This window comes from Chanodichthys erythropterus, chromosome 10 (assembly GCF_024489055.1).
Source record: "Chanodichthys erythropterus isolate Z2021 chromosome 10, ASM2448905v1, whole genome shotgun sequence".
Lineage (NCBI taxonomy): Eukaryota > Metazoa > Chordata > Actinopteri > Cypriniformes > Xenocyprididae > Chanodichthys > Chanodichthys erythropterus.
Window position 1 is genome coordinate 20,591,665 of NC_090230.1, and position 123,092 is coordinate 20,714,756.

At 36.9% G+C, this 123,092-nt stretch overlaps 10 protein-coding genes and 1 pseudogene across 21 annotated transcripts; 7 read left to right on the forward strand and 4 right to left on the reverse strand.

Moving 5' to 3' along the window:
* Nucleotides 1-4,926: 4,926 nt before the first annotated feature.
* Nucleotides 4,927-25,823, reverse strand: LOC137027885 (CD48 antigen-like). 3 transcript variants are annotated; one of them, XM_067396480.1, is made up of 7 exons: nucleotides 12,842-13,018; nucleotides 12,307-12,456; nucleotides 9,414-9,740; nucleotides 8,455-8,757; nucleotides 7,434-7,544; nucleotides 7,283-7,350; nucleotides 4,927-5,324 (listed from the first exon to the last, which is right to left on the reverse strand). In XM_067396480.1, exons 2-7 carry the CDS (start codon nucleotides 12,353-12,355, stop codon nucleotides 5,277-5,279), a joined length of 906 nt encoding a protein of 301 aa, XP_067252581.1. In that variant the 5' UTR covers nucleotides 12,356-12,456; nucleotides 12,842-13,018; the 3' UTR covers nucleotides 4,927-5,276. The 3 variants fall into 3 exon arrangements, with proteins under 3 accessions (XP_067252581.1, XP_067252579.1, XP_067252580.1); XM_067396478.1 differs by lacking the exons at nucleotides 12,307-12,456; nucleotides 12,842-13,018 and adding an exon at nucleotides 25,535-25,823; XM_067396479.1 differs by lacking the exon at nucleotides 12,842-13,018 and having other exon boundaries at nucleotides 12,307-12,559.
* A 4,679-nt stretch (nucleotides 25,824-30,502) lies between these two features.
* On the reverse strand, nucleotides 30,503-32,751 carry LOC137028163 (CD48 antigen-like). The gene is made up of 5 exons (XM_067396933.1): nucleotides 32,700-32,751; nucleotides 32,116-32,442; nucleotides 31,380-31,685; nucleotides 30,924-31,052; nucleotides 30,503-30,549 (listed from the first exon to the last, which is right to left on the reverse strand). The coding sequence occupies exons 1-5, from the start codon at nucleotides 32,746-32,748 to the stop codon at nucleotides 30,503-30,505; spliced, it is 858 nt and encodes a 285-aa protein (XP_067253034.1). The 5' UTR covers nucleotides 32,749-32,751.
* Nucleotides 32,752-36,569: 3,818 nt separating this feature from the next.
* Nucleotides 36,570-40,938, reverse strand: LOC137027891 (natural killer cell receptor 2B4-like). Of its 5 annotated transcripts, none has more exons than XM_067396489.1 (6): nucleotides 40,498-40,938; nucleotides 39,813-40,133; nucleotides 39,342-39,650; nucleotides 39,050-39,166; nucleotides 38,697-38,875; nucleotides 36,570-37,912 (listed from the first exon to the last, which is right to left on the reverse strand). In XM_067396489.1, exons 1-6 carry the CDS (start codon nucleotides 40,544-40,546, stop codon nucleotides 37,862-37,864), a joined length of 1,026 nt encoding a protein of 341 aa, XP_067252590.1. In that variant the 5' UTR covers nucleotides 40,547-40,938; the 3' UTR covers nucleotides 36,570-37,861. The 5 variants fall into 5 exon arrangements, with proteins under 5 accessions (XP_067252590.1, XP_067252591.1, XP_067252592.1 ...); XM_067396490.1 differs by having other exon boundaries at nucleotides 38,808-38,875; nucleotides 40,498-40,933; XM_067396491.1 differs by having other exon boundaries at nucleotides 38,856-38,875; nucleotides 40,498-40,931.
* A 68-nt stretch (nucleotides 40,939-41,006) lies between these two features.
* On the forward strand, nucleotides 41,007-52,177 carry LOC137027892 (oocyte zinc finger protein XlCOF6-like). Of its 3 annotated transcripts, XM_067396493.1 has the most exons (4): nucleotides 41,007-41,066; nucleotides 42,141-42,274; nucleotides 49,071-49,191; nucleotides 50,813-52,177. In XM_067396493.1, the coding sequence occupies exons 3-4, from the start codon at nucleotides 49,140-49,142 to the stop codon at nucleotides 51,814-51,816; spliced, it is 1,056 nt and encodes a 351-aa protein (XP_067252594.1). In that variant the 5' UTR covers nucleotides 41,007-41,066; nucleotides 42,141-42,274; nucleotides 49,071-49,139; the 3' UTR covers nucleotides 51,817-52,177. The 3 variants fall into 3 exon arrangements, with proteins under 3 accessions (XP_067252594.1, XP_067252596.1, XP_067252597.1); XM_067396495.1 differs by lacking the exons at nucleotides 41,007-41,066; nucleotides 42,141-42,274 and adding an exon at nucleotides 48,237-48,261; XM_067396496.1 differs by lacking the exons at nucleotides 41,007-41,066; nucleotides 42,141-42,274 and adding an exon at nucleotides 48,447-48,516.
* Nucleotides 52,178-53,303: 1,126 nt separating this feature from the next.
* On the forward strand, nucleotides 53,304-67,094 carry LOC137027900 (zinc finger protein 850-like). The gene is made up of 5 exons (XM_067396510.1): nucleotides 53,304-53,391; nucleotides 53,885-53,974; nucleotides 55,958-56,028; nucleotides 56,666-57,811; nucleotides 64,266-67,094. Exons 3-5 carry the CDS (start codon nucleotides 55,974-55,976, stop codon nucleotides 65,150-65,152), a joined length of 2,088 nt encoding a protein of 695 aa, XP_067252611.1. The 5' UTR covers nucleotides 53,304-53,391; nucleotides 53,885-53,974; nucleotides 55,958-55,973; the 3' UTR covers nucleotides 65,153-67,094.
* A 966-nt stretch (nucleotides 67,095-68,060) lies between these two features.
* Nucleotides 68,061-72,626, forward strand: LOC137027890 (gastrula zinc finger protein XlCGF57.1-like). Of its 2 annotated transcripts, none has more exons than XM_067396486.1 (2): nucleotides 68,061-68,394; nucleotides 71,401-72,626. In XM_067396486.1, exons 1-2 carry the CDS (start codon nucleotides 68,340-68,342, stop codon nucleotides 72,534-72,536), a joined length of 1,191 nt encoding a protein of 396 aa, XP_067252587.1. In that variant the 5' UTR covers nucleotides 68,061-68,339; the 3' UTR covers nucleotides 72,537-72,626. The 2 variants fall into 2 exon arrangements, with proteins under 2 accessions (XP_067252587.1, XP_067252588.1); XM_067396487.1 differs by lacking the exon at nucleotides 68,061-68,394 and adding an exon at nucleotides 69,434-70,276.
* A 2,799-nt stretch (nucleotides 72,627-75,425) lies between these two features.
* LOC137027889 (zinc finger protein 135-like) lies at nucleotides 75,426-79,658 on the forward strand (annotated as a pseudogene).
* LOC137027893 (zinc finger protein 502-like) lies at nucleotides 78,603-87,570 on the forward strand. 2 transcript variants are annotated; one of them, XM_067396498.1, is made up of 2 exons: nucleotides 78,603-78,664; nucleotides 86,022-87,570. In XM_067396498.1, exon 2 carries the CDS (start codon nucleotides 86,027-86,029, stop codon nucleotides 86,996-86,998), a length of 972 nt encoding a protein of 323 aa, XP_067252599.1. In that variant the 5' UTR covers nucleotides 78,603-78,664; nucleotides 86,022-86,026; the 3' UTR covers nucleotides 86,999-87,570. The 2 variants fall into 2 exon arrangements, with proteins under 2 accessions (XP_067252599.1, XP_067252598.1); XM_067396497.1 differs by lacking the exon at nucleotides 78,603-78,664 and adding an exon at nucleotides 81,567-81,669.
* An 11,558-nt stretch (nucleotides 87,571-99,128) lies between these two features.
* On the forward strand, nucleotides 99,129-100,301 carry LOC137028164 (gastrula zinc finger protein XlCGF57.1-like). The gene has a single exon (XM_067396934.1). It carries the CDS (start codon nucleotides 99,129-99,131, stop codon nucleotides 100,299-100,301), a length of 1,173 nt encoding a protein of 390 aa, XP_067253035.1.
* A 4,061-nt stretch (nucleotides 100,302-104,362) lies between these two features.
* On the forward strand, nucleotides 104,363-106,507 carry LOC137028165 (CD48 antigen-like). The gene is made up of 5 exons (XM_067396935.1): nucleotides 104,363-104,485; nucleotides 104,721-105,050; nucleotides 105,446-105,727; nucleotides 106,040-106,087; nucleotides 106,407-106,507. Exons 1-5 carry the CDS (start codon nucleotides 104,443-104,445, stop codon nucleotides 106,505-106,507), a joined length of 804 nt encoding a protein of 267 aa, XP_067253036.1. The 5' UTR covers nucleotides 104,363-104,442.
* A 2,869-nt stretch (nucleotides 106,508-109,376) lies between these two features.
* LOC137027895 (CD48 antigen-like) lies at nucleotides 109,377-114,812 on the reverse strand. Of its 2 annotated transcripts, XM_067396503.1 has the most exons (6): nucleotides 114,694-114,812; nucleotides 114,139-114,468; nucleotides 113,432-113,749; nucleotides 112,992-113,117; nucleotides 112,836-112,897; nucleotides 109,377-110,000 (listed from the first exon to the last, which is right to left on the reverse strand). In XM_067396503.1, exons 1-6 carry the CDS (start codon nucleotides 114,734-114,736, stop codon nucleotides 109,950-109,952), a joined length of 930 nt encoding a protein of 309 aa, XP_067252604.1. In that variant the 5' UTR covers nucleotides 114,737-114,812; the 3' UTR covers nucleotides 109,377-109,949. The 2 variants fall into 2 exon arrangements, with proteins under 2 accessions (XP_067252604.1, XP_067252603.1); XM_067396502.1 differs by lacking the exon at nucleotides 109,377-110,000 and having other exon boundaries at nucleotides 112,346-112,897.
* Between the last annotated feature and the right edge of the window lie 8,280 nt (nucleotides 114,813-123,092).

A 123,092-nucleotide genomic window follows, 5' to 3' on the forward strand; every position in this document is an offset into this window, starting at 1 on the left:
CATAGTGTCTGTGTATGGCCAAGGGGAATTGAGGAATGAGTCAGCAATTAGGCGTGCTTCTTCAAACTTCAGGTGATCTAAAAGGACCTGATACTTAAAGAGCTCAGATGCATCATTAGGGAGCAGATTGTCAAGGGCTAACTTTAAACGAGAGAACTCGCTAGGGTCACGGCGTGTGAAGCATGGAATTGTTGGTTGTGGGCCCCTGTAGGATGTCTCTGGACATATAGTGCTCTGAGGCCGCCCCGTGGGAGAAGAATATGGCGAATTATGAACAGTGGCAGGCTGTGGGCTTGACTTGTAGGTGTGAATGTCAGCACCTGACTTAAAGGAGCTATCTCTGGGTTGTACTTGAACTCTGCGTGGAGTAGGTTGTGGAATGCGTGGTGCTGGACTTGGTACTGCTATCTGAGGTGGTCTGTACATGGTTCTGGGTAATGGCACTGGAGTCTGGTTTGTCTGCGGTGCTTGTGGAGTTAGTGAGGCTGGTTGCTGCTGTATCATTAAGTCCTGCATACTGTTATGAATAGACTGTAGCTGCCGAATCTCCTCTTTAAGGACCATCTGAGCTTCACGAAGTTGCCTATTTTCCCTTTTCAGGTCTTGAACCTCCAACCTCTGTCTTACAGATGTGAGTGAAGTATCATACTCTTGCTCCTCCTCTTCATCACTTTCATCATGCGGTGCAGTGGACCATCGTCGGTCAGGTTGTCTATCAGCAGTCATTTGGGAAAATGGAGTACTCGTCACTCCACCTGCCGCTTCAATGCTGTAACCACGTGAACATGAATGCGGAGAGTCAGGCTGGTTTATCCTTGCACTTTGTTGTGGTTCCTCTTCTTGCTCAGGTGAATGCTGCATAGGATATTGGACTTCATAGTCTCTGAGATAGACTGGAGGCTGGGTTGTACGACGCAGGCGTACACTCTGTTGGGAAGGCTGTTCTGACATCCTGTCTCCGTGGTAAGCACATCCGGCTCGAAGGACCACAATGTAAAGGAGTTTGCGGCTATGTGCTGATCAGGAAATTGTACTCGCCCCAGAGTGTCAGTAAAAACACATCACAGGATTCAGAATTTTCATCTTTACTTTGTATTTCTTTGCGTGTGTGGTCTGCAATAAACAGATGAATGACATATTACAATAAATAATCACAATATACATACATAATAGCAATTTACATGCCATTCTACATTCAATACAATCCTCAGGGTTTGTACTGCGCTACCGAAATTAACCGCTAGAGGGCGCATGAGGCCCATATATCAGGGATCGCGAATTCTCCATGACTGAGAAAAAGCTGCGTCATCATCATATTGGCAGAGCCACGGGAAAATACGACAAATATTATTAACTTGAAACTGATTAAAGTGCATTACACAAGGGCAGCCAGTATTAACGTCTGGATCTGTGCACAGCTGAATCATCAGACTAGGTAAGCAAGCAAGGACAATAGCAAAAAATGGCAGATGGAGCAATAATAACTGACATGATCCATGATATCATGATATTTTTTGTGATATTTGTAAATTGTCTTTCTAAATGTTTCGTTAGCATGTTGCTAATGTACTGTTAAATGTGGTTAAAGTTACCATAGTTTATTACTGTATTCACAGAAACAAGAGCCGTCACTATTTTCATTTTTAAACACTTGCAGTCTGTATAATTCATAAACACAACTTCATTCTTTATAAATCTCTCCAACAGTGTAGCATTAGCCGTTAGCCATGGATCACCATCAAACTCATTCAGAATCAATGAGTATTTATTTGGATGCATGAGGCCCATATATCAGGGATCGCGAATTCTCCATGACTGAGAAAAAGCTGCGTCATCATCATATTGGCAGAGCCACGGGAAAATACGACAAATATTATTAACTTGAAACTGATTAAAGTGTGTTAACATTGCACAAAGTAACCACAAGCAAGGAATAAAGGAAATACTAACTTAAGTAACTTAAATAACTTTGTATCTCTATTATATTTATGGCTTTAAATACAGCGCGAATGCTGAGATTATGAAGGAGATAAACAACTCGATAATTTACATTAAACAATGCTGTAACACAGCAGATAACTATACTAAAGAGCACAAATATGTAAACAAACTTACATTTTATCATGAACGCACACATATGAGGTAAACTTTGAAGGTTAAATGTAGGACGATGTGCTGCGTGTTCTGCTGGCTGACTGTTCAGGAAGTTTCCTAGCTCGCCACCTAGTGTCCTTTCCAACATCACCAATAAGCTCGTCACTGATTGGTTAAGTCTCCTTAACAACAGGCCAGTTTACAGTGACAGGATGCGACAGAGAGCAAAGACGCGATTGTATGACATGATAGTATGTCCCAAAGCTTGTCTACTCTTTCGCTACACACTCAAAAGTAAGTACTTTTTGTTCACAGAAAGAGTACATACTTTTAGGGCGTAGTATAAGTAGGCGAATTGGGACGCAGATTTCAATTTCTGACTTGAGGATGATGAAGAACATTTTGAAGAACATTTTGAAGAGTTACTGCTGATGACAGGAACAGGTAAAGAACCTGAAAAACAAACAAATAAGCAAAAAAATATCTTTAACAGTAGAGATACTGCATTTGACTGCCATCTGATATACTCATTTTTGAGTCAACTCTCCCTTTAAGGCAAATTGATTTTAACCAGGATGAAAAATATGAAGGAGGAAACTGCTTACTGTTGACTTTAACACAATAAGACTTAAATGTTGTTTGCTGTATGATTCAATTTCTGATGATGATACATTTATAACATCCAGTGTCTTGAAAGCTGATGTTCTGGATGGTGAGATCTGGTCTGACTATTCAGCTGAAACCTGTCTCCGAATCCCTCTTCACCATCACATGTAATCATTTTATTTTCCTTGTTATTAGCTATACATACACTGTTAGACCTTGTCTGGCTTTTTTACAATAAAATTTACTATTGATTGTACAGTTATTTACTGTAATCTACAGTATGTTACTGTAAAGATACCATGAACTAAATTAAAACTTGTGTTACCTCATTTCATTTGCAGAAAACAACTGCCTCAAATTGTCAGAGTGCCATTTAAATTTATGAACTAATTTTTATTGTATAATATGAGCATATTATTGCTATGAACTTAGTTCTTTAAAGTTCAATAAAAACATATTCACTGCACCAGCAACTACACAGTCACCATCTGTTAAATAAAACAACATACAGGCTATAATCAAGATCTCTTGATCTTCTCCTGAACCTAAGCACAGGCTCTACTCTTCAGCACAATGGTGACCCACAAAACTCAATTTTACAGTGAACTACTGGCAACAATATTATCCAGAATGCATCGTTTTACACAGTATATTACTGTTTTAATGGAAAATTGTTTGTTACTGTCAGAATTTGGCCGCTTTTCTACAGCAAGGTCTAACAGTGTAGATGATCTTAAGACTTCCACTGTATCAGATCACCGCTCTGTAGTCTAGAAGCATCAGGGTAAAACGTCACAGATTCTCCCTCCATCACTGAAGCATTTGTTTTCTACTGGTGAAGCTATAAAACACAATATCAAGTTTAAACTTGATATTCCTTGTAATATGTCATTTCTTCTCATCCTGTTGGAGCTTTAACAGGTCAGAATTTTAAAGGTGCCATCGAATTGAAAATTGAATTTTCCTCGGCATAGATGAATAACAAGAGTTCAGTACATGGAAATGACATACAGTGAATCTCAAACTCCATTGTTTCCTCCTTCTTATATAAATCTCATTTGTTTAAAAGTCCTCAGAAGAACAGGCAAATCTCAACATAATACTGACTGTTACGTAACAGTCGGGATCATTAATATGTACGCCCCCCATATTTGCATATGTCAGCCCATGATCGAGGCATTACACAAGGGCAGCCAGTATTAACGTCTGGATCTGTGCACAGCTGAATCATCAGACTAGGTAAGCAAGCAAGGACAATAGCAAAAAATGGCAGATGGAGCAATAATAACTGACATGATCCATGATTACATGATATTTTTTGTGATATTTGTAAATTGTCTTTCTAAATGTTTCGTTAGCATGTTGCTAATGTACTGTTAAATGTGGTTAGAGTTACCATAGTTTATTACTGTATTCACAGAAACAAGAGCCGTCACTATTTTCATTTTTAAACACTTGCAGTCTGTATAATTCATAAACACAACTTCATTCTTTATAAATCTCTCCAACAGTGTAGCATTAGCCGTTAGCCATGGATCACCATCAAACTCATTCAGAATCAATGAGTATTTATTTGGATGTAAACATCCAAATAAATACTGTACTTGCGCGATTAGACATGCTGCATGACGAAGACTTTGTAAAGGTCCACTTTGAGGGTTATATTAGCTGTTTGAACTTTTTATGTTGTTTAAGGCAAGCGCGATCTCCGGGGGCGTGGAGCACCAGATTTAAAGGGCCACACACCCTGAATCGGCTCATTTCTAATTACGCCCCAAAATAGGCAGTTAAAAAAATGAATTAAAAAAAATCTATGGGGTATTTTGAGCTGAAACTTTACAGACACATTCAGGGGACACCTTAGACTTATATTACATATTTTTTAAAAAAGTTCTAGGGCACCTTTAACTCTAGGGGAGTTGGAAAATGAGCCTATTTTTAAAAAGAGTGTTCCTTTAAAGTTAAAAATAATCAGAGCATGAAATACTGTAATAATCCCCATAATCTTTTTAGGATAATCTTTTTAAGTGCTTTTTAGAAATAGGTTGAGGCTGGAGACAACGTAAACTTTCTCAACTTTCAAAAGTTTTAAACACCAGTGAACGCACCAAAAGAAACTAACACAGAACTAAATATTAAAATAATAAAATATATAAAAAGTATGCAAAAATAAACACACTACCACTAAATTATAATAAAATATAGGTTTATACATAATGTCACAAAGTATACAAAAAACAAACAAACAAAAAAATTACAAGAATCAAGCAACAACAAATGCTACAACAGGTTTTAACAATAAGCTGAGCGCCACCTTCAGAAACCATCCGCCTTTAATACTGATATAATCTTCATGGAAATACTGACTTGATACTATAAAACTGGTGGAGTTAAAAATAAGACACACTGACAAAGAAATATCTTGCTAATCTGACATCAAACTTTAGCTGCTCGTAAATGAAATGTATAATGAAACAGAGTAAAACATGAATGATGTCAAAGTGATTAGATTGCCAGAATTCATGCCATCAACCTGCAGTAGAACAATAAAAAAAACATTCTGCTGGATCTTAAATTTATATGACAACAGTTGAGTACACTGTGTGATCTTCTGCAAAGACATCCTGCAAGAAAACAAAATCAAAAATAAGATCAAGAAGGTTCCAAAGCACAAGTTATATTGAAGTATAAAAGAGAAGGACAGTAAAATAACTCCGACAAATGATTGATAAAAACCTTTCGCCATCATTATACCAGTAAGATGAGTGCTCATTTCCTACTTAAGATGGATTAATGATAATGACACCATTTTCTTTAAGAGCTGCTGTGCAGCCAAAATTATGTACCAGTTATCACTGTAAAGCTGCTTTGACACAATCTGCATTGTTAAAATAATACTACTAAAATAATAATACTAAATAATAATACTAAAATAATAATGCAAATAGGCTATTTTGGTACATGCAATGGTGTCGCATTGCGTTGGGTGTATGATAGAGCCATATAAACCAACCACTGTGCTGTGACAAATGCCAAATTATCAAATTACCAAATGACAAAATATAAGTCAAATAAAATAAATGCTATAACAAATATATTTTTATCTCTATAGTTCATCGCTTTTGTTTTATTTTTAAAAGTCAATGCTATTGGTAACCCTTTATGCCTGTATGTGAGTTTTCAAACCTCATAACTCCACCCCACCTCTAGCTCGGCGCCGCGCAACGTCGCGCCACGTCTTTAAAATTCGAACGCATTGTTTTCTATGAGAGTACGCACACCGGCGGCGACATTCGGCGCCTGTCCGCGGCGCCCAGCAACGACTCAGGAAGTTGTTTAAAATCCTGCCGCGCCACACAGCGCCATGTACATTGTTTTACATTAAATGTATATTATATTTCTCTCAAATCATCGTTAATGTACATACTGACTTCACCCTGTGCTGCAAGATACATCAGTTTCACATTCTTAGTTTAACAGCTTGAATAAAGTCTAAAAATGTATAATAAACGTAGCATTTTCTTTCCTTTTGCTTTGTTGTGCCATTTTTCCATGTACACTAACCTCAGTGCGAAATATTAAAGCATAGGCATGTAACGTTTCCTTGTTGACGTAAAACACTCCCATTGTGCAGCTCTTCTATCAGGAGTCGAGTCAAAATTGAGCTCGCGCGTATATAATGTGCGCGGCCGGTGTGAGATACCTGAGACGCGGCGTGGCGCTGCGCGGCGCGGCGCCGAGCTTCGCGTCCGGTGTGCGACCCCCTTAATTCAGTGCCGCATGCAGTTTGGAGATAGATATCTGCTTGTTTGCAATGCTAAATAAAGAACTGAGGTTTGAAAAAAGTACAGCGTTTTCTTTGCGGAAGAAACACTATGTCTATAAAGGCTCATGTTCTATGTGTCTGAAGATCAGAGAAGAGTGTAGTCTGATATTTCTCGTCTAGTTGTAGCCAGTATGCTACCATTTTAAATATGCTGCTTCATCTGTTATATCATGAGATTTTTTCCACATGTATTCAACAAGAAAAACTGAGCTCCCATATAGCTACAATAAACTTTACAACCTGTATGTTAATGAAAACGTAAAATGCGAATAGACTCAGATGGGGCTATGCCAGTGACAAAATATGTCATTTGCTGGTCAGGAACCTCGCAACTCCTTCTGAGGTTGATTTTTATAAAATGTAAATTATAATGACATAATGACACATGCAAACAGTTATAATATGTACATTTGTTGTTTTATCATCATCATCACGAACAACATTATATATTTGACCTTATTGTGTTCCTTTCTACCTGACTTAAGCTCAAGTTTCACATTAAATATGAGTACTACTTTTAATATAATATTGCATTTTATGAATATGCCATTTGAGGCATCGCATGTTTGTGCAATTTTGTTGTTTTAGTGCATAGCGGTGAGCCGTGGGATTTTTTACTAATCAAAAGTATAAAATGTGGCAAGAAAAAGGTTGGGAAACACTGCCATAGACTACAGGAATTTAAAAAAGCCAAGTGAGTTTACATATTGAAAATAAGGAACAGTTAATACAGTAATAAAATATACAGCATCTTACCGTACTCTGAAGCGGACGTGTACAAAATGCTGGTTCAGCATAAAGCATCTCTTCATTAAGAGTGTTACCTGTTTTAATAATAATCAGACATTTAATAAATTAACATACACATAATTAACTTGAAATGGAATATTTATATGTCAATTCTTGCCTTTGTTTCCTGGTTGTTTACAGTTTCTTCGGCATATCAAACCTGCAACTACAGCTATGACCACCAGCAGCGCTATAAGAGCTACTGCCATCATGAAACTTGAACGTTGGCCTGTAAAAGAAAATAGTCATTAGTCTATTATGAATATAATACAGTTTTAAATAAATCATTATGGTTATGAAAATTTGATTTAACATGTTAGGTTTCACTTAAGCAGGTGTTTAAGTAAAGAAGCCTACATTAATATTTTCATGACTATATGATAAAGAGTCCTAATATCTGTCAGGTCTTACAGCTCACAACTTATATTTACAATATTTATATTTTTTCGCAGAAAAACATTTTTACATGATAACATCTGCTAACAATGAAGTGTCAATATTTAAGAGAGCATTAGCAAATAGTAGGGGTGTAATGGTACATGTTTTTGTCCGGGATGTCACAGTTCAGTGCATACATTCAGATGACGAATACAGTCAGTCACAGGGATCCACACTCCAATCGGGAACGGGACGCATGCAGTAATGCAACACTGTTTGCTAACTGCCGTAATAGAAAAAAGAGCAGAGGAAGACACAGTCTATACACCAACTTAAAACAAGAGTTCAGATGGCACGCAAGAGCTTGCTAGTGGTACTGAGCTTTGATTCATTTTTGGGATTCGCTCCACTAGCTTTACAGAAAGGAATATAAAGGTTTCCTTTATTTTACAAAAGCACAATGTTTTTTGTTTTTATTGTGAGTGTACAGTAAACACAAACAAAAATAGACTCTTTACAGTTTCAAACAATTTCTTTGTCATTTGAATAACCATAAATGACAGAGTATTTTAAGTTGTTTCCACTGTTATGAGACAAAATCATTTGGCATTGTGCCAATTTGTGTCGTGACCCCAAAACCAAGTTACGCTCTGAACTGTGACTTCTGTGTACCGTTACACTCCTAGAAAATAGATGAACTGAAACATGGATTAAAAGACACAAAATTTAACACAATTTGTGAATAAGAGATGATGTTGTACCTGAACATGTGTGAGTCTGACAGAGTTGAGAGATGTTCAGATGTTTGGTCTGGTTGCTGATGGGATTGTTGATCACACAGCTGTAGGTGTTTTTATCCTGATATTCCACCTCCAGAGGTAGAGAGAGACTGATGCTGAGATCAGACACACTGATGCTGGACAACAAACTGTTTCCTTTGTACCAGGAGAGAGTCACATGACTCACATCTATCACTGAACACACCAATGAACAATTTGATGATGATGATGATGATGATGAACAGTCTGAAGAGTCTCTGGTGATGGCAGGATCAGGGAGAGGAGCTGGAAAATATAAAACATAAAAGTCATTGACATCTTAATAAGTAGGCCTACAACTTAATGCAGCAGTTTTTGATTAACATAATTAGTATTTACAAGGTAGCAATGTACTAAAATTAATTCCTTCAATATTGTGTCTTCTATAAGAAATTCAGCATGAAACACTCATCATACAGACTCTGTCTTTGTTTGTGCTATTTTTCAATTTCATGTTTTCAAAAATGAAGATTAAATTTAGATAAAATCAACAAATATCTTCCTTTGATTTTACTGATGCTTTAAAAAACTACAGACAGCATTGTATTGTGGTGTATTTGCATATTGAATTGGGTTACACTTTATTTTACAGTACGTGTACTTACAGTGTACTACCCAATAAGTATTATAAGGTAACTAAATGGGTTAAGGTTAGGTTAGGTTCAGGGTTAGTACCTATAGTTATAACTCAGTTATTGTAATTGCTATAAGTACATAATATGTATATGTGGAACAGGACTGTAAAATAAAGTGCAACCTTGAATTGCATATTGTATTATGATTGGTTTTCATTTCCTTTTGTTTTTACTTTTGCCAGTTATTAAGTACTTATGAATAAGCAGATTGATCAGGAGAAGTTTGATCACAGTCTGGATCATCATGGAGAGCATCACTTTACTCACCGTAGACAGTAACACTGAATCTCTGGTATGAAGTTCCTCTGTTTCTGATGATTGTTAGTTTATAAAGTCCAGTGTGTTCAGATCTGATGTTTCTGATGGTCAGAGATCCAGTTTGACTGTCCATCTGGAGTCTGTCTCTGAATATCTCATTACTGTCAAACATATCAATGTTCTGCTTATAGAGTTCAGCTATACGAGTCTCTTGAGGTCCAAACATCCACAGTATCTGATCATTACTCTGTATTTCAGTAACATCAGTGTTTAGAGTGACAGAATCTCCCTCCATCACTGACACTGACTTCACTTCATCTGTGTCACCAAACACACCTGAAGAAAAACACAAACAAACTCCTTTTAAGTAGGATAAATAAAAACATTCAAGATCAAATATATTCATGAGGAAGATCAACTAGCACAAATTTGCACTAAATAAATAACACCATGGAAAGGGACTTTAACTACACTGTTACACCTTGCTGTAGAAAAACGGCCAAATTCTGACAGTAACAAACCATTTTCCATTAAAACAGTAATATACTGTAGAAAACAATGCATTCTGGGTAATATTTGTCATCTTCGAGAAAATAGCCTACAGGAATATACTGTGAGTTAACATCACTCAAAGTCGACACTCAGAGGCTGTGTTCTAAATCACACCCTATACCCTCATTCACTATTCCCTACATTAGTTCACTAATATAGTCCACTTGACAGAGTGAAAGAAAAGAAGTGAGTGAATTCAGGGAAACAAGACCAGAAAAAAGAGAAGAGAAGAGAAGAGAAGAGAAAAGAAGAGAAGAGAAGAGAAGAGAAGAGAAGAGAAGAGAAGAGAAGAGAAAAGAAGAGAAGAGAAGAGAAGAGAAGAAACGAGCAGAAACACAAGAACTACAACTGACTTCAGCCACACTGAGCGTGAAACCAGTTCACAAACCAGTTTGACATTATTTCTTTCATACATGTTCAGAAGTTCTTGTTGAGAATTAACAGATTTGGATGTTGATGTTTTATTGAAAATAAAAATTTATTGAAGTTTGTAGTCATCATCGTGGTGACCAGTGTCTGCTTTAGTTGGGCTCTTGACTCTTCAACATTAGCTTTCTCTGGCTGCTGTAACTGAGTGTTTATAAAACATGTTTGTTACGGCAGGAAAAACAACATGAAGTTGATCAGGTGTTTTGGCCGTTATGATGATGTTGTAATCATCTTGGACTTCTTTAATTCACTGATCTCTTTCTGTGTCTAGTCTTTGATTTAATGGGTATTTTATGTTCATTTTATGTCTGTGATTCAACAGCATAAGAACAAGCAACGTTTCAGTAATCAGTTATTTAGGAGAATATATAAATCCCATAACACACAACATATCTTGAGCTCCTGCGTAACTTGGACAGCAGAGACATCAACAATCAGAATATGAATCTCAACAATGGTGACATCCAGAAGTTTAATGTTGCAATGCATGCTGGATTTCAGCATAGTTCAAAACTCCCAGCATGCACTGCAGCATGAATAAATTATGCAGCTGAATGGTCATTTTTTAGTGCCACCATTGTTGATATCTGTGTGTGTCTAAAAATGTTGCAGCTGTTTTTTGTTCATAGTGTTTAAAAATAAACTCTTTTTAGCTGATTGTTGTTGGAACTCTTGCTGTAGTTTCACAGTGGTAACAATATAAAATACTAGTCTGTTAATAACAACAATGGATAAAACACGGTATGAATTTAGTAAAACAAAAGATTACGTGATGGTTTTGGGTTCACCAACACATAACTTTCAGCACTTAAAGATTGTTTTTTTCTCCAAATTTGTTTCACCCATTACAAATATGACTTGCAAAAATAATTTAAGCAACCAGAAAAAAAACTAAATCTGATAAATAAAAAGTCATGGGTCAAAAGCTCAACTAAAGCAAACATTCTTCTCCTCAATGTTGACATCAAACCAAACATTTCCAACAAAACATCAACATCTAAACTTAATTCTCAAATAGGATCTTCTGTAGAAATAAAGTTAAACTGGTCAGTAATAAGTGTAATAATGTGTAATGGCTGGAAGACAGTTGTAGTTCTGCTCATAGTTGTAGTTTCTGCTCGTATTTTTTCAGTTTTTATTCCTCTTTTCAGTGGTTCTGCTTGTTAACAGCAGGTGTTCATCATTAATGCTCAATCATCACTTAAATATTAACTTAATTATCTCACTGCAAAACAGCGTCAATGTTACTTTTACTCTGTAGTGTGGACACTAGAGGATGTTCCTGTGGGGTTGAAAGGGTAAATGTGTATGAAAAAAAGACACACCCACAAAACGTATTTTAACAGTTACAAACTGTAAGTTAAAAAACAGTAATAAACTGGCAACACTGTTGCCAGTAGTTTACTGTAAAATTGAGTTTTGTGGGTCACCACTGAGCTGAAGAGTAGAGCCTGTGCTTTGGTTCAGGGGAAGATCAAGAGATATTGATGATTTGCTGCATGTTATTTTATTTAACAGATGGTGACTGTGTTGTCATTCATGCAGTGAAAATCTCTTTGTTTAAATTTTTTTTAATAAACTCTAAAGAAATAAGTTCATAGTAATAATATGCTCACATTATTAGCATATAATAAATATTAGTTTGTAATATTTATTTGATGCAGTTGGTTTCTGCAAATGAAATGAGGTAACACAAGTTTTAATGCATGGTATTTTTACAGTCAATATCTGTACAATCAACAGTAAATTACTGGCAACAGTGTTGCCAGTATTTTACTGTAAAAAAGCCTGGCAAGGTCTAACAGTGTAATTAACAAACTAATAACCAGTTAGTAAGTGACCATTCACAAATAAACAAATAAAATAGAAATATGACTGGCTTTTATTATTATTATTATTTCAAAAGATGTTTATGACGTACCATTCAACAGCATGAAAAACAGACCAAAGAAAGATGCGCTGTGAATCATTTTTCTGAACTTCTCAAAAACTCATGAATGAAATGCGTGAGAAAAAACATTTAAACTCTCCAGTGCTCCATTCTCAGGTCTCAGGTGTAGTTCAGAAGTTCCTTCACATTTTCAATAACAAAAATACATCCATATGAAAAATTAAAAGCAAGAAATAATCAAATTAAGATTCCATTAGCTTCACATTTTTTACAGTCCGTTCTGAAAAAGGATCTAGGCGTAGTCTGTATACGCTACACTCTACACACACACACACACCCTCATACCTCCCTCTCTCTCTCTCTCTCTCTCTCTCTTTCTCTCTCAACTGTTATATAGTTTTATCTCTACTAGAACAAAAAGTGCTTAGTTCTGATGAACTTTTCTGTGAATTTATTGTAATTCCACTTATTTTCAAGTAATAGTGTTTATATATTTTATATATAATTTTGTAAAATAATTTAGTCAAGAAGTATTTTTATTTTAATAATTCACCAGTTTACATACTTTTTTCCCAATATCTGTCAACTGAAACAGCAGATCAGTGCAGGGTTATGAAGTTCATCCAATTCTGATCATGTTTTTTTTTTTTTTTTTTTCATCTCAAACTGTTGCTGAGTTTCCTGTATAATTTGTAAAGGGCCCATCAATTAATATGTTTATTTACTGTGGATAAGGACGAAACTTTGGGAGGATCCAGGGTTTATCTGGGAAGATCTCCTCCATCTTTAAACACATTTATATGAACACGTTGCCTAATGTTATATTGGATTATATGTTGTGTGTTCAATACTCTATCATTATTCTAAGGAAGTCATGTGATATGCAAACAGTAGGGATGAGGGTGTGGCACAGCAGACACAGTGGAATGAAACTTGATGCCACATGCAAATAGTTGATCCGGGATCGATGGATATAGATTGCTTTGTCTGTGCACACATTTTCAGCAACACAGTCATGTTTCTTGCCATAATTCACTGAGAGATTCAACCAGACTGAAACTGTCATATAAAGGCTGATTCACACTCACGCCAACAGACGCAGATCACCAGAATACAGTTCGCTACTTCCCAGACATTCCCACATCCTACAAACACTGAATCAACATATTCAATGCCGACCAACGGCAACAGTGGATCTGATAAAACCCAAACATGACTCTTTTATCAACATAGTCTGAATGACTGTGCAAACCACAGAGTTTACATCAGGTAACATCAGGATGCTTCCTCGTATGGATTTAGAAATGTACATTATGTTCACATAGTATACACTAGAGTAGAATGGTAGGATGCTATTCAAACAGTGACAATGTTTGACCCCTAGACCACCAAGAAACTGAAACAACTTTGTTCTTCACAGTTAACATCTAGAGGGTTTTTTTCATTCGAAACCTTGGGTTCTGGTAGGCCACCATTTCCTTCACAGCTAAGACAAAACATCTGCTAACTTTCTCACGATTGGACATGTTCAGAGAAAACAAGCACCAAACCTAACAAAGTGTCTGTTGCTGTTGATCGGCATATGTTGGTGCAATAATAATGGGTCCTGTTCAGTTTTAACCTAACATGAAGCAATCTTATAGTAGACGTACAATGCTGTTTATTACTGTTTATTACAATGCTCTCAAACTCAGACTAACACCACCATCAGGTCAAAAATATTCACAAACTGTTTCCTGCTATTTACTTTGAAATGTTTTGAAACAATATATTTTTTTCCCCAACGTCCCAAAATGTTCAGCATGCTACATTCAACATCTAAACCTTCACCAGTCACATGCACCAGTCCAGATCAAATGGGTGTATTCAAAACCAGCAACGGCTATGATGACGATGAAGCTGTATAATTTTCCATGTTTGTATATCAAAACACGCCTTGAGCAGCTTTGAGCTTATTTATTGTCTCCTGCTGTCAGAACTGAAGCAGGTTTTCATTTTTGTATCTCAGTTCACACCTGGTTCACAAAAATAAAGGGCCAGTAAATGTGATCATTCAGCCGGGACTTTCATTCCTTTTGTTCTGAAATAAAAGCTTGACTCGGTTCATTCACTTGAATACAAATGACATTTATAGGCCATATTTATTTGCGTCATCAACACAAGCATGAATGTTCCATAGTAAATACTAAACAATCTATTTTCAAACTAATCTTTTAGCTGTACTAAAGTATGCAATCTAGTTCCCACAACGTTCTGACAACATTAGTTTCCAGTGAGGCTCAGAGGTCTGGTAAAGGAGTTTCATAAGAGCTATGAACAGACGCAGCTCTTCACCCACTCATACACCTTATACACACTAACACTCAAGTGCACTCTTGTGTGCCCAACAATAGGTACACCAAAATACCACCCGCTGCATTCAACCAACAACAACAAGAAACACTTGATAGCCTTTACTGACCTAAATAGTCCTGACTTCTGACCACAGGTATCACTCTGACAAACCGAGCTGTTAGTAAAGACACAAAGAAGCTAATGTTCATACATTTAAAAAAAAAAAAAAACTGCGTGAATTTAAAAGCATCATGAGAAAAAAATGTTGTGCTAAGTATGTCAAGTTTAATAATGCACCAAAGCTGCAATAACCGTATGTTCGGCAGATGAAATGTATACTATTTAATGACTTATATATTGATAGATTTTGTATGTGTGTGAGCCCAGTGGTCCATTCAGATTTATAGACCATAGAAAATGATGGGTGTGAACCAAACAAAGGAAAAGCATTACTCAGGAAGTTCCGGTAGGGTAACTTGTGTATTACAGGATTTCCAGTGGGAGGTCCAGTGCTGCATCTGTTGTTCAAATCTTTCACAAAGCTGTGGGTTAAGACTCTTTGAATATATGTATGTATATATATATATAAAAAAAAAATATATATTACTTTTTCATGACCCATGTAGATTTGTCACTGGTTTTAAAGCACTTTTCATGCTCTCAAATGATAAAAATATAATGCTTATCGACAGCTAGACGGAAATCTCTCTGGTGTCTTTCTGTCCCATAATAATTATCTCTAGGAGTTCCCAAACACATTCTTGGAGCCTCCCCAACACTGCGTGTTTTATATGTCTCCTTAATGGGTGTGTCAGAAAAAGGAGGCATGCAAAATGTGCAGTGTTGGGAAGGCTCCAGTAATGTGTTATGGAGCCCCTCCTCTAGAAATTCAGTACAGATTGAAAACAAACACTATACTAAAAAAAAAAAAAAAAAAAAGAAAAAAAAAACATATAGAAAGGAAGGATCTGCTTCTGTATGTCTGTGACGGTTGTCCGGTTATTATGCTCTTTGTCTTGTGATTGTACAATACAAGTCTTTCTGAACCACAATTTCCCAAATACAATGTTTACTGTGCATTTTGCACTTGGTTTAACACTTACATTGTTGCTAGTCCATGTGATTCACTGGAACTGTTTTTCACACTGGCAATTTCCATAATATATGAGCTAATACTTCACTTTTCTTCTGTACAATCATATCGAACGTCTCCATGAAATTCTTCACTCAAATGCTTTTTTTTTTTTAATTTTCTTTGTTTGTTTTCTTCCTACACACAACATAGTTCCTGATCTGCATGTAAATCATCATATTTCCATGACCACTAAACAAACATCGAAAACAAAAGAGCAAAACACTCCGTCTGTTGAAGGGAAAATCAAACAGCAACACATGGAACATTTTGTGATGTAAACCTTTCTCACCATCAGTGACTGTTGAGGAGGAGGAGTAATCTATCATGGAGGCTGAATCACTTTCAATGATAGGTCAAGGTTTGGCTGGTTGTCATGAAGCCCCTGCTGGTACATGATGTAACTACACCAACATGGTCTATGAAAACGTCTCGGGTTACTTGTGTAACCCTGGTTCCCTGAATAAGGGAACGAGATGCTACGTTGAAACGACGTGATGGGAACCCTCTGCGCATTGCGTCGTGAAGCACTTCTGTATCCAACCAATGATGAGACGGGACGTCAGAGGCGGGTGACGTCACGGACCAGGAAGCTATAAAGCACACCCAGAACAAAGAACGCTAGCTTCTGGAATATGTCTGAAGTAAGCGCTCATAGGTATGCCGGGGGTCCTATCCCAACTAGGCTGTACAGCCAAATACATGTCTGTTATCTTGTTGACAGTACCGCTGAACCTGGAGTGGAGTTAATATCTAGATTGTAAAATCTAATAAAAGTGTGCTGGGATGACCATCCAGCTGCATCACAAATATCCGACATGGGAACTCCTGACGCCAGGGCCTTAGAGGCCGCCATACCCCTTGTAGAATGAGCCCGGACCACCAAAGGACATGGTTGTCCGGCTGCTTTGTAAGCAAGAGAAATGGCCTCGACCACCCACTTGCTCATCCTCTGCTTAGACGCTGGGCCCCCTTTCTTAGGGGACCCATAACATACAAACAATTGGTCTGTCTTACGCCACAGGGCAGCTCTGTGGACATAGGTATCTAGGGCCCGGACAGGGCAAAGCAGATTAAGTTTTTCCTGATCCGCACTCCTAAATGGAGGGGGACAAAAGGCCTGAAGTACAATAGGACCCGGAACATTAGTGGGGACCTTGGGCACATAGCCCGGTCTAGTGTGTAGGAATGCCTTCACCATTCCTGGTGAAAATTCCAAACATGATGGCAAAACTGATAACGCCTGCAGGTCTCCAATTCTTTTAAGAGACGAGATTGCCAATAAAAATATGGTCTTGAGTGAAAGGAACTTCTCAGAAACTTGTTCTAATGGTTCGAAAGGTGCCTCAGCTAACCCTTCTAACACTACCGCCAAATCCCAGGCTGGAGTCCTAGAACGTACCACAGGTCTCAGTCTTAGAGTGCCACAGAGGAAGCGTATTACTAGGGGGTCTCGACACACAGAGGAACCCCCTAAAGAAACATGAAATGCAGAAATAGCTGCAACATAAACCTTTAGTGTTGAGTGAGTTAACCCTTCCAAGAATTTTTCTTGGAGGAACTGAAGCACCGAATTTACAGGTGCGTGGACAGGGTCCGTTCCGTGTTGATTACACCAAGCAACAAACAACTTCCATTTGTATAGATATAACTTCCTCGTGGAGGGAGCTCTGGAGTTGAGAATGGTCTCCACAACCTCGGTTGAGAGACCAGAGTCTATGAACCTGGCCCCCTCAGAGGCCAGGCCCACAGTTTCCATAATTCCGGGCGAGGATGGAGTATCGTACCGCCCGCTTGTGACAGGAGATCCTGTCTGAGTGGAAGCTCCATCGGGGAGCCGTCTAGTAGAGATATTAGGTTTGCAAACCAAAACCTTGTCGGCCAGTATGGGGCCACCAGTATTAGACTGACCCCGTCCTGGTGGATTTTCTCCAGTACTCCTGGGAGCAGAGCAACCGCGGGGAAAGCGTACAGACATAGCCTCGGCCACGTCTGCACCATGGCATCCAGCCCTAGAGGTGCTGGGTGCGTTAGAGAGTACCATAGTGGACACTGAGTCGACTCTTTTGAGGCAAATAGATCGACTTCCGCTCGACCGTACTTCTGCCATAGGAGCTCGGCCACCTCGGTGTGGAGTCTCCACTCCCCGGGCCTCGGCCCCTGTCTCGACAGGGCGTCTGCCCCCACATTCTGATTCCCTGGGATATATGCCGCTCTGAGCGAGAGGAACTTCCCTTGGGACCACAGGAGGATCTGACGTGCCAAGTAGTATAGTTGGCGAGACCGTAGACCCCCCTGGTGATTAATATAAGCGACCACCGTCGTGTTGTCCGTGCGGACCAACACGTGATGGTCTCTCAGGTCTGGGAGGAAGTATTTTAATGCAAGAAAAACCGCCATCATTTCCAGCCGATTTATGTGCCAGGAACGTTGATGGTCCTCCCAGAGACCCCGAGCCGAGCGACCACTCATGATCGCTCCCCAGCCCGTGAGGGAAGCATCTGTCGTAAGCATTCTGCGACGACAAGAAGTCCCCAACACAGGACCTTGGGACAAGAACCAAGGCTTCCTCCACACGGCCAGAGCTCGAAGGCATCGCCGCGAGACTTTGAACGTGTGGAGAGGGTTTCTCCTCGAAGAAAACCCCTTGGTCTTGAGCCACCACTGTAAGGGTCTCATGTGCAGCAGGCCAAAAGGTATCACGTTGGACGCAGCTGCCATCAGACCCAACAGTCTCTGAAACTGTTTCACAGTGAGTGACTGGCCTATCTTTACCCCATTCACGGCTCCGAGAATGGAATTGACACGAGCAGGAGACAGATAAGCCTGCATCGTGGTTGAATCCCAAACTACCCCTAGATAGTTGGTAATCTGACTTGGAACCAATGCACTATCCTTTGCGTTGAGCCTCAGCCCAAGCTTTTTCATGTGTGACAGAACAACATCTCGATGCTGAGCTGCCAGCTGCTCCGTTTGAGCTAATATCAACCAATCGTCGATGTAATTCAGTACGCGGATGCCCTGGAGTCTCAGTGGAGCCAGAGCTGCATCCACGCACTTCGTGAAAGTGCGGGGTGATAAGGATAGGCCAAATGGAAGAACCCTGTATTGGTAAGCTTCGCCCCTGAAAGCAAACCTGAGGAACTTCCTGTGAGAAGGATGGATGGATACATGGAAGTATGCGTCCTTCAGATCTATCGCCACAAACCAGTCCTCGGACCTGATCTGTGGGACAATCTGTCTGAGTGTAAGCATTTTGAACTTTAGTTTTTGTACAGAACGATTTAGTATTCGTAAATCGATTATGGGACGCAACCCTCCATCCTTCTTTGGAACAATAAAGTAGCGGCTGTAAAACCCTGACAGCTTGCTGGGAGGAGGAACCCTTTCTATAGCCCCTTTTTGCAAAAGTGTCATAACCTCTTGTTCCATAACCAGAGACTGCTCTGGGGTTACCACTGTGGGAAGAACCCCGTTGAACCTGGGCGGTTGAGAACCGAACTGTATTCTGTAACCCTGTTCTATAATGAGCAGCACCCATTTCGAAATATTCGGGAGAAGTTTCCATTCTTCCGTAAATTCTACTAAGGGAACCAGTCTCTTGAGACTGGCCTCTGGTGTTTTTTGAGCACTTGGCTCGTTGGTCTGGACCGGCGCACCGGTAGACAAACGAATCAAGTGACCGACCCTCCTCGGAGGATAGGTGGGAACCGCTGCGCCCTGTCACACACTGGGTGGCAGGGTTGGCAGAACGGCCCCTTGAGGGCACCGAAGAGGCGCTGACACTTGGTGTTTTAATATCAGGACCTCTCCGGAGGGGACTGCCCTCTGAAACCCTGGCCGACTGGCGTCAGGATTTCTTCGAGGCCTTCCGAGAGATAATAACGGTCCTCAGATCCGTTCTACCTCTGGAAGGCCTCGCCTGCGTTGACCGCCCCGGTCCCCAAACTTTTTGCGGGGGAGCACGGGTGGCCACGCTGGCTTTTTGTTGCTCTTTACGAGCAGAGGAGCTGGCTACCGGCCGAGGCTGCTCCCGCCCAGCAGTCTCGGGGGGATTAATGCGGCGGGGAAGGAATCTCTGGAAGGCCGCTGACTGTTTACGTGTCTCCTGGAACCTGTCGACGACTGATGACATAGCATCGCCGAACAGGCCCACAGGAGACAGCGGCGCATCCAAGAGGACATTTTTATCTTTGTCCTTGATGTCAGATAGATTCAGCCACAGATGCCTCTCTGTGGCCACCAGGGCTGCCATAGAGCGGCCGATTGACTTGGCCGTCTCCTTGGTGGCCCGGAGAGCAAGATCTGTGGCTTTACGGATTTCCTGAACCGTTTCAAATGTAGCTTCCCCGCTCTCGTCAATTTCCCCCAGCAGGTCAGCTTGGTAGGCTTGTAATATTGACATAGTATGTAAACAAGCCGCCGCCTGACCTGCCGCCAAATAAGCTTTGCCCACCAAGCCCGATGTTGTTCTTAGGGGCTTAGTGGGCAGTGTCGGGGTCTTGAGGGACGATGCTGACTCAGGCGAGAGATAGCTCGCAAGCGTCTCTTCTACCTCCAGCAGCTCCTCATATGCTGGTGATGAGGATGGCGGTCCCTCATCACCAGGGTCGACGCTTACTACATCAACCTCCTCAGAGGAAGATACATTAAGCGGCGGTGCCTCTCTCCGGGGGGAAGAAACCGCAGAGCGTGCTTCCACCGCCGGAGAAGAGACACTGGGTCTGGCAGGTAAGGGAAGAGATGAGGCAGAGCCCGTCTCAACCCCCTCCACCAGATCCATCTGTGAACCCCATGAATGCAGCCTTCGCTGTGCCTCAGCAACAGCAGGACCGGACCCGCGGGGAACACGGGACGCAGCACTCTCTTCGAAGAGTGCTCGCCGTGATCTCAGGACTCTCAGTGTGAGCCGTTCACAGTGGACACAGACAGCTCCCTCGAGAGCTGCCTGTGCGTGTTCGGCTCCCAAGCAGATAATGCACATCTCGTGTGTGTCCCCACCCGAGATGAATCTAGTGCAGGGATGCACACACTTTCTAAAAATCTGCTTGTCCTGAGCTGTGTCTTTTTGTTTCTCCGCCATTGTTGTTTTCTACACTGAAATATATATATGTATATAGTGATGTGCTTTTAACTGAATCTTGTCCTCAGACGAAGATATCAGCAACGTGGTAGACAAACAACACCAAATAAGACACACAAGATACAGATAGCGCTTACTGAAGACAACAGAAGCTAGCGTTCTTTGTTCTGGGTGTGCTTTATAGCTTCCTGGTCCGTGACATCACCCGCCTCTGACGTCCCGTCTCATCATTGGTTGGATACAGAAGTGCTTCACGACGCAATGCGCAGAGGGTTCCCATCACGTCGTTTCGACGTAGCGTCGATAGTTCCCATGAAAGGGAAGCATTACTCTCCTTACAGGCCTGTGTATTCATTATCAGATAGAACTGTTAAACAAAGAAAGTAAACGATAAATGTAAAATTATTAGCGTTTGCTTTGTGGTTAATGCCAGATGTCGCTAGCGGAGCATAAAAACATAATCATGTTTCGCTTGGTCCCTTCAAAGTCATATTGTATTTCCTCCTAAGTGTAAAGGTTGAGAAGTGCCTGGACTTTAGTTTCGGTCCATCTATCACTGTTTTCCATGTTAACAGAGTTGGTTCTATAGGCAATCTGTGTCCAGTTATCATTTCAGACACGGCAACACAGAGTCGTCCCAGAACCGGCCCACATCTGGTCCGTGTGAAATCCACATGTACCAGACATGGGCTGGATTTGGGCCACACTATGTTGTTGTCTGGGAAACAATAGTGTATTTGTTATTTTGGATCTTTAATCCAGTTTTGTGGTAAAATGTCATTTCTTGAAATAATGTAGGCCTAAAATAACACTGCATCAAAGAACTTTAAGAGAGAAAGACCTCAATTTGAATTGGTAAATATCATTTTAAGTCCCTTGTGGGGAAAGTCAGTTCACTCATCGGCAATATTTGCAATGCCTCTGAGTAGATATATAAGTCTGATATATTTGAATTGGGAAATTCAGAAATCTTAAAAACTGCTTGCCATACATAACATATCAGCAACAAAATTTGACATGAACTACCCCATAAATTTTGTTTCTTATGCTCAAACAGCGTTAAAAAAACCCTTATATTTCAGGCTAGACCAGCCATTGCACATGTGGCTCCAAATGTTGACAAGCTCAGATGTTGGCTCCCTCTAGTGTCATGAGTTTTACACACATACATAGCAAATAATCAGACTTTAGAGTTATTTATTAGTCAAATAATTTCTGTATATTAGTCCATGATCAACATCTTCCTTTAAAACATGACATACTTGCATATTTGGACTGAAGCATTAAGTTAAAATTAAAAGATTCTTTCTAGAGTTTTGTTTTGTTTGTAACACTGATATTAACACATGAAGAGTTCAGTGCAGATTTCTGCTGAGCTCAGAGCTAAAATGTAAATTACAGTGGAATAATTTGAGCATTCGCTGCACAAACATGTCCTGTCTGACAAACTGAACAACTAACCACAGACAACGGCTGGCGGTGGTGAGATTAAAATGAGTGCCAAACTTTCAGAATCTAATCTGTTGGAAAAAGGGAGTCTATATACATAATACTTGAAGAAAGTTATCCGTTAACTTCACCAATCATATACAGAAATAATTTCACTTTTAACAAGTTTTTTCTCAACATTGCATATCTAATCAACTTGACGAATACAATGATTATATTTTTAATTAACAGTCAGAGAGACATTTAATCATGCATCCCTTACGAAAAGAAGATATGAATGATCAATATATTAAATGATTTAATGATATATCTGAAAATATACAGAATATATTGTGTTAATATATTACAATATATTGAACAATACATAAGGAATTGCCGCTTTTCATATATTGAAAAATATGTGACAATATATTTACTAATATATCATAATGCATGTAATTTTATATTGAGTAATATACTTTATAATATATAAATGTATATGTGAACAGATATGTTATTGCATGTGTATAAGTATATTGCAGATACATTTACTCATGCTGCCTGAGAATTACAAAGTGAAATTTCAGCAATGAACCTCCAGCTTCACCATCGACTCCAACATCACACTCTAGAGGAATCACAACCAACTCAAATAAACACTTGTTACAACTGAGGTCTGCAGAAGAGCGTCTCTGAACGCACAACACGTCGAACCTTGAAGCAGATGATCTACAGCAGCAGAAGCACTGGTGTCACTCCTGTCAGCTAAAGACTGGAAACTGAGGATACAATTCACACAGACTCACCAGCACTGGACAATAGAAGACTGGAAAAACGAAAGTTAGAAATTAGAAAATTATTTTGATACACAATATTATTCTTCACTGAATGTGCTGATAGTTCACAGCTGTCTCTGTTCTGCCCACATCCAGAAATGATTTCTGTTTGAGACGGAGAGAAACATTCATATCACAAAATAATAAGTAATCTGATCTATAACCAAAACCCTGTTGAATAGGCTGTAACCGAGAACCAGATATAAATTGATCAAAATATCCATGAGCCGAATGATGAGTGGTTTCATTCGCGGGTCTAAGTTCATTTTTCCACCAGTGTGGGTGAAAGTATCCTATAGTATACTCTGACAGAGACTCCCACAGAGTGATCAGATAAAGTGTTCACTGACCTGTGGCAGATCTCTCATCTGAAGACAGTAGATGATCTGTGTGTATTCAGACTCTGTGATTTTCAGATCTACAAAGACATTAATATGTGGATCAGTGTGAGGAGAATCTGTGTAATAACATATACAGTATCTTACTGTACTTTGAAGCAGACGTGTACAGAACGTTGGCTCAGCGTAATGCATGTCTTAGCCATTTTAATAATAATCAGACATTTAATCAATGAACACACACATAATTAACTTAAAATGGTCATTTTAAAAATATATATATTTTTGCAAATCAATTCTTGCCTTTGTTTCCTGGTTGTTTACAGTTTCTTCGGCATATCAAACCTGCAATTACAGCTATGACCACCAGCAGCGCTATAAGAGCTACTGCCATCATGAAACTTGAACGTTGGCCTGTAACAGAAAATAGTCATTAGTCTATTATGAATATAATACAGTTTTAAATAAATCATTATGGATATGAAAATTTGATTTAACATGTTGGGTTTCACTTAATCAGGTGTTTAAGTAAAGAAGTCTACATTAATATTTTCATGTCTATATGATAAAGAGTCCTAATATCTGTCAGGTCTTACAGCTCACAACTTATATTTACAACCATTAAAAATGATTTGATGAACACTATTTGTTTTACTATGTTAATTAATGTATTTCCTACTGAAACAGGATGTTTTGGTAAGACAAATAAATTTACGTACATTTTTAAACTGCCAATAAGCTTCAAGTTATTACAAATGTCACACCATGATTGGCTACTTGCTAGTTGAAAGCAGGCTGTATATATGAATTTGGTGGTGGAATAAATGACAGAGTATTTTAAGTTGTTTTCTGCTGTTATAATGAGACAAAATCATTTGGCATTGTGCCAATTTGTATCGTGACCCCAAAACCAAGTTACGCTCTGAACTGTGACTTCTGTGTACAATTACACTCCTAGAAAATATATGAACTCAAAGCAAACATGCATTAAAACCCACAAAATTTAACACAATTTTTGAAGAAGAGATGACGCCGTACCTGAACATGTGTGAGTCTGACAGAGTTGACTGATGTTGTCCAGATGTTTGGTCTGGTTTCTGATGGGATTGTTCAGCACACAGCTGTAGGTGTTTTTATCCTGATATTCCACCTCCAGAGGTAGAGAGAGACTGATGCTGAGATCAGACACACTGATGCTGGACAATAAACTGTTTCCTTTGTACCAGGAGAGAGTCACATGACCCACATTCACAGCTGAACACAACAGTGAACAATTTGATGATGAAGAAGAACAGTCTGAAGAGTCTCTGGTGATGGCAGGATCAGGGAGAGGAGCTGGAAAATATAAAACATAAAAGTCATTGACATCTTAACAAGTAGGCCTACAACTTAATGCAGCAGTTTTTGATTAACATAATTAGTATTTACAAGGTAGCAATGTATTGAAATTAATTCCTTCAATATTGTGTCTTCTATAAGAAATTCAGCATGAAACACTCATCATACAGACTCTGTCTTTGTTTGTGCTATTTTTCAATTTCATGTTTTCAAAAATGAAGATTAAATTTAGATGAGAGGAACAAAATCTCCCTTGGATTTTACTGATGCTTTAAAAATCTACAGACTGCATTATATTGTGTTGTATTTGCATATTGAATTAGGTTACACTTTATTTTACATTATGTGTACTTATAGTGTACTACCCAAAAAAGTACTGGGTAATATAATGTAACTAAATGGGTTAAGGTTAGGTTAGGTTCAGGGTAAGTACCTATAGTTATAACTCAGTTATTGTAATTACATAATATGTATATGTGGAACAGGACTGTAAAATAAAGTGCACCCTTAAATTGCATATTGTAATTTGATTGGTTTTCATTCTTATATCAGTTTATTCATCTGAACTGCATTTTTTTATTAACCTCTGTTCTTTGCAGCAATTTCCATTTAGGAAGTGCAAAAGAATATCATATTAACAATTTATTTATAAACTCAATGTAGAAAATAGGTTTTGTTTTCACTTTTGCCAGTTATTATGAATAAGCAGATTGATCAGGAGAAGTTTGATCACAGTCTGGATCATCATGGAGAGCATCACTTTACTCACCGTAGACAGTAACATTGAATCTCTTGTATGAAGTTCCTCTGATGTCACTGATGATCAGTAGTTTATAAAGTCCAGAGTGTTCAGTTCTGATGTTTCTGATGGTCAGAGATCCAGTTTGACGGTCCATCTGGAGTCTGTCTCTGAATATCTCATTACTGTCAGATATATCAATGATCAGTTTATGGATTTCAGCAATACGAGTCTCTCGAGGTCCAAACATCCACAGTATCTGATCATTTCTCTGTATTTCAGTAACATCAGTGTTTAGAGTGACAGAATCTCCCTCCATCACTGACACTGACTTCACTGCATCTGAATCACCAAACACACCTGAAGAAAAACACAAACAAACTCCTTTAAGTAGGATAAATAAAAAATATTCAAGATCAAATATATTCATGAGGAAGATCAACTAGCACAAATTTGCACTAAATAAATAACACCATGGAAAGGGATTTCTAACCAATAACTTGTTAGTAACTGAGCCTTCACAAATAAACAAATAAAATAGAAACATGACAGGTTATTATTATTATTATTATTTCAAAAGATGTTTATGACGTACCATTCAACAGCATGAAAAACAGACCAAAGAAAGATGCGCTGTGAATCATTTTTCTGAACTTCTCAAAAACTCCACAGAATACAGCCAAACATGCGTGAGAAAAAACATTTAAACTCTCCAGTGCTCCATTCTCAGGTCTCAGGTGTAGTTCACAAGTTCCTTCACATTTTCAGTAACAAAAATATATCTGTATGAAGAATTAAAACAAGAACTAATCAAATTAAGATATCATTAGGTTCACATTTTTAAGAGTCTGAAAAAGGATCTAGGTGTCTGTATACGCTACACTCTACACACACACACACACACCCTCACACCTCTCTCTCTCTCTCGACTGTTTTTATAGTGATCAGTTTTATCTCCACTAGACCAAGCAGCACTTAGTTCTGATGAACTTTATTGTGAATCCCTCTCCTAATTCCTGTTCTTTCAAAGTAGGTAATAGTGTTTATATTTAATATATAATTTTATATATTATATATAATCTTCTAAAATAATTTTGTCAAGAAGTATTTTTATTTTAATAATTTACCAGTTTACATACTTTCACATTAAATCACCATGCTTTTTTTTTTTTCCCAATATCTGTCAAATGAAACAGCAGATCAGCCAAGAATCACCAAGAAACTGAAACAACTTTGTTCTTCTCAGTTAACATCTAGACGGTTTTTCTTTTGAAACCTTGGGTTCTGGTAGGCCACCATTTCCTTCACAGCTAAGACAAATCATCTGCTAACTTTCTCACGATTGGACATGTTCAGAGAAAACAAGCACCAAACCCAACAAGTGTGCTGTTGATCGGCATATGTTGGTGCAATAATAATGGGTCCTGTTCAGTTTTAACCTAAAACAACCTGAAACAATCTTAAAGTAGACATACAATGCTGTTTATATATATGTGGAAATGCAATTAGTGGCCAACGCTCATTTTATTCTGCGTTTCAGTCAAGCGTGCGCTCATGATACAGGTTTTCTGTGCGGTTCTCTTTATGGCACTGGTTTGACGTGGGGGTGGAGTCAAGAAACGGGGGCACGCCCCCGCGAAACACGTCATCGGCAGGAGACGCAGATCGGAACAGAACAGATCAAGCATAGAGCGCATTTATGTTAATCTGAAAGCCACGCCCACCGGGGGGAAAACAATCCAACCGTCTCCATTAACGTGAGGCTGCCTTCTTGTCTTTTCTGACTCATTACAAAAAACAGAACAATACCTAAAAGCTGCTGTGTGACAAAGTGTACAGCTAACAAACTAAAAAACCCAGAAATAAGTTTTTATAAGCTGTCGACCCCAAAAAACGAATATTTAAGGACACAAAAGTGGATACAGGCAGTGAGACAGAGCGCAACGGGTCATATTACTATAAGAAATGCATTGGAGGGGGTCGTAATCGGCGACAACATATGCTAAACAAACCAACAAAAACAAACCATTCATTATTTTTACCCATGTCAAAGAATTATTTCACCTGTCGCCGATTACGTTCCCCTCCAATGCATTTCGCGGGGGCGTGCCCCCGTTTCTTGACTCCACCCCCACGTCAAACCAGTGCCATAAAGAGAACCGCACAGAAAAGTGCAGCGCAAAAGAAAACCGGTATCGTGAGCGCACGCTTGACTGAAACGCAGAATAAAATGAGCGTTGCAAATGATTTAGTAGGTTTGAGCATGAAAAATATGTGGCAAGGATAAAATAGGATTACAGCTGTCATTGATTTTTGTAATTGATTATATTTTTATTTTTGCACTACTTTATTTTATTTTGCAATTTATTATTTTTGTTTGCAAAACTTATTTTTTTCTGCTCAATACTTTATTTTTCCTTTGCAATTCTTTATTTTTGTTTGCAAAACATTTTTTTATTGCTCAATTCTTTTTTGTGTTTTGCAAAACTTTATTTTTGTGCAAAACTTTAAGGCATTAATTTGACTCCATAGGGGCACGCCCCCGCGAAATGCATTGGAGGGGAACATAATCGGCGACAGGTGAAATAATTCTTTGACATGGGTAAAAATAATGAATGGTTTGTTTTTGTTGGTTTGTTTAGCATATGTTGTCTGTCTCTATGCTTGATCTGTTCTGTTCCGATCTGCGTCTCCTGCCGATGACGTGTTTCGCGGGGGGCGTGCCCCCATTTCTTGATATCGGCGAAAACATATGCTAAACAAACCAACAAAAACAAACCATTCATTATTTTTAACCATGTCAACGAATTATTTCACCTGTCGCCGATTACGTTCCCCTCCAATGCATTTCGCAGGGGCGTGCCCCCGTTTCTTGACTCCACCCCCACGTCAAACCAGTGCCATAAAGAGAACCGCACAGAAAAGTGCAGCGCAAAAGAAAACCAGTATCGTGAGCGCACGATTTAGTAGGTTTGAGCATGAAAAATATGTGGCAAAGATAAAATAGGATTACAGCTGTCATTGATTTTTGTAATTGATTATATTTTTTGCACTACTTATTTTTTCCGCTCAATACTTTATTTTTCCTTTGCAATCCTTTATTTTTGTTTGCAAAACATTTTTTTATTGCTCAATTCTTTTTTGTGTTTTGCAAAACTTTATTTTTGTGCAAAACTTTAAGGCATTAATTTGACTCCATATAACACTCAAGTGCACTCTTGTGTGCCCAACAATAGGTACACCAAAATACCACCTGCTGCATTCAAACAACAACAACAAGAAACACTTGATAGCCTTTACTGACCTAAATAGTCCTGACTTCTGACCCCAGGTATCACTCTGACTCAGAAACTGAGCTATTAAAGACACAAAGAACCTCATGTTCATACATTTAAAAAAGAGGCCTTCTGCAAAACTGCATCAATGCAAAGGCATCGAGAGAAAAAAATGTTGTGATAAGTATGTCAAGTTTAATATTATTTTACTAAATACTGTAATTAATGATGGAGCGCCAACACTGCAATAACTATATGTTCAGCAGATAAGATATATACTTTTTAATGACTTATATATATTCTGTATGTACACAGAAATCATTTCACTTTTAACAAATGTTTTACAATATATTGAATAATACATAAGGGATTGCTGCTTTTCATATATTGAAAAATATGTGAAAATATATTTAATAATATACCATAATGCATGTAATTTTATATTCAGTAATATACTTTGTAATATATAAATGTATAAGTGAAGAGATATGTTATTGCATGCATATAAATATATTGCAGATATATTTACTCATGCAGTATTAACACACATATATTTCAGTTTTTAACATTATAAATGTTTCATATTTTCAAGCTAGTTAATAAAAGCACAAGCACATCTGCGTGTACTAAAGTATTTAACAAAGAGACTATCACTATGCTGAAAAGAACACCATTATATATTTTTTTAAGTAATTATGGTTTTAATTATGGTCAATCATAAACCTAACCACATGCTCTTCTCTTCAGCACAATGGCGACTCCAAAAACTCACACATACCAGAAAACCCTTTAAATTCCAAAGTAATACAACTTTAAACACTAACAGATCTCCCCCTATAACAGTACTGAGAAAAACACAATAAATAACACTTAATTTTAACATTTACTCTCCTTTAACAGTTAGAAGCAAAGCATGCTGGGAACTAGTAATCTGCTGTAGGCCTAACTCATTCTGTGAATGTTTGTATATATGTGTGTACATACATTCACATTTATATAGGAACATATATGTGCAATATATGTACACAATAAAGGATACAAATGTATGAATATTACATGTAATGCTATTTTTGTCATCATTTATAAATATTATGTTTCAATATAAAGCCATACATGCAGTCAATGCACATATTACAGTATACTGAAAAATATAAGCACTAGTTTCCCATATATAGAAATTTATTATGTAGCCTAATATATTACATTATATTTTGCAGTCAATTCCCATATATATGTTCTGTAAGGGATTACTGCATGCATTTTGTGTCTTTCAACCACATTAAAATGTACAAATTCACATAATTTCACATGCATTTTTAGTCAGCTGAACCTCTTATATTTACTTAAAGCTTCAGTCCGCGACTCTAGCGGTTAATAAACAGAACTGCACGCGTCTTGCGGAGGAACATTGTAGCCGGAGCTACTTTTCTCCATGTAAGTCTATGGCGAGTCACGCAGTTACTGTGATACTCTGCGGCGGGTCCTACCAGTCCGGTCTGAAATAGTCCGAATATAAACACTTATTATAAGTGTACCATAATGATTCAGGATAAGACAAAAACATGGTTTGGAAAAGTGTTGTACAAACTAATAAGTAATCTGATCTATAACTAAAACCCTGTTGAATAGGCTGTAAACGAGAACCAGATAAAAATTTAACAAAATATCCATGAGCACAGAGTGATCAGATAAAGTGTTCACTGACCTGTGGCAGATCTCTCATCTATAGACAGATGATCTGTGTGTATTCAGACTCTGTGATTTTCAGATCTACCAACACATAAATATATGGATCAGTGTGAGGAGAATTAGTGTATTTAACATCAGTATCAGACACTCATCCTGCTCTGATCAGTTATGAGTAAATAAAGCGATGTTTCCTTTGACATCAGAATGGGTTGCACTGCCATCTAGTGGAACATGATGGCAGACGATGTACAACATTTGTAAGTGTACTGTCTGTTTTCATATAGTTTTAAAAATTAATAACCATGAAAAAAATAAAAAATAAACATGAAAGTAAAATTTTAGTTGCATTTACAATTGAATACTTGGTTTTAACATAAATTGCAGCACATATTTGAACACTTTTTACCCAGAAAGTCTCATTAAATTAATCATTAAATGAATAACGTAACACTTGCCCTCTTGTGTTGTTTGTTTGCAGTTCCTGCTGTTAAAGTATTTCACCAACACAACTACAGCTATGACCAGTATCACTAAACCAGCTGATATCAGTGGAATAAGACGTGACGGCTCAATGACATCTGTATCTGTAATGAATGAAGAGAAAACAGTAATGCATATACATGTAATTGATTCTTGCAATGACTCAAACAAGCCACCAGAATGCTGTAGATCTCAATATAAACCATCATCATGAAATAAAGATATCTGATATGATGGAAACGGAAAAGACAAAATACAAAAGAAATGTAAAAGTTAATGTCTAAGTGACAATGTGAGTTCACTTGAGATCACACTTTTAAACAAATCTTTAGTTTAAACCTCATTAAGATAAACCAGCACTACAGTTGTGTTACTCTGCGGTATTTACATTATCAACATCCAATAAAAACTACTAAACAACTCTGACGTACCTTCACATGTGTGACAGAGTTGACTGATGTTGTCCAGATGTTTGGTCTGGTTTCTGATGGGATTGTTGATCACACAGCTGTAGGTGTTTTTATCCTGATATTCCACCTCCAGAGGTAGAGAGAGACTGATGCTGAGATCAGACACACTGATGCTGGACAATAAACTGTTTCCTTTGTACCAGGAGAGAGTCACATGACTCACATTCACAGCTGAACACAACAATGAACACCTGGACACTGATGATGATGATGATGATGATGAACAGTCTGAAGAGTCTCTGAAAATTATAGGAACGGGGAGATGATCTGAAAAATATAAAATATTAAAATCAGTGACTTAACAAGTACAACTTAATGCAGCAAACAATTAGTATTTACAGAAATATATATAAGTCCCTCATAACTGTTTTACATATTGAATTGCATACTAAATTATGATACAGTGATCAGTTTATTAATCTAAACTACATTTTACTATTAATCTCTATTCTGTCTCTAAATGTGGCTTTGCAGCTTTTCTAACACTGTCCCTGTAACTTTTGTTTTGCTTCCTTGTAAGCACTGGTATTTCCATCAGGAAGTGCAAAATAATATAGCACTAACAATTTATTTATAAACTGAGTGAAAATAGGTTTTGGTTTAACTTTTGCCAGTTATTAAGTACGTATGAATAAGCAGATCAGGAGAAGTTTGATCACAGTCTGGATCATCATGGAGAGAGAATCACTTTACTCACCGTAGACAGTAACATTGAATCTCTTGTTTGAAGTTCCTCTGTTTCTGAAGATCAGTAGTTTATAAAGTCCAGAGTGTTCAGATCTGATGTTTATGATGGTCAGAGATCCAGTTTGACTGTCCATCTGGAGTCTGTGTCCAAATATTCTATTACTCTCATCCATATAGATGTTCTGTCTGTGGATTTCAGCTATACAAGTCTCTCGAGGTCCAAACATCCACAGTATCTGATCATTTCTCTGTATTTCAGTAACATCAGTGTTTAGAGTGACTGAATCTCCCTCCATCACTGACACTGACTTCACTTCATCTGAATCACCAAACACACCTGAAGAAAAAAACAAGTTGTTACAAGTTAAACAAACAAATAAACAAACAAACAAACAAGTTAAATAAAAAAAAAAACATTCAAGATGAAATGCAATATTTATGAAGAAGATTAACTAGCACAAAATACTGCACTAATGGAAAGGGATTTTAAACGCATAGCGTACTGTTACAAATGGTCCCTGAACAAATAAACAAATAAAATAGACACATGAGTTTTAACTCACAATTTTTTTTCAGATGATGTTTATTACGTACCATTTGTTAGCAATAAACACAGATAGAAGAAAGATGCGCTGTGAATCATTTTTCTGAACATCTCGAAATAGGGTCTAGGAGTTTATGCCGCACTTACATGCTCTCTCTCTCTCTCTCTCTCTCGACGACACAACTGTTTATTTGTGACCAGATATAATCCACTTCCTCTCTATTAGAAGGTGCAGAAGTGTGCAGGGAAGTGCTGGTGAACTTTAGCTTTGGAGTTTAGTGTGATTTTATTTCCTAATTTCTGTTCTTTTTCATAATTCACCAGTTTACGAAGAGTTCTTGCTTAACTTTAAATCAGCATGCTTTTTCTCAATATCTGTCAAAATTAACGAAACAGTAGATCATTGGATGCTTATGGAGTTCATCCATAATTCTGATCATGTTTTGTTGCATCTCAAAATATCTTATTGTTGAATTGAATAAATTATAAAGGGCCCATCAATTCAATTTATTTTTATAGTGCTCTTGACATTACACATTGGTCCAAAGTAGATTTTCAAAAAGATTGTTTTCAAAATGTTGGTGCCAGTGGAATGTTGATTTGTTTATGGAGGAAGGAGGAAAACGTGGAGGATCCAGGGTTTACCTGGGAAGCTCCACACTCTTATCCTCTTTACACATTTTTATACACATTTATATGAAGCATGCACACATAAAGATTGTCTAATATTATATTGGATTATTTTATGTATATTCAACACTCTATCATTGTTAAAGATCCCTGTCAGGCACAGCACACACTGAGGGACTTTCTCACCAACAAAGAATGGTAGAATGGTTGTATGCTATTCCAAACAGTGACAATGTACGACCCCTAGACCACCAAGAAACCATAACAGCTTTATTCTTATCAGTTAACATCTAGAGGTTTTTTTTTTTCCTTTGACACTTTGGGTTCTGGTAGGCCACCATTTCCTTCAAGCTAAGACATATGTTCAACCAGTGAAAACAATGCCAACAGAAGCAGACAATGGAAACAGCATATAAATATCAACAATGGTGATAAAAATAAATTAATAAATAAATGCTTCACGCTGCAAAATACATGCTGGGCATCACCATATGACTCCTAATGTACAAGTTCTTGTTGTGTAACATTACATGCAATTACTCAAATGCAAATTATTTTAAAGACATAAAAGGGTCCCAACTAAAACAAACACTGACCACCATGACGGTGGCATAATTTGACCAACAAGACACATCTAAACCTCTGTTAATTTTCAATAAGAACTTTAGACGTGTGACAGAAAAAGTCAATCTGGTTAATAATAAATGAATCAGATCTTTTAATAAAATCTTGAGAGATTTAATGTTTTTTATCTTCAGTTGATTTCATCTAAGGCTGTGGCTGAAGTCAGTTGTAGTTCTTGTGTTTCTGTTTTCTTCAGTGATTCTGCTTGTTAACAGCAGGTGTTCATCATTAATGTTCAATCATCACTTAATTAATTGCTTAATTATCTCATTAACTTCATTATCTCATCTGCTTCAGTGTTATTTTAACACTATTTAGAGAAGAGTTGATTTAACTCTGGGGATTTTACTGTGTATTCTTTCTAGTTCCCACAAGCGCAGGGGCCTGATAAGGAAGTTTCACAAGAGCTTTTGTGCAGAAGCCGTTCAACCCACTCATACACCTTATACACACTAACACTCAAGTGCACTCGTGTGCCCAATATACATCAAACCAACTGCTGCATTCAACAACAACAAAAAGCTTGATGCCCTATACACTAACCTAAATAGATCTGACCACAGGTAACATTCTGACTCTGAACACGACTAGTTAAAGCTGTAGTAAAGGCACAAAGCAGCTCGTGTTCATTCTACATTTTAAAAAGAGGCCTTATTCCCAGTCGCTTCAATGCAAAAGCACCAAGAAAAAAAATATTTTTGTGATAAGCATGTCAAGTTTAATATTTTTATACAAAATACTCCAATTCATGTTGTAGTGGCAATGCTGCAATAGCTACATTCTCTGCATATGAGATGTATCAGAAATTGCTGCAATGAAAAACAAAACTTGACTTACCTCAGAATGAACAAATATAACCTGACTAAGCAGTCTGAGAGACATAAACTCACCAGACACTTTATTAGGTACACCTTTAGTCCCAGGTTGGACCCCTTTTGCCTTCAGAACTGCTTTAATTATTTTTGGCATAGATTCAAAGGTGCTGGAAATATTCCTCAGAGGTTTTGTTCCATATTGACATGATTAGATGATCACACAGTTGCTGCAGATTTATTGGCTGCACATCCATGATGCAAATTTCTTGTTCCAGCACATCCCGAAGGTGCTCTATTGGACTGAGATCTGGTGACAGTGGAGGTCACTGATTTCAGGCCAGTGAAATCATTGTCATGTTCAAGAAACCAGTTTGAGATGCTTTGTAACATGGCGTGTTAATCTGCTGGAAGTAGTCATCAGAAGATGGAACACTGTGGTCATAAAGGGATGGACACAGTCAGCATCAATACTCACGTAGGCTGTGATATTTAAAGTGTGCTGAGAAAATATCCAACACACCATTACACCACCACCAGCCTGAATAGTTGATACAAGGAAGGATACATCCATGGATTAATGTTGTTTAGACTGACCCTAATATTTCAGCAGAAATTGAGACTCATTCATGACGATGGAACCGGAAGTGCTAATATCCTAAGTAATTTCCAGGCTTTGTCCTACAAAAATACATCATCCTTCCAGCCCTCAATTAGCTCTTCTATTTAGACGGAGGGATTAATGCTGCCTTCACATGCTATCAGAATTATTTTGAGTTTCCTAGTTAAAAATTGGACATGAATGCCCAGTCATATTTACTACTGGGAAGTTCAGGGATAATTTTGATACCCAAGTTTCCGAATTGGGTGAGCAATAAACTTTAAACATGGTGGATGGAAGAAGGATTGCTGCTGCGAGTGCTATTCTTTATTAGTTCTGTTCACAACAGTTACATCACCTTGTCGTTAAAGTAGTGCATATTTACAAATATGAATAATCATTTAAAATGTATTGTATGTTGTACATACAATGAAAATAGTCTGTATTTGACTGAAATTCCAGAATTGACAGCTAGATAGTGAGGTTAATTTTTAGGTCTTTATGGTTGACAATCAATGGTAATGCTAAATATTATTTGGGCTTTAATAAGATTTTCTTAATTAATTGAATAAACCTGGTATCCTCCACGATTCTTGTCCTCTCCAACAACAAAGCACAACAAATGCAACAAGCTTGTAATCATGACTTCAGAAGTGGAAATTAGGAAATTTCTGATAGCATGTGAAAGCAGCATAATTGCATCATATTGTGCATTGCCCTTTCACCCATTCATAGTAATATTAGTGCAGAATCTTAGTATAGGCCTATACAGTCTTTTACTGCATCCCAATTTTTATACGTATGCACTATTCTATTACGTTTAGTTCAAAAAGTGCTCAAACTGAAAATTAAAAAAAGAAAAAAAGAAAATGTGTCCTTCAAATAGGCCTACCCGGATAATGCGGTTAACCCCCCATACTTCAAAAATCTACCTGAAATAGTTACCATCCAGGGACTTTGGCATACTCTTTTCAATGCTTTGGAACACACTTATTCTAATCTCACATTTTATTTAGGATGGATAGTATGTACACTTGGACTCCAAATGTTGTCCAGCTCTGCTCCGACTCCCTCTAGTGTCACTGACATGAACTCACCCAGTTATACAACTAACAGAGTTTACACACACTTTTGAATTATGTACTAATCAAATAAATACTGTATATTAGTCCTTCCTTTAGAACATGACAAACTTTACCTGCTTGGGCAGAAGTCAGTAAAAAGTAAAAGATTCTTTCAATATTTTGTGTTAAACAAGTTTTATTGTCACAACACTTTTTAATTAGTGTTAACACATAAAATGTTTAGTGCAGTTTTAGATAACACTAGATGATAAAAAAAATACTAAAAAGTTTTGTTAAGATTGACTTGTTACTACTATGACTTAAAATTAATATTAGCATGTAAATGTCAGCAGGGAATACTACACAAAACACTGAGGATAAGTGCACTTTAACATCAGGTTGTACATAAAAAAAAAAAAAAAAAAACATTTTTCCCCCTGCTCAGCTCACAGCAAGCAAGACTGGACAATGCAGCTCAAGCTTATTTAAGAATAAGGATGCAAAGATTCCTGCATTGAGCTGCAATGTCCAGTCTGACAAGCTTAACAACTAAACTAACTAACTTTTTATAAAATGAGCAAAGTTATCGGTTTGCATTTTCATTCATATTATTGGCAGTTTCTCAGCAGGAACAGGATTCAGAAGAGCAGAAACCGGAAGGTGTCTTGGCAGTGAGGACTGGCTTATGGCAAGAGACGGACCAAAACATGATAAATTCAAACTTCACACAAATCGTGTTTAAGATTTCTGAAGAAGGTGGTGCTTAGAAATGCTGGTCTTAATATAAAAGGTAGAGTAAATAACACATTTAAGAAAATATTGGTCGAAAAATCTATTATACATACAAACATGTATACAAAATGTACAAATATATATATATATATTTTATCACATTAAAAGATATACTGTAAAATATATTGTAAGAAACGCTATTGTCCTGTAAAAGTAGAAAAACACTCAGCGCTCTCTGGACCATGTTAAAACGTGTTTAAAAAACAGAACCTTTTCACAGTTTATTTAGTTTAAGGCCATTTCATGATTTCAATCATTCAGTTCAGTAGTTAGCATAACACTGAACTATCCTCCCTGATAGATTTGTTGTAAACCATCAATGTAAAAATGCACAGTTTAGGTCATTTTTAAAAGAGCTGAAAGCAGTTTTTGTTAAGGTTGATGTGTAGTGTTACAGCAATTGACTTAATTGAGAGTAATATGATTGTGTATGTGTCTATAATATGTATTGAATGTATTGAGCTCACAGTTAAAATCTCAAAGAAGGGTGGAATGATCTGAGCTTGCATGAACATGTTTTGTCTAACAGGTAAGCAGTTAACTGCCAAAACAAGTTAGAGCAGGATGGAAGGTTACTGCAGGATTAAAATGGATAACACTGTGCTGTGTATTAGTCACAGAAAATGTTGAGAAAAATGTTTCAAATCAAATAAATGCAGCATTTGTAACATGGACATGCAATGAATATGTCAAGTTACATTAATACTTGAGTATATCACGTGGTCTTCTCCATTAGCTTTCTGAAAGAAAACAAAAACACGAACAGAAATTAAAATGTCATATTAAAACATTGTGTGTGTGTGTGTGTGTATATATAATTCTTTTTTACTCTAAATGCAGTATAAATCTAAATGTGTCGCAAAAACAATGGTTGAATAAAAAGACAATTACAAGCACAGGACATGATAGCAGTAAACATGATAACCTGTTTAAAAAGACTTTCTTAAGTAACTAATAAATTCTACCAAAAGGGGGTGTCTTCAAACATAGAATCACTTTTGGTTTTTGAATGATTTTTTGGGAATTTTGGGGGGCCTATCAACAACACTTTCATTTTTTGTCTGTTCATTGTTAATCACCGCTGGAGCTGCAAAATGTCAGCTGGTGGTTCCAGCACGGTTTTTCTTGCATTTAATAAAGCTGCCATTGAATCATCCATCCAGGGTTGATAATCCACGCTTTTGTGATTTGATGACTTACACAATGCATCACTGTCTGACTCTGTTAAAAAACTGTGGCTTTTCAGATATGTAATCATGGTTTACTGTAAGCTCAAAACATTCACCCTCCCTAAACCCTACTGGGCCTAAGAAATGAGAGCACATGTTTTTATGTTGAATTTCAAGTTTCTAAACTTGTCTGATATGGTACTGTGCCTTGGGGATGCTACTGTGTAGATTTGAAACTTAAGCCTGAGAAGTGCAAGCAAAACAGACATTAAGCAAAATAGAGCGCTTTAATTTGCTTAAAAATATCTTGCTTGTCTAAGGCCACATTATGCAAATAAAAAGTATGAACGCTTACATCAGCACAGGATGACACAGCTACTGCTTTGACACATAAGCGCAAACGGCTCTTTTCTGAGCGTCTGTGGTAAAAGCTGAGGTTTCTGCACACAGATATACAGTGTCTTACCGTACTGTGAACACTGCGAGCACGAAATGTTGTTTCGGTATAACATACCTCTTCCTCACAAGTCGGGACTGTTTTAATAATAATGATAATATTTTCACTATATAATATTTTTAAACTACAAATTTGTCTGAAACAGTGTTATAACAGATTTTTAAAACAGATAGTGGCACATTTTTTGAACAATTAATTTAACTTATTTTTGAAAATCGAATGTTCATATCATTGATGAAAAAAGTACTTGCCATTTTGTGGTTGTTCTTGTTTGCTCTTCCTTCTGAAAAAGATTATTGCCGGCACAGCTAATACAGCCAGTATCACTAAACTAACTAATATTCCCACCCAATGTGATGACTTCAGTTCTGTAATGAACAAACACATAACAGTAATAATTATAAATGAGTCCTGCAGTGTTTGATTGCAAACAAAACATTGTTGAATGCTGTAGAGCTTCTCACTTAATATATCTCTGTTGGAAATCTGTTTTAAACTAAATCTACAATCAATAATTACATAATAATATCACAGCTGCCGTACCTGAACATGTTTGAGTCTGACAGAGTCGAGTGACATTGAGATGTTTGGTCTGGTTGCTGATAGGATTGTTCAGCACACAGCTGTAGGTGTTGTTATCCTGATTTTCCACCTCCAGAGGTAGAGAGAGACTGATGCTGAGATCAGACACACTGATGCTGGACAATAAACTGTTTCCTTTGTACCAGGAGAGAGTCACATGACTCACATTCACAGCTGAACACACCAGTGAACATCTGGACACTGATGATCTTGATGATGATGATGATGAACAGTTTGAAGAGTCTCTGATGACAGGAATGGGTAGATGAGCTGAAAAACATGGAAAATGGTTCAGTCAGGAGCAGCATGTACATTTAATATATATATCCGCAATCACAAAACATAAAAAGCAGTTTATTTCCAACCCTCAATCCCCCTTTTAACAACCCACTATCTTCATTTAATGATCGCAGAAGACTTAATTGTACTCACCATAGACATTAACACTGAAACTCCTGTAGGAGCTACTTCTGCTGAAGATGCTCAGTTTATAAAGTCCAGAGTCTGTGGTTCTGATGTTTCTGATGGTCAGAGATCCAGACTGTGTGTCCATTCTCAGTCTGTCTCCAAACATTACACTACTGTCATACATATCAATGCTCTGCTTATGGATTTCAGCTATACGAATGTCTGAACTGTTAAGTCTATAAACCCACAGTATATGATCTTTACTCTGTATTTCAGTAACATCAGTGTTTAGAGTGACAGAATCTCCTTCAGTCACTGACACTGACTTCACTTCATCTGTTTCACCTGAAACACAAACAAACTTTTTTTTACTTCATGTATTTTTTAGTTTTAGAGACAATTACAAGGCAAAGTCAACGATTGCAGAGTTTATTAACTCAAACACATGGATAATATAAAATACCATTATACAAAACATGTTGGTTTAAAATTTTAACATAATTTCTCCATAAACTGAACTCGGTCAGTTGTTTACTCTTTCACACATTATGTCTTCCAGATGTTGAGCTTCAAGGCTGAATTACATATTCAAACATGTCGACACAAGCATGCTTTCCCCCTGATTTCGCATTTCCTCCATAATTACTAAAAGATAACACGGCTACTTTTGGGAGTGAAACCACATTTAATAAAAGTGATAAACACTTACCACGTGAGAACCAAATCCACAGGCAGAAGAAAAAAGATTTATGAATCATATTCACAGTTCAATAAATATCCGATCAAAAAACTCATGATTTAGTAGAGCGCGTTTGTTTGATGAAATCCAAAAACGCGTTTTTTTTAAACTATGAAAATCGAAGTAAAAACAAAGATCATCTTGAAGAATTAACTTAACAGGCCTAAAAGCGGATAATACCGTATGCTTCACTTCACAACTTGGGATACACAAAGCCCGTTACTATGAGGGTGTATGTGTTTCAGCTGGTAACGTTCATTAAAATAAAGCCTATAGGCCTATTCGCGATTCATCCTTCTATTAAAAACGCACTTTTTTACAGAAAAAATAAAAAATAAATAATGAAGAAATACAGAACCCCAAAACGCTAACGTTACTTCATGATTGAAGTAAACGAATTCCAGCTTGTCTGGAAAACGCCCCGCCCCTCAGGGTCATATTGCCTGAGTTCAGATCAGTTTTTAAAGAGGCGTCTTTACAGTAACTATGAGCTTTAGAGGAAAATTAGCTCGTTCATCGACACAAACAGGATGAAGACTGTGAGTTGGGACTGTTATAGTGCAGATTTTTTACATGATTATGCATGCAGTTTTACTTGTGGTTTGTGTCTCTTCTCTAAGCTCTTCAACTCCTTCCTGTCATTTTCCTGTCAGCAAGAACAAAAAATCAACTGTACATTTTTTTTCCTGCTCACATCAGCTGCTATCTGTAATCTACCAAATACGACGGGATTTTAATACGGTTTTTATTATTTGCATATCAAAATCACAAAGCTGCTGCTTAGCTAATAAATGACAGAGTCGGTTGACAGTTGCTTTAGTCTGAGAAAAGAGAAGGAAATGTCGACATCATGACAAAGAAATATGGTGTTTAACATCTCAGCACATCCTGCAGCGCAAAAGGCCATTAAATCCAATATATCTGAGATGTCAAATCTGCGCACAAAAGTTACATAAACTTATATATTGAATATTTGATGTCATTTCACATCTATACCCACTAGTTCACACTATCGAGTGATTTTCTGACACTTTGGGTTTTGGTTGGCCACTATTTCCTGTACAGAAATCTAGTTATGTTGAAAAGTTGAAAACAGACAGCACTATTCCTGTATCTTTTTAGGAAATTCAAACGACACATTAACATGATGCTGTTTTGAACACTATCCATAATGTTCACAGTCCTGTTCCGACAATTCTGATTTACAAATGCATCTGCACACATGCATCATGGTGTATTGTTGGAAATATAATAAAAAATTCAGAGTTTGTTCATTGTAGTCTCAGTCGACTCTTTGTTCTCACTGAAGGATAAGGTCAAGGTTAGCCACCATCCTCAAAGCAGACTTTCATGACTTAAATGACTTCAAGTTCATGTAAGAGTTTCCTTGAACTATAGGCCATATCTCACCTCTAGCTTCTTCCGCTTCTTTCAGTTCTCAGCTCAGTTCTTTGCACTTTTCGTAACATGCGAGTATGTTTCTGTATGTTTCCAGTCATTTTTACAGCATCTATACGCAATTTCAGTTAAAAGTTCTTGTTCTGTTTTAATATATACATGATGAAGTATGTTGTTTTAACGTAATGCAACACATTTATTTCTTTAATTTGCAGGCCGTGGGTTCATCTGCAGACCTTCACCCACATGCAGCGTTTCCACAGAACCTTCTGCATCTCATATCTCCAATAATAGACCCCTGTACCACATCTGACCAAAGACCACATACATCTCATTCTGAGCGGAGCAGGTAATGTGTCACCGTGCATGAAGCGTATCGCATTCGATCTGTACATTAAAAAAGTACTTGTGCAGGACGGCAAAATAGAAAAAAGAAGATAAGAAGCATTTTGCAATGGGAACATTTTCACTATAAAAGTGGCAATGCTGATAACATGCAACCATTCAATCCTCTAGATATTTAAAAGAATACTTTTCATTTATATTTATTGATTTATACCATTTTGTTTGATTATTTTCTGCAACACAAAAGCCTGTATTTATAATTGTTTTGAATATTAAAATGGTCAAATCATTACAAATCTACAAATACAGCACACTGTCACTCTAAACTTTTTTCTAAGCCTGAAAAGGTTGAATGTAACTTGCAAAAATGGCTCAAATTGTGATTTCAGAAACCTGAATATTAATACATGAAATTAACATTCATATGACTTTTTTATAGTAACATGCATTTAGTTTTACTGTCAAAATGTGATTGATTTGTAGATTTTTATATTCTAAAATGAAAATGAATTCATATAAATGAAATGTATATTCTAAAATGGGTGATTCGGTTGCTTCTGTGGCTCACTGATGCTCTTCATCTAGACTAAAGATGCTTTATTGGTGTTAGCGATTCATGGCACATTGAGAACTTTACTGCTTCCTGTAAATAAACATTTAAAAAGCTTTTCACAGTGATGTTTTCGTGTTGAGTGTGAGTCTTGAATGTGAGCCAGGGCCATATGACTTAATCCTAAAGTTCAGATTTAAAATGATAAAATCTTGATTTCTGTTTTATATTGGAACATATGACTAATGACAGACTAACTGGAACAAGCCACATCCTGTAAACACTCTCGAGAAGCATGTGACCAGGAGGTGTGTGTAAATGACAACAGTACAAATCCACAAATCCATTACTTCTGCTTCAGTGGTTTATGACTGCATGCATTAGATGGTCAAAATGGGATATTGAATCCAGGCCTTCGTTTATCACAAGTGTTTGTTTGCAGAACAAATGGCAGCTTGTCGACCTTGTCGATGGCAACCGAGCGGAAACTGAGATCTGATGTTTTGTTCAGTCTCTCAGCAACAAGCAGTTGGATGACATCTGCGCTAGATTATCTTCATATAGGGCTGCACAAAAAGATGTCTGATGCGGGGAGTGTTATTTCCTTACAATCACACAGAACATCTGCTCTATATAAAGTAAAACCATAATAAAGCATTTGAGAATTTAACTTTTTGTGAAGACAGATGTTAACACTCAGAGGACCACTAGGGGGTGTTCACACAGAACTTGTGTCCCTATGCGTGTTTTTAATCTTTTTCTATGAAAATTTGCACTAGATGTATGTCTTTGATCACTGCAAAAATTTGCAGAGGACCATTATAGAAATAATTGGTATATGGTTTTAAATCTGTCTGTAACCTCTAGTGGTGTTTGTTTAGTATGAACTCAATGCATTACAAAGATGCTGCCTGAGAATTTCATATTTTGTATTTGTGTTGTCATCAAAATAATAATAATAAAGAGATTGATGCAAATCTCTTAAGGTAATCAATAAAAAATAGGCCTACACAAATAAATGAATTAAATAGTCTATTATTATCAAATCTATTATTCATAATTCAGTGACTCCAGGAACTCTGGGTCTAAATGATTCTTCTTTTGACATCTGTTTCACTGTATATGTTGAACGTTCACAGCTTTCTTTATTCTTCTGCCCACATCCAGCAATGGTTTCTGTCAGAGATGGAAAGAAACATTCATTTCACAAATTCCTTTTTTTTTTCCTCCTCTGCAAACATGAAAAAGGTTTGTAGAGGCTGACCTGCATCTCAATCAGCTCCCTAGCTTGTGAATCAGTGTATTGTGTAAATTAATGTGACTCTCTGATCAGTGCCCTGACTACTGAACTAGGGCACTGATTGAGATGCACGCTGTGGCTTTCCTAGAGAGACACTACCATCTACTGGTTCCAGTGCTGTGTTTTGTGTATATTGCCTTGCCTGTATGTTCAGGTAAAGAACTGTGTGGTGTGCTTCACGTAATTTTTGTCTGCTTGAGATTTATCTTATTCTCACTCTACGAGTGTCTGTTGTTAACTTTAAAGGGGGGGTTGCATGCGATTTCACTTTTTTAACTTTAGTTAGTGTGTAATGTTGCTGCTTGAGCATAAACAGTATCTGCAAAGTTACAGCGCTGAAAGTTCAATGCACACTGAGATATTGTCTTTTAAAGCTATGGCATTTTATTGCCTACAAAAAAGGGCGGTTTGGACTACAACGAGCTTCTTCCCGGGTTGGTGACATCATAAACCCTTGCTATTAACATAAACACGCCCCCGGGAACACGCAACAAAGTGGGCGAGGCCATGTGGCGCAGAATAATGAAAGCGGAAGAGTTGTTTACACCGAACGCGAGCTGCGCGACGCGACGCGTCAAAAGATATAGAACCCATTATAATCTGTGATATTTTCTACACTGGATGCGGTGCTGAAGACAGTTTCCTGAATCTACACGAGTTTAGTGCTGGATTTACACAAAGACTTTTACTGAAAGATGAAGCAGTTCCCACCTTAAAAGCAGAAGCTGCTGTTTATCAGCCCCAAACTGTAAGTACGTTTTATTGTTTGTCTTTTAAACGTAATGTTATAGTTCTGTTGCTATTTTTAATGCATCTAGGACGTATACAAAGAGCAACTCGTTTTTGCTAGCTAGTTAGCTAAATTCTAGTGCAACAAACACCAACAAACAGTTGTTCATGCTATAAATTAAACGCTACCTTTACAAAAATGCGACTACTCAGGCATGTATTTACTACAGGAAAGCTTTAATCAGGATAAAACTGTATATTGAAAGCTAACAAACAGCAGTGACAGCTTATCTAAACACTTTGACACAAATACTAAATGAAATACCATTCATAAACATCCTTCAAAAGCCGCGATTGCAGAGGTTCTACTTTTTCCTCTTCATCTGGGTCTGATTCGGCTCAATTTGATACAGCAGTGTAGGCGCTATTATTTACTTTCCACCTAAGCGCGTAACTACGAATGGTAAGGGGCGTGGCGTTTCCGGACGCTTCAGCGAATCACGACAGACTGGGCCAGTAACCAACCTGCTGACCAATCTGAGCACATTGCGTATGTCGGAGGGAGTGGCTTCATAGAAGCAGGAAGTCAAACGAGCCGTTCATATGACAGTGGAAACAGAGGTGTAGAATTAAGATAAAATATATGAAAAATACAGCATTTAAAAAAAACGAAGCATTAAGACATGTTAAACTGTGCCCCCAAAACACAATCAAGCCTAGAAAAAAAACATGTAACCCCCCCTTTAAACGTCCACAGTATCAGGTCATCTCTCTATATTTCAGTAACATCAGTGTTTAGAGACAGAATCTCCCTCCATCACTCACACTGACTGCAACAATTTAGAGAAAAATACAATTTTAAGGAAAATTACATGGCAAAACCAACAATTTCTGACAAATACTAAAATATGTGCCCATAATATTTTGATGTTTGGATACATACATTTAAAATCATCTCTTCATGAACCCAAAGCCAGGTGTTTATGCTTTACACAGCTGGTTGGAAGCTCAGTTTACAAAATACTTACTTTACAACTAATATTGCAAATGCGGAATTAAAGAATGTATCCACACTGGAAAAAAGCCACACATGTGATCAGTGTGGGAAGAGTTTTGCATAAAGAAGATCTTTTAAATCATGCCTGCGCTTTCAAAGACACAATGGTGTGAAGAATTACAAGTGCTTTGATTGTGGGAAGACCTATGGGAAGAACCTTGCAAGTGTTCACACTGTGACAAGAGATTCAGCCATTTAGGATCTCTAAATTCACATGAGAGGATCCATAATGGAGAGAAGCCGTATCACTGCCCGAGTTCACGCTGGGTTTTCACCAAATGTGACACAATAAAGGTTTTGAGCAACAAAAGCTCTCTTCCATATAAATTATAGGCCTATTTCATGCAATGTAGCTCTGTCTGTGAATGTAAATGATCTGCAAAGTTGTGAAGCTAAAAGTGCACGATAAATAAAGTTATTGTCTCTCGAAAGAATCTGCTCTGAACCGCTTAAATTCAAATCCCATGTTTGTGATGGCTGGTTACACATTTGCCAAATGCCCACCAATACTTTGACTGGCCCTCAAACACTGTAGATGGTTTGTGTTGTACATATGTCAAGAAGACACTGTTTTCTGCTCTGCAAAACCGAATTCTCTTTGTAAACACATTAATTCAATGTGAGTAGCAGGTAATATGCTGCTTGCAGACACAAGCAATTCCAGACAGTGATACACAGTGATGATGAGACAATGACAAACATCTGTGATATTTAATGAGTGTCCATGGTAACAGATTAATGGCAGGAAACTAGAACAAAGGAAACATGTAACAGAAATTTCGCTGAGATTGGAGTACATTTAGGGTGTGCGCAACAAAACTGAAATTCCGTCTTAATGACCATAACAGCACATAATTACAAGACCATTAGTAAATGTTGAATTAGTTTAAAAATGAAAACACATAAAAGTGTTGTTAGTCTTAAAATGTTACATTACAATGCTGCAGATGAGAACTGATCTTTGAAAAACTGCAATCTGAGATCATGATGACAGTCTGACATATCAACATGTAAGTTCTTGCAGACGTAAAAGCAGAATGTTAAAAAATGAAATTACTGTACTGTAAAGAAAGTGAACAAAATTGAGATCTGATCTAGATATTTACAGTCAGGACTTACTAAGTACATGCTAAAAATTAGCACTGAAAAGGTGTGGACAGTTATTTTTGCGGCTGACACTAGTGCATTTGTAGGAGTTTCCCTTTCAGGCACAAAATTTATGGGAGGAAGACTATTTAAACAAATCACGCAAAACAATTTACTAAGGTTTACTGAGGTGATTACATGTCATCTGGATTATGTGAATTCACATCAATTTCATATTTACATGCAATGCAGGGATTCCCCAACTTTTTTGTCAGCTGAACCTCTTTGACCTAATATATTTACTTGAAGTATCCACTGAGATTTAAAGTGAATAACTTAGATCAATGATAAAATTCAGTCCAGTAGAATTAAATTCACGGTTCTCCAACGTCTGTTACTGGTCACATGCAGTTAAGCCTAAACAAATAGAATATTTTAGTTTTTTTATTGTTTCATTTTGGTTATTTTACATTTATGATTTAATTAGTAGCTTTTCATTAAATTCACAAAAACCCTGCAGCTCCATCACAAACCCCAGTCTGAGAAACCCTGACGTAATGTAATATTTAATGCACTTCATGTCGTTAACAAAGAATGGATTGTTTTCTTTGTATTTTTATATCAATATGGCACAATTATCATATTCAAATCAATGTGATAAACGAGTTGGGTCAAAACTAATCAAAAAGTAATCCAAAAGTAGCCAGATTATATCAACTTAAAAAAAAAAAGAATTTAAAAAAAATTCTAAATTACACTTTAAACTTAAGCATTGGGTTTCAACTTACTCCTAATGATACAAAACAACAACAACTTTAAAGCGGTTAAAAAATAAATGACATATCTTGCTAAAATGCGATTATAAGCAGAAATGGACCATGGTGAAAATATTTAGACCGTTTGTGAACCCTGTTTTGTTTTAATAGTTGTTCTAGTACTGCTGCTCTTCACCGACAGCTGAAGTTGACAGACGACAAGAACAGTCCTCTGTAGGTTGTATAGACCGTCCCATTTAACAACGCTCAGTGCGACCTGAGCATTTGTATTGGAACATAGCCTGCATCTCAATGTGCATATCCAAATATGTGACATTAGTAACATTCAACACAATTTAGGGTGGATAGGATGCACATTGGGATGCAGGGATCATTGACATATAATAAACACCTATTGTGTATTATAATGTCTATGGCAGGGATAGCTTTGGCTTGATCAGTTGTCGCCTCGCAGTGATTACGTCACCATGACGCCATCAGTCTGCAGCATCTGGTGAGTTGAGCAGTTCACGGTGCAGCGAATATTTATTTAATAGTAAAGTAACTATAAGATTTATGCATTGTTTCAATCGGGTACAACACTATATTTGCGCCTGGCGACGAAAAAAAAAACAAATAGCAGAAAACGATGTATGTCAAATTCAGGATGGTTTTGCTGTTTTGCGTTTTTCTTTGTAACGTTACGTGTTTGGAGTGATTATGTTATTGTTCCCGCCGAATGTCATTTGTCACAGTATGAACATATGAGGTGAGGGGATGGGAAGTGTTTATACAGTTTTATTCTACCTCTATTTACCTTTATTATCATTAGGATAAGGTTTTATGAAAATTGCCAGTTTATGCACACTTAGACTAAATTATGTAATTCCTTTATTCTTTTGTAGGTATTAGAAAATCGAACTAAGCTATTTAGATTTCAAGTCATTTGGACTTGTTAAACTTTAATTTATTTATTTACCTGTAGCTTTTCATGAAATGCTGAAAGGAAGCAGAAGAATTGCTGTTAACAGTGTCATGTGTAGCCTATTTCTTTTGATGTAATATTTTACACATCTCAGATTGTTAGAAATAATATGTATATGGAATAACAATAAAACACTTAAAATCAATGAACAAAAAGTCTGCTAAAAGACAAGTTGAATAAAGTTGAACTAAGTTGGAATTTTAATTATAGTATTTAGTCATAATTTCGATATTTGTTTGTTCATATGACTATACTGCAGATAAAGGTAAGAATAAAAAATGTATGTGAGTTAAAATAATAATTTTAATAACTTCTTTAATTATTTTTCATTTTACCAGATTTGCTCTACACAGGAATTCCCCTTTAATAAATTCTGAAATATTCCCATTATCTTACAAGTGAAGAACATGAATGATCCAGAACCCTACCGAATAAAACATGAAGACATTGAAGAACAAGGTTGGTGTTCATTCATTCTTGATTCTACATTAATGATGCTGAAGAACATTAAGGTTAAAAAACTTTAAGCAGTTCATCAGATTTAATGGTTGTAGATAGAAAATTCATAAAGGTGCTACAGGGGATGTTTTCGTCGACTGAGAATCCAAAGACTGTTAGTGGGTTTTTGAAATGAGCACATGCGTAAGAACAACCCCCCTCTTTCACAGCTCATTTCGAGGGAACGCCTCCCAAAACTCATGCGCGAGTATTGGAACATGAGTGTTTACCACCGGCATTCACTGTGTCGTGTTAGTGGATTCATTATGTCGGACTCACCGCAGGTAACTAATAATCTGCAGTTGTTACTCCTGACAAAAACATTGCATGCGGCGCCTGGAGCGCGCTCGTCTCTCACAAGGAACGTCATGGCAGTGATTGACAAGCCAGAGGGCCAATCGTTTGTGTTATGATCATTTGGCTGATGTTTTTAAGGCCCTACCTCGTGCACAGATGATGTATATTAATATTATTCCTTTCAGTGCACCTAATAAATAGTGTTTTATCAGTTAGTAAAGACAGTTTCAAGTAATATATCGCAAAAATGGATAAAACAAAACATCCTCTATAGCACCTTTAAGAGCTGTGAAATAACAGTTAAAGAAGCAAATAATATACAGGATACTTTCCAAAAAAAAAGGGGTACAAAACGAAGCCTAAAACTAAGCTTTCTTTTCTTTAGTTGTAAACAAATGTAGTGTAAAGAGGTTTGAAAAAAATTCATATTGATTGTTAAAATCAGCAGGTCAGACTAAATATTTTAAGAGCTGTGTTATTTTATATCTGTTTCACAATCATATTACTAAAATATTAAACCATTTTCATGCTTATTAACTCTTTTTCAGCCATTGACAGAATTTTTCGTAATTTATGAGATAACAGCTGTGTCAAAAATCACATAGCTTACTCTATTGAGTTAAGTAATTACTTCACAGCAGTAGTATAAAATGTAATCTGGAAGTATATTACATTTGCCATGCTTTCATCATGTGACCTGTCCGTTGTGTGCACACTTCAGAATCTTGCTGGAAGAAGTAGGTCATCCAGGGACTTTTTGCCTACTTTTTTACGAGTACTGTGAATTCGGACATACTTCTTTTATCACATACTGTTTTTAGCCAACATTTCCCTGCCATTGATTGCATTTTCTGGCTTACCGTGTTTACACTTAATCATTGTTCTGAATCTGATGCGCATGTAGTCTTTGAAAAAGTAAATTTTCAAGTAATAAAAAATAACATCCCAAATAATTTCTGGCGGATTGTGGGCGAATGAGATAAATCATTAAAATCGTGTTGATTTTAATAAAGACACAGAAGTCTGATTTCATGGTAAAATGCAATGAAAGTGCATCACTCTTTTACTTTCATTTTCAACAACAACATGTATCTCTTAAGGGAAAAAAACAAAGAAAACATGCATCGAGCACATCCTGGAGGTCATTATACACAAAGGGAAAACCTATGAGATATTGCTTAATACCTTCACAGCTTTAATTTAAAAATGTTAAGATTGTGTATATTTTTGTTTCTGCTGTCATATCAGTGTTCATCTGTGTTCCTTTTTTTCTCTTTTGTTTTAGACCAGAAGGAAGAATATGAGGAGAGTGAAGAATTTACTGAAGTTAAGGAAAAACAGGATGTCAAATCTGTAAAACAAACTTCAAGCCACACACTGAAAAGAAGAGCCAAACAATCTTACACCTGCACTCAGTGTGGAAAGAGCTTTTCACACAAACAAAATCTGAAACATCACACAAGAGTTCATAGTGGAGAGAAACCTTTCACATGTGATCAGTGTGGGAATAGTTTCACACGAAAAGGATCTCTTGAAGATCACATGAAAATCCACACTGGAGAGAAGCCGTACACATGTGAACAGTGCGGGAAGAGTTACAGACATGCAAACACTCTTAAATCACATCTGCGTTCTCATTCTGGAGAAAGACCATATACCTGCGATCAGTGTGGTAAAACGTTTTTAAGGGCTGAATCCCTGAAGAGCCACTTCAAAGTTCATACAAAGGAGAAGCCTTATGTTTGTTCTTTGTGTGGAAATAGTTTTAGTCGACTGAACGTTTTTAAATTACACCAGAAAAGACACAGCGGTGTGAAGAATCACATATGTTTTGATTGTGGAAAATCCTTTATTAGAGATGCTGAACTGAAACAGCACCAGAAGACTCACACTGGAGAAAAACCTTACAAGTGTTCACACTGCGAAAAGAGTTTCAGTCAGGCAGGACACATGAAAATACATGAGAGGATCCACACTGGAGAGAAGCCGCACACATGTGATCAGTGTGGGAAGAGTTTCACACATGCAAACACTCTTAAATTACATTTGCTTTCTCATTCTGGAGAAAGACGGTATAACTGCGATCAGTGCAGTAAAACATTTGTTAGGACAGATTGTCTGAAGAACCACCTCAAAGTTCATAGAAAGGAGAAGCCTCACTTGTGTTCTTTGTGTGGAAAGAGTTTTACTCAGCTGGTTGCTTTAAAATTAAACCAGAAAAGACACAGTGGTGTGAAGAATCATGTGTGCTTTGATTGTGTGAAGACATTATTACAGATGCTGAACTGAAACTGTACCAGAGGATTCACACTGGAGAAAAACCTTACAGCATCTTTAAAAATACACGAGAGGAGCCACAGTAAATTGAGGCTGTATTACTGTGGGACGATTTTTTTGTAAATAAGCTTCTCTACTCAGTCATACAAAAACCACATTTTTAATGCGTTAAAATCTCTCTTACATAAAAAGTTACAAAGAACCATCATCCAGTGTTGCCAACAATTTCATCCATTTCATTAGATCTGATTACTTGACCACTTCAGACATATTTACCAAATGCAGATGAAAGATTTACTATAATGATAGGGAAATATTTTATGATTTTGGCAAGTATAAAGGTGATTATTGTGTTATTCCCAATGCCATTACCATTTGCACATGTAAAGTATTTCATTCTAAATGAGGTATCATTAAATAATTAATATTTTTACACACATTTGTTTTTGGTTAATGCTAATTTATAAATATGCTTTTGTCCATTGTTAGATTGTGTTCTTATTTATACATCACTTCATATCAATATTTAAAATTGTATTGGTATATGTAGAAATTTACATAAGATTTAAAAATGTTTTAATATTATTAATTCATTTTAACTATAGTGTAATGTTGATATATACAAAATATGAATCTCCAATGCACGTTTACGAGAGCACCATGACGCATGTGTGTTGGGTTGATGCGAGAGACGTGTCAACACAGCTTGTGTGTGTGTGTGTGTGTATACGAGGTGTTGTGTGAACGCACATTGGGGATTAATATTTTGTAAAGGTGGTAATTTATTTATTTATTTTGCACAAACAATGCATTTGCATCGCATTATAAAATTGAGGATAAACCACTGGAGTCACATGGATTACTTTAATTATGTCTTTACTATCTTTCTGGGGCTTAAAAAGTGGTAGTTGCATAGACTTTCATTGGAGGGACAGAAATCTTTGGTTTCATTAAAAAGATCTTCATTTGTGTCCTGAAGATGAACAAAAGTGCTATGGGTTTGGAATGACATGAGAGTGATTGATTAATGACAGAATTTTATTTTTTGGGTGAACTAACCCTTTAATAAAACTGCTATGATAGAAAGGTCAATGTATTGGTCCTATTAAAAGATAAACAGAAATCATCTCTCAATGGTGCAGTTAATTTTTATTTAAGATTGTGATGTTGGAAGTCAGTTTGTGTTTGCTAATCTCTTTTTTCCTGTTCTTTTCTACAATGCTTGCTTGTTAACTGATGTGTTTTGTTTGAGATTACACTATATTTAATATATACAAATTTTGCGGCCCAGATAAAGGCCACAGGAACATGGTTGGGAATCCCTGATTTAGCCTGCAGTAAAACACTACATTTCATTCCAAGTCATCTGAGAACATTGTGTCATGGACTGATTTTATGGTGGGATATATAGTTAATCATTAGTGATATTAAAATGTCCCTGTATAGAAAAGGACTGTGTCAAAATCTCCAAAATTTGCTCATTGGCAAAACATTGACCCCTTAGCACTGGCAGCCGTCACTTAGCCTCCAGGAAGCCTTTACGCTGTTTTATTTAAAATAATAAAGTTTGAAGTCACCGTTATGGAGGTAAGCACTTGCTTTAGTTTGGATCTTGACCCTTGACTTCTTACCTTTAACGTTTTTTTTGGCTGCTGTAACTGTTTTTTTTAACTGTAACTGTAACTCTGTGCGTCATGAGCCGGTGTGTTATGGTGTGGTGGTTTGTGGAGCAGATGATGGGCCGCTCTGGTCCAGAAAGTCCAGTGCCACTTTTACTCCTGTTCCACCCCTGCTTTCAAGGGCTCCATATTCAGCTTGAATCAAAATAAATAACTGAATCATTTTAATTATGAAAGCTAATGTATTTTTGGGCTTTCGATCTTTTAAATTTCTCGATATATCTTTTAAATGCCTAATAAATTATATTTCACCCCATACATGACTTAAGTGGCTGTCTTTATACATTGTGATTCAATATCACAATCCAAAATTCATTTGAAAGCGTTTGTTCTGACAAGCAGCTCGATTCAGAGTGGAATTCTTTATTATTCCTAGTTATTTTTGTTTCATATTTTTTTAGTATCTGTTTTGAGGATTTGGCGCATTTTTGATAACGTACGTCATTGCCTCGCCGTGATGACGTCACCGCTTACGCCGTCAGTCTTCTGAGGTGAGTAGAGCAGTTCACAGTGCTGCGTCTATTTATTTAAATATAAAGTAGAGAATTTGCTTAAGCAACCTTTAAATGGGTGATTTATGTATTGTTTCCATCGTGTACAGCTCTATTTGTGCGTCCTTTATGGCGTTTACCGATGGAAACTAACTAAATCAAGCTGTCAACGATGTGTATGCGTTAAATTTATTAATGAGCGATTTTGTGTTTTAAATTCGTGTGTTTCGATGTGTGGAGCAATAATATTATTGTTAGCGAATCGCTTGTCGAAGTGTCACTTTCTCTTATTGCCAGAGTTACACAATGGTGTAGATCAAATTCCTTTATTTCTGTGTAGATATTAGAAAATTAGGTTATATTTAGATATGGATATATTATGCTTAGATAGATTTCTTTTTACCTGTATCTTTTCTTGGAATGTAGAACAACTTGTAAACATAGGTATTACTTGTGTTTATATATATATATATATATATATATATATATATATATATATATATATATATATATATATATATATATTCACTCTATGTAATGTTCTATTTACTAAAACCAAGTATAAATTTCATCAAGTAAGTGTTTTTATGCTTCTTTACATTTATTCCCAAATAATAGGCTGACTAAAGGCAGTAACAATTTAAACAATTGTGAACTAATGTTCAGCTTTTCTTTTTAATAGTCAATTTTTTTTCAGCAGTCATCAATCTTGTACATGGTCAGGTCACAGACACGAAGATGTACCTTTAATTTATCCAATCTGATTGCTCACTAAAAACCCTGCAGTCATCATGTTTTCTCTCATTTCGGGTTTGCTTTTGACATGACATAATGCAGCATCTAAGGGGGTGAGTTGTTTACTTTTTAATTAGTCTTCACATTAATGCCATCAGTGTCTTCATTCAGGCCGATTTGATGAGAATGTGCACGAAAACAAGAAGTGGGATTTATCACACAAACCAATCATAACTGATCATATCCAATCATAGCGCGATGGAGGTACTGCCTCCTCTCACGTGACGCTCCCCCATTCATTCTCAGTCCCCCCCCACCCCCCACCCCCCCTCTAAACCCACCACAGGCTTTAGGGGTTCTGCTTTATTTCTATGAGTGGAAGGGAGGCACAAGAAACAACTCCCTGCTGTAACTGCACCTGCAGGTGTCGCTGTTTGGCAGTGTTTCTACAGAGAAATTAGTGACTTTTACACTTTTTAATGTAAAATTTTGTAATATTTGTGTTGTTTTATTTTTCTAATATTGATTATTTTCTCATCCAGGTTTTTTGAGGAGGCACTGCCTCCCTTGCCCCCTCGGAGGAAATGCCGCTGATATATGTATACATATATTATAATGCATAAATAAATATACGAAGAAGTGTAAAAACAAAACAAAAATACATAAATAGATACATAAATACTGAATGAATCAGTATTTGAATGAGTTGGCTAAATTAATGATTGTACTCACTCTTCAAGACAATGACTTGCCGCCACCTATTTATGTTTTCACCTCGTTTATTAATGTCTTCAGATCATCTGTATTATGCCACTTACCACTTAATCTGTCAACAGATTAAGGCAAACTAAACAAAACAAAATTACCAATTTTGATATAGATATAAATTTCTTAGCATGTATTTGATTACAGTCTCTAATACACGTTTCATTTAGAAATGACTGAACACTTATTAAAGTGAAGTTAAACTTATATAAATATTATTTTAATGGTCTTATTTATAATTTTAATATTTCATTGTTCATATGATGATACTGTAGAATATGTGAATTTGTTTAAAAAAATAAATTCAATAATTTTACCTATTGACAGATGGATAAACACAAAATTTAAATGCTTAAAATATGTGAATTAAAATCATTGGTTTAATATCTTGTTTAATTTTTCTCTTCCTGCTACACGGGAATTTCTATCTTGTAAAGCTTCTTCTACAAAATTCACCAATAAATGTCGTAATTTTCCCATCAGCCTACAAGTGAGGAACATGAATGATCCAGAATCCTGCAGAATAAAACATGAAGATACTGAAGAACAAAAAGGTTGGTGTTTATTCCTGATTCTTCATTAATAATGCTAAAGACCATTAAAACTTCAAGCAGTTCACCAGATTTAGTAGTTGTTCATTCATAAGAGCTGTGAAATAGAGCAAATAATATACAGGACACTTTCCATTTATTTGGTATAAAATTAAGCTTAAAACATTTTGACATGCATTCTCTAAAGCTGATTTGAAACGATATGTACCGTGAAAAGTGCTATACAAAAAATTTGAATTAAAAAACAGTTTTCTTTAGTTGTCAACAAATGGTCAGTGAAATGAGGTTTCAGAAACATTCATACTGATTGTTTACATCAGTCGGTCAGACTAAATATAGGTGCTGTTTTATTTTATATCTGTTTCACAACCATATTACTAAAATATTAAACAGTTTTTAACCTACATTAAATGTAGTTCTTCGGACGTATCTAATATTTCTTACTACAAAAGCCTGCAATTTGTGGCTGAAATGTTTCAAAAATAATATTTGGAAGATTAGTGTGCAAAATAAATGCACCAAAATAACATTTTTTATAGCAGATTTCAGCTACTTTCTTTTATCACATCAGGGTTCACTTGTGTGTTCTTTTCCTACCTTTTTTTCATTTTACTAATTAAATGTTTTAATTTCATTTTAGAAATGACAGAAGAAAACAAGAAGAGTGAAGAATTTACTGAAGTGGAGGAGAAACATGATGTCAAAGCCAAAAAAAAATCTTTGCCGAAAAGAAGTTCCAAGCAATCATTTACTTGCTCTCACTGTGGAAAGAGTTTCTCACACAAACATAATTTGAAACATCACATTAGGGTTCATAGTGGAGAGAAACCTTTCACATGTGATCAGTGTGGGAATAGTTTCACACAAAAAAGAATCCTTAAGGAACACATGAAAATCCACACTGGACAGAAGCCGTACACATGCGATCAGTGCGGGAAGAGTTTCACACAAGCAAACGCTCTTAAATTACATCTGCATATTCACTCTGGAGAAAGACCATATAACTGTGATCAATGTGGTAAAATGTTTTCAAGGGTTGAATCCCTAAAGAGACACTTGAAAGTTCATAAAAAGGAGAAGCCTTATGTTTGTTCTTTGTGTGGAAAGGATTTTTGCCAGATGAGTGCATTAAAAATACACCAGCAAAGACACAGTGGTGTGAAGAATCACATGTGCTTTGATTGTGGGAAGACCTTTGTTACAGATGCTGCACTGAAACGGCACCAGAAGACTCACACTGGAGAAAAACCTTACAAGTGTTCACACTGCGAAAAGAGTTTCAGTCAGGCAGGACACATGAAAATACACGAGAGGATCCACACTGGAGAGAAGCCGCACACATGTGATCAGTGTGGGAAGAGTTTCGCACATGCAAACACTCTTAAATTACATTTGCTTTGTCATTCCGGAGAAAAACACTATAACTGCGATCAGTGCAGTAAGACATTTGTTTTGGCAGTATCCCTGAAGGTCCACCTGAGAGTTCACTCAAAGGAGAAGCCTTACATGTGTTCTTTTTGTGGAAAGAGTTTTAGTCAGCTGGGAGGTTTAAAAATACACCAGAAAAGACATGACGGCGTGAAGAATTATGTGTGTCTCGATTGTGGGAAGACCTTTATTACAAATGCTGAATTGAAACTGCACCAGAGAACTCACACTGGAGAAAAACCTTACAAGTGTTCACACTGTGACAAGAGATTCAGTTGGTCAGCATGTCTGAAAATACACGAGAGGAGCCACACTGGAGAGAAGCCGTATCACTGTCCTTCATGTGGGAAGAGTTTTAGTAAATTAGATTCTCTACGCAGCCATACAAAACGAAATATCCATTGCAATATATCCATATAAATCTTTCCTAGCCAGCTGCAACAAGAGTCTGGACAAGTAACCATCATCTTAAGTTGCCAGTGAGATTCAGATACACAAAAGGAGGCTATGACACTTTAAAAACATTCAATAGGTTGTTTGCACATGACGTCACAGCAGCAGCGCGAATGAGTCTGGAGGGCAGGGAGTGGTGTTTCTATATAGGAATCCTATCAAAAACTTAAAATTCGCATGTTTTGCGTCGTTTATGGTTGCTCAAATCGATAAAATCGAGAACCCAGAAAGTGTTTATATCGTTTACATAACTTATACCGTTTTTTATAACTTAATTCGTTTTTTAAAGTCGCCTTTTATAGCGGTTTGCGTCTGCTGATGCTACCTGCTTACCTTTTTGACTTGATTAAATATCCACATTCTTCATGCTATCGTTTGCAGGGAGGAGAAGATATTTAATCCTATTAATTTATAATTTGGTATTTTCACTTCAGTTTTGTAGTATTCTGTTCATAATGTTGATCTGGTTACCATGAGAACAGTTTCACGCGCTGCTGCTTCAGACATCGTATGGTAGAAAATGTCCAAATACAATAAATGTGTTCAACAAGCTGACAGAAGTCGATCCATTTATTTGTTGGAAGCGTGTAAATGTAACTAGTTTTAATGTTGTTTTTGTAAATATTCACTTTCCCATATGACCACGGAGGAGAATCAGAGGGTCACGTTCAGTTTTATTTAGTGAGATTATTACATTTGCTAGTCGTCTTCCCTCACCTTCTCAACCAAGGCAAAAATATTACCGTACATTTTGTTTTTCCACGAACGATATCGTGAGTTCCTTACAATTCTCGATTCAGCATAAATGACCTACAATGGCGACAGAAAAGCAAAATACTGCTCTAACTTCACTAGTAGAAAAGCAGAGCGATATAAACAAACCCAGACTAGACCTGAACGCTGCGTGACGGCAGCTTCACATCCTCTATCTACCTCTTCGATGGCAGGAAAGTCTTTTAATTCAGCGGAAAAGTCGCTCCTCTTCATAATATAAGGATCGCGTCCAACATATGTTGTGATTTTCTGTTTATACCTTTCTAAACCAGCAAAGAAAGGACTTTTCCCCATCTCTTCCATTCTAATTTTCACTGCTTGCCCTCCACCGGAATTTCGCGCGTCACCAGAACCACGTGATTGCAAACAACCTATTCTTATTCCAATATACGACAATGTTGCATTGTTGCCATTTACATGCATGAAGCGCGTCTCATCAGCTCAATTAACAAACATGCTGTGAGTTTCAGCTTGAAAGCTTACTCATTTAACTGTGCTCAATGTGGTAGTTTTGCTTGATTTTTTTTTTTTTTTTACATGAGAAAACAGTGGTGTGAAGAATCACGTGCATTGAGTGTGAGAAGATTTTTTTGGTTTTTGCACAAACAAAACACGTCACTTTACAAAATTGAGGTTAAACCACTGGAGTCACAAGGATTCATTTAATGATGTCTTTACCATTTTTCTGGGGCTTGAAAGTAGTAGTTGCATAGCTGTCAATGGAGGGAGAGAAAGCTCTTAGATTTCATCAAAAAGATCTTGATTTGTATTCCAAAGATGAACAAAAACGGAAAAACTGCAAATCACAACCACTGTGTGCACCAATAGAGCTTTTCTGATATCTAATGCTGAAAATTTGGTACTGCTCCCAATTTTTTAAATAATGTAGGTCTACATTTTTGCCATGCGGTGACAATGTCACCACTAGTGTCACTAATGTGAGGAGAGCATTAAAGTCACAAAGAAATCAAAATGGACAATTCTTATTTTTATGGAATATTGCATATTTATTTTAAATGATTTATCTGTGCACATTTATTATTTTCTATATGTGCCCTTGTAATCTTTATTCTAAATATCATCTCCTCCCTCTTATATAGATTTATACAATCATAAAGGCAACAGACAAAAAAAGCTCAAAGTGTGTTTTTCTACTATTTGCTAGAATATGATGGCAGAATAATGGACAAAGTTTGAAGATTAAATGACTAACTGTGCGCCATCTGTACTTCAAACATAGTTTTATAAATGAGCAATTTATGCTGTATATAAACATGAATTTAAACAGCATATATTGATCTGTTTTAACAAATGACTTAGGTATAATGATAATTATTATAGCCTTCTAAAACAAGATAAGGCACATGACTGCTAAACATGGGAGACATACACTAGATTTTAAATCTAGTCTATAGCGCCCTCTGGTGACTGACTCATGTAAACTCGAGTCTAAGATGCTTTTAATAGTGCTCACTAAGTATTTCAGTTACATGGCGTTTAGACAAAGTGACAATACTCTTTTGGTTGTGTTGTTTTAAATACCTTTTTTATTTTATTTGGAATTTTTTTTGTTTTTGGTAAGTTTTTTTTTTTTTTATACTGACTTCGTCTCGTGGTGATGACGTGATCGCAAAGTCAGCTGCGAGATGAGCTGGGTGCGGTATATTTACACAATTTTTAGTTGCATTAACTAAAATATATACTTTAAGCGTTACTGCTAGTGCTTCTAGCCTGTGAGGAGCGGCGCGCGACGTTTTAAATCCATCAAGAGGTACAAAAAATGTGAGTATTTTGTTGCAAAGTCCCTTTTAGACTTTGTGGGTAAATATGAATGACTCTGGAAACATGAAAATATTGCTTTGTGGTTTTATGATCGCTGTAGTTATTAATAATATAGTTATTATTTATATTCAAATGGACATAGTATGCTGCTGTACGTATATGTTTACATATTGTACTGCCAACTGCTCTAAAATGGGTGTTGTGTTTTGATGTATTTTTTAACGTTTTACTCACCTCAAAACTTCTCCCCACTTTTGATAGTTACATCTCGTAACAGCATTTATTCAATTGTAGTCTTTAATGTAGTCTTTTAGGCATGTTACATGTAAAAACAGCAAAAACAAATGAGCAAATCTGCTAAGTGACCAATTAAGCTGAATTAAATTTGTGTTATTTATTGTTGCTAACAAATCTGTACATTTATTTCAAAGTTGATTTATTCTCCACTTTTCTTACTTTATAGCTGGGTTATCCACTCAACAATTCACCTTCTGTGAAGCTTCTCCCAAAGACATTTCACCAATAAAAGCTGGGATGTTTCCAAGTGAAGAGAGAGTTTATGAAAAAACATGAGTGATTCAATACCCTGCAAAATGAAACATAAAGATATTGAAGAACAAAAAGGTTGGTGTTTTATTCTTGATTCTGCATGCTGAACAACATAACATTCATGGAAAGCTGCAGGGACATGAAATTATTTTATAATAATAATAATATTGTGTAGCAGTTGTCTACTTCCCAGCCAGCACAGCTATGTAGGGCTCAGATGGGTGTCACCTGGGCTGTCTAACTGGGACCAGCCGGTTTTGTCCACAGTTTTCATGGAGGCCCCAAATGGGTTAGCCCAGGAGCACGTTCAAGCTCAAACCGGTGAACAACGTTTCACTGCGTTTTCTGGGTTGAACAACATGTTTCCTGGAAACGGTGTGCAACGGGTTTGAGATACGTTTTCTCTTGTTTGGTGGGTGTGTCAGAAATGTCAGCCCAATCAGCGGCAACCTGTATATAAATCACACGGTATTAAAGAGACAGCTCGCACAATGTATCATAAAAATACTATACTTAGATATTTTGCTATTGTATTGTGAAGTGACACTTTAATAAACTTTTCTATACTCCTCTGATTATATAATGGTAAATATTACAATGTCATAGCACAACAACAGTTATCAGCAATAATAATAAGCCAAATACTCACAATAAAAATAATAAGGTGAATTATCCTTCACCTGAAATGTTTGTCTTTTCATGCTGAAATGCAAGGCAAGTGTTGTATCACAATAATTAGAAGTTTCCACAAATCCCTTCACTCGATTGGGATGTTCTTTTTTATTCTGGACGGCAAGGGCAGTAACATCGAGCGTATTTTGTAGTATTAAACACGTATTTATACCGATTTAATTCTTCAAAAAGAACACAAAGAGTGGCCTTCTCAGCATTGTTGCAACTCTTGCGTCATCAGAACAGGGTGCATCACCGTTTCAGTTTAAAAAACGTTTTGTCAGGGCTGAACACACCCCAGATGAAATGAACACTGCTCAGTGTGAACACTACAGGCTATTAAATGTAACACAGAAACATGCTGGAGTTAATGAGATAACTAGGTGATTACGAGCAGAATCACTGAAGGACAGAGAAACAACAAGACAACAACTTCAGCCACAGCTTTAGATGAAATCAACTGAAGATAAAAGACATTAAATCACTGAAGATCTGATTAAACATCTCCACAAACAGCATTACCAGCTTCACTTATTACTAACCAGACTGACTTTATTTCTGACATTCATCTACAAAAGTTGTTATTGAGAATTACCAGAGGTTTAGATGTTGATGATTTGTTGAAAATACGATTGGTTTGATGTCACCGTGATCGAGGTCAGCGCTTACTTTAGTTAGGCAGTTTGACTCTTCAGTGTTTCTCTGCCTGCTCTTATTGTTTGCTATGGCAAAAGAAATGTGTTTAGCTGTTGTCAGCTGTTTGATGATAAGCATGTAATTGTTGTCATGTAGTGGCTTTATTCACTGAGCTTTATATGAAAAAAAAAAAGTTATTAACTTTGTGCTAGATCTTTTCTAAAATGACAACAAAACAGTTGAATAAATTTGAGCAAAATAATAAATCTGAAAAATACAATGTACACTTAACACTTGATGTGTTTAGTGAAAATGTTTTCCAAATTTTCTTATTAAAATGATTTTATTGTTGCAGTCATTAGATCAGTGAAGTAAGCCACTGTGATGATTACTTTCTTATCATCTAACAGATAACCACATTTTCTTTTTTTTTTTTCTTGCCATAACAAACAACCAGAGAAAATCCAACCTTAAAAAAAAAAACTTAAGTAAAGTAACTGAAGTAAGCGCTGACCTCGATCACGGTGACATCAAACCAAACTTATTTTCAACAAATCATCAACATCTAAACCTCTGGTAATTCTCAATAAGATCTTCTGTAGACATGTGACAGAAATAAAGTCAGTCTGGTTAGTAATAAGTGAAGCTGGTAATGCTGTTTGTGGAGATGTTTAATCAGATGTTCAGAGATTTAATGTCTTTTATCTTCAGTTGATTTAATCTAAAGGCCCCATTATACGTCAGACGAAATCGACGAACGAACTGATGTGACGTCATTTTGAACAAAATCAGGCCAAAACGAAGTTCGTTTTTTGTTCTTTTTGGAAGTTCGAAACGGCTTGCCAAAGCCGACTTTCAGGAAAAGTTCACTCCAGCTGCAAAACACCTTCGTACTACCATTGGTCCGTGACGATAACGTAATAGGAGGTGTGCGCCGAGGCTCCGCCTTCACTCGCTTCAAACGCGTCTTTAACTCATTTCGTGTGTTTGAGTTCGTCGAGGTAAGATCTCCGCGGGTGAAAACATGAACACACTGAACAGTCGCTTTATAGTACAAGATGAAGATGTGCTTTTAAAAAAATGAGGCACTAACACTGTTTTCCATGTCTGATGCTGTAAAGCTGCTTGATTTTAAGCAATCTATTGAATAAAGTGCTTTATGTAGACGTGACGTGACTGGAGTGCTACTTTGCAGAGCTCGTGCTAACAAACCCATGTTGTTATGATCAGATGCTTTTCTTATGCTTTCTATAACAAATGCTTGCGGTTTTCTCGTTGTTGTGTTTATTTTGTTACTGAGAAGAAAGTGCATGGCACATATTTACATATTCATCTAAACGTCGCTCTCAGCAGTGTATGCGGCGTCAGATGTTCGTTTACAGTATATCGCTGGTCACGCATTTCGAACTTTGTTTTACTCCTAAACGAAGAACTAAAAAGAACTTCATTTGAAGTATACCGGGACTTAAGGCTGTGGCTGAAGTCGTAGTTCTTATTATTCCTCTGTCTTTCGGTGATTCTGCTCGTTATCACCTTATTATCTCATTAACTCCAGCATCTTTCTGTGTTACGTTTAACAGCCTGTAGAGTGCACACTGAGCAGTGTTCATTTCATCTGGGCTAAACCATGTGGGGCCTCCATGGAAACCGTGGACAAAAATGTCTGGACTAGTTAGACAGCCCAGGTGACACCCATCTGGGCCCCACCATGCTGTGCTGGCTGAGTTTCTGCTTTTACACCAGTTTAAAACTTTCTTTCATTTTAGTCCTGCTGAAAGAGACTGAGGAGAGTGAAGAAATGAGTGAAGTGCAAATGAAAAATCATCATGTCAAAACTGAAGAAAAATCTTTGACTCACTCTCGGACTAAAAGTACAATTTTATTGAAAAAAAGAGCCCAAAAATCTTTCACTTGCCCTCAGTGTGGAAAAAGTTACACATTAAAAGGAAGCCTTAGGGATCACATGAAAATCCACACGGGAAAGAATTTGCACACATGTGATCAGTGCGGGAAAAGTTTCACAAAGAAAGGAACCCTTAATGATCACATGAAAATCCACACTGGAGAGAAGCTGCACGCATGTGATCAGTGTGGAAAGAGTTTCACATTAAAAGGAACCCTTAAGGATCACGTGAAAATCCACAGTGGAGTGAAGCCACACACGTGTGATCAATGTGGGATGAGTTTCACAAAAAAAGGATCACTTAAAGAACACATGACAATCCACACCGGAGAGAAGCCGCACACATGTGATCAATGCGGAAAGAGTTTCAGAAAGGCATGCACTTTTAAAATACACCTGCGTTCTCATTCTGGAGAAAGACCGTTTAACTGTGATCAGTGCGGTAAAACATTTTTTAGGGGAGATGCGCTGAAGGACCACATGAAAGTTCACACACAGGAGAAGCCTTACACATGTTCTCTGTGTGGAAAGAGCTTTAGTCAGATGGGTAGTCTAAATTTACACCAGAAAAGACACAATGGTGTGAAGGATCACATGTGCTTTGATTGTGGGAAGACTTTTGTTAGAGATGCTGAACTGAAAAAGCACCAGAGAATTCACACTGGAGAAAAACCTTACAAGTGTTCATACTGTGACAAGAGATTCAGATGGTCTGAATATCTGAGAACACACGAGAGGATCCACACCAGAGAGAAACCTTACAAGTGTTCACACTGCGACAAGACATTCAAATGGTCAGATTATCTGAGAAAACATGAGAGGATCCACACTGGAGTGAAGCCGTATCACTGCCCTCCGTGCGGGAAGAGTTTCAGTCAATTATGTTCTTTACGCAATCATACACAAAACAAATGTGTGAAATCACAATAAGTAGTTCACCTTCAGATCCAGCGCATTTATATGCAACACTGTGCCCTCACCAAACAAGACCCAATAAGGCATAGAGCAATAAAATGTTTCTCTTCTATATAAATCTGCCCCAATCAGTGACAACACATCAAAACATCATCCGAGTTCAGACCAGCGGTGAAATTAACATCAACCCCATGATGGTGTTTCTCCAAAATAAACAATATCTAATAAATATGAATTTTGTTCAATTTATATTCTAATTTCTTATCCATATGTATCACCATTGAGGTCATTCTGAGATCATTCTTGCCTTTATAGTCTGAAAAGTCCATTTAGGAAAACTTGACAAATTTGCCCATGTTTAATATGAGAATGCCCAACACTAGAGCCCTTATGTAAGCATATTGCGTGTGGCTTTCATCCAATCAGTGACAAATATGCAAATAAGGACATTATTTTGTTTGGTATGTTATTTTGTAGATGTTTTCCCTGCAAACAAGCATGAGAATTTGCTCATTTGCCCATTGGCAAAACATTGGCCCCTTACTATTTAGTCAAGAAATACTTTCTGGCTCAGCTGAAACTCAAACTAGGAACCTTCTTGTTGAGTGTTTCCCACTAAGACACTTTTGCTGCCCTTGGACACAGACATAAAATACACATATTTGTAAAATAATTATTAAAAAGCTGATTTAATTAATTATTAAAATGTATTTAGATACCACTGACAGTATATTTGGACCCATAGGGGTGTGTTACTCAGACAGAGATTAAGCCTAGTCCTAGAATAAAATGGGCCTTTAAACCAGATTAACAGAAATCTGCTTTCCGTCATGGTTTAAAATAGTCCTAGACTTAGTCTAGTCCAGAGTTTAATAAGCTGATTTCCTGGAGGAAAACTACAGCTACTCCAGGACTAAACTAAGGCTTAAATTAAACCTAGCAGGAGACAGGTTTAACTTCAGATTAAAGGTGCTAAAGAGGATGTTTTGTTTTATACATTTTTGCAATATTACTTGAAACTGTCTTTACTAACTGATAAAAGACTATTTATTAGGTGCACTGAAAGGAATAATATTAATATACATCATCTTTGCACAAGGTAGGGCCTTAAAAACATCAGCCAATCGTTTACGTGGTCATCGCGTAAACGATTGGCCCTCTGGCTTGTCAATCACTGCCATGTCGTTCCTTGTGAGAGACGAGCGCGGCTGCGCGCTCCAGTAACTTCCACACTCCACAGGCGCCGCATGCAATGTTTTTGTCAGGAGACAGGAGTAACAACTGCAGATTATGAGTTACCTGCGGTGAGTCCGACATAATGAATACACTAACACGACACAGCGAATGCCGGTGGTAAACACTCGTGTTCCAATACGAGTTTTGGGAGGCGTTCCCTCGAAATGAGCTGTGAAGGAGGGGGGCTGTTCTTACGCATGCGCTCATTTCAAAAACTCAGCATCAGTCTTTGGTTTCTCAGTCGATGAAAAGATCCTCTTTAGCACCTTTAATGTTGTGTTTCAAAGAAGACACATGTATTACTTATTACTTGATGCTGTTCACTTTATTTAAACAATTTATTTTGATTTAACACCATTGTTTCTGGTTCAAATGTGATTGCTTTATGTTAAAATGACTTGAAATGGTTACTAGAACTCACTTGAAGTTTTCATTTTGAAATAACGTTTCAGTCAAGTAACCCTATCAAACAGGACTTTTACTTCCCATTATGCATTTCACCTGGCTGAAGTGGGAGAGTAAATGTTGAAAAAGTGTTATTTTATGCATTTTTTTTTAGAAAGATGAGAATATGGAGAGACTTTATTGTTTATTGTTCTATTATGTAAAAGTTTTTGTTATGCTTGTTTTTTTTGTTTTTTTTTAGATTACTGTTGTGGTGAAGTGTTGAGCTTGTGCTTGGGTTGAGGACCTGCTAACAAGAACTGCTCTTTTTATATAATGAAACAACCACTATAATAGTGCTTTGTAGAATTAATTACAAACATATTTTGAGGCATTTCTTTTTTTCACAGCTGATGTATTTTGCTTGCTTTAAAATAAATGTCTCTTGTTTAAGTTTTTTATAATGGAGTCTTTTTCTGTTGCCATTGTTTTTCTTTGCTTCTCAGTTCCATGCAATTTTAAGATTTTCTTGGTTCATTCCATGCTTTACAGGCAACCTCTCTCATGCTAATTTGGCTTTCTGAAACACAGATTAGTTACAGATTACTAAAACCTGGACTATGGAGTCCTGATTTAAAATAAACCATTTTTTAAACCATGATTAACCAATCTGGATTAAGGCCTATCCTGGTTTAATTTAAACCCTGTCCGTGAAACCGCCCCAGAGAGTTGCTATTGTTCTTGACGCGATTCCAAAGAGCGTGACGTTACTTTTAACTGTAGTTCAGTGGAAATCATACATACTCATCGAACATATACATAAGAAGAAGAGTAAACAAATGTAAACCAAATTTTTCACATTTTATAAATGACTAAATTATATGTAAGTCTTTCGGAACAAGCCAAAAACAAAAAAGCACTGAAAACATGTAATGCTCTGAAAGCAAGGAAATTTATGTTATGCTAATGTTAATGTGATAATGTGAATGTGTAATACCTCTTCGTCTTGTGGCATTGAATGGTCTCTACAATACTACGTTCACAGTCTTTGTAATGTGTTTCAGCACATCATTTGTAACATTTATAATGTGTTTAGAAACAATTGAACTTTCTAGAGCTGGAAAGAGACAAATGAATGTATATTATCTTAATAAATGGGATTAAAAAAAAATAGACTAGTTGGCAACATGCCAGTTAAGGAAACGAAACCAGAAGACCTGATAAATGATTGTGGGAAAATCCCTGGGAAAGAACCCAGATGCACGCATATTGTGTAATAGACATCTGTGGAGAAGACATTTTCCACAACAATGTTAGCTTGTAGTCTGATATAAAAGCATGGGAAATGAGTAGCAGTTTTGGAGCTCTTGACTCCGGTAAGCTCCACCTTAGCTCATAACCACTCCTCAAGCCCCAGTTGGCCGGCTTTAGACCAAGGTATTCGGCTGGTCAAAAATCCCTCACCACTGGCCCAGAGGAAGCCCAGAGGAGGCGCGATCAAAACCATGGAAGTGACAGTGGAAACAAGTCTGGCCCTGGCATTCACTAGCATACTCAATTTAGGAACACTGCTAATGAGAACATGAGTGATCCAGGACCTTGCAAAATGGACCATGAAAATAATGAAGAACAAAGAGGTTGGTGTTTATTCTTGATTCTTTATTAATAATGCTGAAGAACATTAAGGTTATAAAACTTAATGCAATTCATCAGAATTAGTGGATAGTTGGAACAGTCATAAGAGATGTGAAATAACAGTTAAAGTAGCAAATAATATATGGGACACTTTCCATGAACTGAGAACAGAATGGAGACTCGAGCTCAGTATTTTTTTCTTTTGTTTTCAACAAATAGTGATTTAAGAATCATTGATTGACATATAAATTGACTGTTAACGTTGTGGAGAACATAAAGAAATGACAAGAGAGTCTATCAGCTTTACATAAATGTAATCATCCGTAATAAACTACAGTTTAAAAAAGTTTTGGTGTTGATTATTAGGTTAGTTCACAGGTAGGGTGGGTGATATGACACAATATGAGTCGTTTTATTTCACAATAACGATATATATCACAGTGAGAATAAAAACCTGCTCTCATTTCTCAGTTAAGTGGAAGAGTACTGGCTTGGGCATACCACTTCTCCCCCTTCCTGCTCCTTATCTGTGTCCGAATTCCTTGCTTATATCCTTGAACAATAGATACACTGTAAAAAAATAAATCGTAAAAAAAAAAAGGTCAGCGACTGTCAGCTATGGCTGCCAAACAAAAACCTTAAAATTAAAGTAAAATATTCTAATTTAAATAAAGTGCAAAAAACTTTAACAGAAATTTTCATTACACTTTTTTTACGGGTATTCCCTGAATTATTACAATAAAACACGTTCACTGCAAAACAAAACCTTAAAAAAAACAACAACAACAACAACAGTCAAATGACTGCAACAGCTGTTAAACAAAGTCTATAAAATAAATGTAAAATATCCTCATTTAAATAAAGTACTATTGCAGTGCTGTGATACTATAAACAATTTTATTAAATCATTATGCCGAAAATGTTTTATCAATGTCATGCAGACTCACACAGACATCAAGAATCAGCGTATGAATCTCAACAACGGTGACAATAAAAAAACAAAACAAGCTACTAAAGTCACAAAAAAAAAAAAAACTTAATTGTCACCATTGTTGAGATTCATATGCTGATTATTGATGTCTCTGTGCTCAAAAAAATTAATAAAAACATTTCAGGATACCAGGTTATCATAATATGATTTCACAATATCTCAGAAATCATATGAAATTAACAGTTAATATACTCAGAAACTTGATGGTATGTGATATTAGTGAATCAAACCACTTTGTTTGAAACAAATAATGTGTTTTGGTAAACTGTTACAAAGAGCCAAGAGTCAAACTGCCCAACTAAAGGAAACACTGACCACCATAATGGCGACCAACGTTTTCAATAAAACATCAACATCTAAATCTCTGTTAATTCTCAAAAAAAACTTCTGCTGAGATCTTGAGAGATGTATTGTCTTCTTTTATCTTCAGTTGATTTCAGGCTGTGTGGCTTTAAGTCAGTTGTAGTTGTGTTTCAAGCATGATGTTGAACCAACGTCACATTATAACCCTGATTCAATGTCATTACCATTGATTTTTGTTGAACATTTTCTCAAAATCCCAGCCACTTTGTTGTATATGCAGTCCCCTTCCCCCCACAGATCTTCGACGAGCACAGGACTGTAAATGGTTAACACATAGGCCCACCTAGTAGTCTTGCGGTCATGAAGACACGACAGACACTTTCAAGAGCTACTCTCTTTCTTCTTCTTACTAGCAGAGCTAGTGCTATCGCTCTTAGCACGGGACATATACATATTTTGCTGCTGACCGAAAGGTGGAACAACAATCAAATGACTAGACGTATAGAACTCCCGCTAAAAGTTTTGAAAACTCCACCTACTGTGCAAATCACTCTCTATCTGAACCCAACGGCAACCCAGCCGTTATGGAGGTAAGCGCTTGCTTTAGTTGGGCTCTTGACTCTTGACTTCTTAACTATAATGTAACTCAGTCTTTGTTAAACTTTTTGTCAACTGAAGAAAATAAAAGAACAACAAAGATTGTGGACTTCGAGTGTGTATGCATAGAAAGCTTTCCATCTAAACAGTGTATGAGAAGGAAATTAAAGGGTTAGTTCACCCAAAAATGAAAATAATGTCATTTATTACTCACCCTCATGCCGTACCTGTAAGACCTTCATTAATCTTCTGAACACAAATTAAGATATTTTAGTTGAAATCCGATGGTTCCGTGAGGCCTTCATAGGGAGCAATGACATTTCCTCTCCCAAGATCCATTAATGTACTAAAAACATATTTAAATCAGTTCATGTGAGTACAGTGGTTCAGTATTAATATTATAAATTGACGAGAATATTTTTGGAGCGCCAAAAAAATAAAAAATAAATAACGACTTATAGTGATGTCCGATCTCAAAACACTGCTTCAGGAAGCATCGGAGCATAAAATATCTGTATATGGAATCATGATTCAGATCGCAAGTCAAACTGCCAAACTTCTGAAATCACATGACTTTGGGGCTCCGAACAGATGATTCGACACACTGATTAATTTGTGCTCCGATGCTTCCTGAAGCAGTGTTTTGAAATTGGCCATCACTAAAAAAGTCGTTATTATGCTTTTTTTGCCGCACCAAAAATATTCTCGTTGCTTTATAATATTAATATTGAACCACTGTACTCGCATGAACCGATTTAAATATGTTTTTAGTACATTTATGGATCTTGAGAGAGGAAATGTCATTGCTGGCTATGGAGGTCTCACAGAGCCATCGGATTTCAACTAAAATATCTTAATTTGTGTTCCGAAGATTAATGAAGGTATTACTTCAGGTGTGGAATGACATGAGGGTGAGTAATAAATGACAGAACTAACCCTTTAAATTCACTTCCGTATCATAAACAGGCAAGGCTTAAAATGAAAACAATTAACTTTCTTGACAAAGCAAAACTGCAAGCTTAAGTGAGCATAATGATGATTATATACAATTTATATCACTTTTTAATGTTTCTAATTTTTATGATTTAATGAAAATTAAACCTTTCTTTTATTTTAGACCTGATAGAAGAGAATGATGAGAGTGAAGAACTGAGTGAAGCGGAGGAGAAACATCATCATGTCAAAACTGGAGAAAAATCTTTGAGTTGTTCAAATTTACTGAAAAGAAGAGCCAAAAAATCTTTCACCTGCTCTCAGTGTGGGAAGAGTTACACAGTAAAAGGAAGCCTGAAGAGGCACATGATAATCCACACAGGAAAGAAACCACACACATGTGATCAGTGCGGGAAGAGTTTCACATTAATAGGAACCCTTAAGGAACACATGAAAATCCACACTGGAGAGAAGCCGTACACATGTGATCAGTGTGGGAAGAGCTTTGCACACCAAGGAGGCCTTAGAATCCACATGAAAATCCACACTGGAAAGAAGCCGCACACATGTGATCAATGTGGACAAAGTTTTGCACACAAAGGAACCCTTAAGGATCACATGAAAACGCACACTGGAGAGAAGCCGTACACATGTGATCAATGTGGGAAGAGCTTTGCACAAAAAGGATCCCTTAATGAACACATGAGGATCCACACTGGAGAAAAGCCGCACATATGTGATCAGTGTGGAAAAAGTTACAGAAAGGCATGCAGTTTAAAATTACATCTGCGTTCTCATTCTGGAGAAAGACCGTTTTATTGTGATAAGTGCAGCAAAACATTTTTTAGGGGAGATGCGCTGAAGGACCACATGAAAGTTCACACACAGGAGAAGCCTTACACATGTTCTCTGTGTGGAAAGAGCTTTAGTCAGATGGGTAGTCTAAATTTACACCAAAAAAGACACAATGGTGTGAAGGATCACATGTGCTTTGATTGTGGGAAGACTTTTGTTAGAGACGCTGAACTGAAACTGCACCAGAGAATTCACACTGGAGAAAAACCTTACAAGTGTTCATACTGTGACAAGAGATTCACATGCACAGGACATCTGAAAAAACACGAGAGGATCCACACTGGAGAAAAACCTTACAAGTGTTCACACTGTGACAAGAGATTCGTTCAGTCAGAATATTTAAAAATACATGAGAGGAACCACAGTGAAGTGAAGCCGTATCACTGCCCTCCGTGTGGGAAGAGTTTCAGTCAATTATCTTCTTTACGCAATCATACAAAAAACAAATGTCCTAAATCAAAGTGAGTAGTTCATCTACTTGTTTTTTGTTCGATTTATATATAAATGTGAATGGGGTGGATTCCTATGCTCCATCACTTTCTCATCACTTTCTTATTAATCCCTGCTTAATCAGCATTTATTAATGAGTACTGATCCTTTATGGCAGTGGTTCCCAAACTGGGAGAGGGAGCTGCTGCTATATGGAGTGATTTTAGTGAGTGATTAAAACAAATGCAAAATAGGGTGTGTGCATGGTGTGAGTTGTTTTTGACTCTCTTGTTCCTACTAGAAATGATATAAATCCCTTTCTGCACTTACACACAATACAGTAGGCTCATATTCTCAAGTAACTGTCATGCTGTTAGGCGAACTAAGTCTAAGGTCACATGCCAGGGATGCCTTCTTTAGTCTCTTCCCTGTTTAAGAATAGATGTTAGAATGATGAATAAGAAGAGAGAAGTTGTTCCTGTTTACACCTGGTGTTTTAAGTTGTCTCTTTTGTCGACTTTCGACCACGTCTGTCCTGATTTCTTCGAGGGGAGGGTCTATGGGTGGATAAATGTATGGGCTTTTCAGATCTTTCTATCTAGTTGACGAAATATGCTGGCGCTGTTTACATATGAACATGTCTGGAGACAACATAAAAACATTTGCACTGACAGCCGCAAATTAGACATATGTGTTAACCATTTAGAGTGCTGTGCTCTTGGGACTCTTATGTAAATCACTGTTACCTGTTTATTGCTGAATGAGACTGTAAAGCAGAAGCAGCCTATATGAACTGTGCTATTGATGTTGCAAACAAGTTTCTTTCAAATAAAATTATTGATTGAAATCCTTGTCTCCTGGTCTACAAGTCTTAACTGTACTTCCACTATACATAGGGCACATTTGATTTTATTTTCCTCCAAACCACTAGATGGCACATAACCAAGCCACAACACTTTTCAAAACATCTGCTTTTCACTCTGCATGCAGCATGTGGATATTTGGCTAATCCCTGACGCGATCACAGGCAGCAGCGTAAAGTTGATTCTGTACTCATTTAATTTTATGTTTAATGTTTGTTTTAAAAATTGCTGTAGATTTAATTGGCAAATGAGACTCGCTAGAATTATTGAATATATTTTGAGGCAAAGGTCTTATTAATGATTTTCAATTTTGTTCAAAGTAATTAAAGCAACAGTTCAATAATGGAGGAATATGTAAGTATGTATGAATAAATAAGTATGGTATTTGGGGTAAAAGGCACAACATAATCAGATTTTTCCATTAATTAACATGACAAGGTTAGATTCAGATGGAAAATATATCATATATTAAGTTGGATGTCCACCTGGAGATAATCAGTATATTTATAATGATACCATCATATTTAAAAAAATATTAAATATATAATAAAATATAATTTTTTGTTTTGTGATGGAGAGCCAGCCCAGTGTTGCTTCTCCATCCCTTAAAACTGTGTCCTTGTTGTTCTTTAGATCATGCATATTCTTTGTAATTGTTCATGCTGCGTTTTACTTTTTTATTTCCTGTTGTTAGAGAAGTGGGCCTAACCTCTAGGGAAGTGCACACCTGGGAAGAGGGGAATGCTCCTTTAAACTCATTTAAGAAATATGAGTTGTGCAAATTAAAATAACTGTGTTTCTTTTGTCTGTATGTTGTATTTATTGACTGTTTTTAAACTCTTGCCTTAAACTATCATAGGAACTTGCTGAATTGTATTGTCAAAAGAGACAAGAGTTAGTTTTACAGAAAATGGTATGTTCCAATAAACTAAAGGGGGAATATTTTTGTATTTAAGTGTATTATTCAGAAATGAGAAAGTGGATTTTTGAGCTTAATGCAAAGATTGTTATTGCTGCGTAAGTATGAGAAACTTCGGTCTCCAACAGTTAGTGAGAAAAGTTGGTGCTAGATTTAATACCTCAACAGTGTTAGATTTTTTAGATTGTCTTTGTAACCTTTGTTTTTATTTTTGCTCCTGTCCACCGTTCTATAGATCGTGTTGACTTCCTTGCCTTTAAAGTATTAAACTTATTTTGGAACAACTTTGGATGCCTAGTGTGGTTCTCCTTGTGACCACTCGGGTCTCTATTGTATGTTTCTACTGTAAATATATATTAAGCTATTATAAGATCACCTTTGACACTTTTAGAACCTTTACTTTTAAAAATAATTTTAAAAATCATATTTTATGATTTATTTTCACATAAAATCACTTGCTTCATAAATGTTCAATACAAACATATTTATTCTTTCTGCCTCATTATGGGCATAGTGACTGTTTTTTTTTTCTTAGACTCTCTCAGTTCATTTAGTTTCTGAAGGAAAGTAGAGCATTTTTATAGGCCTACATGTAAATATTCATTTTCATATAGCAGAAAAAAAAAAAAAATTGTACTTCTAAGCTGGTGTCACCATTGCCTTGTGCATGGGGGATCAGGATCACATTTATGTACAAAAAAAAAAAAAAAAAAAAAAAAAATATATATATATATATATATATATATATATATATATATATATATATATATATATATAAATGTCCAAGTAATTGTACTCTTACTGCCACTGATTACATAAGTACATCATGATTTCCGTGTTTTTATTAGGAAAATAAATGTTGTCATTGCCACAACTTCAATCCTGGTGTGACTGACTGCTTGAAGGATATCTCATTATAATTATATTATAATTATATATTATAGACTTTTGACTCAATATATATATTTATTAATTTTAGCTATTCTAAAAATATATTACAACAATTGTATTATAACATATAGATGAAATAAATATAAAAGATTATACACAGATTATAAAAAGTGTAGAGTTTGCCATATTAGTGGATGTGACTTTTATTTTGACAACGGAAATCTTGAGTTTAAGCGACCGTAATTTTCGCCTCGCAGTGATGACGTCACCGCTACGCGCGTTCTCTCACTTCAGTCAACGAAGTTCTCTGAGGTAATCACAGCGCTTTGTATAATTACACAGTCATGAAAATAATTGTATAAGCAACACTTTTAGCGGTCCTTAACTGTCTAGTTTTCATTTGATTCAGCGCTATTTGAGCGTCTTTTCTGGCGTCCGTCCCAGTTTAATCCCTGATTATAGTGCAGTTTTATCGTCTTTTTCATAATATTTGCTGACTTGAATTATCTGAAGTCGTTTTATCAATAATTATCTGATTAGTGAAAGCCAGCTGTCACAGCGCATGTACTTAATTAAATATCTTTAGTGCCTAATTGCGTTTAAAGTGTTTAAAACAAACAAGGTTCACATAAACAGTTCCTTTTGTCTTAAGTGAATGAAAGAAATCGTGTATGTGTATTACTATTCTTACTGTATTATTATTCTTAATGCTGATTTTTGGTGTACCTACTTTACCTGAATATTTAAAGCAGTTTATTTAATTTACATTATTGTATTTGTATTTGTTTTGTTTGTTTTTAAATATGCTGATGTTATCATTGTCTTCTGCAATAAAAAAAAAACATGATTCAAGGAAAACAATTCACAATAAATGTTATTTACAGAGGTGAATGTGGGATATAGTGCAAGAATATGGATGTAGTATTGCAATAAAAATTGTTTTTTGTGCAAAAGATTAGAGTTAGGCTTGGAGTTAAGCTCATTCAACAACATTTGTAGCAATGTTGTTTTACTTACTAGAAATAATAATAATAATTTTTACAAACAAATACCTTGGTTAGGCATATACATTGTAAGTGAATGGAATAAAATTTTGAAGGCCATAAGGTCAGCCATTAAACACTTAACTGGACTAGATCCAAAAAAACAACAACAGTATGAACACAAAGAGATCTGAGACACTTGGGTAAAGTTGGTTTTATATTCGCACATTCGGACTTCTGATAAATTCAGACTTTCCAATAAATGTGCAATAAATTAATATTTGCGAATTTTAAGCAGCAACATGATATTGACAACCAATGATTGTCAACTTACAACATTTTTCACAGTCGATCAAAATAGGCAAGTATTGTTTTAATGGCATATTTACTTGTGAATGTCCAATGTAGTGTGATTAACAAGGCTATTGAATACGGATGTCCGAATGTGCGAATATAAAACCAACTTTAACCAAGTGTCTGAGACCTCCCTGAGTTGTCTTTCAGGGACAAGGACAGTGTGAACATAAAGAGATCTGGGTCCTTTTCCCTTGGTTCACCTCTTGGTCCATGTAAAGGAGTCTGAGTTCAGTTCTTTTAAAGAGAAATCAAGTGTGAAAACACCTTAAAAGATTAGTTAATCCAAAAATAAAATTTCTGTCATTAATTACTCACCCTCATGTCGTTCCAAACCTGTAAGATCTTCGTTCACCTTCAGAACACAAATTACAGTCTTTTTGATGAAATTCAAGAGGTTTTTTTTTTCTCAACAAAATGACCACATTCATGGCCCAGAAAAGTAGTAAAAACATTGTTAAAATAGTCAATGTGACTAAAGTGATTCAACTTTAATGTTACGAAGCGAGGAGAATATTTTGTGCGCAAAAATAAACAAAAACAAAATAACTCAACAAATGTGTCTCTCCATTGCACCACTGCAGTCATGTCGACTGTTTTAACAATGTCTTTCGTACCTTTCTGGACATTGAAATTGGTGGTTAAATTGCTGTCTATCGACCCTTCGCTGTGAGTTTGATTGACAGGTGATCTAACCAGTCATAACACTGAATCCGCCGTTATGTCTGACAAAGCATTTAGGGGAGTTAGTGGATTGACGTCAGTGAACTTGAACTTGAAAAATGGTGTGTAATAACATATTTTCCCGGTTGAAACAACATTCCTTCTGATGTTCATGCTCATGTTTATTTGATGTTATAAATTAAATAGTAGGAAGAGATGATCGTTTCACAAGCCACTTGAACTGAGGCACTACAGCAATCTGTCACGACATTTTATTGTTTAAACTTCTTCAAAAATTACAATATTTAAAATTTGAGCCTTTGTTTCATATCAAAAGTAACCTGCTTCTGTCTTGTCTGTCGGGCTTGACCAACATTGCAACAGTAACAAGGGGGCGGGTCTTTGTGTTCAGAAGATGAACAAAGGTCTTACGGGTGAGGAACGACACAAGGTTGAGTAATTAATGACAACATTTTCATTTTTGAGTGAACTAACCCTTTAAATAACATTTACAAACTTTGTCTTCAGTAAACTCTCTGTCAGCTGATCAACTGAACTTCAGATTTCACTCCTGGTCTTCCATGAACATACTGATCTCATCAAGGGGGAAACATTGCATTCCCAAACAAAATATAGTAAAACCAATATCACATGATTTGAATGTGTACAAATCTCTGTCTGTCTGTATAGAAATCTGCCCGTCAGAACAGTGTACGGCAACCATTTTAATTCACTTTCGTAAAGCAAGGCTTTAAATACTAGGATAAATGTGGCAAAGCAACACTGCAAGGTTTTGTGAGTGTAGCCTTGAAGGTAATATAAAAAATGTATTGCCAAATTTCTACTGGTTTATTTGTAAACCAAATCATAACTGAATTAATGTTCACCTTGAATGGCATGTTATCAGATTTATTTCACATATATATTTCAGATTTCAGAAAATATCTGAAAAAGAATAGGTAAAAAATAGGTAATGGCTTTGTTCTGATATTATATTGAAGTAACTTTTATGTCCTTTCCCTTCTCTTTTTTCTACATTTTATGATTTACTGAAAATTGAACCTTTCTTTCATTTTAGACCTAATGGAAGACAACAAGGAGAGTGAAGAACTGAGAGAAGCAAAGGAGAAACATCATCATGTCAAAACTGGTGAAAAATATTTAGGTAACTCACAGACTGAAAACAATTTATTGAAAAAATCTTTCACCTGCCTTCAGTGTGGGAAAAGTTTCACAGAAAGAAGAGCCCTTAATCAACACATGACAGTCCACACTGGAGAGAAGCCACACACATGTGATCAGTGCGGGAAGAGTTTCGCAAAAAGAAAAGTTCTTAATGAACACAAGACAATCCACACTGGAGAGAAGCCGTACACATGTGATCAGTGTGGGAAGAGTTTCGCAAAAAGAAGAGCCCTTAATGAACACATGACAATCCACACTGGAGAGAAGCCGCACACATGTGATCAGTGCGGGAAGAGTTTCACACGTGTAAGTGCTTTTAATTTACATGTGCATTCTCATTCTGGAGAAAAACCATTTACCTGTGATGTGTGCGGTAAAACATTTTTTAGGGCACGTACACTGAAGGACCACATGAATATTCATACACAGGAGAAGCCTTACATGTGTTCTTTCTGTGGAAATAGTTTTAGTCTGCTGCGCAACTTAAAAGTACACCAGAAAAGACACAGCGGTGAGAAGAATCATGTGTGTTTTGGTTGTGGGAAGAGCTTTTTTACAGATGCTGAAGTGAAACGGCATCAGAGGACCCACACTGGAGAAAAACCTCACAAGTGTTCACACTGTGACAAGAGGTTCAGTCGATTAAGTTCTCTGAAAACACACAAGAGGATCCACACTGGAGAAAAACCTCACAAGTGTTCACACTGCGACAAGAGATTCAGTCAGTCTGGACATCTGAAAATACATGAGAGGATGCACACTGGAGAAAAACCTTATAAGTGTTCATACTGTGACAAGAGTTTCAAATGGTCAGAATATCTGAAAATACATGAGAGGATCCACACTGGAGAGAATCCTTACAAGTGTGAACACTGTGACAAGAGTTTCAGGCAGTCAGGAAACCTGGAAAAACACAAGCGAATCCACACTGGAGAGAAACCTTACAAGTGTTCACATTGTGACAAGAGTTTCAGTCAGTCAGGAAACCTTAAAAAACACAAGCGAATCCACACTGGAGAGAAGCCGTAACACTGCCCTCCATGTGGGAAGACTTTCACTCATTTATCTTCTTTACTCAGTCATACAAAAACAAATGTTTGAAATCATTGTAAGTTCACCTTCAGATCCAGCACATTCAAATGTGATACTGTCCTGACCAAATGTGACCCAATAAAACATTGCGCTTAATGAAATGTAGCAGGGGTGCATTTTAGTAAATTATTTTGTAATTCCACTTGCCATCACCAAAATTGAGGTCTCCTGCCACCATGCTGACTTGGGGGAATTGGCGCACTTTGCTGCTTCCCAGTCTGCATGTGAGGTCAAAGCGGTCTCAGACAGCAACATACTGTCCCAGATCTGGCCCACATCTGGTACGTGGATCACATGTGGACCAGATTTGGGCCAGATCTGGCCCAACAATATGTTTCTGTCAGCCGTAGGTCGCAGAAAGTTTTGCGGTGATTCAATTAGGGCCGTATTTCATGTAACCGTTGAATTCACATGATATATTTGTATGATTGTGATTCAAAGCCCCTCTGTGATGTACATTCAGATGTTTTGTTGATTTATTTTTCTTAAGTTATTTTTAATATTTGTTATTTTCTCTTTCTGAGCGCCATGTGTTTCTGCTGCACGTTGGTGTATATGCTGCACAAAGTCATGGGCCAAGAGCTCAACTAAAGCAAACACCGTTCTCCTCAATGGTGACATCAAACCAAACATTTTCAGTAAAATATCAACATCTAAACTTCTGTTAATTCTCAATAAGATATTGTATGGTCAGTAATAAGTGTGATAATGTGTAATGGCTGGATGACAGTTGTAGTACTGCTTGTAGTTGTAGTTTCTGCTCATATTTTTTCCGTTCTTGTTCCTCTTTTCAGTGGTGCTTGTTAACAGCAGGTGTTCATCATTAATGCTTAATCATCACCTAAATATTAACACTATTGCCAGTTATGTACTGGCAAAATTAAGTTTTGTGGGTCACCATTGTGCTGAAGAGTAGAGCCGGTGCTTTGGTTCAGGAGAAGATCAAGAGACATTGGTGATGTGCTGCTTGTTGTTTTATTTAACAGATGGTGACTGTATAGTCACTGATGCAGCGAAATTCTCTTCATTTTAAATGTTCTTAATGAACTCTAAAAAAAATAAGTTCAAAGTAATAATATTCTCACTTTATTAGCATATAATAAATATTAGTGTGTAAATTTATATGACATTCGGACAATTTGAGACAGTTGGTTTCTGCTAATGAAATGAGGTAACATGAATTTTGTGCATGGTATCTTTACAGTAACATACTGCAGATTACAGTAAATAACTGTACAACCAAAAGTAAATTACTGGCAACAGTGTTGCCAATATTTTAATGTAAAAATGCCTGGCAAGGTCTAACAGTGTGAGCTGTTAAAAATATCTTCTAAAATATCTTAAAATAAAATATCTTCTATTTTAATCTGCCCTAACCATCTACAGCAAGTGAAAGGACAATGAAACATCATCTGAACTTGTTACAGTGAACAGAGTTTATCATGCAGTTTCAAGTGTTAGATACAGATTAACTCAAACTCATGTGTTGGCATATATGTAATCTCTTCAAGAGTTTGATGGGGTATTTTATCCATTCTCTAGAAAACAAGTGTAGAATTAGTTTGCTTACTATAAAAGCTAGAAGTGTTGTGAGGCGTCTTGGTCTTTGTAACTGTAAGGGTCTTGGGCACTGAGCATATTTTGTTGGTAATTATCCACCAGACAACAGGTGGCTGTGAAATGAATAAGACCATTTTTAAGTGCGTCATATGAAGGCTTCTTGCCTCTGGGGTGTATTGACTGATTTGATACAATGTTTCATTTGGCCCATGGGAAAAGGGTTGACCATCATATTGGCAGAAGGCCCATGAGAAATTAAGTCAAAAGATACAGTAGGTAGAAGTTTGGCATCCTTACTAAGAAAATTGTCTTTTACATAAGCAACACCTGCAATGATATTAGTGAAATGACTAGTAGAAAGGTTGGGTAGTACATGGGAAGGAGGTGTGGGAGGAGAGCCCACGTAGATGAGATCATGGAAAATAACTAGGTGTGGATCTCACACTGTAACAGATAAGAAAAATGTATAAACAGTGCCCCAGCTAAGAGAGATTCAGATGTGGAACTGGCATCCCACTTTGTTGCTTGACAATAAAGTTAAATACTTCTGAGACCTGGAACTTTGACTCTGTGAGTTTTTTCTTCGAGACCAGAACTGAGGGGACACAGGGACATCAAATTTGCCATGACAAGTTGAGCTGACTCCTGCTCTTGACATTGTAAGCAGTAAATTTTCTTTGATTGACCGTACTTCCCCTACAATATGCATCACTTTTAGTTTAATTTACTCTCTTTCATGAATGAATGTATAGCATATTTGTTATAGGCATACAATAGTTCCGTTTCACTTGACTTTGGCAGTTTTATACGCGATCTGAACTACTGATTTGAAACTTTAAAGTCTGCGGAACCGTAAGTTGCAAACTACTTTTCTCCAGTGTTGTGACGTATTTCCAAGTGAAACAGAATATTGAATAGAGGGCAGAGTTTTACTTTAGCGGACTGATAATGAATAGGATAAACTTTAATGGCAAAGCAGCACTGCAAACAGATTGTTTTATTATAGGGAGATGAGAGGGTAAGGGATGAGATGAGAGGGAGATGAGAGGGTATGTATCTCTTACTAGAGATACTTGTACCTCTGAAGTTATAGCGTAATGGCTATAACTTAATCACATGCAGCACCTCTCAATCTATTGTGTAATAGTCTCCTTCCCTGCATACCCCCACAGCCAGTCTAAGGCCGGAGCGTTAATATTATAATAAATACACTGGTTACTCCACTACACACCTCAGACCACTTTCTCATTACTTTCACACTCAACCTGACCCCCAACTCATCACACACCCCACCACACGTCACTTTTCGCCGAAACCTACGCTCCCTCTCACCATCTCATCTATCCTCTTCGGTCTCATCCACACTTCCTCCCGCTAACCAATTCTCATCAATGGACACTAACACTGCTACTGACACTCTCTGCACCACTCTATCATCCTGCTTAGATGATTTCTGCCCCCTCTTAACCAGACCAGCCCGCGCCACCCCCTCTGCCCCCTGGCTCTCTGATGTTCTCTGTGAGCATCGGTCTAGACTCAGGGCTGCAGAGAGGAAGTGGCGCAAATCTAAAAATCCTACTGACCTTAGCTTATATCAGTCACTCCTTTCTTCTTTCTCTACTAATGTCACCAATGCTAAAACCTCCTACTATCACACTAAAATTAACAACTCAAATGACTCCCGAACACTTTTCAAAACCTTCTCTTCTCTTCTTGCCCTCCTCCCCTCCCTCCCACATCAGTTCTTACAGCTGATGACTTTGCCACTTTCTTCACACATAAAATAACAACCATCAGCGGCCAATTCTCCACACCACACACTGACAAGAACATCTTAATTGAAAACACACAAATTCTCCCCCTCCTTCTCCATGCTTTCTGAGGCAGATGTTTCCAAACTCATTCTTTCCAATCACCCTACTACCTGTCCGCTAGACCCTATCCCCACTCCTCTTCTTCAGGCCATCTCCTCCTCAATTCTACCTGCACTCACTCACATTATCAATTCCTCCCTTCACACTGGAACATTTCCCACAGCTTTTAAGCAGGCTAGGATTACCCCACTGCTTAAGAAACCCACTCTGAATCCAGCTCTTTTAGAAAACTACAGACCAGTATCCCTTCTTCCTTTCATTGCTAAGACACTTGAGAGAGTTGTATTCAACCAACTGTCTACTTATCTCTCACAGAACAACCTCCTTGACAACCACCAGTCTGGTTTCAAGAGTGGCCACTCTACTGAGACTGCCCTGCTCTCAGTCACTGAAGCCCTGAGACTGGCACGAGCATCTTCAAAATCATCAGTACTCATCTTGCTGGACCTGTCTGCTGCCTTTGGACACAGTGAACCACCAGATCCTCCTGTCTACACTCATGTCGAAGGGCATCACGGGAACCGCGCTCCAGTGGTTCGAGTCTTACCTCTCAGGTAGGTCCTTCAGGGTATCTTGGAGAGGTGAGGTGTCCAAGTCACATCATCTTGCTACTGGGGTACCTCAGGGCTCTGTGCTTGGTCCACTTCTCTTCTCCATCTACATGTCATCACTAGGATCGGTCATTCAGGATCATGGTTTCTCCCATCACTGTTATGCTGATGACACACAACTCTACCTCTCATTCCAACCAGATGATCCGACGGTTGCTGGTCGCATCACAGCCTGCCTGACAGCCATTTCTGCCTGGATGAAGGACCACCACCTCCAACTCAACCTTGCAAAAACGGAACTGCTTGTGATCGGTGCAAACCCAACACTTCATCACAACCTTTCAGTTCAACTTGGGTCTTCAACCATCACTCCTTCCAGGACAGCCAGAAACCTTGGAGTGGTGATGGATGCTGTCTAACCCTTCACAGATCATGTTGCAGCAACGACCCGGTCCTGCAGATTTGCCTTGTACAACATCAGGAAGATTAGACCCTTCCTATCTGAACATTCCACACAAATTCTTGTCCAAGCTCTTGTTCTATCCAGACTGGACTACTGTAATGCTCTCTTGGCTGGCCTTCCAGCATGCACTATCAAGCCTCTACAACTGATCCAAAATGCTGCAGCAAGACTGGTCTTCAACGAACCGAAGAGAGCGCACGTCACTCCTCTCTTCATCAGTCTGCACTGGCTGCCAGTAGCTGCTCGCATCCAATTCAAGGCTCTGATGTTTGCTTACAGAACGACAGCTGGCTCTGCACCGCTATACCTTAACTCACTACTTCAGACTTACGCGCCCTCCAGAAACCTGCGTTCTGCAAGTGAACGGCGCCTTGTGGTGCCATCACATAGGGGCACAAAATCACTCTCACGGACCTTCTCCGGGACTGTTCCTGGCTGGTGGAATGACCTACCACGCTCTATCCGAGCAGCCGAGTCTCTAGCCATTTTCAAAAAAATGCTAAAGACGTATCTTTTTCGTCAGCACTTGACCCAGTAGTAGTAGCACTTACCTTGACTAATATTCTTCTCCTATCTGTGTATTTATTTATTTAAAAGAAAAAAAAAAAAAATTCGCTATGAGCACTTTACTGACATAACTGTGACTTCACTCAGCACTTATACACTGTTGTTCTCATGTTGATTTAATTGATTCTACTACTCTCATTTGTAAGTCGCTTTGGATAAAAGCGTCTGCTAAATGACTAAATGTAATATTAGCGTTATGCTTTTTTGGCTAAACATTGCATGCTTGCCTTCCAGTGGCTTTGCTGCAAAGTCATCTGGTTGGTTGAATTATACAGGATGTCCGGGAGACGCTTGTGTTGCGTTCTTTAACGGTCCGCTTGGAAACAAATGCTGTGACACTAAACCCCCTTGTGGAAGAAGAACACCGTGTGTTTACCGAGCGCTTATCACGATCAACCAAACGCTGGATTTTCAAATGTATGTGAAGTTCGCGGCTCCATTGTTGTATTAAACTTGCACAACGTTCTTGAATTAATAATTTGAATGAATCAACTTTACATTTTCACGCCCCTAAACAGGACGTGGAACAAAACGAACTGTGATTGGTTGCGTTACATGTCAGTCAAACATCCTCTTGGGAGGTCCTTGGCCAATGAAAGATGCAATAGAGTTCAGGGCTGCGTTCAGCCCCAACAAAACATTGCAAAACGGATATTAAACGGAAATGGTGGTGCATTGAACACCCTGTTCTGATGATCCAAGTGTTGCAACTATGGCAGCTGAGAAGGCCATTCTTTGTGTTATTTTTGAAGAACTGATTTGATATATTTTTACTATAAAACTCTTACGATAAACATTTCATCTAATATCTTCACTTGTTACGTATACCAAGCTGCAGCGGACACATTTGTGAATGACTTTACTTGGACCTATTGTGCGAGCTGTCTCTTTAATACCGCATGGTTTATCTACATGTTGATGCTGATTGGGCTGACATTTTTGACTCACCCACCAAACAAGAGAAAACATATCTCAAACCCCGTTGTACACCGTTGCAAACCATTTCCAGGTAACATTCTGTTAAACCCGGAAACAGTAGCAAAACGTTGCGCACCGGTTTGAGCTTCAATGTGCCCTAGACCTTCTGCCATCAGTCTGAAGGTCTGGCTACGCAAGACTACATGACATTGATTACAAGCTATATTATTGATGGCTTTCCACGCTTGAAACACTATTCGATTACATGTGACATGTTATGGATTTCGATGAATTGTACTCTGTCTTTTATTATAGGGTACAACAAGGATAAAGGCACACCTTAAGAAAAAAAATTGCAGCTATGACTGCTTCACCCAACGGTTCTGTGTATCACCACACAACTCCCTTACCTTTGTCGCCAACTAATGGCGTAATAATGTAACTTCTTTTGCTGTTCTCTGTACAGGGACTATTTTTCTGGCGGAAAAAGTAAAGAAGGAAGGCTTTTAAAAAAGTTTACTTCATGAAAGTCGCATTGACACATATTTCTGGCTTTAATATTTGTATTGTGTGGCAACCATTTTATGAAAGCAATAAGGTACTACTTATAGCTTACTTAAACCTTTCTTTCATTTTAGACTTGATGGAAGACAACAAGAAGATTGGTGAAATAAGAGAAGCAAAGGAGAAACATCATGTCACAACTGGTGAAATATCTCCTCCCAGTTGCTCACAGACTGAAAGTAATTTATTGAAAAAATCTTTCACCTGCCTTCAGTGCGGGAAGAGATTCACAAAAACTGGAATCCTGAAGAGACACATGAAAATCCACACTGGAGAAAAACCACACACATGTGATCAGTGTGGGAAGAGTTTCTCTAAAAAAAGAACCCTTAATGAACACACAAGGTTTCACACTGGAATGAATCTGCACACATGTGATCAGTGTGGGAAGAGTTTTACACAGAAAAGAAATCTTAATGTACACATGAGGATCCACACTGGAGAGAAGCCGTACACATGTGATCAGTGCGGGAAGAGTTTCAGACAGTCAAGCACTCTTAAATCACATCTACGTTCTCATTCTGGAGAAAGACCATTTAACTGTGATCAGTGTGGTAAAAAATTTCTTACGACAGAACACCTGAAGAGGCACCTGAAAGTTCACACAAAAGAGAAGCCTCACTTGTGTTCTTTGTGTGGAAAGACTTTCAGTCAGCTGAGTACCTTAGAAATACACCAGAAAAGACACAGCGGTGTGAAGAATCATGTGTGCTTTGATTGTGGGAAGACCTTTTTTACAGATAGGGAAGTGAAACAGCATCAGAGAATTCACACTGGAGAAAAACCCTACAAGTGTTCACACTGTGACAAGAGATTCAGATATTTAGTATCTGTAAATGCACATGAGAGCATTCACACTGGAGCAAAACCTTACAAGTGTTCACACTGTGACAAGAGATTCAAATGGTCAGCATGTCTGAAAGCGCATGAGTGGATTCACACTGGAGTGAAGCCGTATCACTGCGCTGCATGTGGCAAGAGTTTCACTTATTCCTCTACCTTACTCAGTCACACAAAAAACAAATGTCTAAAATCAGGAAATCATGTCTGAATTCAACTGCAGATCCAACACAATCACAAAATGAAAGTAATACGGCAGCCCCTAATGGACAGCCGCTGCACATAATAAAACATAAACAAAAAAAAGTCCAGGTCTGGTCCTGCTTGCCACACAGATCAACTTGAAGATGTATCTCCTCCCAAATGAACAGTATTCTTGCATAGGATTTTACTTTTGTGATATTATTCAAATCATCAAGTTTTTTTTGTTCCATTTATCTTTAAATTTCTTATTATGGAGTGATTTTAGTGAGCGATTAAAATGTAGAATAGAGTGTGTGCATGGTTCGAGTTGTTTTTCTCTCGTTTCTGCTAGAAATCATGCAAGTCACTTGGCTTATTTTCTCAAGCAACTGTCATGCTGTTTGGTGATCTAAAAGTTGTCTGAGGTCACATAAGTCAGGGATGCCCTTCTTCAATCTCCATTGACAGAATTTTCTGGCTTTGTTAAAGCTGTTTTTTTAACTACATTTACCATAATGCACATTGTTGCGTGTGTTTCCCGTAATGTTCTGGTGTTAAGTCTACGATGCATAAGTGAGTAAACAGAGCAGTCATGCTATGTCTGTGTGTGTCATACTTGCCTGTATGCACCATGATATTCACTCAAAAGATGCAAAAGTGTGGCAACAAGGATTACATTACTATTAAAGGGTTAGTTCACCCAAAAATGGAAATTCTGTCTTTAATTTCTCACCCTCATGTCGTTCTACACCCGTAAGACCTTCATTCATCTTCAGAACACAAATTAAGATATGGATGAAATCCGATGGCTCAGTGAGGCCTCTATTGCAATGTCACTGAACCTCTCAAGATCCAGAAAGGTATTAAAGACATATTTAAATCACTTCATGTGAGTTCAGTGGTTCAACCTTAAAGGATTTTCAAATCAATTTACTCATCCCATGTCATCCAAGATGTTCATGGTTAAGGTTTTTGATGAAAACATTCCAGGATTATTCTTCTTATAATGGACTTTAATGGGATCCAAACAGTTGAAGGTCAAAATGACAGTTTCAGTGCAGCTTCTAAGGGCTTTAAACGATATCAGGTGAGGAATAAGGGTCTTATCTAGAGAAATGATCGGTCATTTTCTAAAAAAATACAAATGTATATGCTTTATATAAACAAATGATCACCTTGCAAGTGGTTCTGTATTCTTCAAAAATCTTACGCTGTATGTCCTATGCCTTCCCTATTCTACTTACGGAACAAACGCGACACCAGTTCAGTTTTTTCCGTTAATACAGCAAAAGCTTTTTGAAGAATATGGAAGGCGGAACTTCTTGCAAGGCAATTATTTGTGTTTATAAAGCATATACAGGTTTAAGAAAATAACTAATGTTAGATAAGACCCTTATACCTCGTCTGGGATCATTTAAAGCCCTTTGAGCTGTACTGAAACTGCAATTTTGACCTTCAGCCATTTGTGTTTTATGATTATGAACCATTTGTATTTTATTATTACGAATCTTTTGTTTAGAATCAGTGGTTCGGAGTGCCAAAGTCACGTGATTTCAGTAAACGAGGCTTTGTTTACGTGATCCGAACCAGTGATTTGAAACAAAAGATTCGTAAAGCAGTGTTTTGAAATCATATGAGATTCAGATCAACTCAAAGAGTTGTGTGTTGGCATATATGTAATCTCTATTCCCTTCAAGAGTTGATCTGACTCCTGCTCTTGTCATTGTAAACAGCTTTCTTTCAAATAAAATTTTCTTTGATTGACTATACTTCCCCTACTATATGCATCACTTTTAGTTTAATTCTCTTTCGTAAAGGAAAGTAGAGCATATGTGTTATAGGCCTACATGTAATTGTTTTTCTGTGTTCATATCAGCAGAAAAAGAGCCACTGGAATAAAGACATAGCAGTTTGACTAAGTGTTTGTTAGATTATTTTATTTTAGATTTATTTTTCCAGTGCCTCATTTTCAGTTTGTTCTGTTCACTCATTGAATGCATGGGCCCATGGAAAGAGTCATGAACAATGAAGCCAATCCATGTTCACAAAACTTACTTAAATTTTACTTCTGTACTTGGCTGGCTTTTATACATGTTCAGGGGTGGTGTAGCAACTGTCCAATGAGAATATACATTATATAGATATATGATATAGGAATGTGGTATAGAAAAACAAGCCTAAATATGGTTGTTAGATTATGGCTCCTAAGGAGTGCCTCATCCCAGACCTCTTAATTGGCAATTGAATGAACAATCTCAGCGCTGAGGGAGAGTATATAAAGTCTCATTTTTATTTAGCAGGGTCAGAGATTATATAGAAAGAGTACAAGGGGTGTAGTATGGATTTAACCAATGAGAGAGAGAATACATCATATATGGTATACATGGTATACGAATGTGATACATATAGAAAAACAAATATGGTCATCTCCCGGTCAGGTACCCAGGCTTTAGGGATCCCAAAGACCGTCTCCTATACTTGCAATACAAACCTGTCTCCCATTCAGTCCTAGCAGAGCCTTGTTCCTCATATGCAGGGCCGGAGGAAATGAGATTGACAAGTCATAAGTGGTTGATTTGTGTCTAATAAAATAACAAGAAAAAATTATTGGAAAATGTGCCTGACTGCAGGAAGACCACGCGTGCAGCGCCAGCTCACAATTATCTTTACCCACCGACACCGTCGCCGATCTGCGTGATTTACACGCTGAAGAAGGTGAGATAGCAGCTGCAGCAAGTTATTACTCTTATAACGAGTTAAGCCCTATTCGGATGGTAATTGTTTCTCATGAAAACTTAAGGTGTTTTCAACATTTACAGGGACGAGTCGATTGATTTTATTGCCGTTTGAATTCAGAATGTCAGTGTTTTTCTCTCATCATCATCATCATCATCACCCGTGTAAAAACCCCGAATTAACTTTCCTACTGTTTTTTGTCGTGTAACTTGTCTCAACTATCTGCCTTTGAAGCACATTCTGTTGCAGTTCTGGTGCCTCCATCCGTACAACTCGACCTCGACACATTCACATCACATGTTAACACAGCAGTGGAGTTACTCACGGGACACTGCACTTATTCGCAATCACAAAAGTTCTTTATTTGCATGTGCTTTAAAGCCCTGCCAGTTATGTCATTCGTCATTCGTGTGCTTTTCTGAGATAAGCTTTTTCTGACCCTGATAGATTTTATGTTGGTCTCAGCATTGAAAGTATGTGGACAGAGGCTCCTTTTTCCTCTGTCAAAGCTGTATTCTATGTTCTAACATATGGTTTTCTATGTACCAGAACCATTTCCATATAAGGCTTTACTAGGAGTGAATGTGAGACAGGGAATGGTCCCTGCTTTCTGTATTACCAGAATAGGAGAAGGTCCTTGGGATTTTAAGGGACCTCATGGGTACCTGACCAGTAGATGACCATATTTAGACTTGTTTTTCCATATGTATCACATTCCTATACCATAAGCTATATGATGTATTCTCTTTCTCATTGGCTGAAACTATACTACATCCCTTGTACTCTTTCTATATATTCTTTCTCTCTTATCAATAAAATGAGACTATGTTCTCCCTCAGCGCTGAGTGATTGCTCATTCAATTGCCAAATAAGAGGTCTGGGGTGAGGCACGAATTAGGAGCAAAAACCTAATTTGGGGGCTCGTCCCGGATTTCTCCAGACACACTGTAAACGATTTCTGTTGTTTTCACAGTATTATTGCTGTATTAACAGAGAAAGCTTACTGTAGAAACAGTTTACAGTAAGTTGCTGTCAATTTTATAACTTTTGCAGTATTATTGCTGTATTTCCAGCTTTGTCTTACTGTAGAAACTATTTACAGGACAGTTGCTGTCAATTTATGCTATTCTTTGAAAAAAACAATAGACTGGGAAAATAATTACAGTAATCCTTATATTACTGTTAAATTGATGACAGTAATAATCCAACAGACAAGGAATTTTATTTATTAATTAAATATTTATTTATAAGGAATTTTATAAATCGTTTCATAAGGTAACCCATATATTAAGGCATTTAGCATATAGTTAAAAAAAGTTTAATGTTTTATGTGGGTGTTTTTTAATTGCATATCTTTATGGTTGCCAGATTTTGACACAAAACCAACTAATCTCATAGGTTATAGCCAACAATTTTGTGGGTGGGAGGTAGTTGTAGAGATGTCAATAATATAGGCTATGTAAATAGATAAAATCAATTCCCATGATATTTTTTTATTATTATTATTTTGCTTTCTATTAAACACACTAATTACATAAAGAGCGGAATCGCACGGGATATACCTGGCAACCAATCATCTAAACCGTCAGCCCGCACTCATTTTCCAATTCATTTGCTGAGCCTTTGAGGATGAGCAAGACCAACAAGAACCAGTCAGGTGAGATATACAATTTTATTCAATATCTTAAAGATGTGTATTTCTAAATGTTTCACCCGAAATGGGAAGATATTCGTTTTAACGTTAGCCAAATACTAACTACTACAAATACTAGGTTTGCTGTTAATGTTAGTTAATAATTTCAAGTTTAGAACAAAGTAATCGAAATGTTCTTGTTTCTGAACATTTGTGTGTAACTTACATCGTGTGCGTGTGTCCTGTCGCGATCGCGGCCTTACGCACCTAAGCCTAAAGCTATGTTCGAAATCGACCTATTACACTAATGTTATGCACAACTTGAAGGGACAAGGGACAACCACAGTGTTTTCAGTCATATTATACATTTATTACGTGAGTACAACCAATGTAAGTAAAGTGAATACACAGGCAGTGAAATTCGCGCCGAATTAATGGATGTCTATGCAGTGTTGAATATGTTTTTCATTTCTTTAAGCGTGTATGTTGTTCGACATTGCAGCGTGCTGATGAGTTAATAAAGAGGTAAGTCATTTTCAGCTATTGAAGAACGCAGTAAAATTCATAAAATGAGAGCTGTTTTAGCTTTGTAACGGATCGAGGAGATCAGGATGTCTATGCAGTGTTGAATTTGTTTTTCATTTCTTTTAGCATGTATGTTGTTCGACATTGCAGCGTGCTGATGAGTATCGCTCTTTCGGTTAATAAAGAGGTAAGTCATTTTCAGCTATTGAACGCAGTAAAATTCATAAAATGTGAGCGGTTTTGTAACGAATCGAGGAGATCAGGATCATTCAGAAAGGGGATGCATTGTGAAACGAATATCTCTGTGTAAGTCTATGCAGTGTTGAATATGTTTTTCATTTCTTTCAGCGTGTATGCTGTTCGACATTGCAGCGTGCTGATGAGTATCGCTCTTCGGTTAATAAAGAGGTAAGTCATTTTCAAATCTGTTTGTCACATTGATGTCTGTCAAGCTGTAGTGCAACTCAATTTTTGTGTTTTGTTCTCTATAGGCAGCAAAAACCTGGGATCTGCATTGGCCCTGTCAAGTCTGGAGAGTGTTTTTACCGTTTAATGAATTAAATTGTAATAAAAGTTTTTAAATGGACTTCTGAGTGTTGTCATAATTTACGTGACATCTAATAATCAGTAATATAACTGTGAATTTTTTTTTGCATACAAGCCTTTATATTTCATTATTTTTTTAAGCATGTAACAGATTGTAGTTAGTTATATGTTGTGTATATATGCTTATATATGAATATAAAAACTACCGTAATCAATTATACTGCATAGTAACTTTACTGTATTTTAAAATACAGTGCAAAAACATGAACTGTAATTAATTTTACAGTATAAATATACTGTAAGTTATTATACAGTATGTTGTGAACTACTGTAGTCAGATTTACAGTAATATTACCGTCGAATAAAATACTGAAGCTTGCTGGCTATTTGTTGCCAGTAAGTTACTGTTGATTTTACGTTAAATTTTTTACAGTGCAGGTAAGAAATAAAATGCTTAAGTGCATCTTACTGTCTGTTGAGAAATTGATCCTTGTATTTTTGTGCCGCACTTTTTTCATATTTGTTAAAAGTGGATATCCTCGTATTTTTATAAATACGGGGAGAGTGAAAGAGGATTGATCACCCTTTCATTTTTTGGTGTTATCCTCACGGATTTTATGCGTGGGAAGGGAATAGATGAGTTTGAGTTGAAGATTTTCTCTCTCTTAGTCCATTTCATGGTGATATCCTCAGGTCCTTGTTGGCAGTTGAATGAATAATACTGAATTTAAAATTTTTGTTTTTGCCAAAAATACTAAAAAGTTAATATAAAGCTGCAGACTTTAATTTGTATTTTGTTTGGCCATTCTCTGAAATTGTAAGGCTTTTCTTTAAGCAAAGGAGAGATCTTTGTTGGCTGTTTTAAATGGGTGAAACCCAGAGGGATTTCATGAATCGCAATAATAAAGCGTTTTTTACTGAACCCTATCTCTCTAATCTCGCGGGATGGTCAGAAGGGAAAATACAATTAGATCCGTTTCCCCGCGATGGTTCTTTTAAAGATGAAGATATGTGTGCTGCAAAAGATATGATCTTTGGTTCTTGGGGTGACCCAGGATGGTCCATTTATTATATGAAAGATGCGTATAAAGTTTGGATGAAGATGAAACATTATTGGGATAAGGGTCCAGAGTTGAAAAAACAAGACAGCTCTCTCTCTCAGTCTCAGCTGAAACCGGATGCGTCCCTTCCTCCATATGAATGTGTTGTTTCTGCTGAAATTCCAAAGCCCTTGACCAATTGATTGTATCCACAGTTGCCGTCCACAACTGAAGTTTTTCCATTTGTACAGCTTCCAGATGGTTACAAAATTACTCCTCTGAGTGTTACGGAGGCAGTGGCTATTTGCAAAGATCTGCCTGATCCGGCTAGGTCACCACATCAATTTGTGGCAGTGCTGCAATGGTTAACTGCCTACAGTCAATTGACGGGACGAGATTATCGTTTTATTTTGACTAAAACACTGCCTGCGGAAATCACAGAGGAGGAAATGATTGAAGAAGTTGATTACTTAAACCCCATGTACAATACACCGCCTGTTCGTGGTGTTGTATCTCAGAAAGCTGGAGATTCGAAGCCCCTTGATTTGTCTAAACCTTCACGAGTGCTTCTAAATTACTGATTCTGGTGATGAGGACGAAGCAGGTGATTGGATTTGGGCCAGCTCAGGTAAACTTAAAGTTTTTTTCAAACAATTGACTGCTTTTTTGTTAAAAGTGCCTTCTTCTAAACAAGACATCTCGCATGCAGCCAATACCAAACAGAGAACTGGTGAAAGCCCTGTTGCATTCTTTAACAGATTTAAACATGCATGGGTTGAGGAATCTGCTATTAAACAAAATTGTCCATTGTTCTTAAATACGTTCATAAATAATATGAACAAAGACACTGCGCAGTTAATTCGTATAACAACTCCGAATATTACTACCATTTCTGTTGATGAATTGGGATGACGCTTGCGTGAGCTTTCCTCTGCTGGAGCTTTTGATGTCTCCAGGGGCAAAACTCCTGCAATGCTTCAAGTGAATGCTGCTGTGAATCCTCGTCCACAACAATTTGGAAATGTGAGATGCTGTTTTTATTGTGGCAAGCCAGGACATCTGGAACGTGACTGTAGGAAAAAGGCTTGGGATTTGAGGCAGAGGTCAGAAAAGCAGAAGAAGAAGATTTCCTAGCAACATCGACTCTGGACTGGTACTGAAAGATTCTTTGAAGCAGTGTTTCCAGGAATAGGTGTCTCTAGTCTTCAAATTGAAGTTGAGGTTACAAGATATGAGCTAATTTCATTTATTAATACTACAAGAGACACATTGGCTGGTGTTCAACAGGAACTCCGAGGGCTCCGTTTAACTGCCCTGCAAAACAGGCTAGTTTTAGATCAATTAACCGCGGCAGGAGGAGGAGTTTGTGTTATTGTTGGTACCTCTTGTTGTACTTATATCCCTGAAAATGATGCAGATGGTCATTTAATTTCAGAGGGTTTAAAAAATATGACTAGATTTGCTCAAGAATTACAAGAACGAGAAGTTACTGATAATCAAAGTGGGTTCTTAGCATGGTTACAGGATGGCAACAAATGCTTGTATCTGCTTTGATTCCTATAGGTGTGATCCTATTAATTATGACATTTATTATCTGTTGTATTATTCCATTTATTAGAGCTTTGATTAATCGTGCCATGAACAACTTTGTATACTCTCAATATGCTTTGATGAATAGAACTGTTAAATGTTAGTAATTTTGCAGGAAAATGAAGGAAATGTTTGCTGAAGAATGTTATGATTTTGAAAGTAAAGAAAGTGATTATATTTGGATATGAGAAAAGTAATGCTGAGACTTGGGTGTGGCAATTTTATTGCCAAAAGGGGCAATTGATAGATTTTATGTTGGTCTCAGCATTGAAAGTATTTCCTCTGTTCTTAATCCGGGCCTGCTCATATGGAAATTGTTCCGGTACATAAAGAAAACAAGATGTTATAGTATAGAATACAGCTTCAACAGAGGACAAAAGACCCTCTGTCTACCTTCCTTCAGTACTGAGACCAACATAAAAGCTTTCAATGGTCAACTTAAGGTCAAGTAACCATGCCTTCCTGGGGCTCCAGGATGGCCTTATCCATACAAAAAACATTAAAAACAGATGTGTGATGAAACAATAAAAACAATGCAGCCTTAAAGACCAGGAGAGAGAAAACAGGGAGAAAATGGGAAAGAAAATTCAGGCTGATAAGATTTATCTTACAGTGTTCCATCCTGTTAATTTAGTTTGATGTGTCATTTTATTAGATGTTTTGTTGTGAACAACATTTGGTGCAGTTTCCGTAATCTACTGTTTATTTTGCCTCCCAGTAATGTATTTTGAGCTGAAACTTCACAAATACATTCAGGGGACACCTTAGACTTATATTACATCTTGTGAAAAAGGGTTCTAGGGCACCTTTATATACCCTAAGTAAAATCTTATTAAAATTAAGTAGCCTACATACTAGGAGAGTACGCGCTTTCGAACGCAGCTAGTGTACGGGGGCGAGCGCCTCGCAGTGGTGAGGTCACTCCGAGCGCGTTCTCTTACTCAGTCGAGGAAGTTTCCTGAGGTGAGCTATTCACAGCGCTTTGTATATTAACACAAGTTTGTATAAGCAACACTTTTAGCGTTAAATTTTTGTCTCGATTTCATTGAATTATATGCTATTTATGCGTATTTCTGGCGACTGCTTACTCAAACATGTAACGGAGATTTTTGTTGTTGTTGTTGTGTATGTTCTTGTGATTGTTTCGATGTTTAAAGTAATGTTACTCTTAGTCACATGATCTTAAAGTCATGTTACTGTATAAATAAATGTGAAAGAAGTTAGTGCAGTTTTATAGTCTTTTTCAGAATAGCCTAGTATATCCTGTGTGACACTTGGGTAAAGTTGGTTTTATATTCGCACATTCGGACTTCTGATAAATTCAGACTTTCCAATAAATGTGCAATAAATTAATGTTTGTGAATTTTAAGCAGCGACATGATATTGACAACCAACGATTGTCAACTTACAACATTTTTCACAGTCGATCAAAATAGGCAAGTATTGTTTTAATGGCATATTTACTTGTGAATGTCTACTGAATGTCCAATGTAGTGTGATTAACAAGGCTATTGAATACGGATATAAAACCAACTTTACCCAAGTCTGAGAGACTCATGTAAAAATGATCTGATTATTGATAAAACGATAGCTTAATCTCTTTGTTTCATGACAAAAGCTCCAATTTTCACCTCTATTATGAGATCTTTAGAATAGATCACTTTAACAGTAAACTTTAACTTAAAGCCATTATTTCATTACTGCAACAGACTGAGGCAAACTATGATCAACACTTTTGAGATCTTAAAGCACCTCACAAAATTTATTTAATTAATTTTTTTATGTCTGTAGGAAATAAAGTAAATGAATAAAAACCAATGACCAAAGGTATAGGTAAGTGAAAAGCTAAATTAAGGTAAATATAAAACAATTTCAGTTATTTATGTTTTGATAGATGGATAGTTAAACGTAACATATGCATGTTTAAAATGTGTAACTCATTAATTTATTTTTGATTTGCAGATCTGCTTCTCCCATTACACAGCAACTGGTGTACAGAGAAGCTCCTCCGATATATGTTATAACATGAATGATCCAGAACACTGCAGAATAAAACAGAGAGATACTGAAAATCTAAGAGGTTGGTGTTTATTCTTGATTCTTCGTTAATGATGCTGAAGAACATAAAGCTTCATCAGTTCATCACTGTGAAATAACAGTGAAAGTAGCAAATATTTACAATCCTCTCTTGAAGGTCAATAACGCATCATGTAACTGTTTAAGGCTAACAGCACCATTGTCACTGAATTGTCATGAAATGTGACAATGAATCATAAGTGGAAGTAATTATTGAACTATAACTGAACTAAGTCCTAATTCTGGCTTAGGCTAAACCCTGTCTGTGAAACTGGGCCTTGGTCTCTTCTGGAAGTTGGTTCTAGTTGCAGCTGGCATAGTAGCTAAAAGCAGACTTGAGTTAACCCTTGGTATTTCCAGCTGACTTGATCCTGATCATCTTTGCTTCCAAATGCAATGACTTCAGTTTTGTCTTTATTTAAAGGGTTAGTTCACCCCAAAATTAAATTTCTTTCATTAAGTACTCACCCTCATGTTGATCCAAACCTGTAAGACTTGCATCTGTTTTGCCTCCATTGCTGCTAAACAAGTGAACCTCCCAACTGCATCTGTAAATTAGTGGTTGATGAAAAATTATTCTATGGACACAATAATATTTACATTATGTTGAAAAACACTCTTCTCAGAATAATTTCTGTTAAGTTTGTGTATATTTTATATAAAACTGCTCTATTATTAAAGGGTTAGTTCACCCAAAATTGAAAATTATGGAATTTATTACTCACTCATGTTGAGTAATAGACCTTCGTTCATCTTCAGAACACAAATTAAGATATTTCTCATAAAGTCTGATGCGGGTGGGTCACAGTGCATTGCCAGCAAGATCATTTCCTTTTTTAATAAAGGAAAGGTACTAAAAACAGTTAAAACAGTTCATGTGAGTACAGTGGACTCATTTACTGAAATCACTTGATTTTGGCACTCTGAACCACTGATTCGAAACAAAAGATTCGTAAAGCTTTGAAGCTTCATGAAGCAGTGTTTTAAATCGCCCATCACTATATTGTTAAATAAAGTCATTGTTGTGTAATTACATGAAATGTTTTAATGTTTTTAGTACCTTTTTGGGCATTAAAAAAAGGAAATGATCTGGCTAACAATAAAGATCAAAAAAGATCTTTATTTGTGTTCAAAAGATGAACGAAGGTCTTATGTTAGGTTCACACCAGACGCAAATGAAGCGTTAAGCGCGAGTGATTTACATGCTAAGTCAATGCAAAGACGTGAATAGACAGACATCCTGCGGCGTGATTCGCGCAAATTGAGTGTTTGATGCGAGAGTCGCGCAAGTTTCAAAAATCTGAACTTTGGTGAAAATTCGCACCGTGTTAACCAATCAGGAGCTTGCTCTAGTGACGTGATTATGATCATCACTAAATAATTCGTTTTTTTGGCGCACCAAAAATATTCTTGTGGCTTTATAATATTAATATTGAGCCACTATACTCACATGAACTGATTTAAATATGTTTTTATTACCTTTATGGATCTTGAAAGAGGAAATGTCATTGCTGGCTATAGAGGCCTCATGGAGCCATCGTATTTCAACAAAAATATCTAAATTTGTTTTCCGAAGATGAACGAAGGTCTTACGGGTATGACGGCATGAGCGTGAGTAATAAATGACAGAATTTTCATTTTTGGGTGAACTAACCCTATTTTTGACCCCACAGCAATCTCAGATTGATGTTTATTAGGCAGCAGAATAGATGAGTTTGTTGTACAATTTGAGAAGGCTTTAGACTATAAATCCAGGCCAGAGACACTGATCTCCAGGATCTTTGTGACCCTACATAGGATAAGCGATTTGGAAATGAATGGATGTCAGATCAAGATAAAAGCTTAAATATCTCAAAAAATATTGATAAAAGCAATTATAAAAACAATCATTCTATAGCAGTTGTATTATTTGAGATTACATCATGGTTGACCTATGTCTCTTTCCCTATACATTTCCCTATTTTTTATGCTTTACTGAAGATTAACCTTTTCTTACTTTCATTTTAGACCTCATGGAAGACAACAAGGAAAGTGAAGAACTGAGTGGAGTGAAGGATAAACATCATCATGTTAAAACTGGTGACAAATCTTTGAGTCGCTCACAGACTGAAATTGATTTAGTAAAAAGGAGAGCCAAAAAGCCCTCAGTGACCTGCCCTCAGTGTGGGAAGAGTTACACATTAAAAAAATGCCTTCAGGATCACATGAAGATCCACACTACAGAGAACCTGCACACATGTGATCAGTGCGGTAAGGGTTTTAAAAAAAAAACAAGTCTTAAGGAACACATGAAGATCCACACTGGAGAGAAGCCGTACACATGTGATCAGTGTGGGAAGAGTTTCCCATACAAAAACTATCTTAAACTTCACATGAGAGTTCATAGTGGAGAGAAGCCGCACACGTGTGATCAGTGTGGGAAGAGTTTTGCACAAAAAGGACACCTTAAAGATCACATGAGGATCCACACTGGAGAGAAGCCGCACACATGTGATCAGTGTGGGAGGAGTTTTGCACAAAAAAGCTCCCTTGATGAACACATGAGGATCCACACCGGAGAGAAGCCACACATATGTGATCAATGCGGGAAGAGTTACAGAAAGGCATGCAGTTTAAAATTACATTGGCGTTCTCATTCTGGAGAAAGACCGTTTAACTGTGATCAGTGCGGTAAAACATTTTTTAGGGGAGATGCGCTGAAGGACCACATGAAAGTTCACACACAGGAGAAGCCTTACACATGTTCTCTGTGTGGAAAGAGCTTTAGTCAGATGGGTAGTCTAAATTTACACCAGAAAAGACACAATGGTGTGAAGGATCACATGTGCTTTGATTGTGGGAAGACTTTTGTTAGAGATGCTGAACTGAAACTGCACCAGAGAATTCACACTGGAGAAAAACCTTACAAGTGTTCACACTGTGACAAGACATTCAAATGGTCAGAATATCTGAAAAAACATGAGCGGATCCACACCAGAGAAAAACCTTTCAAGTGTTCACACTGCGACAAGAGATTCAGATGGTCAGAATATCTGAAAAAACATGAGCGAATCCACACTGGAGAGAAGCCGTATCACTGCCCTCCGTGTGGGATGAGTTTCACTTATTTAGCTTCTTTACACAATCATACAAAAAACAAATGTGTGAAACCATGTATGAATTCATCTTCAGATCCAGCACATTAAATGTGACACTGTGTCCTCAGCAAACAATAAAAACAAATAAAACTATAAGCAAAAAAATCTATCTCTTCTATATAAATTTGCCCAAAACAACCACAACAAGCGACAGGACAACAAAACATTGAGTTCTTGCTCTTTACTGCAGTTTAATTTATCTGTATCTTTCATATTGTAATGTAGTTTGGGTGAGCACTTTTTATGTTTATCCTTCAGAAATGTTTTGTTAGGATTGCAACCCGATCAAATGCATACACTTCATCTGCTTCTTTATTTCAGAAACTTCAGGTTCTTACCGTTTATGATATTACCATTTCTCAAATTTGTGTTTTCATTTATAAGATCATGTGAATGTAACATTCCTGAGCAATTTAAGATGTAATTTAAAGTAAATTCACAGGTTCGCTCACTAACTAGTCAATTCCAATGGTTTGTCCCATCTAGCAGAAAAATGTTCTTCTTAACAAAATGTACAAAGAATCATTTATTGCAGCTTTGTAATTATGCTTTTTTGTTTTTTTGATGTTTATGTATTCTATGTACCCTATATGGTTTGTTTCTGGAGTATGTTATTTTGGGGTTTTTGTAATTGTAATTAACTTGTTGCATACATTTATATATTTTTAATGTAGTTTTTTTTTTTTCTTTCTTTAATTTCACAATGAGTTTCTTCTTTTGTTGTTTAGGTGCAGGCTTTAAATAAGCCCTTTCAGGTGTTATGCCTCTCCCTGCACAGTATATGTATTGTACTTTTTGTTTTTATTGTATATATTTTATATTTGTGCAAATAAACTAATCCAACTAAACCAAAAACATCATCTGAAGTTGTTACAGTGAAGACGAGCAGTTTCAAGTGTGAGATTCAGATCAACTCAAAGATGGAGTTTCTCCTAAATCAACAATATCTAATGAGTTTTATTCTTGTATAAGAGTTTACTTCATGATATAATTCAAATTATCATGCTCTATTATGATTTTTATATTTTGTTTAATTTATATTTAAATATCTTATAATAGTTCAATGGAGTAGATTATTATGCTCCATCACATTCTCTTTGCCTTGTTATATTATTTTTAATCCATGTTTAAGCAGCATTTATTAACCTTTTTGGCTAAAGACTGCAATTGACATATGGCTGTTCTCATTGCATTTACAGTTTGACCAGCAGGTGTCGCTAGAGCACAGTGTTTCGAGACCTTTAAAATTCGAACCTTTTTTTTCAGTTGACTCCTGTTCTGCAATCACTATAATGCAGGGTGTTTGGAGTTCTGAATGATGGATTGGTTTTGCTTTGACAGTTACTGGTGTGTAAGTCATTTCTTCTGTGGCTACACCAATGCATCTCTCTGAAACAGTGATGTCAATGTCAGAGTAGAAATATACTCTAGATGTACTCTCTAATATAATAATTCTGTACAGTTCTCCAGCATGAAAAGCATGTGCCTGCCAGAGAATGCTAAGAACATGTCGCTGCAACCCAGAGACCTCCAAGTCGGAGGAGCCTAGGTGGAGGCCCTCAAGTTGAGCTGACCTTATAAACAAACCATTTGGACATGTGGTGCTCACATCCAGCTCCACCTCTCTAGATGTCATGGGTTGACCTTGACCTAGTCCAGCTCCACCTTTGTGTATCTAATGGATGGAGGGTTAGAGTTATGGAGTGTGGTTGGACCTTCTAGCTCCACCTACTATGCTCAAATTACGTCCAGACAGGAGGTGGTAATACCTATAGAATGAAGACAGAAAACATTCCAGTTTTCCCGCCTTGGAGAAGAGCCAAACCTGAGGAAACATGTCCTGTCATGCAGGAATACTGCAGTAACTCCTGATGTGATTGTTAGATTACAGCAAGCTGGTTTTCATATGTTAACTGGAAGAATTCGATTCATTATTTTTTGTGTAATTTGGTGTTTGTTACATTACAAGCTATCAGGGACTAGATTGTTTTAGGTTTGAGAAAAAAAGTGTAAGAAAAGTGATTTAATAATAAAAGCTTCATAAAGTGAAATAAAATTGTTTATTGTGTTGAATTCCACTCAGTACAGTGTTCATGAAATAATGCTGAAATACAGTGAAATGCACAAACACTGTCGCTTGTTTTTAAGGCAGCTGTAGCACAAGCTCAAGTTTTCATTTCAAGTATTCAGACAGGTTTTTGAAGATTCGTAGGCAATAACATGATAAGACGGCAGTGTGCAAATAAATAACTAAAAAATAATACATTTTTACATTCTGCTTCAGTGATTCTCAACTGGTTTCATTTCCAGACCCAAATTTTACATCAGAAATGCTTAATAATACTAAAGTCAAAGTAATAATACTAGAAATTCTACTATGGGTTAAGTTATAGTATTACTATGAGCTGCATATTCATTATTAACATTAAATAGGCTGAATATGAAACTTTCAGTTTCTAAATTCATGCATGTTCAAAATAACTTGTCCTTCAAAACTATTTCACTTACAGTATCTATGATTACAGTAAGATTGGTACCATTTTAATATTTGCATGTATTGCTTCTGTCTGAGCAATATTTGAGTCGTGAGACACCAGTTGAGAAACACTGCTTTATACTGCAGTCAACCTGAATTATTGTTGACTAAACATTAAAAGTATTTTGCTCCTTAGCTCATCACAACACTTGAGTACACTATGTCATCTTCTTCATTACATTTCTGTAAGAAAACACAAAAATAAAATCAGGAACAGCCCTGATGCCATAACTACACATGCAAAACTGGAGAAAGAGGTGAATCTTTCAGAAAATAACAAATTATAAACGGTGGTCTGTGATTAATATTGTTCAAATGGAGGTTGGAAAGTGATTAAATCAAAAACTTACTTCAGTTCAATAAAAAGTTTTTCTTAGAGTTGCTGTTTAGCCAAAACAATCTCTGTCCATTCATTTTCCTATTATCACTGTGAAGCTGCATTGAAACCAATCTGTATTGTGAAAAACGCAATATAAATGAAGATGACTTGACTTGTTCTTGTGAGCAATTCTTAGAGGCTCGATAAATACGGGCCCTGCTGTGGTCTTGTTTATAGGCTAGGGGTCTACACATGCACTGAACCAATGTGGTTTTGTTTTGCTCAATCATCACTTAAATATTAACTTAATTATCTCACTGCAACAGCATAAATGTTTCTTTTACTCTGTAGTGTGGACACTCGAGGATGTTCCTGTGGGGTTGAAAGGGTAAAAGGTGTAAGATAAAAAGACACACCCACAAAATGTATTTTAACAGTAACAAACTGTAAGTTAAAGCACAGTTATATACTGGCAACACTGTTGCCAGTAGTTTACTGTAAAATTGAGTTTTGTGGGTCACCATTGTGCTGAAGAGTAGAGCCTGTGCTTAGGTTCAGGAGAAGATCAAGAGATATTGATGATATGCTGCATGTTGTTTTATTTAACAGATGGTGACTGTGTTTCTGCTAATGCAGTGAAAATCTCTTTATCTAAAATGTTTTTAGTTAACTTTAATGACGTAAGTTCATAGTAATAGTATGCATGTTATTAGCATATTAGTTTGTACATTAAAATGGCAGTCACACAATTTGAGGCAGCCAGTTTCTGCAAATGAAATGAGGTAACACAAGTTTTAATTTAGTGCATGGTACCTTTTCAGTAACATACTGTAGATTACAGTAAATAACTACAATCAACAGTAAATTTTACTGTAAAAAAGCCTGGCAAGGTCTAACAGCGTGGTCCAGCCTGAAAATAGCCTATGTTCTTTTTTTAACGGTATTTCTGCAATTAAAACAAAAAAATAATGCTGAAACAGTTCATGTCAGATTTTAACTATATTTCTAGTAGATTTTAGCTAAATTTTTTTTTTTTTTTTTTTTGAGACGGTATTATAGTGATATATTGCACAAAGATAATTTTTCGTCACATATAATTTTATGCTGAAATAAATTAGTTCTTCAAATAATCTATTTAATTTCTTTAAACGCTGTAAGCGCTGTTATATTGCTGCAGGCAGCGCTAGAGTCATTCGTCATCTCTTCCTCTGTGTGAGGAGAAACACTGAAGTTTTGTAGAGGACACATCGTTGTTTATCCGCTCGAAAACACATTCTCAGCAGCGCTATGAGGACATTATTTATCAGAAATCGTTTGGATATCTTTTGAGGAATATGATTTTAAACACTGCTTTCATATGCATTCTGATCACAAATGGTAAGTCGGATTTAATATCATGCGACGCGGCAGAACTGGAACAGAACTATAAACACATGCAAATACATTTTGTACTTTCTAAATGCTTTGTCATTCAAATTGTTGGTTTGTTTTTCAGTTAGAAACACCATATTTAAACTCTTACGACTTAATTTAACAAAACTTACTACGTTTCTTCCTTCTTTATTTAAAAAACAACAAACAGACAATATTCCTTTGTTTGAATGTGTGTCAGGTGTGTTTTGTGTTGAGGATGAAGTGAAGTCAGTGTCAGTGATGGAGGGAGAATCTGTCTCTCTAAACACTGATGTTCAAGTACAGAGAGATCTTCTGATACAGTGGATGTTTGGACCTCAAAACACCCGAATAGCTGAAATCATTAAAAGGGACCAAATGAACTATATATTTGTCAGTAATGATGGGATATTCAGAGACAGACTCCAGATGGACAATCAAACTGGATCTCTGACCATCAGAAACATCAGATCTGAACACACTGGACTTTATGAACTGACCGTCACCAGCAGCAGAAAAACACTGAAGAGATTCAATGTTACTGTCTATGGTGAGTAAACTGAATCATGTCACAAATGCTATAATTACTAATTATTATTTTGTAATTATAGACTGAACTGAGTGTGCTGAATAATAGTTTAATTAATGCAAAATTGAAATGGCAATTCAATTCAAATGCCCAAAATTGCAGCCGAATTGATCTACAAATTGTCAAAATAATAAATAAGATAATATGCACAATAGCTGTTTTAATGCTCAATCAGTGTCTTAGTTTAGATGCAGGCATTTCTTTTTCTTTTTTCTCAGCCTTGCATTTACATTTTTGGTTTCTCTTTGATTAGTTTGGCAAGAAAACATCTGCATCATGTTATTTTTGTTATTGATTTCTGATAATAATAATAATAATACTGAGATAAAACGTACATGTTCACTCATGTTTTCCAGCTCCTCTACCCATTCCTGTCATTTCCAGTAACTCTTCAAACTGTTCTTCATCATCATCATCAAGATCATCAGTGTCCAGATGTTCATTGTTGTGTTCAGCTGTGAATGTGAGTCATGTGACTCTCTCCTGGTACAAAGGAAACAGTTTATTGTCCAGCATCAGTGTGTCTGATCTCAGCATCAGTCTCTCTCTACCTCTGGAGGTGGAATATCAGGATAAAAACACCTACAGCTGTGTGCTGAACAATCCCATCAGAAACCAGACCAAACATCTCACATCCAGTGGACTCTGTCACACATGTGAAGGTACGTCAGCACTGAGATTACAGTCTCCTGACCTCTGTTGATTGGAATATCGTGTAGGTTTATCTTTGTGAGCTGTAACCTCAACACATTGCCAGTTTTTTTGAATAATTTCTTAAACTGTGTGTTTTGTGTGTCTATTAGGGCTTAAATTACATTAAACACCTCAGGCAGGTCAGCATCATGTCAAGCTCAATAGTTACGAGTTTCCAGGCGCGCAGATGGCACTGGGGACGGGGGGGACATGTCCCCCCCAGATTCATAGTGACCCGACCCGTCCCCCCCTACCAGGCACGTGCACAGATAGGGCTCAACCTGTGCAGAGCACATGCCCTTTTTGTCCGTACACTCCGAAGTGCCCTTTTTTTGGGAGGTGTTTTATTTTATTTATTTATTTTCTAGAATAAATCAATGGTATTGGTCACTCTTTACGTCTGTCTGTCTGTCTGATTTACAAATATATTTAGCCTAATAAAAGTATTAAAAAGAGCTTGTGGCAAGATCATTTTGGATCCGCACAAACTGTCAGTCAAACCTCTTAACTCCGCCCCCTGAGTGCCGCGAACTGAAGTTCCACAGCAGCTGAACGTCTTGCAGCGGTAAATAAATATTTTGTTGAATGTTTGAATAAGTAGGCTACAACGTTGCCCTTTTTCAGTTTTCAGCACATGCCCCTCAAAAGGTCTGTGCACGGCCCTGCCCCCTACCCAGCCAGCACAGCATGGTGGGGCCCAGATGGGTGTCACCTGGGCTGCTTAACTGGGGCCCAGCCAGTTTTGTCCACGGTTTCCATGGAGGCCCCACATGGGTTAGCCCAGATGAACTGAACACTGCTCAGTGTGCACACTACAGGCTGTTAAATGTAACACAGAAACATGCTGGAGTTAATGAGATAATTAGGTGATAATGAGCAGAATCACCAAAAGACAGAGAAAAAACTATGACTTACTTCAACCACAACCTTCAATGAAATCAACTGAAGATAAAAGACATTAAATCATTCAAGATCTGATTAAACATCTCCACAAACAGCATTACCAGCTTCACTTATTACTAACCAGACTGACTTTATTTCTGACATTCATCTACAAAAGCTCTTATTGAGAATTACCAGAGGTTTAGATGTTGATGATTTGTTGAAAATAAGTTTGTTTTGATGTCACCGTGATCGAGGTCAGCGCTTACTTCAGTTAGGCAGTTTGACTCTTAATTGTTCTAGCAATAATGTTTCTTAGGCTGCTCTTGCTGTTTGTTATGGCAAAAAAAGCAAGTTTTGTTTAGCTGTTGTCAGCTGTTCAATGATATGACTCTAATAGTCATCATATTATGGCTTTGTTCATAGATTAAAATGTTATTCATTTTGTGCTGGATCATCTCCAGAACAACTAAAAAAAAAAGTTACAAAAATCAGAGCAGAAGAATATATCTGAAAAAAACAATGGACATTAAATATTTTAAAACACCTGCAAAACTTGTTCACACACAGACATCAAGAATCAGTGTATGATTCTCAACAATGGTGACATGCCACAATGCATTCTGGGTGCCTTACACAAAACTCATCCATGGCTCCCAGAATGCATTGCAGCATGAAGCATGTCACCGTTGTTGAGAATCATATGCTGATTCTTGATGTCTGTTTAAGTGAAGCTTGCAAGGGGTTTTTAGTGAACAATGTATTTTTCAAACTTTCTAATTAAAATATTTCTATTGTTGTATTCAAGAAAAGATCTAGCACAAAGTTAATCATTTTTTGCTCATAAAAAGCTCAGTCACTACATCAGTGAATTATGCCACTAAATGATGACTACATCTTTATCATTTAGCAGGTGATCACATTGTCTCTTGCTTTTATTGCCATAACAATCAGCCAGAGAATAAATTAAAAGTTATAGGTAAGAGTCAAACTGGCTAACTGAAGTAAGCGCTGACCTCGATCACGGTGACATCAAACAAAACTATTATTTTCAACAAATCATCAACATCTAAACCTCTGGTAATTCTCATCTTTTGTAGATGAATGTCAGAAATAAAGTCAGTCTGGTTAGTAATAAGTGAAGCTGGTAATGCTGTTTGTGTAGTTGTTTAATCAGATCTTGAATGATTTAATGTCTTTTATCTTCAGTTGATTTCATCTAAGGTTGTGGCTGAAGTTGTAGTTCTTGTTTCTCTGTCTTTTGGTGATTCTGCTCATTATCACCTAATTATCTCATTAACTCCAGCATGTTTCTGTGTTACATTTAACAGCCTGTAGTGTGCACACTGAGCAGTGTTCAGTTCATCTGGGCTAACCCATGTGGGGCCTTCATGGAAACCATGGACAAAACTGTCTGGGCCCCAGTTAGGCTGCCCAGGTGACACCCATCTGGGCCCCACCATGTTGTGCTGGCTGGGCATGGTCGTGACAGATTGCTGTAGATCCTCAGCTCAACCGCTCGTAAAAAACGATCATCTCTTCCTATTAGTCCATGAACATGAGAATGAATGTTGTTTCAAACACGGAAAGACGTCAATATACACCATTTTTCAAGTTTTACTCCACCGAGGTTAATCTTTTAACTACTGGCTGCTTTGACGGACAAAATGGCGGATGCGGCGTTCTGATTGGTTAGATCGCTTGTCAATCAAACTCCCGGCGAAAGGTCAATTGACATATGGCTGTTCTCATTGCATTTACAGTTTGACCAGCAGGTGTCGCTAGAGCACAGTGTTTCGAGACCTTTAAAATTCGAACCTTTTTTTTCAGTTGACTCCTGTTCTGCAATCACTATAATGCAGGGTGTTTGGAGTTCTGAATGATGGATTGGTTTTGCTTTGACAGTTACTGGTGTGTAACTCATTTCTTCTGTGGCTACAACAATGCATCTCTCTGAAACAGTGATGTCAATGTCAGAGTAGAAATATACTCTAGATGTACTCTCTAATATAATAATTCTGTACAGTTCTCCAGCATGAAAAGCATGTGCCTGCCAGAGAATGCTAAGAACATGTCGCTGCAACCCAGAGACCTCCAAGTCGGAGGAGCCTAGGTGGAGACCCGCAAGTTGACCTTATAAACAAACCATTTGGACATGTGGTGCTCACATCCAGCTCCACCTCTCTAGATGTCATGGGTTGACCTTGACCTAGTCCAGCTCCATCTCTGTGTATCTAATGGATGGAGGGTTAGAGTTATGGAGTGTGGTTGGACCTTCTAGCTCCACCTACTATGCTCAAATTACATCCAGACAGGAGGTGGTAATACCTATAGAATGAAGACAGAAAACATTCCAGTTTTTCCCCTTGGAGAAGAGCCAAACCTGAGGAAACATGTCCTGTCGTGCAGGAAAACTGCAGTAACTCCTGAAGTGATTGTTAGATTACAGCAAGCTGGTTTTCATATGTTAACTGGAAGAATTCAATTCATTATTTTTTGTGTAATTTGGGGTTTGTTACATTACAAGCTATCAGGGACTAGATTGTTTTAGGTTTGAGAAAAAAGTGTAAGAAAAGTGATTTAATAATAAAAGCTTTATAAAGTGAAATAAAATTGTTTATTGTGTTGAATTCCACTCAGTACAGTGTTCATGAAATAATGCTGAAATACAGTGAAATGCACAAACACTGTCGCTTGTTTTTAAGGCAGCTGTAGCACAAGCTCAAGTATTCATTTCAGGTCTAGACAGGTTTTTTAAGCTCCGTAGGCAGTTCTTGTGGGATTATGAAGCTGTTTTTGACTCCACTCTTTCACAGATCATGTTAACTGACAATAACATGATAAGACGGCAGTGTGCAAATAAATAACTAAAAAATAATACATTTTTACATTCTGCTTCAGTGATTCTCAACTGGTTTCATTTCCAGACCCAAATTTTACATCAGAAATGCTTAATAATACTAAAGTCAAAGTAATAATACTAGAAATTCTACTATGGGTTAAGTTATAGTAATACTATGAGCTGCATATTCATTATTAACATAAAATAGGCTGAATATGAAACTTTCAGTTTCTAAATTCATCCATGTTCAAAATAACTTGTCCTTCAAAACTATTTAACTTACAGTATCTATGATTACAGTAAGATTGGTACCATTTTAATATTTGCATGTATTGCTTCTGTCTGAGCAATATTTGAGTCGTGAGACACCAGTTGAGAAACACTGCTTTATACTGCAGTCAACCTGAATTATTGTTGACTAAACATTAAAAGTATTTTGCTCCTTAGCTCATCATAACACTTGAGTACACTATGTCATCTTCTTCATTGCATTTCTGTAAGAAAACACAAAAATAAAATCAGGAACAGCATTGATACCACAGCTACTATGGAAGAGGATTAGGGCCAAGCAATAATAAAAAAATAAAACCATCTTGAGATTAAACTCATTAAATTTCCAGAAAAAGGTCTAGATAAAATGTTGAGAATAAACTCATTTAATTACGAGAAAAAGTCGTTAAATTACAAGAACAAATTCGTTAAATTATGAGAAAAATTCTTATAATTTAATGACTTTTTTCTCGTAATTTAATGACTTTATTCTCAACATTTTATCTCGACTTTTTTCTCAAAATGTAAAGATTTTTTCTCGTAATTTAACAACTTTTTGCTCATAATTTAACAAATTTGTTCTCATAATCTAACAACTTTTTTCTCATAATTTAATGACTTTATTCTCAACATTTTATCTCGACTTTTTTCTCAAAATGTAAAGATTTTTTCTCGCAATTTAACAAGTTTTTTTCTCGTAATTTAATGAGTTTATTCTCAACATTTTATGTAGATTTTTTTCTCGAAATTTAACAATTTAATCTCGAGATGGTTTTATTTTTTTTTATTATTGCTTGGCCCTAATCCTCTTCCGTACAGCTACACATGCAAAACTGGAGAAAGAAAATAAGAAATTACAGACAGAAAATCAATCATAAACTGTGGTCTATGATTAACAAAGTTGAAAGTAAGATGTTCTGCTCCCAAACTGGCATTTTGCCTGAAACTTCTCTTTCAAGATCAGTGACAACTGATATAACTTGACTCTAGAAAACCAAAAAGATGTTCATCCATCCCTTTAATTGTCAGCCAGTGTCACTCTTAATAATTTGTGAATCTACACTCTTTTGTGTGACACGATTGCAGAAGTTCAGAACATGACTGTTTTTGTGGCTCAGTGTCAATGTATAATCCTTTTATATTTGAGAGGAAGTTCTGAGAGGGACATTATGCCTAACAATGGTGTTTCCTATAAAATCAGAATCCAAATCCCTGAACGAGATGGTTCACGCATCCGTCCAAACTGACAAATGACAAAAGAAAAAAAATGGTAGCAGAACATCTCACAACTGAGATGTCTATGAAAAATTAACCAAGTTTTCATGCATCTAGTCTGGAACATATATGACATGATCTGCACACTCATGATGTGTGATCATGCAAGTATATGCACACTACGAAGATACAAAAAAACAACAACTCACAAATCACAAGATTTTAGACATGATACAATATAAGCAGCAAAGACAACAGCAACAAAGTCTCGCTTTTGATGCTCAATCAAAAAGAGTAAAACAGCATCTCTATAAGTTACATAAAATATCGACAGGGTTACCAGGTATTCACAACAAAACTCGCCCAATTACTACTCAAAATTAGCCCAATTGCATTTCAGGTGGGTGCCCCTAGTAAAAATTGCACTCCAGAGGGTAAAATCTGCATAAATAACATGTTATTTGGGGTCACTTTAACCCGTGGACATGAAAAATAACCTGCAGTAACAGTGTAAAAGTCCAATTTCGCAGGAAAACACTGAACACTGAATATCAATATCATGAAGCTTGATATTGATTATATCTATTTTTGATAAAAGTGATTAGAGTAATTGTGTCCAGTCTGATCTTCATAAAACATCCATATCTGAACATAAATATAAACAGCCAAGTAAACTAAAAATGGTTAAATTATTTATATGTGGACATTTGGTGTCACTGTTTGGAAAGTACAAACAGCAGGTGTTTGATGTAACATCACTACAGTAACCTACAGGGAAATTTACAACAATGCATAAACATGTTGATGTAAATGACATTATTTTTTTAAACCATTTATTCCTCAGAGTATATATGATGGAAGCTTGTTTCCGCCACAGAATAAAAAAAAGGTACTTTACATCTCTAAATTGTGAGTTTGTCTCACAATTCTGAGAAAAGAAGTCAAAGTAGTTTATATCTTGCAGTTTTTACTTTATAACTCGCAGTTGTGAGTTTATATCTCACAATTACAAAAAAGTCAGAATTGTAAGATAAAAAGTCTCAATTATATTTTAAATAGTTTTATTCCGTGACGGAAACAAGCTTCCATAATACAGTATATAGCTTCTTTTCTTTAAGGGATTTGGAATCACAGGTAGAGCAGGTTTTTTCTTCTGTTAACTGACAAACTGCTGTTTTTTCAGTCTGTTGCTGCCGAGGTATTTGTCCTAATCTATTCCTATCCAATCAGATTTGTAAAGATTTGAAAACATAGTAAGAGGTGTAGACCCTCCCTCCTCCTCCTCCTCCTCCCCCTCCCCTCCGTGCTTCCTGAAACAGTCATGAACGCGCATTTAAAATGTAAGTAGCTTGCGTATTGACGCTGCTTGTCGGTTATTGGCTGGAGCATGTTTATTATGTTTTGTGGTCCAGGCTGCACCAGTTTGTCTTTGTTGCCGTTTTTGGAGCTTGTGGCGACTACAGAGACCACATTTTTTTTACAGTGAGTTCAGGAGACAGGCAGCTAGCAGATAGTGAGGAGATGTTTGCTGTATGTGACAAAAAATGTTTTGGCATAAAAACGTGTGACTTCGCTTAGAGCACCTTTAAGTATACTTATAGAGGTGTTCACATGCTTGTGATACAAATGACATCTTTAAATGAATCACTAGCATTAAAGCCAACATCATCTATAATTCAGATGAATAACACAGAGCAGAATCTTTGCTTAGGCTATGATAAGAAACAAGCTAGCACAGACAGGCAGTGAGATTTCATTTGATCGTGAATGATGGATCAACTGGTGCAGAGCTTCGTACAGGCAGGCAGCGAGACACAAACGCACACAGAAGTACCGTATCTTACCGTATTCTGTAAATGACGTGCACAGAATGTTGTTGTAGCATAATGTATTTCTTCACTCTCAACTGTTTTAATAATAATCACATTTGAACTGTAAAAATTATACATAAACCTGAAATGATGATACACAAGACTCATTTCAACTGCAGTAATACTTGCCATTCTGTGGTGCTTGTCTACGGTTCTTGATGTGCCAGAACACAATCCCTCCACAAACTGCAGTTATGGCCAGCAATAACAACAGCACACCAACTACCACTAGTATATATGAATGGTGGCTCTGTTCTGTAATTAACACACAGAAAATAGTATACAGTATATATTAGTCCTGCCAGTCTGATGAGACGCAAGATTCAGATCAGGGAGATAAATTAATCTATTACACAACTGGAGAAACTCGTAACTATTGAGCTTGACATGATGCTGACCTGCCTGAGGTGTTTAATGCAATGTAAGCCCTAATTGGCACACAAAACACACAGTTTAAGAAATTATTCAAAAAAACTGGCAATGTGTTGAGGTTACAGCTTACAAAGATAAACCTACACAATATTCCAATCAACAGAGGTCAGGAGACTGTAATCTCAGTGTTGACGTACCTTCACATGTGTGACAGAGTCCACTGGATGTGAGATGTTTGGTCTGGTTGCTGATAGGATTGTTCAGCACACAGCTGTAGGTGTTTTTATCCTGATATTCCACCTCCAGAGGTAGAGAGAGACTGATGCTGAGATCAGACACACTGATGCTGGACAATAAACTGTTTCCTTTGTACCAGGAGAGAGTCACATGACCCACATTCACAGCTGAACACACCAATGAACATCTGGACACTGATGACACTGATCTTGATGATGATGATGATGATGAAGAACAGTTTGAAGAGTTACTGGTGATGACAGGAATGGGTAGATGAGCTGGAAAACATGAGTGAACATGGAGGTTTTTATCTCAGTTTTATTATTATTATTATTATTATCAGAAATTAATGACAAAAATAACATGTTTTCTTGCAAAAAAAAAAAAATCAAAAAGAAACCAAAAATGTAAATGCAAGGCTGAGAAAGAAATGAAATGCCCATATCTACACTAATACACTAATTGATCATTTAAACAGTTATTGTGCATCTAATTTCTTGTTTTGACAATTTGTAGAACAATTCAGCTGCAATTTTGGGCATTTGAATTGAATTGCCATTTGAATTCTGCAATAATTAAACTATTATTCAGCACACTCAGTTCAGTCTATAATTACAAAATAATAATTAGTAATTATAGCATTTGTGACATGATTCAGTTTACTCACCATAGACAGTAACATTGAATCTTTTCAGTGTTTTTCTACTGCTGGTGACGGTCAGTTCATAAAGTCCAGTGTGTTCAGATCTGATGTTCCTGATGGTCAGAGATCCAGTTTGATTGTCCATCTGGAGTCTGTCTCTGAATATCCCATCATTACTGACAAATATATAGTTCATTTGGTCCCTTTTAAAGATTTCAGCTATTCGAGTGTTTTGAGGTCCAAATGTCCACTGTATCTGAAGATCTTTCTGTACTTGAACATCAGTGTTTAGAGAGACAGATTCTCTCTCCATCACTGACACTGACTTCACTTCATCCTCAACACAAAAAACACCTGACACAGCAAACAAAGGAATATTGTCTGTTTGTTTTTTAAATAAAGAAGAAACGTAGTAAGTTTTGTTAAATTAAGTCGTAAGAGTTTAAATATGGTGTTTCTAACTGAAAAACAAACCAACAATTTGAATGACAAAGCATTTAGAAAGTACAAAATGTATTTGCATGTGTTTATAGTTCTGTTCCAGTTCTGCCGCGTCGCATGAAATTAAATCCGACTTACCATTTGTGATCAGAATGCATATGAAAGCAGGGTTTAAAATCATATTCCTCAAAAGATATCCAAACGATTTCTGATAAATAATGTCCTCATAGCGCTGCTGAGAATGTGTTTTCGAGCGGATAAACAACGATGTGTCCTCTACAAAACTTCGGTGTTTCTCCTCACACAGAGGAAGAGACGAATGACTCTAGCGCTGCCTGCAGCAATATAACAGCGCTTACAGCGTTTAAAGAAATTAAATAGATTATTTGAAGAACTAATTTATTTCAGCATAAAATTATATGTGACGAAAAAGCATCTTTGTACAATATATCAATATAATACCGTCTTAAAAAACAAAAAACAAACAACAACAACAACAACAAAACTAATACAGTCTCAGCTAGAATCTAGTCAAAATCTAACATTAACTTTTCCATTAAACGTTGTTTTTTAATTCAGAAATAGCGGGCCTAACCTATGGCAACGGAGCTTCTCCTTTATTTAAAAGGCTGACTTTTTTCCGCGATATTTTGCGTTGCACCCCCTCCCATTCATAGTAATACGAGTGCACCATATTGGTATATCTGAAGTCTTTGAATATATGCACTTGTTTATTTGAAAATCCCCCTATAGTCAATATCCATGAAAACCAGTCTTTGATAATCAAAATGTCATATTTAAACGTTTTTTTCCCCCCTGTGAAAATATTTTCTTCATGTCTTAAAATAGCTTGATTGTAACTACACCCTTGCTTCATTAAATTCCATGATTATGCAAATTAGTCCCCGCCTCCTCTCAATCACACCATCTCAGAGATCCACTCGGTCAATTTCACTGTAAATGCTGCATAATGGAAAGTGGAAATAGCTGCTGTTTTATTATGTTTGAACCAGAACTGATTCTGAAGAAGTGGAAGAGCACATGAATTTGTACATGTTTTGTCTACACATTTTCACCGCAGAGGGTCTTTAAGAACATGCAAGATCGAAAAATATGGCTAATATTGTTTTTATTTGCATGAAACCATGTATAAAGAGAGTGTATAGAGAGAGAAAAAAGAGAGTGAAATTAATTTATTGAACTCAGCGAATGCTAACCTGTGTTCACACTTTCTAGAGATTTTTGACACACTGGGTTCTGGTAGCCCACTATTTCCTGTAGATCAATGTCAAGTACAGTAATGTGTTAAATCTGTGTTTATCAGAATTAACAGATGTGTTATTGGTACTGAATATAATTCAAATAAATGGTTTCAGGCCTAACCACTGCATGCAAATATGGAAATTATCATGATGTACACTTATTATTAAAAGGAGACTGAAATCGGAACCACATACTAGCATAATAGAATAGAAAGCCATAGAAAGAAGTGGTAAAAGTACTATGAGTCGTATTATGCAGTTCTGAATTCAGCAATAGAAGTTAAAAAACAGAGGATAGTGTGCTATTCTGAACTAGGACATCTGTACTCATACTGCCACCTGATGTTTGGGAGATCAAGGCTGACCATGTAATGAATCTTTAACATACATTTTGCATGAAGCCTGAAGATACTGATACAACTGACCTGAAAATCTCACATTATGAAGAAATACAGAAAAAAAGAGATTTAAAATAAAAAAAAAATAAGTACATTTTCTAATGCTTTTACTTATGTGAAGGTCATGCAAACTTGCCTAAGAAGAACAGAAGTGGTCAACTGCCCAAATGCACAAACACCAACCACATACATCCCATAATAGACAAGTTATCATTAAACTGCTGTGCATTACTGAAAACAAAACAAAACCACATCGGTTCAGTGCATGTGTAGACCCCTCACCTATATAAACCAGGCCACAGCGGATCTCGCTCTGACTCAGAAACTGAGTGTGTCACAGTGCATGTAAAGACCCTGTTGATTCCACTCAGAGTTAAAAAAAAAACCCAGATGAGGCCTTGAGCATGTCCACTAAGCAGAAAAAAAACTATGTAAAATCAATTTTTTTGTGTGTTTATCCTTATATCTCGAGGAAAACACCAGCTTTCTGTATGGGCAATGAACTTTAGATGCACATCAAGGATGTGGGAATGATTTAAGAAGGTGGTGAGACAAATTTACCCTTTTGGGAACATTCAAATTTTATTCATCCCCAGAGAAAAAAAAAGTTTTGCATCTTCGGTTGAAAATTACATTTTAGTATCAACAATTTGATTACCAATTTGAATAATTTAAATTTAATCAAGCTTGAGGCCATTGCTGCATTTTAGCAGCATGAAACTGATCAAAAAAGTACAGTGCACGTGTCGCTCTGGTTGTGTTTTTTGTCATAACATTACTTCAAAGTCCTCCTGTTTATAGACCTCCGTTTTCAGGTTAAAAAGTTGTGAGAATAATATTTTCATAACATTATTGCTGGATTAAATCCGTTACTGACAGGCCTGGTGTTTAAAACAAGAAAAAAGGATTCAGCTGTTTATCATGTCATGGCAGTTATTTACTGTAAATTACACACTTAGACGTTTATCTCCAAACTGTTAAGTCAGCGTCAGATGATAGCAGTTTATCATGTGGGCTTTTATTGCATCAACTGCTTGGCTTTCAGTTTTTTGGCGTTTTTTTTTTTTTTTTTCCATTGACGCATGGATATTTTAACTCTCTATATAATTTTTTTACACTGCTGGCACACCACAACTTTCATAACAACATGTTAACTCTGTTTTATCATGATGAAGAAGCAGTTATCTTTTTTTTCTCTGGTCTTTCCCGTAATGCATTAGCTACTTGATATCAGCTTTTATTTCACTCAGATGATTCACTAAAGCTCTTCACAGATGATCACAGGGCTTGAGTACTTCCTGCTGACTGGATTTTCATCTCTGAAAATGATAGTTGAAGTTCCCCGTTTTTGATCTGAGTTCTCTAAAATCTTATAAATATTTTCATGACTGTGACAGTTGGAATAAAAACATCAGCATATTTAAAGTAACTCTCTTTGAGAGTTGTTACATGAAGAAATTGCTAAACCTAAAATCATTTGTAGGCCTGTGTTAAATTGGAGTCAGTCAAACAAATAGTCAAACTTTGCCATTTCAGCTCTGAGAAATTCATGTACTCCCTCCCTCTACTTCGGTTTCTACATCTCTCCATCTCCTACATACAAACCACATCCTGACCACACCGTCAAGAGAAACAGAATCAGCACGTGACTATAAAATGATAAATAAACAAAAAGAAACACCTATTTCAAATATTACATAATAGTTTTATGTAATTTTTTGTAATATTTTGTCATATTATTTACCCAACCCTACAACACATATGGAGAAATAGGATTTTGTCTGTGATAGTGTGCATTTACATGAAATATAGTATATATAAGCCAAAACATTATGACCAGTCACAGGTGAAGTAAATATCACTGATCATCTCCTAACAAGGCTGCATATTAAGGTCTGGGTAGATTAGATGGTAAGCAATCAATCAGTTCTCATAATCAGAGTTTTGGATGCAGGACCAGGGCCAAATTGTTATGGCAAGGGACTGGGTCAAAGTTTCTCTAACACGTCAAGGCTTGTGTGTTGCTCTGGTTAGCAGGAGTGAGAATTTACCAACAGTGTCTGATGAGGAACAAACCACAAACCGAAAACTGGCCCTGCGTTCCAATGTCCATACTATCCATCCTAAATAGTATGTGAGATTAAAATAAGTGTGTCCCAAAGCATAGTATGTCGAAAAGAGTATGCCAAAAGTCCCCGGATGGTCTACTATTTCCGGTAGATTTTCAAAGTGTGGATCCGTGCACACTATAAAGGCTAATATTGCCCACAACCCATTGCACGTTGGACGAGGATTCAGTTCAGAACCACAAACACGATTAAAAAGTGGTAAAAAAAACCCTACAAAACATGGCGGATATGTGCGATCGACGCCGAGAGGTTTGACAGGCTAATAATCAGTTCAACCTGATAGAAAATGTATATTTAATGTTATCCGTGTTATTTTTCATCTGCAAATACCAATGTGCACTTTAATAAATATCAGAATGGCCATTAACTTTAAAATGCATCATTATGCATTAATATGAGGAGAGTTCTCCACATGAAAGACTCGCGACTGCAGATCAACGTGCTGCATTTCTCTCCGATACGGTAGGAAATTAGCTAAATGAAATGTGGAGGATGTAAGATGATTGACAGGCCAGTTTACGGTAACAGGATGCGACAGAGAGAAAAGACTCGATTGTATGACGTGATCGTATGTCCCAAAGCTTGTCTACTCTTTTGCTACACACTCAAAAGTTTTTGTTCACAGAAAGAGAACATACTTTTAGGGCGTAGTATAAGTAGGCGAATTGGGACGCAGCATGGACCTTGGAGCAGTGGAAGAAGGTCACCTGGTCCTATGAGACCCATTTTCTTTTACATCACATGTCCACTGTGTACATGTGCTCTGTTTACCCTGGGAAGTGATGGCAGCAGGATGCACTGTGGGACGACAAGCCAGTGGATGGAGTGTGATGCTCTTCAATGTTCTGCTGGGAAATTTTGGGTCCGGCCATTCACATGGATGTAAATTTGATATCTACCTAAGCATTGTTGCAGACCAGCTCCACCTCTTCATGACAATGGTGTTTCCTCATGGAAGTGGCCTCTTTCAGCAGGTAAATGCACCCTGCCACACTGCACACATTGTTCAGCAATGGTTTGAGGAACATGATGTGGAGTTCAAGGTGTTTCCCTGGCCTCCAAATTCCCCAGATCTCAATCTAATTGAGCATTTGTGCGATGTGCTGGATTTGATTCACAGTGGCTCCACCTCGCTAACTACATGACGTGAAGGATCTCCTGCTGATGTCTCGGTGCCAGATACAACAGGACACATTCAGGGTGGGTCAGAGCTGTTTTGGCATTGCACAGTCATATTAAGCAGGTGGTCCTAATGTTTTGGCTAATCTGCGTATCTACCTTTTTCCTACGCCACATGATTCTCTGCGCAAATTATAGGTGTAAGTTCCGTTAAACTGTAAACAATCAATGAAAGAGTCTGTCTTTTTTCATATTTTTACAGTGGAATACAAAAGGAAAAAATAAAATTATCATGAGGAAATGAAAGCAGTGATGAAAAGAGCTCTTGCCATAGATATTCTTTTTTGTCACTTTAAAATACCAAGTGTTATGTTATTCTCTCTAAAAACAGAACATGAAGGACATTTTACAGATCATTCTGACGGATAAGGATTGTTAGTAGCGTAAACTTATTATTTTAAATGATTTATTTTAGTCTGTTTGAGTGGAACTTCCCCAAACTGAAAGTGCCATCCATTAATCTAAAATGCTGTAGGCTTGTTACGTAAAAGGTGGATATCGTTTCAGGTTTTCTTCATGAGTTACGGAAATACAGATGTGAGCACAAATCCCGTCTCATCTGCTTCCTTCTATATCCTCCCACAGACTTATGTTTCATTTCTGTCAAATGACTATTTCATGAGCATCATCCCATTGTGCCTGCATTAAATCACTCTTGTCGCTTTTCTTCTCACAGTACGAAGGTCAGTAAAGTGATATTTGCACACCTGGAGTGTATTTGTACTACCTGGAATCAATCCACACACATCAAACATCTCCATCTGGTCTGCGGCTCATGATGAACAGAAAAAAAATGTGCGAGGAAAGGGAGGGTTTTATTTCCAAACCATCACACAAACTGAATTTACAATAAAGAACAAAGTCCTAAAGGGCAGAGCAGCTGTCACGCAACTCAATGGAGCTTTTGATGAGGTTTCAGCTTCGAGAAAAAACACGAATGGCGGGAAGCACCCATCAAACTGTATTTCATTAGACTCTACAGGTGTAAAATGATCAACCAATGCTCAGGTCACCTTACAAAGATTGTTGTTTGTCTTGATTTTCTTTTCTCTCTCTGGGAATTTAGACAACCACTCTCTTGAGATATTCAGTTCGTTATATATCGAGTTTCACTGTTGTCTGTTGTTCACAGCTGACACTTTTTGTCCACATCCAGGATCCAGGCGATCTACAAGAAAGAAACATTCACCATCATAACATAGATAAACTTCTGAGCTGACAGGAAGTAGGCCTTCAGAACTTCATCTGTTCATAAATGTGAGATATTTAAATAAAATCAGTAAAAGTGTTTGCTGACCTGTGGCAGATCTTCCGTCTGAAGACAGTAGATGATCTGAGTGTATTCTGACATGATTTGCTCTTCTGTGATTGTCAAGTCTGCAAACACAAAGGTGTGAGTGGAAATTACAGGTGAGTAATAAAAATGCCATCATCTCTGCAACACTTTTTACAACATTTCAAATCCCTCTGCTCTCACCATCACTGAAAATCCAAACCTATGTTGATTCTTGTTTTATTACGAGTTCTGTCACATTCTCTTTTTGCCAGCAGATTCTCCTCTGTTCATTTAAACACAGTTTGTTTAAAACAAAATTGATTTCCCAGAGGTTCGAGATTAGCTTTAACTTTTCTCGCTTGTTGTGACTACTAATCTATGCTACTTTCATACCTTACATGCATCAAAGTAGCCAGAGCAACTGTCCTCTGTTTACAGATATGACGAGACACACACAGACGAGTGATGCATGTATGCAATGTCCTGCGAAAACTATTCAGTCAGGTCTAATATACAGTACAAACATATAGAATAGGCTTACCATATCAGTGTGAGACAAAAACATGTTTTGGAAGAAGGACTGATGATGTATTTAGTCCATAGACTGTAAAAAAATATGGACGTAGTGTCCGTGACATCACCCATAGAGTTCTGAACAGCAGTTTTGACGCGAAAATGAGGCCGCTGCCATCTTAGCTGCACGTGACCGCACGTCACTCACAGATAACTGAAAATGGGCAAAGAGGCGGGACGAAGTTGGAGCCCATGCGACTTGTTTCTGAAACCACGCCCGCCCTAGCTATTCATCTTAGATACTATCTAAATTCAACACCAGTAGGCTAATTAATTTGTGTGGGGTGTGCAAATAACACAAATCAAATGGGATTTCATACCTTTATAATATATTATAATATATTTATACATACATATATACAATATGTATATATATATATATATATATATATATATATATATATATATATATATATAAAAAACCTATATATGTACCAGATGTATATATCTCAAATGTTCTCTCAAAATAATGAGCCTGTGTCCAAAGTATAATTTTTCAAAATAGTGCAGCAGTTTTAGTTATATCGAAGCAGTGCTGTCGGAATTGTATATCCTCCTGGTATTGTCATTGTAGTAAATCTCAGGAACAAAACTTTTAGCCAATGCCACGATGATCCAACAACGTGTGTTCCGCATGCGAGCACATGTACACAGACTGACATCTGTCTCGAGTATGCATCAAGCCATATATTGTATAAAATAATACAGAAAAAAGCACAAATACGACTGAGATGCCAAATTCAGTGGCTGAAATGAGCTGCTGAGGTAACATGACGGCTCACAGACAGCAGCGGCATACCTGTCACTCAAGTGACCACGCCCTTAATTATGTAGAACTTTAAGGCTTAATATAATTTAAACAGATGAGCTATAAAAAAATTCACCCCCCTCAGAGTTGTCATGAAGGGCAAAATTCACAGTATAGACCAAAACCACAATATGAACCAGACTGTAAACATGTTTTTTTTCTGCTGTAAACTTGGCCAATTTAACATGATGGTCTATGAGATTCTGCTCTCTTTTGGAGCCTGTCCCTAGCGGCCAGTCGATGAATTGCAGTTTAAGTCACTTCCGTATTGGCTTCACGAGAAACAGGGGGAGGTTGCCGCTTGATTTAGTCATGTTGTGAAAAAAAAATTACATAGTGCACCTTTACCATCAGTATGTTACATAGTTTCCTGCCATCTAGTGGAAAATGATAACATGACAATAGACAATAATGGGAGTTTACATGACAGTGCTGAGAATTGTATTGAGAACTTGTAATACATTTTTATAAACATAAACCATTTTATAAATGGAATAAAATGTTTTATACAGATATATAATTTTTATATATAAAGAAAAGCGTATCAATATAATATTAATATAATGCCATATGGCGAACTCTGTCAGTTGTTGGTAATACTTGCCTTTTTGCTGCACTTGAAAGAATTTTCTGCAGCAAGTGTTAATCAGTATAACAGCAAACATGAACACCAACAGACACACACTGACTGTTATTATCAGAGTAAAATATGAACGATGGCTCTGTTCTGTAATACACATACAGAGAGAAAAACTTTCAGTCTTTCCATTATGAATTCAGACAAAAAAATATGACGTCACCCTATAAATAGAAAATATCAGTTCTATAAAGAGGAATGTTATGTTGACGTACCTTCACATGTGTGACAGAGTCCACTGGATGTGAGATGTTTGGTCTGGTTTCTGATGGGAT

Excerpts from the sequence above, each read along its gene's own strand:
- LOC137027890 (XM_067396486.1), top strand. The coding sequence starts at position 68,340 with ATGAGTGATCCAGGACCTTGCAAAATGGACCATGAAAATAATGAAGAA. Across the intron at positions 68,395-71,400 it reads AAATAATGAAGAACAAAGAG|ACCTGATAGAAGAGAATGAT; the intron begins GTTGGTGTTTAT and ends CTTTTATTTTAG.
- LOC137028164 (XM_067396934.1), top strand. The coding sequence starts at position 99,129 with ATGGAAGACAACAAGGAAAGTGAAGAACTGAGTGGAGTGAAGGATAAA.
- LOC137027900 (XM_067396510.1), top strand. The coding sequence starts at position 55,974 with ATGAATGATCCAGAATCCTGCAGAATAAAACATGAAGATACTGAAGAA. Across the intron at positions 56,029-56,665 it reads AGATACTGAAGAACAAAAAG|AAATGACAGAAGAAAACAAG; the intron begins GTTGGTGTTTAT and ends ATTTCATTTTAG. Across the intron at positions 57,812-64,265 it reads TTCATGTGGGAAGAGTTTTA|GAAGCCTTAGGGATCACATG; the intron begins GTAAATTAGATT and ends ACACATTAAAAG.
- LOC137028165 (XM_067396935.1), top strand. The coding sequence starts at position 104,443 with ATGATTTTAAACACTGCTTTCATATGCATTCTGATCACAAATG. Across the intron at positions 105,728-106,039 it reads GACCAAACATCTCACATCCA|GCACGTGCACAGATAGGGCT; the intron begins GTGGACTCTGTC and ends CCCCCCTACCAG. Across the intron at positions 106,088-106,406 it reads GCAGAGCACATGCCCTTTTT|TTTTCAGCACATGCCCCTCA; the intron begins GTCCGTACACTC and ends GCCCTTTTTCAG.
- LOC137027891 (XM_067396488.1), bottom strand. The coding sequence starts at position 40,546 with ATGATTCATAAATCTTTTTTCTTCTGCCTGTGGATTTGGTTCTCACGT. Across the intron at positions 39,167-39,341 it reads TCAGACTCAAACATGTTCAG|AACTGAAGTCATCACATTGG; the intron begins GTACGGCAGCTG and ends TGTTCATTACAG. Across the intron at positions 38,876-39,049 it reads ACAAGAACAACCACAAAATG|TCCCGACTTGTGAGGAAGAG; the intron begins GCAAGTACTTTT and ends TTATTAAAACAG.
- LOC137027885 (XM_067396478.1), bottom strand. The coding sequence starts at position 25,823 with ATGGAGGGAGATTCTGTCACTCTAAACACTGATGTTACTGAAATACAG. Across the intron at positions 9,741-25,534 it reads ATTCAATGTTACTGTCTACG|GTGTGTTTGGTGACACAGAT; the intron begins GTGAGTAAAGTG and ends GTTTTTCTTCAG. Across the intron at positions 7,351-7,433 it reads TAAACAACCAGGAAACAAAG|GTAACACTCTTAATGAAGAG; the intron begins GCAAGAATTGAC and ends TTATTAAAACAG.
- LOC137028163 (XM_067396933.1), bottom strand. The coding sequence starts at position 32,748 with ATGATTCACAGCGCATCTTTCTTCTATCTGTGTTTATTGCTAACAAAT. Across the intron at positions 31,686-32,115 it reads ATTCAATGTTACTGTCTACG|ATCATCTCCCCGTTCCTATA; the intron begins GTGAGTAAAGTG and ends TATATTTTTCAG. Across the intron at positions 31,053-31,379 it reads ACTCTGTCACACATGTGAAG|ATACAGATGTCATTGAGCCG; the intron begins GTACGTCAGAGT and ends CATTCATTACAG.
- LOC137027895 (XM_067396502.1), bottom strand. The coding sequence starts at position 114,736 with ATGATTTTAAACCCTGCTTTCATATGCATTCTGATCACAAATG. Across the intron at positions 114,469-114,693 it reads ATGCATTCTGATCACAAATG|GTGTTTTTTGTGTTGAGGAT; the intron begins GTAAGTCGGATT and ends TTGCTGTGTCAG. Across the intron at positions 112,898-112,991 it reads TAGACAAGCACCACAGAATG|TTGAGAGTGAAGAAATACAT; the intron begins GCAAGTATTACT and ends TTATTAAAACAG.
- LOC137027892 (XM_067396493.1), top strand. The coding sequence starts at position 49,140 with ATGAATGATCCAGAACCCTACCGAATAAAACATGAAGACATTGAAGAA. Across the intron at positions 49,192-50,812 it reads TGAAGACATTGAAGAACAAG|ACCAGAAGGAAGAATATGAG; the intron begins GTTGGTGTTCAT and ends CTTTTGTTTTAG.
- LOC137027893 (XM_067396498.1), top strand. The coding sequence starts at position 86,027 with ATGGAAGACAACAAGAAGATTGGTGAAATAAGAGAAGCAAAGGAGAAA.